At 34.1% G+C, this 144,179-nt stretch overlaps 12 protein-coding genes and 1 pseudogene across 17 annotated transcripts; 7 read left to right on the top strand and 6 right to left on the bottom strand.

Annotated features, from left to right (window-relative positions):
• The first annotated feature begins 6,965 nt into the window (after positions 1-6,965).
• LOC145624137 (large ribosomal subunit protein uL14) lies at positions 6,966-9,286 on the top strand. The gene is made up of 3 exons (XM_081677098.1): positions 6,966-7,105; positions 7,212-7,496; positions 8,938-9,286. Exons 1-3 carry the CDS (start codon positions 7,093-7,095, stop codon positions 9,060-9,062), a joined length of 423 nt encoding a protein of 140 aa, XP_081533224.1. The 5' UTR covers positions 6,966-7,092; the 3' UTR covers positions 9,063-9,286.
• Positions 9,287-19,495: 10,209 nt separating this feature from the next.
• On the top strand, positions 19,496-20,372 carry LOC145625320 (uncharacterized). The gene is made up of 2 exons (XM_081678379.1): positions 19,496-19,550; positions 19,651-20,372. The coding sequence occupies exons 1-2, from the start codon at positions 19,496-19,498 to the stop codon at positions 20,370-20,372; spliced, it is 777 nt and encodes a 258-aa protein (XP_081534505.1).
• A 1,367-nt stretch (positions 20,373-21,739) lies between these two features.
• On the top strand, positions 21,740-27,477 carry LOC145616177 (pentatricopeptide repeat-containing protein DOT4, chloroplastic pseudogene; annotated as a pseudogene). 2 transcript variants are annotated; one of them, XR_014107607.1, is made up of 3 exons: positions 21,740-21,865; positions 22,957-25,185; positions 25,909-27,477. The product of XR_014107607.1 is annotated as a pentatricopeptide repeat-containing protein DOT4, chloroplastic pseudogene, transcript variant X1 (transcript). The 2 variants fall into 2 exon arrangements; XR_014107608.1 differs by having other exon boundaries at positions 21,746-21,865; positions 22,963-25,185.
• Positions 27,478-54,437: 26,960 nt separating this feature from the next.
• On the top strand, positions 54,438-63,541 carry LOC145624136 (protein PHOSPHATE STARVATION RESPONSE 1-like). Of its 2 annotated transcripts, none has more exons than XM_081677097.1 (8): positions 54,438-54,681; positions 57,128-57,823; positions 57,942-58,149; positions 58,225-58,301; positions 58,441-58,480; positions 60,331-60,388; positions 61,593-61,662; positions 62,729-63,541. In XM_081677097.1, the coding sequence occupies exons 2-8, from the start codon at positions 57,173-57,175 to the stop codon at positions 63,113-63,115; spliced, it is 1,491 nt and encodes a 496-aa protein (XP_081533223.1). In that variant the 5' UTR covers positions 54,438-54,681; positions 57,128-57,172; the 3' UTR covers positions 63,116-63,541. The 2 variants fall into 2 exon arrangements, with proteins under 2 accessions (XP_081533223.1, XP_081533222.1); XM_081677096.1 differs by having other exon boundaries at positions 57,113-57,823.
• Positions 63,542-64,860: 1,319 nt separating this feature from the next.
• On the top strand, positions 64,861-70,447 carry LOC145624135 (cellulose synthase A catalytic subunit 4 [UDP-forming]-like). Its single transcript, XM_081677095.1, has 12 exons — positions 64,861-64,988; positions 65,472-65,670; positions 65,805-65,908; positions 65,998-66,067; positions 66,171-66,357; positions 66,930-67,542; positions 67,649-67,786; positions 67,897-68,022; positions 68,125-68,337; positions 68,441-68,968; positions 69,107-69,457; positions 69,585-70,447. The coding sequence occupies exons 1-12, from the start codon at positions 64,947-64,949 to the stop codon at positions 70,164-70,166; spliced, it is 3,153 nt and encodes a 1,050-aa protein (XP_081533221.1). The 5' UTR covers positions 64,861-64,946; the 3' UTR covers positions 70,167-70,447.
• Positions 70,448-70,919: 472 nt separating this feature from the next.
• Positions 70,920-74,891, bottom strand: LOC145625319 (uncharacterized). The gene is made up of 2 exons (XM_081678378.1): positions 71,651-74,891; positions 70,920-71,546 (listed from the first exon to the last, which is right to left on the bottom strand). The coding sequence occupies exons 1-2, from the start codon at positions 74,889-74,891 to the stop codon at positions 71,179-71,181; spliced, it is 3,609 nt and encodes a 1,202-aa protein (XP_081534504.1). The 3' UTR covers positions 70,920-71,178.
• Positions 74,892-88,995: 14,104 nt separating this feature from the next.
• On the bottom strand, positions 88,996-93,020 carry LOC145625318 (uncharacterized). The gene is made up of 2 exons (XM_081678377.1): positions 89,732-93,020; positions 88,996-89,576 (listed from the first exon to the last, which is right to left on the bottom strand). Exons 1-2 carry the CDS (start codon positions 93,018-93,020, stop codon positions 89,212-89,214), a joined length of 3,654 nt encoding a protein of 1,217 aa, XP_081534503.1. The 3' UTR covers positions 88,996-89,211.
• Positions 93,021-95,347: 2,327 nt separating this feature from the next.
• Positions 95,348-98,905, bottom strand: LOC145625317 (uncharacterized). The gene is made up of 2 exons (XM_081678376.1): positions 96,079-98,905; positions 95,348-95,709 (listed from the first exon to the last, which is right to left on the bottom strand). Exons 1-2 carry the CDS (start codon positions 98,903-98,905, stop codon positions 95,348-95,350), a joined length of 3,189 nt encoding a protein of 1,062 aa, XP_081534502.1.
• Positions 98,906-100,085: 1,180 nt separating this feature from the next.
• LOC145625316 (uncharacterized) lies at positions 100,086-104,774 on the bottom strand. The gene is made up of 3 exons (XM_081678374.1): positions 104,757-104,774; positions 101,043-104,373; positions 100,086-100,663 (listed from the first exon to the last, which is right to left on the bottom strand). Exons 1-3 carry the CDS (start codon positions 104,772-104,774, stop codon positions 100,299-100,301), a joined length of 3,714 nt encoding a protein of 1,237 aa, XP_081534500.1. The 3' UTR covers positions 100,086-100,298.
• A 604-nt stretch (positions 104,775-105,378) lies between these two features.
• LOC145616164 (uncharacterized) lies at positions 105,379-108,800 on the bottom strand. 2 transcript variants are annotated; one of them, XM_081670862.1, is made up of 5 exons: positions 108,414-108,799; positions 108,208-108,308; positions 107,853-107,894; positions 106,301-107,723; positions 105,380-106,219 (listed from the first exon to the last, which is right to left on the bottom strand). In XM_081670862.1, exons 1-5 carry the CDS (start codon positions 108,507-108,509, stop codon positions 106,115-106,117), a joined length of 1,767 nt encoding a protein of 588 aa, XP_081526988.1. In that variant the 5' UTR covers positions 108,510-108,799; the 3' UTR covers positions 105,380-106,114. The 2 variants fall into 2 exon arrangements, with proteins under 2 accessions (XP_081526992.1, XP_081526988.1); XM_081670866.1 differs by lacking the exon at positions 107,853-107,894 and having other exon boundaries at positions 105,379-106,219; positions 108,414-108,800.
• A 4,737-nt stretch (positions 108,801-113,537) lies between these two features.
• On the top strand, positions 113,538-119,278 carry LOC145616155 (BRCA1-associated RING domain protein 1-like). The gene is made up of 13 exons (XM_081670854.1): positions 113,538-113,840; positions 113,945-113,998; positions 114,137-114,207; positions 114,448-114,534; positions 114,652-114,872; positions 115,617-115,913; positions 116,052-116,152; positions 116,819-117,008; positions 117,103-117,200; positions 117,560-117,665; positions 117,879-118,044; positions 118,366-118,484; positions 118,744-119,278. Exons 1-13 carry the CDS (start codon positions 113,749-113,751, stop codon positions 119,071-119,073), a joined length of 1,932 nt encoding a protein of 643 aa, XP_081526980.1. The 5' UTR covers positions 113,538-113,748; the 3' UTR covers positions 119,074-119,278.
• Positions 119,279-121,644: 2,366 nt separating this feature from the next.
• On the top strand, positions 121,645-126,852 carry LOC145624134 (uncharacterized). Of its 2 annotated transcripts, none has more exons than XM_081677094.1 (8): positions 121,645-121,871; positions 123,643-123,792; positions 124,011-124,154; positions 124,521-124,609; positions 124,692-124,756; positions 125,126-125,228; positions 126,188-126,298; positions 126,490-126,852. In XM_081677094.1, exons 1-8 carry the CDS (start codon positions 121,775-121,777, stop codon positions 126,613-126,615), a joined length of 885 nt encoding a protein of 294 aa, XP_081533220.1. In that variant the 5' UTR covers positions 121,645-121,774; the 3' UTR covers positions 126,616-126,852. The 2 variants fall into 2 exon arrangements, with proteins under 2 accessions (XP_081533220.1, XP_081533219.1); XM_081677093.1 differs by having other exon boundaries at positions 121,650-121,871; positions 124,011-124,187.
• A 9,296-nt stretch (positions 126,853-136,148) lies between these two features.
• Positions 136,149-141,369, bottom strand: LOC145625315 (protein FAR1-RELATED SEQUENCE 5-like). Its single transcript, XM_081678373.1, has 3 exons — positions 140,332-141,369; positions 137,965-138,760; positions 136,149-136,426 (listed from the first exon to the last, which is right to left on the bottom strand). Exons 1-3 carry the CDS (start codon positions 141,367-141,369, stop codon positions 136,149-136,151), a joined length of 2,112 nt encoding a protein of 703 aa, XP_081534499.1.
• Between the last annotated feature and the right edge of the window lie 2,810 nt (positions 141,370-144,179).

Raw genomic sequence — 144,179 nt, 5'->3', positions numbered from 1 at the left:
GAACGGAATCATGAACTTATTTCGGTACTACATAATTGGGAATTGAGGGAGGTTTTATATTTTTAAAAATAAAATTAAAGAATTTTTAGATTTTTTTTTTTTAGAAATATACAGTACATACATAGTGTAGTATACTAGTATATAAGAAAATTGAGAATTTTTTTTATATATATACGGATGGACTGCAGATCGGGTGATAAACGGATGACGGATCGGGTGACGGATGAAACGGAGCCCCACCCGAATCCGACCCGATCCGTCACCCGCCCTTCATCCATTTAATGCGGATTTTCGTCCATTTATTTATTTCGGGTGGATCGGATTTGCGGATATCCATTTAAAATTGTCATCCCTATCTTTGTCCATCTTTCGAAGATGGCTTTTGGTGCCCCGGATGGTAGGGCCACCACATGAGAACCCGTCTGCTATTGTGTAGACCGGCTCCTTGTCGGTATCCGAGCTACTAGCAGGCTGGGGGGTAGTCTTGGAGGACTGATCCTTGTTCTTCTTCTTTGCCCCGGCTGGGGACTTAGAAATGTAGGACTTTAACATCCCCTTGTCAGCCAGACGGTCCAACGCCCGTTGAAGGCTGAAGCAGTCGTTGGTGTCATGGCCAACTTCCTCATGGTATTGACAGAATTTGTTTTTGTTCCTTGATTGAATGGAACTTTTCATTGGATTCGACTTCTCTAAGGACAGCCGATCCTTAATTTCCATGAGGATGGAGTTGTAGTCCTTGTTAAACTCGTACTTAGGGACGTTCGGTTTAAATTCTTTCTTTTTCTTCTGGGACGGCTGGTCAGAGTCACTAACCGCCCAGATTTCTTTTCTTTTCTTGCTCTCTTCTTTATTTTTGGCCGGCTGAGCAGGCCAGCTGTCTTTCTGTTTGTTAGACTTCTTGGAGTCCGATTGATTACCAGGCGAGCAGAGGTCGGTTGCTTGAATATAGCTTTCCGCCTCCCTCAGGGCCGCCTGTAAAGTGAAAGCCCCTTTTTTTTACTAGGTCGAACTTAAAAGTCGACCCGTCTCTTAGACCCTTGAAAAAGTCTGTAAAAGCTACCTCATCAGACAGTCCTTGAATCTGAATTCTAATCAGATTGAACCGCCTGACATAGGAGCGCAACCCTTCTCTCTCCCCCTGCTTAATGGTACTCAAGTTCAGGCTTGTTTTCTTAGCAGGGATGTTCATTGAGAAGTTGGAAGCTAACAGGAAGGCAAGCTTCCTGAAACTATCAATGGACCCGGCTGGCAAGTTGCCAAACCATTGTTGGGCAATGCCCTTCAATGTAGCCGAGAAGCATCGACACTAGGCGGCATCATCCAACCCCTGTAAATACATGAGGTTGGTGTAAGCCATGAGGTGATCTTCCGGGTTGGTGGTACCATCATAGGTACCTACCAATACATTCTTAACCTTGGCCGGCTGTGCCGCCTCGGTTATATCCCGGGTGAACGCAGAAGGTTGTTCACCCAGGCGAAGCAGACGGAGCTGCCAGTCTAGTGGCTGGACATTGTGATATGTCGCCTGACCTCCGAAGAGGGCCGGCTGTATGAAGTGAGGAGGATACTAACCGTAGACCTGAGATGGTACATACGGTGCAGTTCCTATCATCTGAGGGCCAGAATGGACGGTATTACCGCCTATGTGGCTCTCATGCAGGGAAAGTGCATTCCCTGCAGAGGTGTTGTTGAAGCTGTCAGGAAAGTTCGACGTGGAAGCCGACTCAGACAACTGTTGATTTCTCTTCCGGTTGATGATTTCCCGGGCATCAAGAGTTGATTTTTTACTTCCCACCGGCTGTTGAGTCCGGCGGGTATTGTTGGTATTCCTCTTAGGAAGAAGAATTTTGGACCAATCAATGGTCCCGGCTGCCTTCTCCTTTGGATGAGGAGTGGGCTGCCGATCTCTGACTAACTTTCCCTTTTCCAGAGGAGTCTTCTTGGCCGATTGGCCTCTACTTGGGCCAGCCCGGCTCTTAGTGATCAGCTCTTTAATTTCACCCTTGAAACTCGTCATGAATCTCATGAGTTCGTCTCGGGTGACGGGTGTTGATCCAGCTGCCGTATGGGTTTCCCCTTCCGGCTGTCCAGGGGGTCAATTTGTACCCGCCTGGGAGGCACCCCGCTCCAGAGTCTCTCTGGGCCGGATGCGCTTGGTTATCAGAGAGCCATCATCGGCTGTATAGGTTTCGACCTGAGGATCTTCATCCTCCTGGTCTGTAAAGACTTCTGGGTCATCGCCTAGAAGATTAGGAGGTGGTACAGACTCTTGAACCATCTTCGAGGTACTATCCCCACAGACGGCGCCAAATGTTTTGGGTGTTTTTGTCGCTCGGGAGAGTTACAACTCGAAGACTGATCCGGCGTGAGCTGCACCTGCAAAACAAACGGAGACACCGGTTGGGTGGTGCTCCGCCTCTGACGCACAAGTTAGTAACTTGAAGGGAGAGAAAAAGGTCCGGAAATTTAGGCGGGTATCTGCTCGAATTCCAAGCTCAGATGTCTCTATCACAGGGACCATTTGTAATAAATGGTAAAACGTGTCCTCCAAAAGAGGGGAATCTCCCTATTTATAGGGTCCTCGGGATTTGTGCCCCTGATTAGGTCACTAAACCCTAATCATTGGTGGGCTGCGCCGCATTGCGGCTTTCTCGAGATTTGGGCCTAATGTAACATATGCTATGTTTTAATGTATTTTCTTAGTATCCTATATTTTAAATTTCTAGTCATGTACTTTAAATCTCTATCATCAATAAAAGTTTGTATGATATTATTCTAAACTAATCTCAAATTTATTTTTTGAAGATATGGATCTGCCGAAGTTAGTTTCGAATATCAATGCCTTTTGGGCAGTGGAACAACACATACTATCTTAAAGGATAGAAAATATTTTTCACAACTAAAGTTGTTTCAAGCAAATGTAAACACCATTTCCGGGTCAGCTAAATTAATTGAAGGATCTGGAAAGGCTTGTATAATGCTTCCAAATGGAACAAAATTAATAATAATTAATGCTTTATATTCGAGTAAATCTCGAAGAAATCTCATAAGCTTTAAAGATGTACGCCAAAATGGCTATCATCTAGAAACAATGACGACAGATCAAAGGGAGTATACATGCCTCACGGCAGAAAAACATGGCAAGAAACATATATATGAGAAATTGCCAGCATACTCTTTGGGGTTATATCGTATAAAATACGACCCGTGGAAATTAATATGGTATCTAACCAGAAATTAGATGACAAAAATTTGATTATTTTATGGCATGATCGTTTGGGGCATCCAGCAATTGGGATGATGCAAAGAAATGTCAAAATTCCTCGATCAGATGAATTAACATGATCTGCATGTTCACTTGGCAAATTAATAATAAGGCCATCTATGAACAAAATTGCTATTGAATCTCCAAAATTCTTGGAAAGAATTCAGGGAGATATATGTGGGCCAATTAATCCAGCATGTGGACCATTTCGATATTTCATGGTTTTAATTGATGCTTCTACACGATGGTCACATGTTAGTCTACTTTCAAGTAGAAATGTTGCCTTTGCAAAATTACTTGCCCAAATTATCAAATTAAGAGCACAGTTCCCAGATCATACAATACAGAAAATAAGGCTTGACAATGCTGGGGAATTCACATCCCAAACATTTAATCATTATTGTATGTCAATTGAAAGTGATGTTGAACACCCAGTAGCTCATGTTCATACACAAAATGGTCTAGCTGAATCACTAATTAAGAGATTACAATTGATTGCAAGGCCATTATTAATGAGGTCAAAATTGCCATCATTTGCTTGGGGACATGCTATAATACATGCAGCAGCACTAATTAGATTGAGACCTACAGCTTATCATAAATTCTCACCACTACAACTTATTTGTGGTCGAGAACCAAGTATCTCACATCTAAAAATCTTTGGTTGTGTTGTATATGTTCCCATTGCTCCACCCCAACGAACAAAAATGGGTCCACAAAGAAGACTGGGAATTTATGTCGGGTTTGAATCCCCTTCTATAATTAAATATCTTGAACCATTGACTGGTGACTTATTTACGGCTAGATTTGCGGACTGTCACTTAATGAAACAGTATTCCCAGCCTTAGGGGGAGAGAAAGTGGACCCACGTGAGAAAGAAATAGAACTTATTTGGAATGCAACACAACTGTTGATGTTAGACCCACGAACAAATATGTGTGAACAAGAAGTCAAGAAAATTGTTCATTTACAAAGTGTTGCAAATCAATTGCCTGATGCATTTGTAGACACAAAGAAGGTGACAAAATCACATATACCAGCAGAAAATGCTCCTGCACGTATCGAAATTCCAACTGGTAATAAGGCCATAGAAAGTGAATCTCAAGCACGCAGAAAGCGTGGTAGACCACTTGGTTCAAAAGATTCTAAGCCAAGAAAATTGAAAAGATTGGATGGAATAGAAAATGAGACTAATGATGTTCCCCCGTCAGAAGGTCAAGAAAGACCAAATGTGGATGAAAGTAAAGAAAATGATGATAATCCAATAGGGCACGAACAAGAAGACAACCCTACGGGAAATGAACAAGATGTTCAAAACATCGATAACAATGAGATTTCAATGAACTACGTCTCTACCAAGACTCAATGGAATAGGAAAGATATTATCGTGGATGAAATATTTGCAAATTCCATCGCAATCGACATTATGTCTGATGAAAATGATGTTGAACCAAGAACGGTAGAAGAATGTCGACGTAGGAGTGATTGGCCAAAGTGGAAGGAGGCAATGCTGGCTGAGTTAAAGTCACTTGAAAAACGAGAAGTTTTTGGAAATATAACCCTTACACTAGCAGGTGTAAAACCCGTTGGATACAAATGGGTATTTGTGAGAAAACGTAATGAGAAAAATGAAATAGTTAGATACAAGGCAAGACTTGTAGTCCAAGGATTTTCTCAGATTCCAGGGATTGATTATGAAGAAACATATTCTCCAGTGGTTGATGCAACCACATTAAGATTTCTGGTAAGTTTGACAGTCACAAAAGGACTGCAAATGCGATTAATGGATGTAGTGACTGCGTATTTGTATGGGTCACTCGATACGGACATTTACATGAAAGTCCCCGAAGGACTAAAACTACCAGAAAACCACAAGCCTAAACAATTGCTTTCCATAAAACTAAAAAGGTCACTTTATGGATTAAAACAATCTGGAAGGATGTGGTATAACCGTCTGAGTGAATACCTTATGAGAGAAGGATTCAAAAACAACCAAGTTAGTCCCTGTGTTTTCATAAAGCGATCACAATCAGGATTCGCTATCATTGCAGTTTATGTTGATGATTTAAATATCATCGGAACCCCAAATGAACTCGAGAAAACTGCAAAATACTTGTTGAAAAATTTGAGATGAAAGACCTTGGGAAAACTAAATTTTGCCTTGGACTGCAAATTGAGCACTTGAGTCATGGTATTTTTGTCCATCAATCAAGCTATACGGAAAGAGTTTTGAAAAGATTCTTCATGGACAAAGCAACTCCAACCAACTTCCCAATGGTTGTTCGTTCTTTGAATATGAAAAATGATCCATTCAGACCCCGAGAAGAAAATGAAGAGATTCTGGGCCCAGAAGTACCATACTTAAGTGCAATTGGAGCCTTAATGTACTTAGCTAACAATACTAGACCCGACATAGCTTTCTCCGTGAACTTGCTAGCCAGGCACAACAATGCACCAACATATAGGCATTGAAAGGGATTTCGACACTTACTCCAGTACCTACGAGGGACACAAGACCTTGGTTTATATTATCAACCAAAACAAGATGCTGCTCTCATTGGGTACGCAGATGCTGGATACTTATCGAATCCTCAAAATGCCAAGTCACAAAATAGATATGTGTTCACTTATGGCGGCACTGCAATATCATGGAAATCAACAAAGCAGACATTGACCGCGACATCCTCAAATCATGCAGAATTGATAGCCCTCTATGAAGCAGGACGAGAATGTGTATGACTGAGGTCGATGATCGGTAATATCCAAAAGGAGTGTGGAATGAACGCAATAACAGAAGACCCAACCATCATATTTGAGGACAATACAACATGCATTGCTCAAGTGACTGAAGGATATATTAAGGGAGATAAAACGAAACATATTGCCCCAAAACTGTTCTTCACACATGATCTGCAAAAGGACGAGGAAATAAATATCCAACAAATTCAGTCTTGTGACAATCTTGCTGACCTGTTCACCAAATCACTTCCTTCGAAGAAATTTGAGCAGTTAGTTCACAAAATCGGGATGCGACATCTCCGTGAACTATGCTGAAATCAGGGGGAGTATTATATGTACTGCACTCTTTTTCCCTTCGATCAGGTTTTTATCCCACTGGGTTTTTCCTGATAAGGTTTTTAACGAGGCAGTAACCAAAGCATATAATACTATATCGTTGTACTCTTTTTCCCTAGCTATGTTTTTTATCCCAAATGGGTTTTATCTAGCAAGGTTTTTAATGAGGCAACAAATATTTTTTTATGTATAAGTATGGGCATTCAAGGGGGAGTGTTAGAAGACAATGTGAATGCCAATCATTGATTTGATGTTGCAATGCACATATAAGTCTAACCCTTGTGAACTTATATGGCAATATATGAGCATGATTGAATTGTACTCTTAGTATAGAAGTATTAGCTATATATATAGAATGTCATACGAGGCAATAATAATAACATACTACAATTTCACTCATCCTCTTTACTCCTTCTCCTTCACTTTCTCCTTTCACTGATTAAAGACTTTCTATCGGTAAACATTTAACACAATGCACATTAAAACACTACTTCAAGTCTTCAACACAATCCAAATCCACAATATGACCCGAACCAATAAGATCCGACTTATACTCAACCCACCCACCCATTGACCCAATTTGACAAATGCTCAGCAAAATGATTCACTAGCAAATTAGCAAGTACCGAAATCCAGCCCATAAAAAAAAACCCCTCAAAAAAACCCTAACATAAAACGCCTCTTTCTCCTCCTCCTAATCACTCCATACAAAAACAAGAGAGAGAGAGTGTGGGAGAAACCCAGCAGCAACAATGTCGAAGCGAGGTAAACCCCATCAACCATCTTCTTCTTCTTCAAATTTTAATCACCCCCAATTTCTTAGTTTAATCACCCCCTATTTGATCTTGATTTGATTTGGTTTGATTTGTAGGACGCGGAGGATCGGCGGGGAACAAGTTCAGAATGTCACTGGGTTTACCAGTGGCAGCGGTGGTGAACTGCGCCGACAACACCGGAGCAAAGAACCTTTACATCATTTCAGTGAAGGGTATCAAGGGTAGGCTTAATCGTTTGCCTTCAGCTTGTGTTGGTGACATGGTTATGGCTACTGTTAAGAAGGGTAAGCCTGATCTTCGTAAGAAGGTTATGCCTGCTGTTATTGTTAGGCAGCGTAAGCCTTGGCGCCGAAAGGATGGTGTTTTCATGTACTTTGAAGGTTTGTTCTTCCTACTTTTTCTGGGTTTTGTTTTGATTCTTGAATTGGGTATTTTTTCTGGGGTTTTGAATGGTGAAATGGGTATTTTGTTTTTAATTATTTTGAGTTTTGAAGAATAGGGTTTTTCTAATTTGTCCTGATTTGTGTTTTTTGATAGTTTGAGTTTGGTTATTGTTGATTTTGTTGGTTTGATTTGTTTTTGTTGTTGAGCATTGTATGTGTTATTGTTTGTCATGGATTGTAATGTTATGTAAGAATGTAAATTCATTTGATTGAATGTAGTTTACTTAATTGAATGTGAAATGAGAGTTGAGGTTACTATGTTGTGTTGATGTTATTGGGTTTTCTTCATTGTTTACTTCAGTTTTGTTGATACTTATGTTGTGGTAAAGTCTTAGTTCCGAATGTTTGTTATTGTGGACTTGTGTTTTTGGGCATTTCGCTATGTTGGGATTGAGATTAATCATTATGTTTAGGTGAGATAATTGAAGCATTTCAGTCAATTGGTATTGATTTGTTGTATACATTATTATTGATCTCTGTTTGATTTTTTATGTTTGTCTCCTTTCGCAAGTTTATGTATAATTGGTTAGTAGTTTAGTACCTCTTTATAGTGTTGTTTTTGTAATCATTTGGATGAAAAACTTGAGCATATTGTTGATGTTTGTCCTGCAGCATAATGAAGCCATTTTTTTTGCTTGTTATGAGTATTAGTTACACTTTATTTGTTCCCATTTTTTAAATTTTCATTTCATTTATATAGCCTTTAAGCTATATTCTCCACATAATTCATCCATCCAAATCGAATTTTAGATGGTAGATCACTATCGAATTTAAACCAGCAATGTGTTAGCTTAATCACAAACTAAAAGTTAAGTAGGTGCATTAGTGTATATTAGAAGTGAGCAATAAGCTATTAAGCGGTAACTGTCTTTTGTGGGAAAGAAGAATCTAAACGATCAAAGAGTGAGTTTTTTTTTTCTTACAATTTGGTTTCAATTAGCCCAGGAAAATAATTAAGCTGTAGAACCATCCATAATCAAGCAATTTTAGTGTTGTTCCCACTGCTTTCGTTTCAAATAATATGTATCTCCTTTAGTTGCTTCTTTGATTCTTGAATAGAGTGGCTGTATATTGGTTGGTCTCTCTTTTTTTGTTGGAAGCATAAAGTAATTTTGCCCAGGATTAAACAGCATGATGTTGATTGTGGCATTCTCCTGGTATATCTATTTTACGTATGGTGTTGTCATATAATGTACATGTACAATTAGGATCTTGTATATTATCTTTAGTCTTCAGACTCCACTCGGTACATAAATCTATCTTTAAATTCTGTTTACAAATCTACATGTAGGATCTTATGTTCTTATATTGTGGGTACTCTGTTATGCTCGTTTGCTTGGACCTTGGTATTAATCTTTGCACTTTCTCTGGTTTGCAGATAATGCTGGTGTCATTGTGAATCCAAAGGGAGAAATGAAAGGATCTGCTATCACCGGACCCATCGGAAAGGAATGTGCTGATCTATGGCCAAGAATTGCAAGTGCTGCTAATGCTATTGTTTAAGTGTGCTTCTGCTCTTTGTAGCCCTATTTACATTTCTAGTGATTTTGGTGTTTAGATTGAATAGTTCGAATTTTGTTAGGGTCATACTTAATATCGTGGTTGAACTTTGAAAGTATCTTTAATAGTCCGTGCTAAAGAAGGAACTCTGTGTTTCAACTGTTGTGGCTTCAATGCCGACTTTTTTCAATGATCATCGGAATTTTGTTTGGAGGTCTTTCATACTACATTGTTGAGCATCTAGTGTCGTCCTAATATGCTGTTTGTGTTGTCAAAGTTCAATATAATTCCATAATAGGTTACACATACAGCACATGATCCCGATTATATTAGTTATATTCACCAGAATTCAAAGCCTTTTCTTTTAATTGAGCTCATGAAAAGTGGTGCTTTTGAATGAAAAATTATTTCATGCCGTATGAGACCTGGAAATTTGCCTCAAATTTATGCCTATACTCTGATATTTTTTTTGAAATGAAGTAACAAAAGAAAGGTGAATAGTTAAAGTGGATTGCTAAATACCGCCAGCTTTTTTTATCAAACCGCCAACAAAAGTGAAGAATGGACAAAATTACCCTTACTCATCCTCACTTTGCTTTCTCTCTCCTAAGGCATCAATCAAGCCTCAAACTCAACCATCAACCACCACAAAAGCAACCACCATTGCCACCCACCACTCACGCCACCACGACCACCACCCATACCACTACAACCACTGCACCAAGGCACCAAATTGTTTTTGAGGCCGAAATCCCGAAAGAACCAACAACAATCATCAACCATCGGACCAACAACAATCATCAGCCATCGGATAAACAACCCACCACCTTCCCACGTCGGCGGGAGGGTGGTGATTTTCTTTTAAATCCGGCGACCAGCACAACCGACGCCCAAAACCGGTCACCCAGAACGGTAATCGGTTTCCAGCGTTGGTTGACCATGGTAGACCAACATCCAAAACCGGTTACCGTCCCGGGTGACCGGTTGACCACGGTAGACCAACATCCAAAACCAGTTACCGTCTCGGGTGACCGATTTTGCACGTCGATTGACCATGGTGAGCGCCGGAGATTATTAAAAACAAGAACTGAGCAAAGTGACGAACTGGTTTTTCAATTTTGACCACCGTGATGCCGGTTCATCACCTCCAATCCTCACCGTTGTTGTCCTTCCACGTCCGGCCACCACTTCTCTTCACCTCTGATGTACAACCTCTATTTGAGGTTGATGGTGGTTTGGATGTGGTATTGTGATGAGAGAGAAAAAAAAATAAAAGAGAAAGAGGAAGATGGGGTGGGGGCCGGATATAGTAAGGGTATTGGTGTCCATTTACCTTAAATGTTGGCGATTTTTATAAAAATTGTTGGCGGTATTTAACACCCCCCTAGTTAAAACCTAAATTTTCAAACATTTATCTGATGTATAATTTTTTTTTTTTTAATGCAATTCATTTGTTGCAGTGCGTGGTATAAAAAGAGGTTCTTCTTGAGGTTGGGGGTTCAATCCCAATCCTCATTAGTAACACTTTGACTCTTTGAGGGTGGGGATCCCTCACTCTCACTCTCAAAGTGTCTAACCTGCAAATACCGGACAAAAAAACCGTGAGGGGTGAGGTACAGTCAGGGTCTTTTTCTTTACAAAAAAGAAAAAAAAAAAAAAAAACTCTCTTCGCAGTATTTGTTCTTGTACAAAGTGATTTTGCTCATTACATACCAAAACATGACATGCTTCAAAAATCAAAACCAATAACGTTCTTAAAATAATCTTACTTAATTTTTTTATTTGTTTTGGAATAATCTTTTAAGAAAATACCTATATAAGTCATCTATGTTAATTTTTCTAATTCACATTGATATATACGAAGTAAGAAAAAATATCGTTAGAATATTTAGTGTTTAGAGAATAATTAGTGTTTAGAGAATAATTGAGTAATATCTTATGGAAAGTTGTGAGGTGATAAGATTTATGCTCCATCACATTAGAAGATACGGAGTCACGGAGTATGTTAAATTGTTAATATCATTAATATGCTATACGTTTACCACAAACTTATTAGCAAAGGATCACCCATAATCTCAATTACAAAAACCTCTACATTATTTTTTTCTCACTAAATGCAGTAAATCTTCAATGGGTTGCCGGAAAAGGAGACGTCAAGGTGTCGGAAAGTGGCCAGAGAACAAGTGGTTAGCGCCGGAGTTATGGACGGAGATATTTGCAAGGCTGCCGGTGGCAACTTTGTTAAGATTCAGGTGTGTATGTAAACAATGGCGCTCAATTATTGATTCATCATATTTTATTTATTCTAAACACCTTAAACTATACAAGAATAATTTTACCAAGCCTAATATACTAGTATTGGAAAGAATTCGTCTCGCTAAAATACTATGTGGTGATGGATATAGGGGATGTACACTTACCGTTCGCACAAGACTCAAATTTAGAAAACTACCACAACGTGTTGGCACTAATGTACAATATTGTAGGGAGTTGTCGCGGTCTGTTATTGTGGGGAGTTGTCACGGGTTGTTATTGTTGAGAAGGAATAACTTTCATGTTTATGATTATTTAAAAAGTATTACTATGACGTTGTGCAACCCTTCTATAAGAAAGGCCTTGACACTTCCACCGTACCCAATTTTGGGCTGCGCCAAAGTTGTATTGGGGTTCGTCTCTTCGTGTAATGATTTTAGGGTGGTTGTTTTTAGAAAAGATAAAATGGATCAACATAAATTGTCATCTTCGATTGCAGTTTATTCACTCAATGATCATACTTGCATTTGATCATGAGTAAGGATGGCGGCGACAGCGACAACAACCCGTGGAGGGTATGGTCTAAAGGAGGTTCAAGTGATAATAGCTACAACATCTTCAAGCCTTACAAAGATAATTTGATTTCCTTTGATGAGAAGTCTGGTACATTTTTGCTAAGGCTTCCCAGGTTATGGAGCCTAAGCTTGGGTAACATTACAAGCTGTCAAGTAAAGCCTTTTGGAAATAATAATGATACTTTTTATGTGGATACATATGAGGAGAGTTTAGTATTGTCTAGGCCGTCCAAAGGCCAAACTTTGATATCGTTCCCATCAAATTAGTAGTGTCTGTGTGTTACCTATCAAAATTAAAGTTCGATTCTTAATTTTTTTTTTGTTTTTGTTTTTTGTTTTTTTTGTTTTTTTTTTTTTTTTAATTTGTACGAAGTATATGTTTTATTTAATTATCATGAGTACTTTATGCTATATAATAACAAATGGCGAAATTAATAGTCTCTGCGCGTTATACAAATACTAAAATAGTTGAAGTTGATCCAAGGAAAAAAAAAACTTGCCAAGTCAAAATTAGTTTGTCTTAAAACCAAATCTATACTATATATTAAAATAAGGACATTTCTAAATTTATGTATGTGCCATGTGTATCATTTCTTACACCAATTATTTAAATTATATGCATACAAAGAGATTCAAACCCAGAGAGTGAGTGAGGGGTAGCTTAATGTGGCTCTCTAAACACCAAAAAAGAGATTCAAACCCAACACCTTATTTGAATGAAAACAATATATATATATATATATATATATATATATATATATATATATATATATATATATATATATATATATATATATATATATAAGTATTAGAATGTAAAACTCGCCTCTCCTCCTCTCTCCTCTTCTCTCCTAGGTTTCTCCAAAATTTTGGCCGTTTAGATCGGAAATAGTCTAATTTCCGAGGAAATTAGACTATTTCGACCCTTTTTCCTTAATTTTATTTAGTTTTGCATTTTAGGTTTCAATTAATCTACACAAATAGTGTAGATATTCGTCTGTCTCCCTGTGGTGGAGTCTTTAGTTTTTTTTTTTAGTTTAGTTGTTTGTTTATGTTTAGGGTTTGTTTGTGTGTTAGGGTTTATAAAAAAGGTAATCATCTTTTGTCCTATTGTTAGTTCTTAGGTAAAGATTTGTACGGCGATATCGCAACGGTTGTCAAGTTTTCAAATGTGTTCAGGCGAATCAGATGAGAATCATCCTAACGGCTACAACAAATCGTTAGATTGTCTCTCCGAAAATGTTGTATAGTCCAGTGATGTGTGCGAGAGATGTGCCAAAGTGCAAGATTTATTCAACGATCGTTGATTTGATAGATGAAGGAAACCCTAATTTGATTTAATTTTATGTGTTTGTTAATTTAGATTTCATTTATAGTTGCCGGATGGCTTTTTATTAATGAATTAATTTGTTTCAAAAAAAAAAAAAGTATTAGAATGTAAAATTAAAACAAAATAAATCCAAAATAAATTATTTTTGTCATTGTATTCCAAATTACCCATAATATAAAAGCTAGCAAGACTTTTAAAACGTGTAATATAAAGATGAAATTATTCAAAGTATTACTTGGAATAAAAGCCGAGCCACACTCTAGTTGTTTGTGTCAAAAGTAGTTTCTGGTAAGGGTAAAATGATATTTTTCGACTTTAAATGGCTTTGACTTTCAAGTAGACTTTTGGGTTTAGTGCATATTAACGTTTATATGTTAAAGCATTTAGATATTAAACTCATGGGTCTAGCTAACTTGTTTTGGATAGACTACGACTCTACGCGTCAATTCCTTGTCAACTTTGGATCACAAATTTTTGGGTCTAGTAAATTGTGGCTAGCCACACGGTGTGACCTATCATCATAAGGATTATTTTGTTAGTGTAATAAGTGTTACTTGCTCAATGTTAAATGGGTTACTTCATCAATGTTATAGGGTTATTCGGTAGTGTTATAGGAATTACTCGATCAGTATTACTAGGGTTACTTAATTAGTGTTATTAGGGTTACTTTGTTATCTTACAAGTGGCCACATGGTATGACCAGCCACACACAAGACGAATTATTTCAGGTTATATTCAGGTCAATTATAGTATACTTCAGTTTTGAATCAACTAATTTTGATTTGAACGTTTAAATTTTAAAGTTAGCTAGTTAGGTTTAGTTTATCTTGTTTGAAGCTCTCATGAAAAACTAAACCACGAGTAAAATTTATTTTAAATTAAAAATCAGTTTAATAAAATATTGTCAAAAACTACCCACTAAATATGTCAGACTCATTATTTTATTTTTTTTTTCGCTCCTAAAATCGATTCTAACCCTCGTGTATATATAACTACTCACAAGTCACAACTCACTCCTTGTATACACTATGGTTAAATTATTTTTTTAAAAAATACCTATATAAGTTAGGATTATCTTCGAAATATAGATTCAAAAAGTTGGGATTGTTTATACTGTATATGTTAATTTTTCCCATTCATCATAAAAAATATCAATAGGATAATTAGAGTTTAGAGAATAATATTTTATGGAAAGCAGTGAGATGATAGGATTGTTTCCTACGTGAATAAATAATTAAATAGGTTCATCACTTTAGAATATATGTGCTATACAAACTTAATAGCAAACGATCACCCGTAACTCCAATTACAAAAACCTCTCAATTTTTTCCTTCTCATCAAACTTGGTAAATCTTCAATGGGTTGCCGGAAAAGGAAACGTCAAGGTGACGGAAAGTGGCCGGAAAACAAATGGTTAGCGCCGGAGTTATTGAAGGAGAATGGAATTCAATGCTTGTCTTTCCATTAGAATTAGGCAGAATATATAATCATTTACAAGCTAGAGTTAGGCCTATAATTAAGGCTTAGAATAGGGAGCTAATTGACTTAGTACGACCTATTAATATGCACAAGATAAATGTATGGTAAGTATAGATATATACAAAGTAACATAATATAATTATCATTATATTCTAACACATCCCCGCAGTCGAAACGGGAGAATCACGAACGCTGAGACTGTCTCGAAAATCTTCAAATAAAACACGAGGTAACCCCTTTGTAAAAATATCTGCAATCTGATATCGAGAGGGTATGTGAAGAACTCGTACTTCGCCCTTAGCGACTTTTTCCCTGACAAAATGAATGTCCATTTCAATATGTTTAGTACGTTGATGCTGTACCGGATTCCCTGATAAATATATGGCACTCACATTATCACAATAAACTAGAGTAGCCTTATGAATAGGAAAATGAAGCTCAAGTAATACGTTTCGGATCCAACATGAATCAGAGACCACATTGGCCACTCCTCTGTACTCGGCCTCTGCACTGGATTTTGATAAAGTTGGTTGCCTTTTGGATGACCAACTAATCAAATTATCACCAAGATAAACACAATAACCGGAAGTAGATCGTCTAGTATCCGAGCATCCTCCCCAATCAGCATCAGTGAAAGAAACAAGCTTAGTCAGAGAGGATGGATATAAGTGAAGACCAAAAGATAAAGTACCCTGTAAATAGCGTAAAATACGCTTGAGAGCATGCATATGCTCGGACCTGGGATCATGCATATGGAGACAAATTTGTTGCACAGCATAGGAGATGTCTGGTCTAGTAAAAGTGAGGTACTGAAGAGCACCCGCCAAACTGCGGTACTTGGAGGGGTCGTCGCAGGGAGAGCCAGCAGAGGAATTAAGTTTCGGTTTGGTGTCAACCGGAGTAGCACAAGAGCTGCAATCAGTGCCGGCTCTCTCAATGATGTCTTTGGCATACTGAGTCTGAGACAAGAACATACCATTAGCATCGCGGGATACTGCTATCCCTAAGAAGAAGCTGAGAGGACCTAAGTCCTTCATAGAAAACTCGCCACTCAAAAGAGTCATGAATTTCTTCCTTAACCTGTCAGAGGAGGCTGTAAGGATAATATCATCAACATACAGTAACATATATGCCATATCCGAGCCCTGTCTGTAAATGAACAAAGAGTTGTCAGATTTACTGTGAGAAAAACCAATAGTGGCTACAAAATCTGCAAAACGCTGATACCAGGCTCTGGGTGCCTGTTTAAGGCCATATAGAGATTTCTTCAGTAAACAAACATGATCAGGATGAGTTTTATCACGAAACCCCATGGGTTGATGCATGTAGACAGTCTCATTTAGATGACCATGTAAGAAAGCATTCTTGACATCTAACTGATGAACAGGCCAAGCTTTGGATATAGCAATGCTAAGAACTGTACGAATAGTAGCCGGTTTGACAACCGGACTAAAAGTCTCATCACAATCAACACCCTGCTGCTGATTTTTACCATCACCTACAAGACGAGCTTTATACCGCTCAAAAGAACCATCAGATTTCTTTTTATGCTGAAAAATCCACATAGATCTAATTACATTCACATCTGGTGGCCGAGGTACCAAATCCCATGTCTTATTTTCAATTAGAGCATTAAATTCATCTAACATTGCCGCTTTCCAATTAGGGTCACGAATAGCACTAACCGGGTCTTTAGGTAAGGGAGATAGGTTAGTGGTAGTCATGGCAGAAAGGTTGAGGTATTTGGAGTTGGGCTTGTAGATTCCATTTTGAGCTCTAGTGGTCATTGAATGGGAAGGGAGGGGGAGGGTTGGGGTTGGCTGTTCTGTGTTGGCGGTTTGGGCCGGCCCAGTGGGGTTGGAAGTGGGAGTGGGCCGCTGGTCTGTGTCTTGGAGATGGACAGTACCTGGTGCAAGAGAAGATGGGCTGGAGTTGGGCCCAGCCGAAAGAGAAGGGGAATGAGGAGATGGGGGAGGTATGGGTGGCGGCCCAGCAGGGGGAGATGGGGGTGGGCCGTGAGTATTAGGCTGCTCCAAAGAAGGGGCTGGGTCAGTAGATTGACTCATGTGATGGAAAAAAAAATTGTCATCAAGGAAATTATAATCAGAAGAACGAGGAGTGTGAAGCTTAGAAAAGGGGAATTCATGTTCAACGAACTTTACATGACGACATATGATAATTTTTCCATTAGACATGTCATAGCATTTTGACCCTCTATGATTTGGAGCTGGACCAAGATAAACACATGGAGCGGACCTTTGTTGCAATTTGTGAATAGAAGTAGTTGGAAATAAGGGAAAACATAAGCAACCAAAAGTACGTAATTCCGAGTAAATGGGATCACATTGGTATAGAATTTGAGTGGGAGACTTAAATCCTAAAACTTTGGTTGGAAGAATGTTTAGAAGATATGTGGCCATTTCTAGAGCATGATGCCAAAAAGAGAGGGGTAAAGAGGCATGAGCAAGTAAGGTCCGTATAATATTGTTTATTGATTTTATGTGTCTTTCTGCTTTTCCATTTTGAGGTGAGGTATGAGGACAAGAGAGACGGAATAGCATACCATGGTGATCAAAAAATTCTTTAAATGTGCCATTGATATATTCTGTGCCATTGTCACATTGAAAAGTCTTAATTTTACAGTTAAATTGTGTACTTATGAGGCTATGAAAGGATTTAAATAAATGTTTGACTTGAGATTTCTTAGCAATAGGAAAAGTCCACAAAAATTTACTATAATCATCAAGAAATAGCACATAATAACAATGGCCGGAAGAACTCACAACGGGCGAAGTCCAAAGATCACTATGAATAATATCAAAAGGAGAAACAGTGTTTGACATAGAATCATGAAACGGAAACTTTGAAAGTTTTCCGAGAGGACAAGAAGAACAGAAACTCTTACAAGCCTTATTACAATCAATTAAATTATTACTACTAAGTGACCTAAGTACTGCATCACCGGGATGCCCCTAAGCGATTATGCCAAAGGTCGGAAGAGAGAGCAGTAAAAACTGAATTATTGACTTGAGGATTGGCTTGTGTGTTTGATAGGATAGGATAGAGGTCACCGGTACTGTCACATCTCATTAGTTTGACTCCCGTCTGTAAATCATTAACAGAAAAGCCAAAAGGGTCAAATTCAATAGAAACTGAATTATCAGTGGTGAATTTTCGGACAGAAATTAAATTCTTAATTAAATTGGGAGCATGTAACATGTTTTTCAAATGAAACTGTTTGGTGGGTGATGGTATAGTAGTACTACCGTGACCGATAATTGGAATTAAATGACCACTACCCACAACAATGTTATGATTTTTATTGCTCGAATTGAAATAAGAGTTAAAAATACCTTGATCCGAGGTCATATGAGAAGTTGCACCAGTGTCCATGTAAAAAGTCCCGTCGGGTTGAGAGTAGGACATTGAAAGAGCATTCATTGCAGCCTCAATGTCCGTGGGAGAGTAACTGCCAGTAGGAGCTATGGCACTGTAAGCTTGAGGACGGGAGCCCAGAATACCGGGCCCAGCTGGACGAGGCCCAGACGAGGCAGCTGCTGGTCTTGGAGCCCATGAAGATGCTGGATACGGGCATGGGGGAACCCAAGGGGCGAAAGCCCAAGGCTGTTGCTGCCAAGGATATGGGACGGGTGGGCCATGGAGATTGGGCTGCTGTTGGGCCCCAAAAGGGAAGGTTTGGGAATTGCGGCCTTTCCCAGAATTTTTAGAGGAGTTGGGCTTTTTTTGTTTTCCGCCTTTAGAGGTAGAAGAAGAAGAACGGGATTGAGAAGAAGAGGAAGAGGTGTTGCTCGCACCGGTGCTGGTGACGAGCGCCGCTTGGTTCCGGTGGCCGGAGCCGCCTTCCTTGGCTAAACGGTTCTTGATGGTCCGTTCAGCAAGCTTTAGCCGAGAACGACAGCTTTCAAACGAAGGCAGAGGTTCTTGGTTGTGAATGATGTCCACTGTACCGGCATAGGCCTCCGGTAAGCCGGCGGTGAGTTTTAGAACAAGTCTGCTGTCCGAAATAGGGGCATCAACATCGGCAAGTCGGTCAGCAAGAGATTTAATGTGATTACAGTAAGAATCAATTGAGGTGAAATTCTCAAAATCGAGATCGGCAAGTTCCTCTTCGAGATGGGTGGCACGGGAAGCTTTGTTGTCTTGAAATAGTGATTCAAGTCGAGCCCAAGCCCCTGCGGCTGTGTCATATTTGAGGAGAATAGCATTGAGGAGATCAGGGGAAATGTTGCCGTAAATCCAGTTCGAAACGGCAGCATCAAGGCGTTTCCAGAGAGCTGGGTCGACTGTCTTGGTGGCTTGATAAGCAGCAATTTCCGATGCCTCTGTCGGAGGAATTATATGGTGATGTAAATCATGGACCCTAACAAGTACCTTGAATAAGGTAGCCCAAGAATGATACATGCCTTGGTCGTCCAAAGTTACGGGTATGAGGGATTTGACATTGGTGATGGTGAGAGCGGGATGAAATTTGGAGGGGTCAGAAGGGGGCATGATTAGCAGCGGAAGAGAAGGTAGGAAGGGCGGTTGTTAGGGAGGTGAAGCCTAGGTCGAAACCGTATCTGATACCATGAAGGAGAATGGAATTCAATGCTTGTCTTTCCATTAGAATTAGGCAGAATATATAATCATTTACAAGCTAGAGTTAGGCCTATAATTAAGGCTTAGAATAGGGAGCTAATTGACTTAGTACGACCTATTAATATGCACAAGATAAATGTATGGTAAGTATAGATATATACAAAGTAACATAATATAATTATCATTATATTCTAACAGTTATGGACGGAGATATTTGCAAGGTTGCCAGTAGCAACGTTGCTAAGATTCAGATGTGTATGTAAACAGTGGCGCTCAATTATTGATTCATCATATTTTATTTATTCTAAACACCTTAAACTATACGAGAATAATTTTACCAAGCCTAATATACTAGTATTGGAAAAAATTCGTCTTGCTAAACCATATAGTTATAGAGATAGGGGAAGTGCATTTACCATTCGTACAAGACTCAATTTTAGAAAACTAACCCCACGTGTTATTAGGACTAATGTATTGTACAACATTGTGGGGAGGTGTCACGGGCTGTTATTGTTGCGCAGTCACAACTTGTATGTTGATGGTCGTTTAGACAGTATTACAACCATGTTGTGTAACCCTTCTATAAGAAAGGCCTTGACACTTCCACCGTGCCCAATTTCGGACGTCGTCAAAGGTGTATTGGGGTTCGTCTCTTCGTGTAATGATTTTAGGGTGGTTGTTTTTAAGAAGGATGATAAGGATGAACATAAATTGTCGTCTTCAATTGCAGTTTATTCACTTAATGATCATAGTTGGACAATGAAAACAACTAAACAAGAATTTCCTATTGCATTTGATTTAACTGCTCGTTACGTGTATTTTAAAGAGGCTGCATATTGGATGGTTTATAAGTATAATGGAAAAGAATATAATCCATATCCTTTTGTTTATTCCTTTGATTTTAATACTGAGGAATTTAACTATGTAAAACTTCCATACTATGCAATTGAAATGCCCAAGTACCTTTTCGTGCTCGGTGAATCGCTAGCCATCTTTGGTGTATTGCCCAAGAGTAGCTGCGTATGGGTCATGAGTAAGGATCGCGGCGACAACGACGACGACAACAAAAACAACTAACCCGTGGAGAATATGGTCAGTAGGAGGTTCATGTGAAAATAGCTATAACATCTTCAAGAGTTACAAAGATAATTTGGTTTCATATGATGAGAAGTCTGGTACATTTTTGGCTATGTTTACCTCAGTAGTACCCTGGTCAAGGGGCGTAAGCTCGGGTAACATTATAAGTGGCAAAGTAGAGCGTTTTGGAAAAGATAATCGCGGTTGTACAACTTATGTGGATACTTATGAGGAGAGTTTAGTATTGTCTAGGCCGTCCCATGGCCAAACTCTGATATCGGTCCCTTAAAATTTGTAGTGTTTGGCGTGTTACATATCAAAATTCAAGTTTTTTTTTTTCTTTTTTTGAAATATCAAAATTCAAGTTTAATCATTAGACAATTTTTATTACTTTTTATTTTTTATTTTTTATTTTTTATTTTATTTCATATGCTATATATTAACATATAAAATTAGTAGTGTCTGTGCCGCTGTGCGTTACTCAATTACTAAAGTGGTTCAATTTAAACTTAAAAAACAAGCTCGTTAAGTCAAAATTAGTTCGTGTTAAAACCAAATAAAATTATAATTGTATATATTGGTAGTTTTGATACTGGACATATCCAAATCCTAAAACGCATTGACTTCCCAATCCTAAAAGATGATACTAACTTCCTAATCCTAAAACACATTAACTTCCTAATAAGATTCTTCTTGATTCGTATTTCTTATGTCAATGTTTCGTATAATTTTATCAGATTTACAAGTACAAAGTACTTGTTAGGCGCAGTTCACTCCACAAAATTATATTTGCTGAACTTAAATTATTTTTACTGAACTTAAATTATTTTTACTGAACTTAAATTAATTTTACTTAATTGATTTTTTCTTCTTTTTTGAAACGGAAATGAAATTATTTTTGCTGAACCAAAATTATTTTTACTGATTTTCCAATTTAATTCTTCTTTAAGAAAATTGAATTTTACTAAACTGAACTTATTTTTACTGAACTGAATTTATTTTTACTGAAATAAAATTAATTTTGCTAAACTAAACTTATTTTTACTAAACTAAAATTATTTTTACTTAATATTATTTATTTTTTAAGGTGAGGTGAACAATGTCTAAATGGTTTTTCACGTTTTAAGTAAACTTATCTCGACATTAAACTATCATATCAAATACTTGTCAATTTCAGATTGATAATTATCGGTGATTTTTTATTTTCTCTCTCTAACGGGAATTATCGGTGGTTAAATTAGGGTAAAATAACCAAAACTAGACATAGTGGAAAAGATCGGACCTTCTAACCAAATAGAGACGCTTGAAGGTGAGGATCCCTTATCGTAACCCTCTCACCCTTGGGTCAAACTTGTTTGTGTTTACGCAACCCACCCAACCAAACCCCTCCACGGTCCCACCCCTCCTCTCTTTCTCCTCCATTGAAGCGGTCTCTGAATTCACCATTGAAGTGGCGAGTGAGCTTTCTCTCCTCCATTAAATCAGCTTCTAAGGTAGATTATCTATTCATGGAGCTCATGATTTGTTTTTTTCCATTTCATTAATCATTGAATTTTAATTCATAATGTAGTGTTAGTCGTCAATTTAATTGTAAGTATAATCAATTTAGGGTTCTTCTATGTTAGATTGTTGAACTATTTGTTATAATTACTGATGTTACGGAAGATTATAACTAGTGATTTCATTTCTACAATAGGAATTTAATGTGAATTTTAAAGCCTAGTTTGACAATTGTATCAAATTTGGCTGCTAAATCCTAATGTGTTGCAGGGTTTTGTTTTTGTATTCCTATATCTACTTTATTCGTAGTATAATATTTGTATTTCCTGATTGTGTTTTGAATGGGTCGGAAAGAAGGACAGAAAACTCCGTTATAGTTTTGGATTAGATTGTAGGAAGATGAAATTTGATGATAGGTAGCAGCACAAACAGTAAGAAGTAAAATGATTATCATAAAGCGTGTGGAATCGCGCTAAAGAAGTAATTAGACAGGGATGACTAAAGAATTAGTATATGGAGGAAGAAATAGAAGATAATTTGGAACGGTTGTCCCTGTCCTTGTTTATAATGTTGAGGGTTGAGTGTGGTAAGTTGTCTTGTTGAATAAACCTCCCGTTGTCTCTCCAATACAATGGTAGAAGGTATTCAGTACTCCGTAGTTGTCATTGGATTGACCCGAAAAATATGTACATGAAAACAATCACTGAAATATCCTCTTCTAAGAGAAAGTAGAAAAACCAATTACTCCCAAATCGAAAGCACAAGCACGCTATTAGCTTTGATGAAAGATTGAAAGGAGAGGAAAGGAAAGGAAAATTTTAGAAGTTACATTGTAGGAGATGACAAAAGGAGTTTGACTCGCTTAGATCAGGCTATTCCATTTTTAGAATTTTGTTTGAATTTTGTGATTGTTTTTAGAGTTATATATGTTGCCTTTGTTTAGGAGATTTTGAGTAAGCTATATACATTTGACCTTCCCCTATAGTGGATTTTACATTCTTGTTGTTATTGTCAAGAAGATTAGATGTTTTCATATTCTATTAGACTTTCAATAATCATATTTTGACTCATTAGTTTTATGCAGGATTAGAATACGAAAGTCAGCAAGTGATACTTGCCTCTGAAAGACCATTCTTTCAGATGCAAGTGCCAACAATTATTCAAGTCTTTGTTAGATAAACTTCCGTAGTGCCTCGAGATATGGAAGCACTTGCATCTTCACAGCTACTACCATACTTGAATTCCAAGAGATACTTGCCTCTGAAAGACCATTCTTTGTGTAATTTTCGCCCAAAATTGCATGCTCAAGTAGCCTCAAGATCAGAGGATTTATCACTGAGTCATCATGTGCTTGATAAGATGCCTAGGACGGATACTTTTGCTTGGAACCAGATGATCCGAACCCATCTTGCTACCGGAGAGATAGACAATGTCATGTACATATATCAGCAAATGTTAATACGAGGCGTTTGCCCTGATAAGCACACAATTCCTCGAATTTTGGCTGCTTCTCGTCTTTCAAATTCCTTGTTTCTTGGCAGACAAGTTCATGCACATGCTGTTAAACTAGGTATTTCTTATGAAGACTATGTCATTACTGCATTGATGAAAATGTATGGCCATTTAGATGGTGCCAAAACAGTGAAACAGGTCTTCAATACGTCGAGTGTGGGGAAAAGCTCCGTCTTTGGGACCTTGTTAATCTCCATGTATTTAAAGGAAAATAAACCCAGATTTGCTATAGACCTGTTTTACCAAATGGTAACTCTGGGTGCTGAGATTGATGCAGTGGCAATAATGACTGCAGTTGGTGCTTGTGGCATGCTGCAATCCTTGCACGAAGGAAGAAGAGTACATGAGATAGCCAAGTCTTGTGGATTGGAAACTCATGTCTTGGTATGTAATTCCTTGCTGAAAATGTATGTGGATTGTGGAAGCATTGAAAGTGCTCGTGAAATCTTTGATGTAATGTCATCTAGAGACCCCATTTCTTGGACAGAATTGATCCGCGGTTATGTGAAGAATGGGGGATTTAATGAAGGTCTGAAATTATTCAAAAAGATGATGTCTGAGGGCATTCAACCTGATCTACATGCAGTATCAAGCATTTTACCTGCATGTGCAAGAATGACTGCCCATAAGCAGGGCAAAGAAATTCATGGTTACTTGATCAGGAATGGTCTTGAAATGAATGTTACTGTGGAGAATGCTCTTATAGACATGTATGTCAAATCAGGATCCATTGATTCTGCTTCTAAGATCTTCAGTGGAATGACAACTAAAGATGCCATTTCGTGGACAATAATGATCTATGGCTACAGCCTTCATGGACAAGGAGCACGTGGGGTTAAATTGTTCCATGAAATGAAAAAAACCACTCTTGAAATTGATGAAGTTGCATATTCTTCTGTTCTCTATGCTTGTGTGGTAGCTAATTTAGTTCAGGAAGGGAAGACACTCTTCAATGTGATTAAGAGACCTAATGTCAGGCATTATGCTTTTATGGTTTTGCTTCTGGCCCGTGCTGGATATTTCTATGAGGCAAAGATCTTTATTGAGAAAAATCAACTCGGACAACATACAGAGGTGTTAAGAGCTTTATTAGATGGGTGCAGGAATCATCGAAATGTTAAAACAGGGAAGAAAATTATTGAACAGCTTTGTGATTTGGAACCACTTAATGCTGATAATTACGTTCTATTGTCAAATTGGTATGCTAGCTATTCAAAATGGGACTCGGTGAATAAAATGAGGGAAACAATCAGAGACATGGGCTTGGTACCTAAGAGAGCATATAGTTGGATAGAATTCTGCAATAAAATACATGTATTTGGGACTGGTGATGTATCCCACCCAAGATCTGAAAAATTGTACTGGGAACTCCAATGTTTGATGACGAAGATAAAGGAAAAGGATTATGCTTTTGACGCAGATTTTAGTCTCCATGATGTTGATGAGGAGAGAGAATGCATTCCAATGGGGCATAGTGAAATGCTTGCCATTTCCTTTGGTTTAATTAGCACCCAAAGGAGCACAATTCGGATAACTAAAAACAGTCATGTTTGTCACAACTGTCATGAAATGGCAAAAGTCATATCTAGAATAGAAGCTCGAGAAATAATATTGAAGGATCCCAATTGCTTTCACCATTTTAAGCATGGACAATGCTCTTGTGGAGACTCGTGGTGATGTTGCATTGTGAAGGTATATATGTTTACTGTTATGAACCTCAGGCACATTACTTGAGAAAAAGATGGGGATCTGCATCTTCTTCTGATGATTGCAGCCTGGTTTATCAATCTCAGCCTCTCAGGTAAGAGAAATAGAGTTAACTAGGATTTTGCGTCTAATAATTTTCTTAAAATTTGCTTTTATTTGACTGAGTTGCAAACCGAAGAAAGGATGTATGGGTCAGTGTGTGTGACATGCGAAGTATATGCTATATAAACTGTGATTTTTAATATCATGACATAGAAAATTGACTCATGTAGTCATGTTCATTCCAATTTCAAATTTTAAGCTAACTTCTTGGTGAGCATTGCCACTTTTTACTACAGAGATTAACATACACTTAATTTGGTACCTTGACATATTGAAATTGGTGTGAATGATATCCGTGTCATAAGTTTGCGTATGTAGTTACATTCCTTTAGAGCGCCCCTGCATCGGTGGACACTTCTCAGATTGCTAATTTATTGTTTAAAGGCATTGTTAGAAGCAACTGTTTCTTTCAAATATCCATTTGCAATATCCAATCAACAACAGGCAAATCTATAGGACATGCACGAACACACTTGTACCAAAAATGAGATCATTTAAACCTCTAATTTGGTCTTATTAATGGTCTTGCACTATCTTTGATGGAGATTTTGCTATCCAACATCAATTTAAGGGTAGTCATCATCAGTAGGTGATTTTAAATCATGTAAAATTCTGGGATAAATTCCAGAATTCCCTTATCTCCTGTATTTTAGATGAGTTGCACTGACATCATGCTATTATATCATTTAAACCAAGTCAATTGTATTATGTGCAGGATTGGGAGGATGGCTTAACTGCATAATTAAGTGAGAGTGATTGATGAATCCTAGACTTTTGATTCTTTAATTATCGTAAGTCTCCTTTGTCATGAAGCAGTTACTGTCTCCGAGAACTGAACATCACCAACACACTTGTGATTTTGTGAAGTACTATTCAAGCCCTGCAGGCTTAGACTTGAATTTCCAAAATCTGTGATTGGTTAAGGTGGTCCATGTGAAATGATGGGGTTGCTTGGTGTGCAAAGCTTCCGATTCAATCTTTTGTCAGAGGGTTATGTTGAACGATTGCAATGCTTAAAGTTTTGGGTCTTGTAGTCAAGGTCATCAGGAGGCCAGAAGCCGCAAACTACAGTAATGAAGATGTGATTTTCTTTGTTACTGTATCTAATAGTAATTGCTGCTTCCCAGCAATTATTTTGGCTAAAGAAGTGAAATTTAAGAGCAGGATGCCAATGGATCTCGATATTTGGCTCATAAGGTCTGATTCAAGCAACTAAGAACTCTGGCTGGAATAAGATATCCTAAGCTCCAATTTTTCTACGAGGACAACATAATCTGTTATTCCAAAGAGGTATGGTGTTATACTAAGCCATAACGTTGCTTTGCTACAAATCCTATCTTTGCTACAAATCCTATTCTGAGGTTTTGCTTTTCATTCTTCAGATGATTCTTTAGTGCTCAGATTGCTCTCGTTACACACCTCTCACAGACTCAATAAATGAACCATGAATTATAGCTAATGACCTTTAAACTCATTGTATCGGTACATCTTAGTATCTTACTGCTTATATACTGCTCGTAATTGGTATGGGATTCAACTTATTCGAAGGTATGGGATTCAACTTATTCGACTGTTAAAATCCTGATCCGTATCTTGTTCAGTTTAACCATTTGTGGACTTTCCAAACTTCTGGTTACATCAGAGTTCATACCTGAAGTAGAGTTGACAGTGTGCTGTGCAAGCATACCGTTTGCTTGAATTCTTGCAAAGGTATTACCTTCCAGACTTCCACCACAACTTAAACTCAATATTAAGTTCCTAATTACATTGCCACCAAATTAAAGTCCCCATTTTCTTTTGGAATGCCCACAAATCCACTATCATGATTTGAGCAACGCGCAAGACTTATGTATATATGCTCAAAAGTTATATTGTTTCCTACTTTGTCTGCTTTATGGAACTTTCTGATATATTTCGTACCACTTAAAAAGCTATGTGAAGAGAAGAAGTTAGTAATTCGTCAAGAGGGTCGAATACTGCTTTGTCGAATTGACTAGATTTACAGATATTTGCTTCCTTCAACTTTTCGACAACTGAAATGTTCAACACACCTACAAGAAGCGAATCGAGCAGCATATTGGACAACCAATGTCGATAACATTTGGTATCTACTACCTCTGATAACTTTCAATTGTAACTTTGGGTTATTACTTCTGAGGTATAAAATATTCCAGAATTGCAACTAAAAGTTAATGGAGGTAGTATATATTCTTCCATGTAATATTTCTTACGGTATTTATTTTCAATTATTGTTTTCGATGCATTAGTGTTCCCTTTATAAGAAGGATGGTCTCCTAATACTTCTTTCTCCGTATTTTATTATTCTTGTAATAAAATTTACAATAAATGAGCTATCAATTAAAATGTGTTGAACAAACAAATGTAAAATTAGCATATTCCGATTTTAAGCCTAAATTTGATATCTTGCAGATCGTTATTTATTGACTTTAATATGTATAAAAAAAATAAAGCACGAAATTGGAAGAACATTGGAACAAACAATGATCTTTTTTTTTTTTTTGACAAAAACAAACAATGATCTTAATTTCCACGTGTCAACAAGAGTTTATGTCTTTTTATCCAGCTGCAGGAAATCAGAATAATTTCACCAAATTGAATGTGAAAATGACACTAATTCTTGTCTTCTTTTTAACATCATTTATTAATTTGTACGTATTTCAAAAATAAAAATAAAAATAATCTAAAATGGTCGGTATGAAATCCAAGAATTTAAGAGTAAAAAATTTTCACCTTTGTTTGTCGTTGATGATCTTTTCATTGACATCAACCTTTATGTGGAATAGAAGCAAAATTAGACACAATTATGTTTTAAAACCAATCAAGTGTACTAATGGGGCCTCTTTGCATAGTCTACTAGTGTTGACTGATGTTACTGCACTAACACAACACATGGAATCATCTCTCATTTTCCATTCCTTTGAAATCATCATGTCCATCCAATGCACCTCATGTATTGTTCCTACAAGCATTGATTATACTCCCTCCATTCGGAAATCATCGCCGATTGTCAAATGATTCTCAAATTTTATGTTGTATTCAGTTTAGTAAGAATAACCGACCCTCTCCGTTTAGGTTAAACGATGCAATTTGACTGACACATTTGATAATACAAATCTGTAATCATCCGTATTTTTCATTAACTTTGTAAGCTTGATAAATTAAAAATGTAGATTGAGATCAGTCTTAAAAACATTTTATAATAACACATTTGTTTTTATATATTGGTGAAATTGAAGGTTAAATGAAAACAAATTATTGATAGTGAAAAAATTGGCTTATTGCATATATAACTTGAAACAAAAGGGATACATCATAGGGATATATGATTGTTGTTTTTGACAAATGGTTGATTATGAATTTATAATACCCCTCATCACTAGTGGTTCATTTCGAAGAACTTTAGTAGGAAAATATCCGCAACAAACTTCCCTCTTCAATTACATCAATGTCATATCAATGTAATTTGCTTTAGAGTTTTATAACCAAGACCACAACTTAGGTCATGATACAAATTATTTAAGGTATGTTCACGTCCAAATTTAACCATTAATAATTTTAATTATCAATTAATATAGACAATTTAAGTTTGAATAGATTCGATTGAAGATAGACAACAGACAGAGTCGAACAATCTTCTATAATATACTTCCTCCGTTTTCTTTTACTTGCAACACTTTCCTAAAAAGGAAATGTCACAATACTTGCAACACACTATAAAAGGAAAGTTACTTTAGGGAAATACTATAATATATCCCTTATTTAAAGCACATGGCCCACTAAATTACACTCATAACAATCACTCATCCTATTTTAAAGTTTATTATATCATGTAAACCCCACATTTCTTAATTACCGCGCTAAAGGGTGTGTTGCATCTAAAAGAAAACGGAGGAAGTACTTGTACAAAGTATTATAAAAAGGAAGTCAAACTATCATATGGACATTATAAAAAGTCAAAATAGTGCATTTATTTTTGAAACAGATTTATTAAATTATAAAGTCGCTTGTCACTGTAGAATAGTTGAACATATATATCTGTATGTAGAGGTGTCAAAACCACACCCGATCCGACTCGACCTGACTTTATTAGCCCCAATTCGAACATCTGAATTGACATATACGGAGTATACTCGTATGTGACATAATATTTAGTGACAAAGCGAGTATTGGTTAAATATGCCCCCTTATCCTACACTTAGAGAAAGCGATGTCCAACAAGAATAATGCTGATGCTCTTATGATATTATAACACATCATGTAAAGTTCCCCGCAACTTGGTTTATTTACAAAGTATATGTAGTACTACAAACACTTCCTAGTGAAAAACAAGCATCTCAAACTCACATAGTACATTACATACCAAAGTTCAAAGTGATCAATCAATTAAGCTATGAAGATATTAGGATGGGATCCAATGGCAAGCATGAAGAGGCGAATCGCGTGTAGTGGTGGAGCTTCATCTGCAACGTCTTACATGAAAATACATAGAAGAGCAACACCACAAGAATGTTGTGAAGGAGGTTCGTTTTTGTTGGTCAAGCAGTTGTTTTGGAAAATTCGCGCTAAATGGAAGCAATATTGCTTGAAACGACAAAGAGGTAACGCGATCAACTATAGCTACGATGCAAAGAGCTACAATCAAAATTTCGATAGTGGTCATCCTCTTGATCGACCTTCACCCTTGGCACCTTGAAATCTTTTTAGAACTCTTTTTCGACTTTTTTTTTTTTTTTTCGAGCTTAAGATTGCTCATCTTTGTTCACTTGGACAGCTCTTTTTTTTTTTTTTTTTTTTTTTTTTTTTTTTTTGGCGAGTTGATGATGATTTTGGTACTGCTAAATGCCTAAATCTTGTATAGTTAATACTACTTTGCATTTTTCGTGCTTTGAATTTTGGTAATTAAACTCCTTGATTTTGTAGATTCTGTCAATTCGTCAAACTTCTTTCTATCCAATAATTTGGTATTTAAACCAAACAACTTTTTCTTTCTATCTCTCTCGAACCGCAGATGTATATATGTATTTTCAATTATTAATTTTGAGTTAATTTTGAGGTTTTAACAAATTTTTTAATTCCCCGTAAAAAAAATCCTGAATAGGCTCTTAATAAAAAGATGACGAGAGTATAATTTGTTAATTCAAACTGGTAGCATTATATGGATCTTTCTAGTTAATATTAATTGTTTAAAAATGTGTTTAGTATTAATTAAAACTCAAAAATTGTAGAAAATTAAAAGTGTGAAACGAAAATTAATTATTTTGTTTGCTTTTTTTTACATTGCGTAAGATAATGTTAGGAAATTACAAGGAAAGAATGAACTGAAAGTTCATCAACAAAAAAAAAAAAAAAAAAAAAAAAAAAAAAAAAAAAAAAAAAAAAAACTGTTGCACTTTTGATGAAAAAAATTAGGTTAGCAAGATAAAAATGGGGGATGCCCACTGGGTTTAATTTGGCCCCCTCCACTGAGAATTGTCATCTACTTTATGACAACAAGAATTAACACCGAATCATGTCACATAAATAGCACTTCCTATTAGCTTGATGGAATTTGGGGTATAAGCACCATTCATTAATATAATAATATTACCTCCATTTTAAATTATTTTCAACAATTAGACATTAAATATACTACGTAAAATAAAATGTTAGCAAAATAGATAAGGTTACTCCCTCTATCCCTTAATTAATTCTTACTTCTCTTTAATTAAGGGATAGAGAGAGTATTACATAGTATTTTATTGAATAGTAAAGTGGTGTAAAAGAGAGTGGGACCCTTGGAACTGTGAGAAATGATTAAGCAATAAAGAGTAGGAACATGAGTAGCAGAGTTGGTAAAAATGTATATTTCCTTCGTTTTTTTAATACTTGCAACACTTCCTTAAAATGGAAATTAAAAGTCACAATACTTGCAACACTTCCTTAAAATGGAAATTAAATGGAAAGTAATTTTAGGGAAAGATGTATTATTTCTTATATATAAATCACATGGTCCAGTAAATTACACTCCTAAGAACCACTCACCTTATTTATTTTTAAGTGTATTATATTATGTGAACCCTGTATTTCTTAAACACCGTGAAAAAGTGTATTGCAACTATTAAAAAATGGAGGAAGTATTAGTAGTAAAATTCTAAGAGATTTTTAAAAATGGAATGGTAGCTTATAAAAAAGAAAAATGGACTAATATACTAAATCTAGCTTATAAAAATACAGAGAGAGTATATGGTCATGACACCTTGGATCTGATTATGATATGTGAACTTCTTTAGTTGAGTCGTCAACTCTGTCTCGTGCCACAACCTTCCTGGCCGCGTTGTTTAGTCTAAGAATGTTATTGGGTGACTAATTTGATGGCATATACAAAATGGACTATTTTCGGAAAATTCGAGACTCTATGTTGAAAACTCATGTAATGGTGGGCCGGGGATATATGTTTAAGCCATATAAGGCTGTTTACAATGTGCCTACTAGAGTACTACTTCCTCTGTTTTTTTTTTTTTTACTTGACCTGTTTCTTTTATCACGCTTGTTGATGCACAAGTTTAACCATCAATAACTTTAATACTTTATAAGTAAAAATTATAAAAGTTATATATTGTGATAGTACTGATTTAGACGATTCTAACAAGATCTTACATGAATATGTTTTTCTTTACCTATAATTCACAAAAGACGGTCAAAGGTGGGTTGGTGAATAGTGTAAAAGTCAAAGCGGGTCAAGTAAAAAAGAACAGAGGAAGTAGCTATTTGGTCAATTAGTCTAAGGTGCACCCTTAAATAGTTGCAACAACGTTAAAAAAAAAAAAAAAAAAATCAACACTACGCTCTACAAAATGAACATTTAATAAAAATAATATGAATATTTAGTAAAAAAAAATATGAACATGAAAAAAATGAACATTTAATAATAAAAAATGAACACGTAAAAAAAATGAACATTTAATACTTATAATGCATATGTTTCATAATCATATTATTTTTTATTTCTTCAAATTTTTATGTTCATAATTAAAGGCATTATATTTATAATAATATTTTATATGTTCATATATAATTTCAAATATTCATAATGTAAATATGTAGTGTTGTTCATGAAATATATTAATTAAATCTGTTTATGCATATGTTGTCTTAAATGTTTGTGTTCATATTTTTTTACGTATATGTTCACCTTTAAAATGCTTATATTCACTTTAAGAAAACCAATGCTTACGTTCATATTTTGAAATGTTATGTTCACTTTCTGAAATGCATAAGTTCACATTTTTTATGCCTATATACACTTTCTGAAAAGCTAATGTTTACATTTAAGAGAACCTATGCATATGTTCATATTTTGCATTATTATGTTCATTGATAAACAAAACAAAAAAAATGCAGAAAACCAAATAAAATTCAATTCATTAGAATTAAGAAAATCATATACTACCTCCATTAACATTTAGTTATTGCAACTTTGGAATATTTTATGTCTCTCAAATAATAACCCAAAGTTGCAACTAAATGTTAACGGAGGTAGTATAACCTAATCAATTGAAGGGTTAATCACAAAGTCACCACATAAGAAATTGAAAATCACACATTTGTATGCCTATGTTCACTTTCGGAAAGCTAATGTTCATATTCTTTATGCATATGTTCACTTTCTAAAAAGCTAATGTTCATATTGTGCTGTTGTTACACCTATTTCTAGGTGCATAAGTGTGCACCTCAATATAATAGATGACCTTGATTCAATGATAGGAGCGTGTTTGTAACTTGCTAAATTAGTGCTTAGAGGCAAAGTGGATGGGTCTAACTAGAGGTAATGAAAAATCGGGCCAGTCTGTACAGTCATACGCCCAAACCCACAAAATAGTGTTGGTGTAATAGATTAACCTTAGGAAGGGCAACTTGGGAAGTCTAGTAATTTTAGGTTAGTAGTCCTTACTCCTTAGCTTAGTCTTAATATAAATAGGGGATAGTATATGCACGAGGATTATGTGAATTGTGAGGAGAAATGTTGACAGCAGTAACCTCAAGTTACTAGGATAGTGATGATCTAAAGTTATCAAGAGAGTAATAGCCTTAAGATATTATCCTATCACTTTTGCACCCAATTTCTACCATTATCAATCAAAGTCTCTAGCTTTATCTTTATGTATTAACCTTATTAAATCAGACATTCAAGTTAGATTGTCAATCTGTAACAGTTGGGCTTATCGGGTCAAAGAAGACCTTTTTTTAGTCAAGCTCGAGTTATAAATTAAAAATATGTTTTTTACATTGTCCAAACATGTATAGGGCTAGCTCGATCAAGCAAATGAGCAATCGAGTCGGCCGTTGTTGATCACCTCTAAATCTAACCATGTAACACCCCAATCGAGTAGCACCCCAAATTACTCTCCAATAATAATTATTATAAAACAGGATTTAGAAATTAAGTTAGGGATATTACCGCCACGTGATTACGTAAGACCTTTCAAAACAAACTTGCAGCGGAAGAAATACATACATACTTAACCTCCTTTTTTTTTTTTTTTTTTTTTTTTTTTGTGTGTGTGTGTATTAATAATATGAATAAAAATATCCAAAATAATGACTAGTGGAGTATTTCAACAAAATACTACAAAAGTGAAAAGCCTAATCTAGGTGATTACTTCCCGAAGGTCCCCAATACAATAACTAGCACCCACACTTGAAAATACCTAACTACTCATCAATGAATGATAAGTAGAGCAAAGCCAAAATAAAAGAGAAGTAAGGGTTAGCAAAAATGCTTAAGTACATACCAATGCTAGATATGTAAAATCAATTTAGTAGTTAGTTAAACATGCTTTTGTAAGATTAACATTTATACATAATATTTATTCAAAACATTTAATAAATAGAAATTTCACATTAAGAAACGTCTAGAATTATTCCAAAACTTGTCAACATTTTAAATTCAACGACTTTCCAAAAATAGATTTCAAATAGAAATGGAAAATCAATGTTTTCGTAAACCATTTTTCTAATCTAAGTGTGCACACCCCCAAGCTAGTGACTCCTTACATAGTGCTATATTTGGGGAAAAGACTAGATCATACACAGTTCATAGCCTTATCATTTATCTCTGCATAGTGGGAGTCATAAAAATTCGATCAATATCTTTGATAAATCAACCTTCCAATTTCCGTGTATGGGATGATTAAAATGATAACATTTATTTCCTTGTTAAACAATTTGGTAAACAAAGTAAGTTTACAACACAAGCTTATAAAGCGTTGAAATATTTAGGGAGATTCTCAATGGTACTCATGAGGTTTTATTTTTTCTCAATGGTAAACACTAAAATATCAAATTATCTTTGGTAATCTATAATTTGTAAAAATTATTCAGTGGTAACATTAGTTAAGTAATTTAAGGAAATATTAACCATGGTTAATATTTTAAAAGGGGGAAAAAGAGAAATACCTAAAATACCCCTACTTAAAAATCCACCACCCACTTTTCCCCTGCCACGCACTCCTTGCCCGCCCAGCCCGACTCCCTACATACTCATGGCCGGCGCACCAATCTAGGCCCTAACAACTTCGAGGCAACGGAATCCCAAATCCATTGCCTCACCAATCTAGGCCCCACCTTACCAAAAGGTTTAACAACAACCCTAGGTTTAGATTAGACGAAGATCGAATTGGGCTACAGATTTCTGGTTCAACGTCGGTTATCGTCGGCATATCTCGACTGCAACGAATTTCGGTCAACAATTTTCATCGATTGCTTTTAGATGTTAATGGAGGTTTTGCTATTGTTGGTGGGCTGATAGGTTGTCGTACACTTGTCAAAAATAAATTCCTAACAAAACCAACTAACAATGTAGTAGGGTAAGTAGGGTCGAATCCACAGGGAGATGGTATTAATCTAACCTCTAAGAAATTGGAGAAACTAACCTATGTCACGAAATTCAGATAGAAAAGTAGTCTAAATAAAAAAAAAAGAAATAAAACAATTAATAAAAAGACCTAGGGTTATGGTTCACCATGTTTATAGTTCTAAATCTATCAAAAATCAATAACAATTCAATCAATCAATTGTCTAGAGAAATTGCTAAGCCTACGGTCGGGTCTTAACGCTCTCAATTCAACATATGTAGTTCGGTCACTAACATAATCAGAATTGCTAATTGTAGGTAAGCCTCTAAAAGTAAGATCTTTCGATTCAAACTCTTATTAACATGAATTAATCAAACAATTGATCAGGTTGCAAGATTAACAATAAAACACTATCAATTAGAGAAATCAATAATCAAAATATTAAAATTATCAACCAAGATTCATAATATAAACATGGATTCCCAAACCCTAGAAATAAACTACTCAAACATGGAAGAAATAATTAAAAACTAAATCTAATAAAGAAAGCATAATTAAAATAAAGAAATAAAATTACCTCAATGAATTAAAATAGTAAACCCAAGAATCATCCATGGAAGAATCCATGGAGATGCCATGAGAAACTAGGGTTTAAGAGAGAAAACTAAAAAGAACGTAAAATAAAAAGTAATAAAAGGCATAAGGAAAAATAATTATCCCTTGAGTATTTATATTATCCTAAAACTAATCTAAAAAAAAATAAAGAAAAGAAATAAGAAAATAATAAATACAAAAGTTGCAATGCTATTGGATGATAAAAGATGACGTGGCACGAATAAGATCGATAGATCAAGGGACGAGTGAAGATGTATGTGCAGCGACGAAGCCTCGTGGTCGTGGGCTGTGTTGGCTGCTCGTCAGAACCTGCGGGCGCAGGTCAGCCCCGCGGCCTGGCAGTAGCGCTGGGAAGTCGAGTGGGCGCGGGGTTTGGTCGCAGGGTAGATAGCACGGATTAAAACGACCATAACTTCTGTTCTAGAAGGATTCTTGGGGCGTGTGACCTATCATTGGAAAGCACTTTGAGTCTAGTTTCCAACGCAATTTGAATCGCATCAATCCGATCTGTAGAACTTGAGTTATGATCAAAAGAGTGGACAAAGGTCATTTTTACCACTTTGTAAAACATCGTTTTTCTTCGTTTCTAACTCAAATTCAATTCTGAAAAAATGCATAACGACCCTTGTGGATGCTATATTCATTCCTCATGCATGTTAATCTCATATTTATCTTCCATCAACACATATCCTTCATTGAGCGACCTCGATTCATCGACATTTCATTCTTTTATTGTCCGTTTCTTCCAAAACTACTCCGAAAGCGTTCAAATGACTATGAAATCACCTGAAACATTAAGAAAAACACAAACGGAGCGTAATAGAGCACAAAACAAACAACTTATGCATTTGCGACCTAAAAAACGACTAAAAGACCTAAAAAGCAACTATAAATCTAGCATAAATGTGCCGATAAACTTTATATAAATGTGATTCATCATGGGCTCCTTGTTGTAATTGAAGAAATTTGGAGTGAATTGAGTGAAATTGATTCAATGATCGGCGCTTGGTGTTACGATTGGGGATGGCTAGGATATTTCAAAGGTTGGGGATGGTTTTTAAAGGGTTTAGAGTTTCATAGGGGTAGGGAGGAGCACTGGTGGTTCATTCGGCGCCGGCACCGGAGGGTCTGGGCGCGATCGGCGCCGGGAGGAGAAGGATTGGCTGGCGTGGGTGGTGACTGTCGATTGATTGGTTGTGGTGGATGTAAAGTGTGGTGTCTGATGGGTTTTTTTTTGAATTTTTTTTAAAAATAATTTAATTGTTAAAACATAAAAAAAAAAAAAAAAAAAAAAAAAAAAAAAAGAAAATTTCAAGGATATTATAGTCATTTCGCCTTTAGTTAACTATAGTTAGGCTTATAATTATATATTGTTCTCATGAATGTCACCACTGAATTAATTACACAAAAGTTGATTACCAAATATAATACAAGTATGATTTTATGATGTTTACTATTGAGAAAAATAAAAAAGTTAAAAGCACCATTGAAAATTTCCCAAATATTAAAAATTAAACAATCGTGTTTTATTGAAACGCGCTTATAGAGTTTAGTTTATAAAAAATTATAAATCATTGTTCAACATTCAAACATAGCTTATCACTCAAAATACAAAACACTTTTGTATAAAATTACACTAGGTTAGCACCCGTACGATGCACAGATTTACCAGTAATTTATCTTTGAATATTTGTATATTTTTTTTTGAGCTTAATATGTTCATAATTTCAATTTAATTGACCTCAACTATCCTAATAACTTACAACTCCTATAAAGACTCCAACAACCTAATATCAACACAAATTGTTTGTTTTTGCTTGGACTTGTTCCTCATTTTGATAAAAAAAAAAAAAAAAATCAACATACATTACCAAAACAATAGGTACCCATTTTAAATTAATTACCTAAATAATAGCTAATTTAATATATGTTTAAAACTAATTAGCATTTTGTTTTTAAAAAATAATACTAATAAATAGCATTTGAGCGGGAAATCTTTTCATGAAATAGCGCCACGTGTACAACTTTGAAAAAAGATGACATCAGCGGTTGCTACTTTAATATTAGTTATAGAAGTTTAAAGATCTAGTCATAAATACGTACTTTGATTTTTACAACTATTCCACCTAGATTTACAACCACGAACTATATCTTGAATAATAAACATTATATGGATAATTTTAAATAAACATCAAATATGAAACCTTATAAAAATCATAAATTGAAAATAGATATTAGTTTTAGAAGACTAACCGCAAAATAACCTAAAATAGCAAAGCTCACATAAAGGTTCACGTTGACAAAAAAAAAAAGAGTCAGATCTTACAAAGGTCATATCTCATAATATATAACTTCAAATTGGGTGATTTTTGAGCCTAACCTTAAGAGCTCTTTCAGAGGAACAACTTTGCCTCAAACAGCCAAAGGCTAAAAATGATCAGATGTGATTAAAAAATATCTTGGAATATATACGGGCTGAACTAGTACGAAAATGAGAGACATAAGAAGAAAGAAAGAAGAAAAGAAGGATTGGAGCTTTGAAAGCAAGAGAATTTTGGCTTAAAATGGTTGAACTTTGGGTTCTATTTATATAGTTTGAGAACTCTATTGACATCATGATGTCAACAACTTGGAGTTCAAGTATTCAAGCTTGTAGAGGAAGTTTATGACTTTGGTCATGCTTTAGGAGTAGAGCACCAGGAAAAATTTCCTCATGGTGGGAGGAAACAAAAGAATGAACAGTACCAAGTGGGCCCCACCACCACTTGCTACCTATTTAATTACTTTTTGCTTTGCTGCACCTCCAAATGATGTGTTATAGTGGGTTTTACCTCAAAACACATTGTTTTGGAGGTCATCAAAGCAAACAAAAATGATAACGGTAGTGATAAAGAAGAAAAAAAGTTATAATTAGATTTTTTTTATGTTTCATAATGGTAATTTATACTAGTAAATTTTTAATAAAATATAAGTTAATAGAATATGGTGATTTGTATAAGTGAGAAAAAGTAATGAGAGAGTGGTGAGGAATTTTTTATTTTGATCATTGGTGGAATAGATTTTCCTCATCAAGTTTCCTCATGAGAAAAATGAGGATTTTAGATCGAGAGAGAAATTGGGTAGTGTGAGAATGAGGAAAACATTTTTCCCTCATTGTTGACAATCCTCTGAGAAATGGTCTTAGGTCCTTTGACTTGGAGTAAAGAAATACTCAAATTAGAAAAATATGATTTTTCGAATATTACATTTCCGGCTTAACTCATACGTATAAATATAAAATATTTTATAAATGTAATTATTATTTTCGTAAAATTATATAATGACAAGTTAAGTAATGTTATTGTACTAGATGAAGCCCGTGCGATGCACAGTTTGTTTGAATTTTTTTAAAATATTTTTTTTTGTATTTATGTGCTAAAATTTTTACATATTTAGATAAAATTCCTAATTTCAAAAGGTAATATTTTATATTTAATTAATTTAAAATTAAAATATGATTCGGCAATTTTGCTTGCGTGACATTTGATTTAATTAATTCAAAAAGAAATTAATAATCTCTTATTTAATTGGCCACAACTTAAATTTATAATCCTACATGGTGCGCTAAGAAAATTAAATCCTACGTGGCTCTCTACCCTTATATATATATATATATATATATATATATATATATATATATATATTAGATTATCTAAAAACATATTTATATATTATATTAATTAAATACTTTGGAAAGAAATCAAATGTAATTAAATTAATAAATACGGAGTATGATTAGTATATAATTAAATGAGTTTAAAAATACGAAGTGTTACAGCCTACCCCACCCTCTTAAAAGAAGTTTTGAACTTGAAACTTAAAAACAAATATCGGTAAAATAATCTAAGTTAGTTTAAATTGACTCATGCTCAACTTGAAATGTCTCAAATTACTTAAAATATATCAAAAAGGTTAAAAACGATAAACTCTATCGCATACTACCCCTCCCCCCATAAAAGGGAGCTACGCCCCCATAACTCTGCCAACATTATTGAAACTTTATCTCAACAAATTGTTGAATCATCATTTTCCAAAGGGATTTTTATGACTCCCACTATGCGGAGATAAATGATAAGGGAACTATGAATGATCTAATTTTTTTCTCCAAGTATAGCACTATGTAAGGAGTCACTAGGTTGAGGGGTGTGCACACTTAGGTTGGAAAAATGGTTTACGAAAACATTGATCTACCATTTCTATTGGAATCTATTTTTGGAAAGTTATTGGCTTTTAAATGTTGACAAGTTTTGGAATAATTGTAAACGTTTCTAAATGTGAAATTTCTATTTATTGAATGTTTTGAATAAATATTATATATATAACTGTTAAATCTTACAAAAGCATGTTTACCTAACTAAACTAGTTAGTGACCCGGGCGATGCCCCGGATTATATTTTTTAGATGATTGTGGATATAGAGTGATTGAAACTTATAGCTTTTAATATTACTACTCCGTATTACACAAATTAAAAGAATCAATAAATTGAATTGACCACAAATATCAATTCCATAATGTTTTTCTCTAGATTATTTGATAGTTTAAAAGTCATATTTTTTTTTTGTAAATCGTAGATTACCATTATAGTCCTAAAAAACTATACCACTTGTACTCTTATCCTACTATACCATCGTTTTTTTCACTCCCTATAAAGAGTCCAATGCACGTAGTATATTTCATTTTTTTTTCTGGTCATATCTCTTCGTAAAGTGTCGACCAAAATAAGTCAGTTGAACAATACTGCAAATAACACACACACACACACACACAAAAAAAAAAAAAAAAAAATCATATAAATAATTGAAAACTAAGAGGAATGACATCTAATCACAGAATGTAAGCTATATTTCAACAAATGATCAACTTGTGTAAGAAGACTACATATTAACACTACACACACCGTTGATTAATATGATAGAAAATTAAACGGTAACAAACCTTATTGGTAGTATATAAAAACTATTGGGTAAGGTAGATTACAATTTTCATAATACAACCTATACAATAGTTATAAATCTACAGATAAGCATTTTTTTTTTTGTTTTTTTTTTTTTTTTGAAAGGAGATAAGTATAACATATAGATTTAAACAAATATTATACTCCCTCCGTTTCAAGTTACTCGCAATAAAGGAGGGAGTTGCGGACTCCTAGGAAAAAGATCATAAGCTTGATTATTGAAAAATTAGGGATACACTTAAGTACTAATCCAACCCAAAACCAACACCTAGCACCACCACCACCACCACCTACACCTAGCACCACCACCAACACCTACCACCACTAGTCCACCATCGAGCACCACGAAACTGTAGGGAATTGTAGGTACTACGCAGCGGAAAAACATGAATCATATTCATACAGTACCTAATCCCAAGATCTAATGCATAACACATAAAGAACATATAATCGTACCTTTGAAGCGTGATTCCACGTGCGATCGAGCAAGAACAATGGGAGATAAAGAACCTCAAGCGTGATTCCTCTACTTGGTCCACGGGCACAGATTAAGACCTCCACTAATGCTAGTTAGTTGCAATTGAACCCTTCAATTGACCTTCTATGGAGAAGTGCGAGCAACGAACCACCATAAACCACCACGAACCACCACACGCGCCACCAAGGTGGCCGGCCGTACGGACGAGGGGAGGAGAGAGAAAGCCGTGAGTTAGAGAGAGGAATTAGGGTTTTGGGATTGGTTGCCTTGATGTCAAAACACACTGTGTGTGAATTATGACTGCTTGGTTGCAACCCTAGGCATTGATCTTATTTATAGATCTCATCTCTAAATAAGAGCCCATGTCAAAAGCCCAAAACTTATTTCCAATCTAACTATGCTAGCCCAATCCATTTCATGATTAGTTAATTGCTCATGAGGCCTATTAATGGGCCTCTAACTTGCTTAACCCAATACCCTTGTGTGTAACCTCATAGGATCCATTCTAGCGGGCTTTGGACTATTTGACTAGCCCAAAGATCATCTCTCATAGTCTAGCAACAGATGATGACGCCCCAAGAGAACGAACTTATTATCTCCATAATAGCGATCCTTGATATATCTAGTAATTGCACTTATCGAAGACACAACTCCTTCAATCTCCCACTTGGCTGAGACAAGTGCGCAATATTCAAATTCCTTAAGTCAATGTGTGTCGATTTGATAATATGATTGCATCTCATGTCGTGATCATATTAGTCTACAAATCTTTTCTTGAAAACTGAGTGAGAATTACAAAACAAATGGTTACTGTGTAATCCATTTGAGCACGACCATGCATTTTCTGAATTCTCCCTCTTCAAGGGGCCAAGACACATTCCTAATTAAATAGGTAGACTCTATCCAATCTTGTGGCAACCAAAGCTCCCACTCAACTTCTGAAATAACCGGGAAACACCCTTTATAATCTCCAGTTACGGGCAGACGTTTGAGTGTACCACAACCATAACATCCATTGAATGAAATCAATGTTCCACTCATGTCAAAGGAATCCACTAATATATCCGAAAGTTCTATACTTGAACTTCAAAGTAGGTCAATAGTTCGATCATGCATCATTCATGCATATCCATGTGATTGACCGAGCATCATCACTATGCTCCTATAGCCCATGAAACTGCACTATCCAATCAATCTTACATGCTAGTCCATTAATTGAAATCATTTATGTCCACTTTAATGATTTCAAACTAGGAACTTAAATAATGTATGAATTTAGTTCACCTGTGGGGTTTCATTCACCAGGTCATCATCAACTTGATGAGCCCATCAATTCATAATTATTTTGGACATTTTATTTAATCTTGAAACCACGATTAAATAAGATTGAAACTTTGTTTCAATCGATAAACATAATTCTGCAAATGAATGTATTACATATGTAACTTGTTTTTCTCCAAAAACAAATACAACTTCTAATTACATTATTTGCCTCAATCCAGTTTCATCAGCATGTTTCCCATGCTTTGGAAATGGAAGGGGTTTACTAAGTAGAGTTCATGAGACATTCTCATAAATATGAATTTCGCAATTTCTAAATCTTATAATCATTTTCATCTCCATACACTAAGAATTTTCCTTCGTCCTTTCACAAGGAACTTAGAAATTTCTAATTTGTATTCCAACATTACATTGGATTTCGACTGAAATCTATCATCACTTGTTCTTAAAACATGTGAATCAAATAGACGAGTATAGTCCATGACATGCATGATGCATCCTTTGCAAACTGCATAAGGATCATCACTCAAGACCTTAATTTCATCAAACTTTCTCAAAGTATTGAATCATTAAGCAATGTGCCATATTACATGGGATTGAAACTCCTTTCAATATAACGTTGAACTTTATAAGAATCTTATCAATATAAGTTTCTTAACCAAGCTCAAACATCCATCAAAACCTATCTCTATAGATTTTGAATCCCAAATGTACTCATCATTCTTCTTCAAGATTTTCATACAAAATGCATTAGTCATCACTTGACCCTTTAAGAAATGAACAATTGCTCTCTATACTAGACCAAGAAGACTTCATAGCTCCCACTAAACATCTTGTACACACAGGACCTTTTCTTCATTTTACGAGAACATCAAACAATTTGATTTACTCACAAATTAAGAACACTAACTCCATGATGCTATGCATCCCTAGGATTATTGGATCTTCAAACTTTTGATTGTATCATATACAAATCTTCTTTCATGAACAATTTCAAGAAAGTGTTTTGAAATCCATCTACCAAATCTTATAAGGTAGAAATCACTGAAACATCTTTAATAGATCTTTGCAACGTGACTAATGTAAAGGTTTCATCGTAATCATAGTCATACTATGAATGAGTTGAATCCTTTAACAAGTCTTTGCTTACTTAGAAAACATTTTTCTTTCTTGTCTGTTTTGCTTATAATGGGTCTCACCCAATTAGGCAAATTATTCAAGTGTCATACACTTGCTTTCAGACTAGAATCTATTTCAGATTTTCTGGTTTTTAAACCACTTGGAGTCATAACTTTTCAAATCATATTTATTACTTGCATAATCATCATGTTCCAAAATGAATATTTTAGAACTCTTAATCAATATGAAATCATATTTCTTTGACTAAGTTTTACATATGCTAGTCATCCTTGTGGGTTTTTATGCAACAATTGAAACTCATACAACAACTTTGTTTAGTTTCAATGAGAAACGACAATTGAGGATGTGCACTTGGAATGTACTACCTTCGACACATGGTTATTATCCCATTACACTTAATGAGACCATGCGTTGTCATTTGTAACATGAGGTGAATCATGCTCATATTGTTGCTTTGATTCGATTACTTCTCAAATTTCTTCAAGATTTTCGAAATCACTTTTCTTGAACTCTTTCAAGGCTCTCGAACTTTTCGAGATTCGTATACTCCCACTTGCCTTTTTGAGGAGGAACTTTTAGCATAGGGTGAACCAACCATGGTTTGAACCATGTTTGTTTGTTGCTTTTCTCGAACTCTTTCAAGATTTACACTACTCCCACTTGACCTTTTGGAACAATTTCCATAAGGGCACCTACTTGAGCAACAAACATTTTGTGCTAAGTATGATTTGTGTAGTAGTACCCCGTGCTCTGTGTAGGAATTGATCGTGCATTAAACGATTTAATACAACTTTTATTCCTTGCTTTGTAGAAAGACTTTATAAGAACTCTTCTTATCCATATCACATATGAAACCTTTTATACAATTTGATTTGACCTATGTTTCTTTGTTTAGTTTTGTAGCTTATCTTAAAAGTATATCCCTTGAACAATGGTTGGAAGATAGGTAATTTTCATCCATTATCAAAATACATCTCATATAGATTGATAGCTCCCTTCATAAACACTTCACAAGGTTTTCTTTCGAAGTTTGTCGTAAAACGATTTCACAACTCTTGGATGTTCATCAAGGTCTTGGCTTAAATTTTCATTATTACGATCATATCGCAATATTTTGAATGTGCTGCCAAGTAAATGTCTTGACTCAAATTTTCACAATTTTATCATATTGTAATGCAATTATTATCTTGTCAAGTTGATACTGAACTTCATACTGAACATTTTGAACTTTTCAAAATTTTCACTCTTATGCTTCAACTAAGCACAAGTAGTGATCGTATCACAAATGAAGTTTCATTGTCCGTCTCTAGCCTTTGAACCTTTGGTTTTCATACATTGATATGTATTCGACCTTGAGTTCCCATCATCATTTCTCTAAATGGTGGCTTTGTCAATCCTTTCAAATTAAAATGATATTTATATATATCAATGGATTCATAATCCAATGATATTGAAAGTCCATCCCTTTGGATCTTTCTCATGTAATGTTCATTTTTCATTCGAATTAATTGACATTTTAGAGACAATTTATATATATAGAAATGGTTTAATAATTTCTATCATATAGAACTTTGAACCTATTTAGCAATCTCAAAACACATTAGGACTCAATGAAGCATAGAATAACATTTATTCCACGTTTCTTGAATCTTCGATGCTTAGTCATTGCTAACATTGAATGGTGTTTTGATAATGGCAAAATTGAATAACATTTATTTAATTCTAGCCAATAACAAGGTAAGGTGAAATATAGGCTCTACTTGTAAAGTTGCAACTTTTGCTTCCAGACTCGCAGACTCTACTTGTGAAGTAGCAACATTTGCTTCTAAACTTGTAGATTTATTTCTCCCTTAGCCATACTTCTTCATTTAGTTCAACCTCATTCTCAATGAGAGAGAACTAAACAAGACATCATATGTCCAAGAAGTAGTAGCAATGTGTTAAATCAATTTCTATAATATACTTCTTAAATTGGAACATTTCCATTCTTTTACCTTCCAACTATATGAGGTAGTTTCTAATCAATTGGAATTGGTCCATTTAATTTGAAACATTTGTTGTTCATAACAACTTTTAGCATGTAAGTAGTTCTAGGTTTGAGAAGTAGCAACTTGTTTGCATTTCTTGGCCTATAACTTCTTAATGCAATCCTCATATATTCCTAAACTTTTCCCATTTGAGCCATTTAGAACACTTCTCTTAGGTTCAAAATGATGCTTTGCTTAACTACTTTAAGCACTTTTCATGATTTTGCTAAGTCTATTCAATCATTATTTATAATAGAATTTAATCAACTATTTAACTCTTATATAAAGTGGATGAAGAATAGCGTCACTTGATCAACTTTTGATCATAGAGATTTCCAATCACTTTCTTATATTCAATCATATTGAAGATAAGAGATTTTATTGGACTTCTATACTTGTCTTTTAGAGGGTTTGTTCCTCTCATCTCATTATATCCCTTGAAACACTTTTCAAAATGAAGATGTGTTGGCATTTTACTCAAACATTTTGAATAAAACCAACCCTAGACATGTGACATGGATTTCTAAAACTTGCCTTTTAGAACCATCTTAGCAAAATTGGAATATAGGTTTATGGATTATCTTTTAAACTTTTGAGAACGTTTCTCAACTTTATTTTCAATCGAGGAAATTATATATAATAATAAAATTAGAACGACATGTTACTTGTATGTAAACGCAAAATTCAATTATGTTTAATAAAAATTTAAAGTGCCATAAGCGAATTAAATTGGCAACTTTAAAGCATTTATTCAATTTTAATTGATCCCTATTGAATAAAATGATTCCAAGATCCTTTATTTGTGCAATAATTGACCGGACTGAGGCCCTACCATCAAGTATTGCATTTTCAAGGTGAGTAAACTCTTTACTGATTACAACTCTTTGTAACTCTTGGTTGAATAATTAACCATCACATGTTTAATTATTACCCTTAGCTTCAAGGTTCTAAACTCTTTAGGTAACCTTGTTGAGTATAACCAATTAAAAGTGTAAAACGTGATTTACCCCCACTCCCCTAAGATATAGTATGACACCCAGCTGAGGCATGACCTGTCATAAATATCGAAGGTTTCATCGGGTTTTTAATTGGAAAAGCAACCTCAATATTACTGGGACCTAGATTTATTATGTTGTGATTAAATAGTGAACTCTAGCGCATCATCACAAAACATCAATAAAATCTAACATGCATAATAAACTGAATGCATAAACAAGACATAGCATGGCCCCTAATCCTAAGAAACTAATAAAGCAAAAAAACTCCCACTTGAACCTTCATGGATCTCATCCACCTTGCTCCTTTGGGCCTTCACTTCATGGGCTTCTTGGATTAACCGCAACCTGTAATTTTACTCTATTCTATCTACTACTTAAATAAAATGAAATAAAATTACAAAAATACTTTATCGGTACATAGACCGTATTAAGATTACAAAAATACATCACGATGCGCAGATCGTATTTAGTAATCTACTGGGCCATACTAGTCATTATATAGCAATAAATAACATCATATATTATAAAATTGCCACATAATAAATCACTCATCATGCTTTCAGAAACTACAACATCGAATGTTCATAATTAAGGAAACATGACACCAAAATATCTCATATTTTAATTAATGTAATTAGATAATATCATATATTATTCATGACCATCAATAAAATATCATATATTCTAAATTAGTCATGAGATAGAATCAAATCTTATTTTAATCTTAAAAGATAAATCATATTTATCCTCAAAGATTATCCTAACAAAGTTAGGAAATTCTATCCTAATTACTAGCCAATCACAAAATTTTAAATCAATTATATCCAATATTAATTATGGGATAATCACATTATTTAAATCAATTATTATCCTTTTGGAATATGCTCAGAATATCCTGACAAATCTTATCCAAAATTAACCACTTTAATTATGGATAATTATCAATTTAACAACTTTAAATATGGATAATATCAAATATAACAACTTTTGAATATTTGATTTTATCCTAAAATAAAATATTTTATCCAAATAAAACCAATTTTATCTTTTAAAATAAAAGATCATATTTTCAAAATATTTTATCTTATCCAAAATAAAACTGATTTTATCCCAAAATAATTCATAATTATCTTGAAATAAATTTTTCAAAACAATTTTTTTTTTTGAAAAAAAAAAACGCAGGCCACCACCGCCGGCCACCGTGGTTGGCTAGCCGAAGCTAGCCACGGTGGCTGGCTGCCATAACAGCAGCCACTGCCGCAAGGCAGCAGCGGGCAGCTGCTCTGGCAGCTGTGCAACACTTGCACGCTGCTGCCCACAGCCACCCCGACCTTCGCCCTCCCCTTCCCTCCCTCTTGGACCACCACCTGGTCGGCAGCCGCCGTGGCTGCGCCACCCAGCCGCGATTGCCGACCAAAATAATAATTTTTTTTTGTTTTTAATTTAATTAAAATAACATTTATTAAAATTAAATTAAATCAGTCCATAAGATTAAAATTAAATCACATTCAACTTTAAAATTAGGGTTCATCATAAAATTAATCCCAATTTAATTCTAACTTTTAAAATTAAATTGATCATCATACATAAAACACTTTTATGCATAAATCAATCCGATTAAAATTATGAATAATGAAATAAATCGAATTAAATCAAAATCAAGCACAAAAATCATATTTTAGGGCTAGGATTTTCGAAAAAATTCGAAATTTAGGGTTAGGGGGTTTCGAAATTTTCGAACATATTAGGGCTAAAAACGGTCATCTTCATGGCTATTTGAGCATAATTAAATCACATTTAATTGATTCCAAAAGTTTAATCACATTAAAATAATAATTGAACCATAATTAAATTAATCTCCCTCTTAATTGAATTAAAATTGTGGACTATCAAAGAATTATAGTCAATATGCGTAAATGCAATAGACTAACTGATACCACTGTAGGGAATTGTAGGTACTACGCAGCGGAAAAACATGAATCATATTCATACAGTACCTAATCCCAAGATCTAATGCATAACACATAAAGAACATATAATCGTACCTTTGAAGCGTGATTCCACGTGCGATCGAGCAAGAACAATGGGAGATAAAGAACCTCAAGCGTGATTCCTCTACTTGGTCCACGGGCACAGATTAAGACCTCCACTAATGCTAGTTAGTTGCAATTGAACCCTTCAATTGACCTTCTATGGAGAAGTGCGAGCAACGAACCACCATAAACCACCACGAACCACCACACGCGCCACCAAGGTGGCCGGCCGTACGGACGAGGGGAGGAGAGAGAAAGCCGTGAGTTAGAGAGAGGAATTAGGGTTTTGGGATTGGTTGCCTTGATGTCAAAACACACTGTGTGTGAATTATGACTGCTTGGTTGCAACCCTAGGCATTGATCTTATTTATAGATCTCATCTCTAAATAAGAGCCCATGTCAAAAGCCCAAAACTTATTTCCAATCTAACTATGCTAGCCCAATCCATTTCATGATTAGTTAATTGCTCATGAGGCCTATTAATGGGCCTCTAACTTGCTTAACCCAATACCCTTGTGTGTAACCTCATAGGATCCATTCTAGCGGGCTTTGGACTATTTGACTAGCCCAAAGATCATCTCTCATAGTCTAGCAACAGATGATGACGCCCCAAGAGAACGAACTTATTATCTCCATAATAGCGATCCTTGATATATCTAGTAATTGCACTTATCGAAGACACAACTCCTTCAGAAACCACCCCCAAATCCACCCACGAATCCACCCACGAAACCACCACAAAACCACCCACAAAACCACCCAGAATCCACCCACGAAACCACCCCCGAATCCACCCACGAATTCATAACCTAACACCACCCACGCACGAACCCAAATTCCGAACCCAAAAACCCACGAATTCAAATTTCAAACACCAAAACCCACAACCCACCACCATCCACGTACCCAGATTTCGAACCCAAAACCCACAACCCAGATTTCGAACCCAAACCCACAAGCGAGGGGATGACCGACAGCGTCATGACTTCCGGCGAGGTGTTGTGGTCCAACTGAGGGTAGATCGGTGAAGAAAGAGAGAAATTCTGGGTATGGTGGTGGTGGTGGTGGTGGTAGTAGTAGTAGTGGTAATGGTGGCGATGGTGGTTGGCAATTTAATTAAATTGGGAGGGGAATGAATTTGGGGGAATTGATTAAGTTAATTAATGTAGAGTTTAAGTTAATGAGAAAAAATCAAAAGTTTAATTAAGGTGTTTAAAACCAAAAGTAAGGGCATATTTGTAAAATCACACTAAAAAACTTACTATAAAAGGAAAAAAAAACTTGTTGCAAGTAATGTGAAACGACCATTTTTGGTAATTGTTGCGAGTAACTTGAAATGAAGGGAGTACAAATTAATGTTATACTACCTCCGTTACAGGTTATGTGCAACGATTAGACATTTACCCTCTCTGCTTTATTATGTCAAATCGTTGCACATAACTTGTAACGGAGGTAGTATAAAAACTAATGTTCTTACAAAAAAGATGCTAAGAAAGTCATATCACTTCAGAATTACCCTTCTTTACTCGAACAATACTATAGAAAATTATGCACTACTATTTTACTAAGAGTGGATGAGCAATTATTGTAACAAATTTTTGGTATTTCTGACCACACAACCACAATAGCAAAGTGTTTTATTTTATAATGATAGGTAAGTCTCAAAGTACTAATATTAAAGTTTTAATTTGATTATAATATTAAAAAAAGTGTAATTCAACAATTAATTTCATAATTAAGTCATTAAATATTTAATAGTTATAATATGAGGCAATTCAACAGTTTTTTGTAATTACTATTTTAATGATTCCAATACTTCAATTGAGTCCAAATAATACCTCCGTTAATAGTTTTTAAACATAATAATTATTGAAATATAAGGGTAGTACTTAAGTATTAATCTAATTTAAAAAAAAAACAAAAAAAAAAAAGCCAAAACCACTAAACAACCAAACCCGAACCCAGATTCACCACTACCACCCAAAACTACCACCACCGAAAACCACTGCCCCTGAACCCACCACCATCGAAAACCACCAACACCCAAGAATCGATCGAAAATCACCACCAAAACCCACCACCAAAACCACTAAAACCCACCACCAAAACCCAGAACACCAACACCCATGAACCGCCCAGAACACCAACAGTCACCCACGAACCACCAACAATCTCCCACGAACCAGAAAAACCACCCACAAACTACAAAACCACCAGATCTACCGAAGCCACCCACAAACCACTAACAACCACCCACGAACCAAATGAGCAATGAAGAAGTAGATGAGAGATGAGAAATGAGAAATGAAGAAGGAGATGAAAAATGAAGAAGGAGATGAAAGATGAAGAAGGAAAAAGATGATGAAGTGAGGGATGAAGATGGAGGAGAGAGATGGTGGATTGGTGGGGAGATAAGATGAATCTGTTTTTTTTTTTGGGAAAAACTTAAGATGATTAAGTTAGATTAGGGTTTAAATAATTTGTAATTATGTATAGTATTATGTGTTAATAATTTAAAATAAGGGTGGTATTTTGGTCATTTTATCAAAAAAAGTTACTATATTAGGAAAGAAATAGTTTTGTTGCAAATAATATGAAGCACCCTTTTTTGGTAAATGTTGCAAATAACCGTTAACGGAGGTAGTAATTAGAATAGTAATTACAAAAAAAAAAAAAAAAAAAAAAAAAAAAAAAAAAAAAAAAAACCTTTGAATTGCTTCATTTTATAACTGCTAAGTAAATGTTGAATATATAAATCACTATAATTGACAATTGAGTTACAAACTTTAAGGGAGGATTTTTTATTTTATTTTAATTTTTTTGTTATTGGATTCGAATGACATGGAGATGACACGGTGAAATGTAACAAAAAAAAAATGACACATAGCGGATTGACACTCCTTACCTTTGAGTTTTAATAATAAAATTAAATTGATATTGATATTGATATTGATTGATCTGATTTTACATATGAAGTATCTAGCATTGGTATGTACTTAAGCATTTTTGCTAACCCGTATTTCTCTTTTATTTTGGCTTTTCCCTACTTATCATTCATTGTAACCTAGCTTGAATTTGACCCAAGCAAATTTGACTCAAATTTAACCTGTATGACATTATTACTTAAAAAAGGTTAGCAATTTAACATCGTAAACTATAGGGTGCGGGCACCCGCACCCAAGTGCTTGTGCGTCCCGTACATTTTTCTTTCTCTTTCTCTTTCTCTTTCTCTCTCCTTCTCTTCCCACCTCTTTCTCACTCTTATGCTCCTCCTCCTTTCTAGATCTAAATTAAAATCAGAAATTCACATCTATTGCATAAACAATTATAATTAATCCGAAGGGGTATTGTTTCGAAATTCGCTATTGAATAAAAATTGAAGATTTGCTATGTTTGAAAGTAGATGACGGATGCGGGTTTGCCTGGATGCGCGGTTGGCCGTGGCTGCGGTTGGGCTCTGGCGTGGTGGTCAGTGGGGGCTGCGGCAGGAAGGAAAAAGAGTGTGATTGGTTGTGTTGGTGGTGGGTGGGGGCTGCGGCAGGAAGGACGAAGGAAAGATCGAGAGTGTTGGTTGTGTGCTTCAATGCTATAATTGAGTATAATCAGTATGCGGGGGGTTTAATTTAGCATATTATTAGGAGTCATTGTTAGTGGGACTAAGTTTTATTTGGTTGACGTGGGTTTACTCCTTTAGTTTCCGGGAAGTAGTTGTCATTAGTTTTCTTATATATTTGCTGATTTGCTCTTGTACTTTGTTATTAAAAGGCTTAATGAAAATATATAGAGGTGTCAATTCGGATAACCGGATAGAGTTTGGGTCGGGTCTATTCGAGTCGGGTCGGATATGTTCGGATCAAAATTATCCTTTTAACTCGGATCGGGTCAATTTCGGGTCGGGTCAACTTCAGGTCATGGTCTATGGAGTCCGGGTCGGATACGGGTCGGGTCAACTTCAGATCGATTCACTTTCGGTTCGGATATATTTGGATCGGGTTTAAAACGGGTTTAGTCGGGTAACTTTGGGTCGGATGAATTTGGGTCGGGTTGATTTCGGTTCGGATGATTTCGGTTCGGTCAAGTTCGGTTCGGTCAATTTCGGTTCAATTCCTTTTTGTGTTTGGCTGGATTTTGGTCGAGTTGACCAAATTCATATCCAAATAAGGTTATTTTTAAACTAGAGATATTGTTTAGTTTTTACCTTATTATTGGGTCAATAAATTATAACAGAATGGGAGGAAATTCATTAAAAATGACAATAGGCTTTAGGCAGCATTTAACTAGAGTTTTACAAGCAAATCAATTAACTCTCGCTTAATGTTTAGGTTTATTAGATCTTGTGGCATTTATTAAAGCTTAGAAAGTAAATTAATATAATTGATATGTACATGAAGTAAACTTAAGACTCCGGATTATTTCTTTGTAGTAAAAAATTTAACTTATTAATAATTAGTAAATATATAGTATAAGAACTTGAATAAAAAAGTAAATAATTAATTATGATCGGGTTAAATTCAGATCGGGTAAAAATCAAATCGGGTTAAAATCGGATCGGGTTAATATCAGTTCGGGTCAAAACAGATCGGATTAGATCGGTTATTTTTTGGGTCAATTTCGGATCGGGTTGAGCACGGGTCGGGTCAAATCGGTTCGGTTTGAGTTAAGGTCGGGTCAAATCGGACTCGGGTTGAGTTCAGGTCGGATCAAATCGGTGCCGGGTTAAGTTCAGATCGGGTCAACTTCGGATTCGGGTTGAGTTCAGTTCGGCTACAGATCGGGTTTGGGTCTTAAATTTCTCGATCAAATCGGATCGGTGACAATTCGAAACGGATAAATTTTTTCGGGTCGGTTCGGTTTTGACACCTCTAAAAATATATCAGTTCGTTGGATGTTAGATAGACACGTATAAGCCAACAAGAGGAGTATATAAGCCAATAAGAGGAGTTTATTAGCCAACAAAAGATACATATAAACCAATAAGAGGAGTACATCAACCAATTAGAGAATTACATCAGCCAACAAAAGATACATATAAGCCAACACAAGGAACATATCAGCCAATAAATGAAGTGTATCAGCCAACAAAAGCAACATGTAAGCTAACAAAATAAACATATCATCTAACAAAATGAAACATATAAGCAAACAATTAAAATATACATATCAGCTAACAAAATAAATATATTAGCCAACTAAAGAAACATATAAACCAAATTATGTCTGATATCAGCCAACAAAAGAGGGGAAAAAAAAATATCAGCCAACAAAAGAAATATATTAGTCAATCCAAAAACCATATCAGCCAACAAATGAAACATATCAGCCAACACATGAAACATATCACCCAACCAGTAAAATATATCAGCCAAGCCTCCCACACCAAACAGTTTGTACGTCCGTACGCACACAATACCTTCTTATTTAACATAGTTCGAAGTGGACTTGAATTGCTCAAAACCTAAACCTTATACGAAAGATGAATCGACAAACTAGATAACATAACCTGAACCCCAACTTGAATAGAAACGAATACCAAAATTAACAACTCTACTTGTACATAGTGGTGTTAAAATCACACTCGACCTGATCCGAAAAATATTCTTTTTAAATTTCGACTCGATAAACACAATAATTAGATTCAACCCGTTCTGACTTTACCAAACCCGATTTGAACCCGCGAATTAACAGCTCTAGATCCGGATACCTGTTTCGTTGTACGGTAAACGTTGCTCTAGCCATCGCTACCAGCAGCACAAGTCCACGACCCCTCGCACCCTTGAGCAACGTAACCAACGACACCAACCGATTAATCTATGCAAAAGATTCTCAAAAGTCAGCTTCACGCGCAACAAACAAGCGTGGCTAAATTCTTCGAGTTGCCCCCTTTCAATTTTGTTTATGGAAGATTAGCCAAATAGGCCAAATTACCAAGGCCAAAACCCATTCACGACCGTTCACTTCTCGACGCCGGTGATCCATTTACACCCCCAAATCAATTTTAATCTTCATTATTATATCAATTTCATCGTTCTAATCCCTTCAATTTTTCTGGGTTTCCTTCCAAATTCAAGGTATGCTCTTCTAATTTACTTAATTTTTTTATTTTTGTATATTTTGTAGCTCAAAATGAAATGAATGTGAATTTTTTTAATCTGGGTATGTATTGATTTTATCCAATTTTTTTTTGAGCGATGAGAAAGTTTGGATTTTGATTGATGTTAATATTCATTTCATCTGGGGTTTTTAGATTGAGCTTGTGTATGACTTTTTTTATGCTGTGTATTTGCTAATTAACTTTTATATAATTAGGGAGTGACCCCTCTTTTTAACAGGGATTAAGAGATTGTGCTAGGTTTTTGTGAAATTAACTTTTACATTGAGTATCGACTTGTTGATGTTTTGATTTTGCATGTTGATTACTGAGTACTAATTTTGTGAATGGTTTAGGTCATGAGGAATGTTAATCTTGTTATTTCAGTTTTATTGTCATAACAAAATATGATGATTGATACTTTGATAGTAGTATTATCAAAGGCTTTGCCAATTTTGGTTGAGTGTGTTGACTGCTGAGCAATGAGCAGAAGGGTTAGGGTGAATTGATTACATGGGTGAGTGGGGTGTGGATTGGGGAACTTGAGGTGCACCCGAGTGGCGTAATAACAATCGTAGAGGAAAAACAGGATTCAATCTTTATCTGTACCCGGGTTGCTGCCACATTATCTAGTAGGAGTAGAAGAAAGTTTGTTAGGAAGTTACAACTTAGAAGTGGAGCAGGGTGGTGAAATATGACCCGCCTAAAATTTTCTTTCGGAATAACTCCACTACTCAGTATAGTTTGTTTCCGTTTCTACCATATCTTTTAGTTGCTCCTTTTGGGAACTATTGTACTACCCCTTATTAGTTATAATATGATAAATATGTAGGTGAGATTGCATACATGAGAATCGTCTTGGTCTTTGCTGATTGTTGGGTTTTGTGTTTGTTATTATTTCTGTTGTTTTTCGCACTTAAATTTTGGATGAAAGACTTATTGCTGAGTCCACCATGGAACTATGGAAGATTAGAAGCTATTTTTATCAGGCAGACAATATCCATATTCAGTTTCCATTCTGTCGCGTATATTTATGCTATTGATTTTTGAAAGGCCAATGTGCAAACTGCTGGAGCAAGCTGTACTTGACCATCCATTTAGGCATGTGGTAATCAACTCTAATTTTTCCAAAAAAAAAAGAAAAAGTAATAGAGGTTTGGGCTGTAGAACAATTAGGGTCAACTAATATTTTGCTACTTCTCAGTAGTAATCAATCTATGGATTGATTTATGTTTTCCTAGGCTCTAGTTTAATGAGCTATGTTTCATAAATAGTAAAATAGGGTCCGTGCAAACTACTTGTTAATGCATTCATTAAGTTGTTTGCTGGAGCATGAGGAATGACAAAAGTGATAATGCTAATCTGACGACTCTGAGATGCACATGATTTGAGGAATCCAGTTTCTAATCTCACAAAAATGTCCTAAATTGGCCCCTATTAGGTTATGGAAATTCTCAAACCTCGTAAATTCTAAAATTGCAGATTGTTTCAAATATAAACCAAGTGCTGGATGAAATAAAGACAGACATAGAATTATGCTAAATGCTAATCATGTAAATAAAAAAAACGAAAAATTTGTAATTCATTTTATCATTGCCAGCAAAGCTGCAAAAGTATTTCACAGTTTGGATTTCATTTGATTGTTGATGGCTCCATTGCCGCTGCTATAACTCTATAAGAAGCCTTAATCCTGAAAATAATTTCACCATCTCTCTTGAGTGCTCTTTTATTAACGTCTCATGTTTGACTTGATTCAATGACACTATCGTAATACTATTGCATGTATCAAGCATATGACCCACCGACTCTTAGTTGATATATCTTGTGTCGTACTTCTTCTCCTCGGTTATTTTTCAGTTGCAACGTAATGGAATTACACGCTTGCAAATGCATATGCTTTGTATTATACATATATCGTTAATATATTTGGCTATTCTTTAAAAAACCGATATATTGGAAGTATATGTCGAGACTAATATAACAGAACCCTACATGACTTTATTTTTCCTATCTTATTAATCAAAAAAAGATGCTTTAAGGAGTCTATGTGAATAGTGTAAAATTTAGTATTGTTATTAATAAATATGGAGGAAGTACTTTTTGATTGTGTCTCCTTTTTTATCTATTATATTGTTCGGTTTCATTTCATTTGTTAACCACTTAATCTATCTTTTTGCCTACTATTTTGATCTGTTCGAAGAACAATGTGTAATATTTTGAAAACCTTCATTTTTCTTTTAATTCTGCAAAATGTTAATCATATAATTCTGAATATTTTTTTGATGTATATGATCAATGTATTGTAAAAACCAATGTTGTAGACAAGTTTTGGGCTCACTTGTGATTTTTACCATTTAATTTTGAACTTTAAAAGTTCTTATCTGGCCCTTATGTGTTGTGAACTGGTGCAGTCTCTTTTAATATAGGATCTGAAACTGGAAGGTTATCCCAATATTTTTTAAAGGCCAAAAATGGATGGACACCCTGCTATATCCATTCAGAGATCTGGTCCAAGACAATTGGGTGCCTCTGGAGCTCTGTCTTCATCCTTACCAGTCCTATCTAGTACCTTGGAAGAGAAGTATCCTAAATTGCCTGACTCCCAGCAGGTCTCTATGGAAAGGGAGCTTGTTACTGATCCCTCGGTCTTTCATTCAAAGCTATTGCCATCCAACACTCATGTCAACCACATGTTCTCATCCTCATCAGGATACTCTCCTGATGTTCATTTCTCTCCTACCTCCCATGAAAACTATTCTAGTAACTCCCCGTATATACCTCCGTCTGCTAACAATGGATCGTCGTTGGCCCTAATGCCTTCTACTCACACAGATCTTATTCATTCATCTACATCTAGTAATTATACTAGAGGAAACAACAACCTCTCATGGTGCTCAGATTCAGGATCTGGCTTCCCTGATTTTCCCTCCCACAGCTCCATGTCAAGTGGACACATCCAGGGAAATGGTGATGTTGGCAGTAATCTTGTAACACATGAAGACCTTGTCAAGCGAAATGATTGGCAGGAATGGGCAGATCAGCTAATCACTGATGATGAATCACTTAGTTCTAATTGGAGTGACTTGCTTATTGATGCCAATGCCACAGACCATGGAATGAAGGTTGTTATGCTGTATAAGATTTTTGGTCCTTTTTGCTTATAAATGCTTTCGAATTACAAAATGCTGCTTTATCTGCACCACTGTTTGTCCAGCACTGATTGTCACTCTGTTGTATTAGATGTCAAATCAACTAGTTAATTCAACTCCAATTTTGTTGACGCACCCAACACAAAGTCAGCAGCAGCCTTCTGTATCATCAGCAGAAGTTGCAGCAGTTGCAAGCCCGGCTTCCACAGCTAGTGGTCCAGCCAAGTCACGGATGCGCTGGACACCAGAGCTTCATGAAGCCTTTGTGGAAGCAGTCAGTAAGCTTGGTGGCAGTGAAAGTGAGTCACTTTAATGCAAATATTGGCCTACAGCTGATGCAACATCTAACTTAATTTGATCATTTGGACTTGTAGGAGCTACCCCTAAAGGTGTTTTAAAGCTGATGAAGGTTGAAGGCTTGACCATTTATCATGTGAAAAGTCACCTGCAGGCATGTAGGACATTGTCCTTTTATCTTAGGATCATCTATCATATGCTATTCTCTATCTGTGATTTAAAAATGTTTGCTTAATCTTAAATGTTTTTCTCTATACCATCCTATTTACTTCTTAAAATAAATATGCATGCAGAAATATAGAACAGCTCGGTACAGGCCAGAGCCCTCTGAAGGTGTGTCCATGAAACTCTTCTCCCCTCCCGCCCCCCTGCTCCAAACATTCTTCTTTTTTCCAATTTTTCTTCGTGAAATGGAGCTATTAAATTGGTTTATGTATCCGTATTAAGACTTGCAACTGTGAAAGATGGTTTAATTTGATGGTTTTAAAAGTTGTTGCTTGCAAAAAAGGGATAGGATCAGGGTTGCAAGTAGAACATTAATTACACATTGACCTTTTAAAAATTTTACTTTCTTTAGCTTACAGTCTTACATATCTGCATAAGGAAGTTAATTTACTGAGTGGCACTTAATTTGTTAAACAGGGACTACTTTAAATACAACATTGGATTTGTGCTCTTCAAGTATGATGTCTTTTTGTATCAGTTTAAGTGTATCTAGATAGTGAAATGATAGGGTTTTGTTATATAGGAAATGAAGAATTTCATTTCTAGGACATAACTTTACTTTAAGAGCATGTTTTGACCCGTTTACACATCTGGATTGCTTCCATGTCACTTCTTATAAATGTAATGGTGCTTGATATGTAATATATCCAAAGCTGTGAGGAGCCGGATGGACTTTGATTGGTGACACCCCCCCCCCCCCCCTTCCTCCTTTGGTTTTTCAATCTTGGGCTTGCTCCTCCTTGCTTTGCTCAACACACGACTTTTTCATTGTTCAGTATCTTCCATTGCAAATTCTGGACATATATCTTTCAAAAATAGTGTTATATAAGAATGGTTTATCTGCATAAGATTCGTGTTTCTTTCCTCCCGTTCAAACAACAGTACTCATATTCTTATGCCGTACTTTGTATGGTAAACATACACAGAACTTTCCTGTTGGATCTGGGATGTATGTGATTAATGTGAATATGTGATATTGTCAATGGACAATTGGATATCAATTTATAGATCTACTTGTTGATCTTAGCTGCTTTAACATTTTTTTTTGTATAACCTTCGCTTTTATCCTCAATGGCTGTGGGAAAGGAGGGGGAAGGGGGTTGTTGACAAATTTTACGGGAATTGTGTGTGTGTGTGTTCAGTTGTTCATTCACTGTGTATTTTAAGTCCTTCCATAATGAAGAATTGATTTTTGTTGTGTTCAATGGCGACAGGCCTGTCAAATAAGTCCTTTAAACTGTTCTATCTTTATACTGAAGTACATGTTACAACTTAAACTCGTCCTATGTGCTGATTGTTGCTATAAACTAAGATTATCTTTGGTTATTTACTAGAACAGTAGAATTTAGGGTAGTAAGAAGATTAAGAAGAATTAATGAAGAAATTAGAAAAAAAAAATAGTAAGATATGATTGTATTGATAATAATCACAGTGGAAATTGCCAATTACAATCTAGCTTAAATTTGAGAGGTTGGTGCTCTCCTAAGTAACAATGTCTCTCTCTTCTCTCACAACTTCACAAGTCTCGCCAATATTCAACCTAATTCTCTGCCTCTCTCTAATATGCTCTATATATAGAGCTTTCCCTCTAATAAATGACCTATCTTATTTTTCAAGCTACTCACAAGCTAATTGTAATTCTACTGAATATAATGCTCCTTCCCCTTATATTGATGCTTAGCAAGTTAGCATATATCTTCTACTGGACAGATTCTTCATATATAAAGTGCCCTTTATATTAATTGTGGAATTGCTAGTCATGTTAGTGGATGGAGATTGAAGTTCTATCTGTAGTGCACCACAATACATTTCCTGCTTCTATTTTTTTTTAAACAATTCCACATATATGTTGGTTTTGTTGCCAATGCATTGATGTCAAGTCTCTAGTGTTCTTTGATTCTTAAAATTCTCGGCCTAGGTGCTCATTGAGTATGTGGATTTCTGTCTTCTGTTTGCAGGTTTATCTGAAAATTTGTCAACTCCTGTTGCAGACTTGTCATCTTTAGACCTGAAAGCGTAAGTATTTGTTTTATCCTTGTACATGTGCTCTTCTATTGGTATTCCTTCGGGTGATGATGTTCAACATTTATTTATTTTTCTTAATTTTGGGATTGAGAAAAGGCCAAATAATAGTTGTTGCCTGCAAATTTTGAACTGATCTACTACATCAACTTTCTTTACTGTTCTTAATTTCTTATTATACGTAATACCTTGTGTGATTTGCTTGATAATATAGCTGGGCTTCTTAGATGTTGACAGTCGTCTCAACTAGTAAATTATTATGTGGATTGTGCCTTTAGGTTTGGTTTATCACTCATTCAGATAAACAGATCAGTAGCAGATACGGGACTTTTTTGGTGGAGGTGCAATTTGAGATTTTGAAAGTTGTCACATTTATAATTGGAATTTTGTGGGGGAACAATTTTGTATTTTTTTTTCAGTTTTATCAAAAAATGAAACCCAGTATGCAGATGTATTCCCATATTTTCCAAAAATATAGCTGGATCTCCCATTGTTCTGATAAAGTGATAAATTAAGGCCACCTTCAGCCAATGTTGACTAGGTCAACTGATACTGCTTCTTAAAACTGAAAAGATTGCTTACTACTGTTGTGATACCACTATATTAACTCGGTACATGCTGGGGTATAATGTGAGTAGCATAACCGGTTACTTTTATCTTTGCTTTATGGAAATGATAGTGCCAAAGAACTCATACAAATCATGGAAGAAATGTCAATTACCAATTTGAAGTGAAAGTAAGCTTTGTTGGGTTGTCTTAAGGGATAAGGCAGTCCACATGGGTCAAAGCAACATAAACTGAATGAAGTGAAATATAAGGTATTCTTGATTTTTTTATTTAATATATAGGGTCTTTCCTTTGGTCCATTGTGATGCTTGAGGATTGGAGTTGAACTAAAGTATTTATTAGCAAGTTATTACATAGGAAGACAGTTTCTGAAATGAAATTAAGGTGAATATAACATATGTCTTTCCAGAATGGTTATATGTTTGATATGGTTAGTTACAGAGGGACATGTACCATAGGAAGACAGTTTCTGAAATGAAATTAAGGTGAATTTTTATATGTAATAATGCTTTAATGCTTTCTTAGGTCAATATTCTGAAGATTAGTCCTGCGTGGACGTTTATTTGTTATTTCCCTTGCTTTTTTTAATCATGAGTCACCAAGTTTCATACCATGCTTGGTGTCACAACAGGGGTATGGATCTCACAGAGGCATTAAGGCTGCAGATGGAAGTTCAAAAGCGTTTGCATGAGCAGCTTGAGGTATAATTATGTAAAGACTAGATTTCTTTCAAAGAAGGTTTTTTTTTTTTATTTATTTATTTAAATTTATTTTTATTGTATTATGATGTACAATTTCTAAAATCCTTAAAACAAAGATTCTTTGTAGAGCATGCCTACATTTGAAAAGTCATATACCTTTGACCTACTCACTGAGTCACTGGTTATCCAACCACAGTTTATAAATTGTACAAGTTCATCTCCGCCAAATCTCTGCTTCAGTCTTGAGTGAAAATTTCCGTGAGGGTTTGTGCCTCATGTCATATCTTCCTTGGTAACAGAAGAAAGTGAAGTATTTGCTGGGATGTTAATGAACTATTAACTTTAGACATTTATATTAGACACCAACATTAATTATGAATTTTAGACAATAGAATAATGATGTCCTTTTTGTTAGGTTAAAAGTCTTGAGACCTTTGCTTTCTCATTGTAGCATTTTCCTTTCTTCCCAAGTCCTATCATATGATTTGAGGAATTTTTTAATCACATTTTAGAGGGGCATGAAGGCCAAGAACATCATTAAGCCTTAGTACTTGTTATGCCATTCTTTTTAACAAGCCTGAACTTTGGAGCTCCATTTCAGTCTGCGTACTAGCAGCGTATACATATTCTCATGCTACAAAATTCTATTGTAGAGCAAGTAAACATCCGTGCATCCTGTGATCGTTTATGACAGCAATTGCTGATCACAATCCAACATTAGATTATACAAGAAGATATTGAGCTGTTTTACTGGAATCAACCTAGCCAATAAACAATGCTTGTGAAATTGCAATTAAAAGATGAAGTACAGGGATGCTGGGAGAGAGGGAGCAATGGCCGCGTTTTATATATTTGAACTTTTGGTCTTTGAGGAAGACATTGAGGAGAATAAAACAAAAGAATAAGAAATCTATTAAAAAGTTTTTAAAAAATCTTGTGGCGTGTTATAATTTCTTGCTTTATTGTTCTCCCTGCTTGCATTGACTCCTTTTTAAATCATAGAATGCATTGCAATTGTTGCTAGTATGTAGACCTGTTAAGATGTTACAGTGCAATTTCTCTGCAGATTCAAAGAAATTTACAGCTGCGAATAGAAGAGCAAGGAAGATACCTCCAGAAGATGCTTGAAAAGCAGTCCAAGTCCGGGGCTGAAAATCTCAAGATTGATTCTTTGACAGTTGAAGAGCCTTCTTCCCAGGAATTACCAATAACAGGGAAGGATGTAGGTCTTGAGGGTGCATCTGCTCGAGATCAAAATGACACAGGAAAGCCAACTGATGCTCCCTCAACACCTGGGGAGACGTCAGGAAGGAGAGAAGGAAAGACACCCAGAACTGAAATTGCCGAGCGTCAAAACCCTTGTGATAAAGATTTGTCGGATCTGCAACCATGTAAACGCAGTAAAAAAACTGAGCCAAACTTACCTGCAACTTCAAAACCTCCTGAAGATTGAATGAACCATATCATGAAACCGTTGCTGCTTCCGTTCTTATCTAGTGTGGTAGATGTAGCCAAGGCCGTGTTTCAAACACGAGATATAGTAGTAACTCTTATGGACTTCAGTATTGCTTATAAAGAGTAAGCTTGAAATATGTAGATGTTCCTTTCCCTCACCCCCTCTAAATTTCCATCTAGATAAAAGGAAACCTGGGCAGTATTAGTTGATCATGGTACCCAATGGCTCATTTGTTTTTCTTAGCCTGTAATTTATACTGTCCTAGTACATTCTGAGTAATGCAGTTCAGGTCTCACCTAGCTGTATTCTTTCGGTTTGCTAGAGAGATTATAGTAATAAAGCCGTAGCATGATGTCAGCGAATTCTATCCCCTGTACAGTGATGATCCTCCCCATGGAAATGAATGAGATGACTTTTTGATTAGCTTCAGTCTTTGGTATTTGCCTCTCGGATTCGACTTTCTGCCATAACATCATCATCAACTAGCTTATTGATGCAGTGATATTTTTCTGGGTATTTGTTTTACTGACCCCAGAAAAGGAAACTGATATTTCTTGGGGCAATGGTCATTTATATCTGTTATAACGTTCATTCAGAGTCTTAACTTTCTTTGCTGTTTGCTGTCAACAGTTTGGAGTTTTGTTGTAGGGTCAGTGTCATGAAAGGCACCCCTCAGCCAAGTAATTTCTTCTTTTGTTAAAATTTCTTTTACATCTAAAATTTTAATTTATGGTTAAAAAAATGGTCTAGATTGTAGATTCTCAAAAGGTAATCCTTGTCTGCTTAGATCAAGTGTTAACTTGAACCTTTGAGCTTAGTGTGGATGACTTGCTTTTGATATGGCATCAGTTTTGGCTTTGAACTGCATCTGTGAATTGTCTGGCTAGCTCGTTAGCTCTTTAGAAAGATTGCAGGGCTTTTAGGGAGCTGGTAAATACCGCCCACAGTTACTATACATCGGCTGGCCCGCATATTTCCCAACTCTATCTTTACCTCACTCTGCAGCTCCCCCCCCCCCCCAGGTGTTAATTTAGGTGTCTGTGCTAGGACCGGTGATGTCGGGTCGGGTTAGGTTTATATAAATTTGAGGCATGCTAAATTATTTGAGTTCATTCAAGTCGAAATCTGAATTTAGTTTTTTCGAATCAGTTTCATATCAGATCGGTCGAGTCAGTTTTTGACACCTCTATCTTTCCCCCTGTATTTCTCTCATTAATCACCACCACTAGAACGCCACTTCCACCACCCCAACCCCAACCACTAGACTCAACACCACCACCACCACCACATCACTACTCGCTCACCACTACAACCCCATATTGTTAGAAAGTGGTAAGACAACAACAGTAGTAGTGGACCAACTAGCCACATCAAACATCTACATAAAGGTACTTTGCTAATAATTTGTACATAAACAAAGATTTCATACACACAAAACTCTACTCTATATATTTGGTGAAAAAGAAAAAGAAATGCCAACAAACCAAGTGTAGAGTTAGAAAATGGCGCCAACCTTGGACATACTTTGAGCCTAAGTTATGAACAGCAACCTTCTTTCTCTCTCTAAACTTATGTTCTTTCTCTCTCTTACTGTCCTACCATCCTTTAAGATCACATCTAACGTCTCTTTGAATCAAACCAATGACTTCCCAACTATCAGTTTGGTAGAAAACTACACCACACTCCCCTATCTTATTCTTCAGTTGTTTAAATTAATTTCATTAGATATGATCCTTCTCTTCTTTATATCTCACTCCCTCCTCTTCCTTTCCTCCCTCACTACCTCCTCTCCACCCCCGCCTTCGCCTTTGCCGTGGTATACTTTGCCATGGCTGGCCTTATTCCTGGCCCTTTCCCTATTACTGATGAGGTAACTCTCCCTTCTTGTCTCTTTTTTGTTCTTTGAGATATTCATGTGTTGGAACTTAGATAGTTTCTTTATTTGTCATATATACTACATCATTTATACTTCTATCTATATGAAAATTGAAAAGGAGAATTATTTTGGCCTAGTTTACTAAAATTTGTACTATCTACCTTTGTTGGCCTAGTTTACATCATTTATACTTCTATCTATATGAAAATTATTTTGGCCTACTTTTTTGTTGGTTACACTTTTTATTTTTCTTCCGTTCCTTTTTGTTGGTTACACTTTTGTTTTATTTTTCGCTAATTTTTTTTGTAACACAAGCCTCACCTATAACACCATTTTCTTACAAATTCTTTACTTACAACATAACCCTCTTTATGCAATCTTTCTCCATGGATCTATAATAAATGTAACCAACTTTAAGGAACGGAGGTAGTACATTCTTTCTTATGATGGTTATATTTTGTTTGTTTTCGATTGCAGAATCGTTCACCAACCAGGCAATCAGGAGGAAAGATATGCAGGGTTTGTGGTGATGGTATAGAAGTAAAAGAAGACGGGGAGCCTTTCGCAGCATGTCATGCATGTAGGTTTCCTGTCTGCAGGCCTTGTTACGAGTACGAAAGGAATGAAGGCACTCAGTGCTGTCCTCAGTGCAATACTCGCTATAAGCGTCACAGAGGTTTGTTAACCTGTTTTATTAGCATGAACCATTCTTTTGCTTAGCTCATATTTTCAGATTATACTGTTTTTATACTTAGCTTGATCATAAGAAGATTATGTTAAATCGGAATTTGGTTTATTTATATGTATCAGGCTCCCCAAGAGTCGAGGGTGATGAGGAAGAAGCATTTGATGCTAATGATTTAGATGATGAGTTTGAGATTAAGATCAATCAACAACATCCTACCAATCAATCTGTGAGTTGAATCTTGTAACAAATATAGTATCGAGTTCTTTTATGTACATTACTGATGTTTGTACTAATCATATGAAGTTAATTTTGTAGGAAAATGGGGAGTATAATCAACAGCAATGGCATGCTAATGGAAATCAACTCTCTTCTTTTGCTGGAAGTGGTAAAGAACTTCAATTCTTTCTGTTTAGTTTAGAACAGAACTCTGATCTGCCAATTTTGTGCTGTTTCTGATAATGTGTTATGTTTTATGTGCTATTTAACAGTTGCTGGTAAGGATTTTGATGGAGAAAAGGAGGTGAACGGAAAGGAATTTGAAGACGATAAGGATATATATGGTAACAATGATCAATGGAAAGAAAGAGTAGAGAAATGGAAAAGCAGGCAAGAGAAGAAAGGCTTAGTTAAAACCTATGATAGCGAAAATGACAAGGGTGAAGAAGATGATTTCCTGTAAGCAGTTATTTTAGTACTCTTGGAACTTTTTTTCTTCTGATTTTCCGCTTTATTCATACACATATTCAGCTTAGAAACTCGATGCTGAGTAGAAACCTTTATCATTATGTTTGACAATGAGCAGCACATTAATATTTAGTAGTATGATAAGGGTGTTAAAGAAAACTTATCATAAGAATACTTTAATAAATTGCTATAATATGGATCAGATAGATTTTTATCAGGGACCATGGTAATTAACTTAGCAGTCAGATTTAATATACCGAGAAATTGTGAATTGGTTTGCAGTAGCTAGAGCTTTTGCCACTTATTTGATCAGAAGAAACAAGCATTTATCAATTTGCACATCTAAACTTAGCAATTTATCCAAACTTCAAGAAGAACAAAATTCTCTAAATCAATTCTGAAATTGAACCTCTGTACTGATCAGTGTGATGTGTAACATATTACATTCCTAAATCTATAATTTATGACAGTAAATGAGAAACTCGAAAAGCTCATCTCTAACTTGCTGTGTTATTAGTGTTATTATACCTTTACTATCTGTATAACAAGTTTTCATTCCCCAGGATTGCTGAAGCAAGACAACCACTGTGGAGAAAAGTCCCTATATCATCAAGCAAAATCAACCCATACCGGATTATAATTATCTTGCGGCTTGTTGTCCTTGCCTTCTTCCTCAGGTTTCGAATATTAACCCCAGCAGAAGATGCCTATCCATTATGGCTCACCTCTGTTATTTGTGAGACTTGGTTTGCATTTTCTTGGATACTTGATCAGTTCCCCAAATGGTTTCCTATCAACCGGGAAACTTACTTGGACCGCCTTACATTGAGATTTGAACGTGAGGGAGAGCCTAACCGTCTAGCCCCAGTTGATTTCTTTGTCAGTACTGTGGATCCTTTAAAAGAGCCACCCATCATTACTGCAAACACTGTGTTATCCATCTTGTCTGTTGATTATCCAGTTGAAAAGGTCAGCTGCTATGTATCAGATGATGGTGCTTCAATGCTTCTGTTTGACACACTGTCTGAAACTTCTGAGTTTGCGAGGAGGTGGGTTCCGTTTTGTAAGAAGTATAACATTGAGCCTAGAGCCCCTGAGTTTTACTTCTCTCAGAAAATGGATTATTTGAAGGATAAGGTCCAAGCTACATTTGTCAAAGATCGACGAGCCATGAAAGTAAGCAAGCAACACTATTTTCTTGTAATTTGCTGCTGTCTAAGCTGCTTTTGGTCTTTTGGAAGTGTCCTGACAAACTTAAATTTTTAATTTTGCTGATTATTAGAGAGAATATGAAGAATTCAAGATCAGAATTAATGCATTGGTGGCGAAAGCAGTGAAGAAACCTGAAGAGGGGTGGGTTATGCAAGATGGAAATCCATGGCCAGGGAATAACACCCGAGATCATCCTGGCATGATTCAGGTTAATTAATATGCTAATATTTCTGATCGATATTTGAGGAAAACTAAATGAACTCTAATTAAGAATGTTTTGTTGGACAAACGTGTACTAATAATCATATATGTTTCCAGGTTTATCTAGGAAGTGAGGGAGCACTAGATGTGGAAGGTAAGGAGTTGCCAAAGCTAGTTTATGTCTCACGTGAGAAACGACCTGGATACAATCACCACAAGAAAGCCGGTGCCATGAATGCAATGGTTAGAGGCTGCATTATCAATTACTTTGGTTTGCATTTTTCCTACAATTTCACAGTAATTTGCATTAACATGCTTGCAATATTATCTGCTGGTTGCTTTCAGGTTCGAGTTTCAGCAGTACTTACAAATGCACCATTCATATTGAATCTTGATTGTGATCACTATGTCAACAATAGTAAGGCTGTTAGAGAAGCTATGTGCTTCTTAATGGATCCTCAATTTGGAAAGAAGCTATGCTATGTCCAGTTTCCTCAGAGATTTGATGGTATTGACAGGCATGATAGATATGCTAATCGCAATATTGTCTTTTTCGATGTAAGTTCAACCTCTTTTTTTTTGTTAGCACTGGAAATACAGCCACTATATCCTTAATGCTAGTAAAAGACTTATTCTTTTTCTCGTCTTTTTTCTGGTGTAGATCAACATGAGAGGCTTAGATGGGATTCAAGGGCCAGTTTATGTAGGAACAGGATGTGTATTCAACCGACAGGCTTTATATGGATATGATCCTCCAGCATCAGAAAAGAAGCCGAAGATGACATGTGACTGTTTTCCTTCATGGTGCTGCTGTTGCTGTGGTGGTAGGAGGAAAAAGGCCAAGTCAAAGAATAATAATAAGAAAGGAATTAAGAGCTTGATCAGTAAGCTATACAGCAAGAAGAAGAAGACTATCATGGGGAAGAAATACTCAAGAAAGGCTTCCATACCTGTCTTTGATCTTGAGGACATTGAAGAAGGACTTGAAGGGTATGAAGAGTTGGAGAAGTCATCCCTCATGTCTCAAAAGAACTTTGAGAAAAGGTTCGGTCAGTCACCGGTTTTCATTACTTCTACGCTTATGGAAGATGGAGGTCTTCCTGAGGGGACAAGCTCAACTGCATTGATCAAGGAAGCCATTCATGTTATTAGCTGTGGGTATGAAGAAAAGACTGATTGGGGAAAAGAGGTAAACACAAAATGGCTTATAATCTGAATGTTATCATTTACGAGTATCATTTATTGCATATAGGATGATTTATTTCTAGAATAATTGTTATGTTATCTTCAACTCTGAAATTTCTTGTGAATTTTATTCTGTTTGCAGATTGGATGGATATATGGGTCGATTACAGAAGATATTTTGACAGGCTTTAAAATGCACTGCAGAGGATGGAAATCAGTGTACTGCATGCCCAAGAGACCAGCCTTTAAGGGATCTGCCCCGATCAATCTGTCAGATCGGTTGCACCAAGTTCTGAGGTGGGCTCTTGGATCAGTTGAAATATTCCTTAGCCGACATTGTCCTTTATGGTATGCTTGGGGAGGGAAGCTCAAGTTGCTAGAGAGGCTTGCTTATATTAACACCATTGTCTATCCTTTCACCTCTATTCCTCTGCTTGCCTATTGTACTATCCCAGCTGTCTGTCTTCTCACCGGGAAATTCATCATTCCAACTGTAAGTACTCTTTGCTACTCATTATTCCACTTGAACTTTCATATATTTTTGGTTATATGAACCTTAGAAGAGGTCCATTATTCAGCAATTTTTTAACACTTTTGTTCTTCTGATGTTTTTCCTGTAGCTGACAAACTTGGCCAGTGTATGGTTCTTGGCTCTATTTCTGTCCATCATAATAACTGGAGTGCTTGAGCTAAGGTGGAGTGAAGTGAGCATTGAGGACTGGTGGAGGAATGAGCAATTTTGGGTCATTGGTGGTGTCTCAGCTCACTTGTTTGCAGTCTTCCAGGGCCTGCTAAAGGTACTTGCAGGGGTGGACACCAACTTTACAGTGACTACAAAAGCAGCTGAAGACGCCGAATTTGGAGAGCTCTACCTCTTCAAATGGACTACCCTTTTAATCCCACCCACCACCTTGATCATACTCAACATGGTTGGAGTTGTAGCTGGAATATCTGATGCCATTAACAACGGGTACAACTCGTGGGGCCCACTGTTTGGGAAGCTCTTCTTCGCCTTCTGGGTGATTGTTCACCTGTATCCATTCCTGAAGGGTCTGATGGGAAAACAGAACAGAACACCCACTATTGTTGTACTATGGTCAGTTCTTCTAGCATCAATCTTCTCTCTCTTGTGGGTTCGGATCGATCCTTTCTTGCCTAAGCAAACTGGCCCTGTACTCAAACAATGTGGGGTGGAGTGCTAGTTTAATCATGTACACTCCTTTGCTACCTCTTTATTATACAGCAAGCACATCTGTTTTTTGTATCAAAGTAATAATCTTTTGTTTTTTTTTTTTTTGATAAAAGAGCTAAGCTAGAAAAATTATCTCCGCCTTAATTTACTTTGTATGAAAAAATTAGACAAACAATTAGGTGTATACCAGTGTACTGCAAGGATTTGACAACAAATATTGTGGATTTCATTGTAACAAGAATATTTTCGAAAGTTGTTGCACACATTTGAAAAGTGATACCTTTAACAAAAGTAAATTCACTCATCATTCTTTTTGTGCTCTAATTTGAGGATCTAATATGGCTCTAATACCATGTGAAAAACGAAAGATATGTGAGAGAGAGTGAAGAGAATAAAACAATAATTTAATGTTAATTTATTCTCGACTAAATAAGCTGTTATACATCTAAGCTTTGATATTAAACCCAAAAAAAACTAACAAACCTTAGAAAGTACAACATGATCCCACTATATCTTCCACTAATCTACTAGCCTAAAGTTATTCTGAATGACTAGATATAACATTGTGTTGAACAAATTATAGGATTCTAAGAGCTGACCTACTGCTACATTCTAATTATTAGGTAAACAATTGAAACTGACAGTTTGCTTCACTGTTCTTAAAGGAACTCTTAGCAATTTTATGTTCATTTTGGACTGAACTGTTTCCTGAAATATGTTCTTAGCTACCTTCTGCAGCACTTGGGTGCTGGTAGTAATCACGTACATCCATGTTCCATGCATTATTTACATAGCAGCAAGCATATTGTCCTGTTTTGTATATATGAGCACGGAATAGTATTAGACCAAATACATAGAGCAAGAAATTGTGGTATATACATGGGAACATCTTTTAGGAACGGAGGTAGTACTTCACATGCTTTTTTTTTTTAATCAAATTATTGCATACTATGGTATTAATATACACAGTAAATGCATCTACTAAGTTGCAACTTGTACTAGAATATTAATTATGCCAACAATCATGGATTTCTGTATTTTCCTTGATTTTTCGACCTAGAAGGGTCTGAAAATGGAGCTTCTTGAATTTGAGACATAAGTTTCTGAGCTACACTGAGCATGGTTGGTCTTGACTCCGGTGAGTGACTGGTGCATACCAATGCTGCAGCAACTACTTCCATCACTATAGCTTCCAATGTAGGAGATGGTGGTTGAAGTCTTTGATCTAACATATCCTTCAGGCTCAAATCCTGGATATTGAAGGATATAGTTCCTGAGAAGTGTGAGGATAATACCTCACTTGGGCGTTGTCCCATCATAACTTCCAAGGCTACAACTCCAAAGCTATATACATCAGATTTCTGAGTCACCTTCATACTGAATGCTAGCTCTGCACATTAATGAATTCAGCATGTCAGACACTTGGAAACAACAGAGAAAATCTTGTCTTAGATTTAGTATGGAAAAAAAATGTAAGGAATTAAGGAGATTCACCTGGAGCCATGTAGCCATAAGACCCGGCAATGTTAGTCCAATTGGATGAACCAGTGAGCAACAGCTTAGCAGTGCCAAAATCTGATAGCCTAGGCTCAAAATCTGCATCAAGCAGAACATTGTTGATTGATATGTCACGGTGCACAATTGGTGGAGAGCAGTCATGGTGCAAGTAAGAAAGCGCATTTGCTAGTCCTTGCACTATTTTCAGTCTTAAACCCCAGTCTAAAAGGGTTCCTTCATCACCATATAGCACTTCTCCTAGGCTACCTTTCTCTGCATAATCATAAATCAGATACAAGTTTCCACTCTTGGAGCAAGAACCATGTAACTTAATGATGTTCCGGTGCCTGATTTGAGTTAGTGCTGTGATCTCATTGTCAAAGCTCTTGTAATCAGACGATTGGGTGTCGCTGAATTCAGTCTTGTTAAGCCTTTTCACTGCAAGAATCTGTCCTGTTGGCAAGACAGCTTTGTATACAACCCCGAAACCTCCTCTTCCTATACAGTATTTGTCATGGAAGTTCTCGGTTGCTCTAACTATATCTTCGAATTTGAATCTTCTTTTTCCTGATCCCCAAAGCAGCAGCTCAAAGTTGTCATAAATTGAAGGAAATTCCCTGTTCTTGTCCAGTGTTGCTTCCTTTTCTTTCATCCTTCTTCTTCTTTTGTGCCAATTTAGATATAGAATTCCTCCAAGAACACTTGCAAGAATAAAGAGGCAACAAAGAACAATGGCTTCAATCAGTAACTTTCTCCTATGCTTAGCTGAATGCTTATTTATACACCTAGGAAATCCTTGTTTTACTCCACACAAACCCGGGTTCCCAATAAATGCTGCTGAAGGTGCTTCCTGGAAGACATTAATAATGGGAATTGGACCGTTCAGTTTGTTGTAGGAGAAATCTACTGACTCTAAGCTGATCATGCCAGAAAAACTGCCTGGAATACCTCCTGACAGATTATTGTGAGAGAAATTCAGATATTGCAAAGAAGTAAGTGAGCTGAGACTTTCAGGTATGGTTCCTGAAAATGCATTGCCACTTATGTCTAAAAAGTACCGTAACTCTGATAACTCGCTGAGCTCAAATGGAATCTGCTCTGATAAATGATTGTGACTCAGATTCAAGCTTGACAGGACCTTGCAATTTGCAAGCTCAACAGGAAGTTTTCCTGTTAATCTGTTCTCTGACAAATCAAGATCCTTCAGATTAGCCAAGCTCCCTAAATTTCTCGGAACATTTCCTGTCAAATTATTTTGTCTTAAGCTAAGTTGCTCCAGCTGTTGCAGCTTTCCAATTTCTGTAGGGATTGTACCACTCAGCTTATTTGAGTTCAGTTTCAGAACAACCAGTTTACCCAAATTTCCCAGTGAAGCCGGTATTTTCCCAGAAATATTATTTCCTGTCAGCTCTAATCGAGTAAGATTAGTGCAGTCTCCCCATTGAGAAGAGAGTGACCCAAAAAACTGATTGTGAGCCAGGTTCAGAAAATCAAGACTTGGGTGAACCCCAAAAGTCTGAGAAATATTACCAAGAAACTGGTTTCCCTCGAGCCAAACTCTATTTAGCCCCTTGCACTTCCTAAGGCAATCTGGAAGTGATCCTGTGAACTTGTTGAAATGTGCTGTAAACTCTACAAGAGCAAAGCCGCTGCATAGATTCCGCGGCAACACTCCTGAGAAGTTGTTGAATGCAATCCGGATAGTAGTCAAGGAAAGGCTTAATTTACCAAAATTCTTTGGAAATTCCTCAGAAAATGTATTGTTGAACAAAGAAAGAGTTTGTAGGTCAACAAGATCGGCTAAGGTATCAGGCAACTTTCCTTGCAGATGGTTTGTGTTAAGATCAAGAATCTGCAACGACTTCATGCTGCCGATCTCAGAAGGTAAATTTCCACTGAGACTGTTATTAAAAAGCTGTAAGATTGTAAGGTTTGTTAGATTACCAATAGATGAGGGAATAGGACCTGAAAGCTGATTACTAGAAAAGTCTGTCTGATTCAAAACTTTTAAATTTCCGATTTCTGAAGGAATTGAACCAGAAAAATTGTTGTTGTACAAGAAAAATGTGTTGAGTTTTGTTAATAAACCGATCTCAGGAGGTATAATACCACTGAACTGATTGTACTGAAGTTCCAACATGACCAACTCAGTCCAATTGGTGAAGAAACAGGAAGACAGATTTCCTGAAAGTGAATTTTCAGAGACATCTATTTCAGTTAACAGCCTAAGATTGGTCAAGGACAAAGGCAACTCCCCGGTTAACAAATTCGAAGCTAAGCCCAAGTATGTTAAGTTAGTGCACAGGCCTAACTCAGGAGGAACCTTAGAGTTCAATTTGTTCCATCGAAGATCGAGTCTTTGAAGCATTTTAAGGTTCCCTAAAGAAGAAGGTACACTCCCTTCAAATGAGTTATTATACAATTCCAAAATTTCAAGGCCTAAAAGATTACCAACTTCTTCAGGGATCAACCCACTAAACTGGTTATTTCCTACGCGAAGATCCTTAAGCAAAGTGAGATTAAAAATACTTAAAGGTAAAGCATCATGGAACTTATTATCTGTAAGATTGAGAAACTCAAGTTTAGTAAGACTACTAAACAATGAACTAGGCAAAAAACCTGTAAAATAATTTTCTGATAAATCAAGGTAAGTGAGATTAGTACAAGTATGTATAAAACTTGGAAACTCAAACTCAAGATTATTGTAATCAAGGCTAAGATGGGTGATCATTGGCATAGGAGCAAACCTCGACCAATCAGGTGACTCTAAGTAATTCGCGCCAAGGTCCAAGTACCTTAACTCCTGAAGATAGCAGAGTTGGTAAGGTACATTCCCTGTAAGGTAATTGTCACTTAAGTCTAAGGAAGTTAACCTCGAAAGGTTGCTAATCGAGGATGGTATCGAGCCATTTAAGGTGTTTTGGCTAAGATTAAGGATGTTTAGAGTAGGAAAAGAAGTGAAGTTAAAATGATCAAGTGTTCCAACAATGTTGGAGTTTACAAGATTTACTGCTAAAACAGTATTCTGTTTCTCATCACAGATGATTCCTTCCCATTTGCATAAGTTATGGGCATTTGAGAGGGTCCATGATATGAGATTTTGTGAAAGAAGGGTGTTTTTCCAAGACAAAAGAGCTTGAATTTCTGGATTTAGTGATAAAATGGTGTTGTTTAGAAGCAAGAAAAAGAAGAAAAAGGTGAAGATAAAGGTTGAAGATTTTGTAAGAAAAAGCTTCATGATTTTGGGTTGACATAAAAGATAAGCAAAGTGGATCATATATACACAATATAATATCTTGTACAGTTACAAAATCTACAATGGAGGTCCTTTCTTTCTACTAGCAATTTAAGTTGAGCAAGGACGTACATAAATTTTTGGTTTTTTCTTAGAAAATACTCTGTTGTGAACTATGTTACTTGGACTCGGGCACCCATATCCCATACGGGTACGTGTTCAAGCGTCCGACTCGACTATTTTGTGAAAAAATTCCATGATTTTAAACTAAAAGTGAAGTGTCCTGGTGTCATACCCTTGTCAGAGTGTTGAGGGTCCGACACGGGTACGTGAGTGAAATGAAGAGTTCGAGTAACATAGGTTGTAAATGTTGTCTCAATGGGGCAAGGGTAAAATATACTTATTATCAATAGGAAAGGTTCAAAAAATTTTAAACCTATTTTCCTAACTTTTTGATCCATGATCCGCCAAATGTTAGTTTGTGCACCGTCAGCACTACGACTATATATGCACCCAAAGAATACAAAAACTAAAGTCAAAGAATTTGCATAAGAATCAATTCATTGAACACCAGGGTAAAAACAAATTAACATGAATCTTAACATAACTAAAGTGGTAAAACAAAATGACATGAACTCCAAACAGAAGTAAATATCATACATATAGTTCCAAACCCAAAAAACATGTACAATATCTGTGCATAAAAAACATGGACGATAAATTTAAAAAATACAAAGTAAGATACCCAAAAGGATGTTTAATTTTTGTACACAAAGTAAAATATATATATATATATATATATATATATATATATATATATATATAAATGAAATATACTAATGAATAAACAGTAGTTCATACTTGTATAAATGAATATACTAATGTAAATTAAATAAATTAATAGTCCCGTTACATATACTTTGGTGGAAGTATATATGTCTTTGTGATTTGAATTGGTATAAGTATTTATTTAGCGTTGCATAGGACAAGGATCAATCTAAGGTCCCTTGTGCTGCTTTCATTTGTATATTTTCTAATCATGATAAAAGGCAAAAGCGTAATTATTACATGCACTTGAGAGTATTGAAAATAATGCTCATGTTAACATTTATATTACCACATTTTTCCTATTCTTTGTTAGTCGATGTTAAGGTATAGATTCATTTATTTTTTTTCTTATTCATTTTAAGTAATGAAGTTTTTTTTTTTGACACAAAGTAATGAAGTTGTAAAAAAAAGAACTAGTAAAAGATTAGGAAAAACCAAAAAAAATTAAGTAGCCCTTAGTTATCATCAAAATTCGAAGCTTCTTTAAAAAACGTGAGAATTTCAAATTAATTGTCAAAATAAAGTGTAATTGACTTTAAAAATAATTTTCAAAAGCCTAATAATGAGTTGAGTGATGTGAAGATTATTTAGAAAATGGGTTACTCTGTATCCATTATTGTTTTTGTGGAGCTTATTAATAGACATTACATTTATGAAATCTATAGTGGCTTCCACTAGTATTATCCTTTAACATAATTGGTAATGTTTAATAAAGAAACTAGGAGAAAGAAGATTAATGATACATTGATACTCTCTCCGTCTCACTTTACTTGCCTCATAACCATTTGCTCAAAATTTTAAACACGTGAAATGAGTTAATTATAAGTGTGTGGCTTAAGCGGTCAACTCAAGTGAAAAATAAATAGAAAAAGAAAATGTATATTGAAATGAAACATCTATCTCAAATAGAAAAGTGACGCAAGTATATTAAGAAAATAGTAAGCTTATAATGGAACGCCAATTAGAGACAATATGAGTAGAACTTGTAGAAGATATCATGTTGATTTGTCGTTCTTGTTATTGCTTAGAATTAGTCAAGTCATATCCTCAAAAATCTTATAGTAGTATATAATTGTAGAGTCATTCACCACAACCCTCTAAGTCACCGATACTCAAATATCATGCATTTGTTTTTTCAAAAAAAAAAAAAAAAAAAAAAAAAAAAAAACTCATGCATTTGAGTTTTTTTTTTTTATTATTTTTTTTAAAATTATATTTTTTTTTTTTTATAAACCAATAACTACCCAAGTACCCATCCCACTATATTATTTATTATTAGATTTATTTTTAACTTAAAAAATACAAACTACCCATTCCACTTCACCTTTTTTTTTTTTCAAGGAATTGCAATAATTAATAAAAATTCACTTTTTTTGAAACAGTACTACATTTCACTTTGTTTTATTTTCTTTCGCGTATAATACATGTCGTGCATTAGCACAGATATACAATTCCTTTATCAACAATTCATCATAGCACATTAGCACTCTAAATCCCCAACCCTTCAATTATATGCATATTTTTTGGGGACTATCCCACAAACAATTTCCACTCCCCTAATCATCAAAAAAAAAAAAAAAATTGTATAGCACGCCATTGGCGCGACTGGCCTCACCGAATAGGTACTTGCAAAAGATCAAAAATAGACCTATAACACTAACTACGTAACCCCTATAACACATAACATGTACAACACGCTAATCATCAAAAAAAAAAAAAAATGTACAACACGCTATTTGCGCGACTGGCCTCACCGAATAGCTACTTGCAAAAGATAAAAATATAGTGGTTGCAAAAGAACAGTCTCTCCTATAACCCTCAACTAACATGGTTACCTCTATATAACTGATAAAATAACTCTCATAATAGTTGTACACATGCACGGTGTTATAATTGTCAGTTACCATATCAAAATCAACTTCCCGTATTTTTTGAAAAATAATTTTTGTCATTAGATTTATTTTTAATTTCATTCTGTAAAATAAATATTCCGTGCATTGCACGAGTACGTACACTCTAGTTAATGACAATTGAAAAGGACTTTGAGAAATGGCTTTATGCTTTTAATAATGAACATTTTATGTGGTTACATTAATATTGGACTACTAGGTTAGCCCCGTGCGATGCACGGTTTTAAAATAATAAATGAATTATAGACTCTTTAGCATATGTTGAGAGAAAACAACTACTTCTTCTATAATACTCTTTAATTAAATTAAATATGAAAATACAATTTTCAAAAATTCATTATTTTCGTATTTAATTAGGAAGAATCAATTAAACTATATTATTAACTATTTTTAACAACTATTTGTAAATAATAAAATAGTGTAATATGCGTAGAAAACCTAAAATTTAAAATTCAATTTGAATTTAATTTTCAAAACAATGTTAAATAGGGTAGCTCAAAAAGAAAAGAAAAAAAAACATTATGACATCATCCTTGCATTTTGGCGGGAAAAAAATTAAATAACAGAGTAACACATAAGCAGTGATGACGTCAGCGGTTGTTACTTTAGTAATATTTATAGATTATATATTATCTCCGTTCCTAAAAGTTCATTACACTCACTATTTTAACGAACTTTAATGAGATTCTATAACCATTAATATCTCTAATTTTGTTTTTTTTTTATAAAAAAAGAAACATTGATATAAAAAATAAATTTCGGTCGAGATGAGCAGACGGTTGTTTGTACACTGGGGTGTACACCTAGATTAAAGCGGAATGAACATCGTATATAGTTATAAAGAACATCATGAATTTATAAAAGAACATATCACTGAAATACAAAGAACATAGTAATTTCTGATAAATTGTATTTAAAAAAGGTAAAAGATAAAAACTAATTGAGTTTTACCAAAAAATTTAATTTAATGTCAAATCATTTCAAAATGCTTAGATATCAGAATTTCTCTATCCAAAATTATTTTCTTTTTTATTTTTTTATTTTTTTGAAAGAAAAATTATTTTCACTCATATATAATTCAAAATTTCATTTTTAAATTTCAAAAATTCAAAATTTAAGAACATATTATTCAAGTAAAAAGAGCATACTTAATTTATAGAAGTATACCTTAAAGAATATTGTTTGTAATATAAAGAACATAAAGTTAGGACTCAAAAAACATATTGATTAGACTCCAAAACATATTTCAATCCATTTAAAATTATGATAAAAGAACATTCATTAGAATACGAAGAACATCATCTTCAACATTTGAAATTTTTACCAAAACAGAAAAATAGATAATAAAAATAAAATAAATAAATAAATAATTAAAAAAAAAATTGAAAAATACCTTCTCTTCAACAATGAATTCGTCAATTACATCTTTCAATTAAAAGATTCATATGGGAGTGATAAAAGAGCGATTTCCGTAAATAATGCTAAAATAAAAAATAATTCCGTATATATGTCAGTTTTAAAACTATTTCTCGTGATACCGTACACGTAGGATTAGTGTAGGGTTGTAAAATCTGAGGCTATAAACCGCTAATAACAATAGCGGATTTTAAAAAAGAACCGCTAATGTCATTAGCGGTTCATTTATTAAAACTGCTAATATCATTAGCGGTTTATACTTAAAATGCTCAGTAACTTATTAGGCTTAATGGTATTAGCGGTTCTATATGAAGAACCTCTAATGGTATTAGCGGTTCTATTTGAAGAACCTCTAAACATTACAAGTTCTTCAAATAGAACCGCTAATGGTATTAGAGGTTCTATTTGAAGAACCTCTAACACCATTAGCGGTTCTAATTTGTGTAGAACTGCAATCTTTATTAGCGGTTTATTAATAGCCAAAAAACGAACTAAAAATCCGAGCCTACGTGAACGGTATGGTGGGAAATATTTTTTAAAGCAACGTATACACGGAATTATTTTTTATTTTAGCATTATTTACGGAAATCGCTCGTGATAAAATCAACTCAGGAATAACCTTAAATCACTTTGAAATCCAAAATTTATCATGGCTTTTCTCTATAAAAATTCCATTTCACTCTTTTAACCAAAAAAATCTATTAACCTATACTAAAAGCAAATCCATCTATAACACTTGTCATTACCTTGTGAAAAATTTTCCCGCCCTTTTCACTTATCTCTTTTTTTTTTTTTTTTTTTTTTTGCAAAATCTTTTTTTTAAAAAAAATCCTATTTTCTATATATACCTAAATAAAACATTGCTGAATATATTTTATATACCTTATATTTTGATTGTAAAAAATATTTAACAATCGTGCATTATTGCACGGGATTTTAACCTAGTAAAATTCTATATACCAAAAGTAATATAGAATGTAAATAATAAATCAACTTCATAAATCAAGGAATATATAACAAATCAATCCCTTAAATCAAGGAGGGAATCGTTTTGATTTTTTTTCCTCACTCGTGTACTTTGTAATTGCACACGATGTTCTTTCTGCGTTTATATAACTCTTGTATTCAATGCGGGTGTACCAAGAGCATGGTAAGCCCGGGTGTATGATGAGAATTTCACGAGATGAATCAAACAACTTCTCACACGACTATTCTTGAAATATGTAATAGTGTCAAGATATTTTAGGAACCGAGGTAATAGTTTATTTAAGCACATGTTACCATCACTCGAGAGTTATCAAATTTTCAAGGAATGAAGGCGTTATTAGATTGGACTAAATTTTGATTCTTTGTCTCTTTATCCTTATCTATATATTATACTAAAAGACAAGCGCCTCAATGTGAGGATGACAAATGTCACTCTCTTATTGGCTTATCTTATGTATAAAATATATCTATATAATTACTGTTTACATATTTAAGCATAGTTATTTTTGTTAAACTTCAAACAATAAAAGCAAGTTTCTATACATGCATACGATTTTCATGATTTCCTAACATAAATATTGATTTAATTTTTTATAATAAATATATACTTTCCAATACTACAGATAATCCATAAAATCTTTCCAATCTTTATTTATAGTTAAGTTAAAGAATAATAACTAATTTGAAGCAATATGATTAAAGTGGCATAATTAAGGAAACAAATATTTCGTATTTTGAAAGGCTAATATTGTTTTTTTTTTTTTTTGAAAATTAAATGAAATCGATAATATTTAGTTTGACGTCAATTATGAAATCAATACAAACATTTTAAAAAAATCAGATGTACAATAAAATATTGTGCACCTATTATAAAAGCTACCCTGTAATCTATCTATATATTATACTAAAAGACAAGCGCCTCAATGTGAGGATGACAAATGTCACTCTCTCATTGGCTTATCTTATGTATAAAATATATCTATATAATTACTGTTTACATGTTTAAACATAATTATTTTTGTTAAACTTCAAACAATAAAAGCAAGTTTCTATATATGCATAAGATTTTCATGATTTCCTAACATAAATATTGATTTAATTTTTTATAATAAATATATACTTTCCAATACTACAAATAATCCATAAAATCTTTCCAATCTTTATTTATAGTTAAGTTAAAGAATAATAACTAATTTGAAGCAATATGATTAAAGTGGCATAATTAAGGAAACAAATATTTCGTATTTTGAAAGGCTAATATTGTTTTTTTTTAATGAAAATTAAATGAAATTGATAACACAAAGTTTTATATGCGGCTGGCCGCACCGTACAGCAAGCCACATTTTTTTTTATATTTTCTCTCTCCTCTCTCTCCTCTACCTTCCTCCATTTTCTCTTCCTAACTTTCTCTCTCTAACCATCAATGGCCGAGCTAGGTCTTCCGCCGCCGTCAGGTTCATCGTCTCCGTCCAGATCTCCTCGAAGCTCCAAGCCAGATCGTCGCCACCGTCTTCGTTTCGTCGTCGTCGAAGCTCCTCGAACTCCAAACCAACTCAAACATTCGTCGTCGTCTTCATATTTGCCGGCGAAATCAGCCAAAGACCTCCACCTCCGTCGTCGTCCTGTTAGTTGATTGCTGGTGGAGTCGAGCAATTGCAAAATCTCAGTTAATTGCTCTTATCTACTGTAAATTGATTCATTCTACTGTATTTTGTTAATTGATTCATTCTATTGTATTTTGTTAATTGATTTTCATTCAAACCAACGATTGCTTCCTTTATCATCTGCAACATTTCTTATATAAATTTGTTCTATGCAAAATTGATTTAAATTGATACTTGAAAGTTTCGTTATTTTGGTTTGATTTGGATGAATTTGTGGTCCTTGTTTTGTTGTTGTGGGTGTTTATTTCAGGGGTTACTAGGTCGGGGTTACTTAAGCAATTACTAAGGGTTACTAGGTCGGTTAGGGGTTACAAGTTAGGAGTTACTAGGTCGGTTAGGGGTTACTTGGGGTTACTAGGTTAGGGGTTACTAAGTCGGTTAGGGGTTACTTGGGGTTGCTAGGTTAGGGGTTACTAGGTCGGTTAGGGGTTACTTGGGGTTACTAGGTTAGGGGTTACTAGGTCGGTTAGGGGTTACTTGGGGTTGCTAGGTTAGGGGTTACTAGGTCGGTTAGGGGTTACTTGGGGTTACTAGGTTAGGGGTTACTAGGTCGGTTAGGGGTTACTTGGGGTTACTAGGTTAGGAGTTACTTGGGGTTACTATGGGTTACTATGTTAGGGGTTACTAGGGGTTACCAGGTCAGTCGGGGGTTACTTGGTCAGGGGTTACTAAGTCAGTCAGGGGTTACTTTGTCTGGGGAGTTACTAGAGGGGTTACTTAAATGGGGTTACTAGAAGGGTTACTGATATAGCACCTTGCCGCACCGTGCGGCCAGCCACACCAGAAACGCGCTGAATTGATAATATTTAGTTTGACGTCAATTATGAAATCAATACAAACATTTTAAAAAAATCAGATGTACAATAAAATATTTTGCACCTATTATAAAAGATACCCTGTAATGAAAGTTATTTATGCTTTATTGATAAAAGTTACCCAAAATAATGTAAAAGTTTTTGATACAAAAGTTTTTGATAAAGATACAAAATAGTGTAAAAATTACTTTTATTGTTTGTTGTACTCCTTGACAAATACTGAATGCTGAGCCGAAGGAAAAAAATACATAATCTTGAACATAAATTTAATTTTAACCGGCCTTTCATTTTCTATACAATGCCTTTTACAATGACCTTTTGTTTTTCTTGCATAAAAAAAATTTTTAAAAAAAAAATGAACCAATAACCAATCTAAACAAGAGGAATAAAAGTTAAATTGAATTAGACATTTGACGGAAAAGGGATAGATATAAAATGTATTATAACTATTACTCATGTTTTAAATTGTAATATTCATATTAACAATACAATTACTTATGAATTTTTTTTTTTTAGAAAAACTAACATTTTGATTTAAAAATCGTGCATTGCTCATGTACTATACTAGATATACAACAATCATGTGCAATAATTTATGTTGTTTTATACATAATAATACTTTTAACTATAATAGTATGTGTATATAATATAATATTTTTTATAATATAAAAAAATATACGTATATAATATAATATTTTATAACACGTGTCCTCCATACCAAGTGTAGTCCCAATCACCACTACACCAATTGGTTGTTGGTGTAGTGGTGATTGAGACTACACTTGGTAGGGAGGACCTGTATGCTCCTCTGCAACAACAATCGGAAGGGGAGTGGAACCTAATAACCTAGAACTGATCCTCAAATCTGGATTAGCCCAAAGGGTGAATCGGATAGAACACCCAAAACTCAATGCATATATGACGGGAATTAACTTATCCTTTATCTATCTTATACAAAACTCCAAAGTCTATTTTTTTTTTTCAAAATATGATAATAACATTTGTAAATTTTTGTTAATATGAAAGATATAAACCTATCAAAATGTATATATAGTTAAATTGTTTAATAACTTATATCGAATGCGTAGTTTTATTAAAATTATTTGCATGTAATCATTAAATGTGTTGGATGTTGTGTAGCTATGCAATGTCCAAAACTTTAGTTGAGCGACTTTGATTTAGTGATTGTGCGGTAAAAAGATATTGACTTCGATCTTGAAACCTAATAGTCTAATAAATTCTAAATAGAAAAATTAAAACAAAAGGAAATGAAAATAGTAAATGGCTTTAAATATTGAAATAAACATAACCTTTTAAATCAATTTAGCGAATTCAAGAGACAATTTTAAGGCATTTATTATTAAATGGGGGAAAATATATGTAAAAAGAACATTTTAGATATATAAATGGGGGAGTACTAAATACAGGAAGAATTTTACCTAAATGCAGAATAAGTTAATTTTTAAAAAATGATTATATTTCAATTTTGCCCTTGTTTTTATTTAATTCTTTACACTCTTAACAATATAATCATCCCTACCGTTATTTAACCTTTTATCCTATGTAATATTCAATACTATACAAAATGATGGACAATAATGAAGTGCACTATGACGATTTGTTTGAGGTATGAAAATTATGTGTTTTATTTTTTTTTTCCCCGTAAAATCTAATTTATAGATGACCAATCAAACAAAATAAAATTTCCATATTATACAATTCTATTCTAGGACATGTCAGGGTGTCGGGATGTGTTTTCGGGGATCAACGATACCCCCGGATCAGAATTCCGGGGGTCAACAGTACCCCCTGGATAAAATTTCTGGGGGTCAACAATACCCCCCAGATCAGATTTCCAGGGGTCAACAATACCCCCCGGATAAGATTTCCGGGGGTCAATATTAATCCCGAAAAAAAAGAACGAAATATTATACAATAAGAACAAAATTACACATATAAATTACCTTAGATGGGAGGAAAAATGAATGTGAAATTTGTGGGATTAGCAAAAAATTTCGGGATTAGCAAAATGTCGTGGGATTAGCAGAGGTAGATCGTAGAAATGGAGAATTTTTTAAGTTGAATTTTACGTTCAAGTTAAAATGATATATTGAGTTCTAAAAATTGAATAAGGGTATTTTAGTCTTTTATTATTTTCATATAAATAAATAATTCCTGCATTTAGGTTATTTTGTATTGCATTTAGTACTTGTGATATAAATGTCCATGCACTATTATAAGAGTTTTGTTAACCTTTTTATAATTAAGGTAGGCATAAATCTTAGTAATATATACTCCGTATATTTTATTTATATAAAATTATCAGTATCCATACCTATATACGAAGTATTTGTGTCGTATACTATATTTAATCAGTTGTTGGTTATATATATGACTATTATATAATACATAGTTTTTGGCACAATGCTTAACTTAGGAAAATATATGTTCTGGTAGGTCAAATATAAGGTTATTATTGTGTCTATAGATTTAATGAGTGCAACGGGTAAATAAAACATGTATATATTAGATTGATTGTAGCTACTGATGCGGATGGTATGATAAGAAAATTTTAGTTTTTTCTCAACGGGAGATATAAATAAATTAGTCCACTTCTTATATAGCTATGTGGAGTATTATTCAATTATTTTTCAATTAATAAAATAACATTATAAAAAATTAAAAGAAATTCAAATAACATAAAATACTATTCAAATAACGTTCCTTTAATTTTATTTTTTTTATTGACCATTAGTACAAGTCCTTTAATAGTAAATGAATTACCTTTGTTTTTATTTTTCCTACGGGTTTAATAATTTGATTTATAATCCGTGCATCGCACGGGCACTATGCTAGTTTGTACACTATTCTTTAATATTATGTCATTTAATTTGTATTAACTAGAGTGTACCCGTGCAAAATGCACGAGATATATATTTTATAGAAAGATATTACAAAGATCTAATAACAAAAATATATTTTAAATACGTGAAGTTATTTGTGATATAGTAACTTGCTCTTTTACGTGGCTGAATACACCGTGTAGCTAGCTATTATGGAAGTTATTTTGTCAATGTTATAGGGATTATTCAGTCAATATTTTAAGGGTTACTCGTTCAGCTATATAGTTGTTATCCCGTTAGTGTTATAAGGATTGTGCGTTTTGTGTTATAGGGGGTTACTCTGTCAATATTATAATGGGTTATTCCAGTGCCACTGCTGGGTTGTCGGAAAAAAAAAAAAAAAAGAACGTGTTGTCGCACTTAAAACATTATGTATATATTTTTTTTCCGATGATTATTGAATTAATAATAAGGTAGTTAGTTGATTTTAAAAAATATAAATAAACAATTAGAAGAATTTTTAAAAAGGAAAATAGTGGAACTTATGGTGGCGATATTATTTAAAAAAAGACAACGTAGGTAGTTTTTTTGGAGGGTTTTTTTTTTTTTTTTTAAAAGACAGGTGGAAGTTATTTATAGGGCAAAAAAAAAGGAAAAAAAAAAAAAGGGAGTGAATGAGAATTGAGAGATTAAGTTTTGGAGTGTTGTGGTTAAAAGTTGGAAAAATGACTCTTAAATTATAATATAGATTGATGTGTACTTTTTTAATACGAATTTTGCAAAAAAAAAATAATAATAATAATAAATAAATAAATTGTGAATTTAAAATATTCAAGCGAGTTTTTTGTATAACTAACTAGTCACACTTCCCTCAAAAAAAAAAAAAAAAAAAAATAACTAACTGGTCACACCGTGTGGCCACTTGTAAAAAAATTAAGTAACACCTATAACACTGACAAAGTAACCCCAATTATACTAATGGATTAATCCTTATTATATTTATTAACCTCTACAAGCCTATAACACTGACAAGTAACTCTTATATTACCAACTAAGTAACCCCTACAACCCGAATCAAGTAACATGATTATATGTAATCTCACGTACAAAGTACACATATTATTCAAGTGGTGTATGTAAAATAGTGCAATTATCGAAGTTTTATATATATATCAATCAATTAACCTATCAATCAATTAACCTATACTGAAAGCGAACCTAAAGTGACACTTGTTACGATGTTATAAAAAAATTTCCAGCCTTTTTTTCTTTCCTTTTTTTTTGGCCAAATTTTAATGACTTCCATTTTATAACCTACCATAATACTTATTTCCATTTTGACAACACATTTGATCCAATCATACTCAATTATTTTTTTTTTTCTTTTTCAACATAAATTTTATATACTATAAATCTTTTAGTTACAAATATACTAACATAGTTGAAAATTAAGGTATTGACATATATTATCATCTAAGATTATCATAATATTATTATAATTTTTTTCCTCCAACTTAAAATTTATTTTAATTAAAAATAGGAATAATAATTTTGGTTGGATAATTTGTATAAATCTTACAAATATACATAACGTTTATATGAACAACTTAACAAAATCATTTTATAATATTATACTCCTCCATTTTTTATAAGTTATGGCTGGATTTGCACATTTGTTGAGACAACCATCAATATATTTAATTAGAGACTATTATCTTGTTACAAATATTTTTTTTTTGGATAAATTTGTTGAATTAACACCATTCTTTATAAATTTTGTTGTAAAGTTTAATTATGACCGTGCATAGCACGGGATATAACCTAGTATAATATATATATATATATATATATATATATATATATATATATATATATATATATATATATATATATATATATATATATATATATATATATATATATAAATGATAAAACAATAATTAAACGTTGAATTAAAATAACAATCGATTGTAGCTTAGGAATTCTAAGTTAATCTTAAGCGAACAAGTGTTGTTACAAATTTAATGGAGCACATTAAACCTAGTAAAACATAAGATAATCAACCTTAAAAAAATCATAGTGCCAAATTGCCTATAATTCCAAAGTAGGCATCATATGCTAAGTAATGATACTCCACACAAATGAAGCCTACTTTTTCTTTTTATCTAACTAGAAAAGAAGAAAACTACTTTCATAGTCTTTATTTATTATTGGAAATCTACCCTACCATTTCCATACTCCAATTGGCTATTTTGCCTCTTTATTAATCAAGACAAAATGTTAATTACATTGAGAAGAACCTTAGACAGTTGAATGGAACTATCCATCCAACTTGTACTCCTAATTAAGTGGGCTGTGGGCATAAGATTATAAGAAGTCTAATCGTCTTTTCATCTACCAAGTGAGGAACACATGCGTAATTTGCTACATAAAGTCAAAGGCAAGTTGTATAAAGTCATTGGACAGTCGTAAAAAGTACAAAATTATTGGCCAAGATTTTGCACATATTTACATAATATGCCACCGGATTAACAAAATTTCGTTAACAAGGCATGTATTTGCCGGCAGAATACTACACTCCCCCAGTCCCCCCTCCCCCTCAGCCCCTCCGGTATTTTGGCTGCTATCCTAGCCGAATATCCATAGAACAGTTAATAAAAGAGGCATAACATGAAGTAACTGAAATTGCAAAGTTTTTCTAAAAGTGTCACTTAATTAAACATTATAATCAGCATCAATATACTCAAGTAGAAAATCAATTGCTATAGAGCCAATACTCTGCAGCAAATACTAATATTATATGAAACACTCATACTCAAATAATATAACAGCTTTATTTAAAACCATGATTTTCAGTCGTTGATAAAATGACAGTCCAGTTCCAGGGTCTGGGGCACCGAAAATTACTCCCAAGACTCGAACTTTGTAGACTCAGATGAGTATTTCCATCTGTTTAGTGCTTGCACTTCTGTTATGGTTGCTGCTGATATAAAAGTGATCATAGTTAAAAACTGATGGCAGAACAGAATATGAAGCAGTAGAAATCGGTTTTCCAGCTTTTTCAAGGCTGGGCATCCCAACATTCCTAAGAATTTCCGGCTTTAAGATTCTTCCTCATTCGTTTGACTGTTTCTCACAAATGATTCAGTCACAGCCACATTAAATAATAGATTAACATAGTTATGGTCTCAAAACTCCAACAGTTAGTGGTAAAACATAATGTTAATAACATATTCACTTTAAATAATTCGATACCAATTCAAAATATGAATGGTCATTGCACCAGTTAACACAAAGAGTCACCAGTTAATGTCAAATTGGCTATTCAACAAGTTTAAGGTTGGAATTATATATTGTGGAGAGGTAGCAGAATCCCAGACTACAAAGTTAGCACTTAGCAGAGCCTGAACCAATTTAAACATCAGCAATTTATGGGAACTGGAGAATTGACAGAAGGGTTAAAAAGACAGATAAACAGCAAACAAGTCTCTGCAACTTTTGCCTTTGGCATATTGATAAAACTATAAAAGTAAAATACCAAGAACACTCCAGAAGCATATTTACTTAATCTTGCAAAAGTATCTAGGCAAAACTGTCGAATTCACACAGTAGACAATGCTGCATCATTGCATAGTTTATGTTCTTTCAGCAGAACACCCTTTAATTCCTAACATTACAAAAGTAAAGCAATTAACATTCATGAATCAGATAGTAAAAACACTGAAACAATAAAATCCAAATTAATCTATTAACATGATATTTCCAAAGCTGTCAGGAAAATCAGCTTAATCGGACCAGGTGTTAATTTTTCTGAGCTACATCAGCAAAGACCAAAGGCCAATTTGTTCATTTCTTTTCTGTCAGTAACTCTGAGGAGAATTCATCTTGCTGAGGGATAATTTTTCAAAAGGCTTGGAGAGGTAATTGTGTTTTTGAGCTGATAGTTCTTGAGCAACATAACGCATAGTGGGCCGTGAGTCTGGTTCTGAACTCGCGCATAACAGAGCTAATGTGAATACAATCACCACTTCGTCTGCTAAACGCGTTGTAGGTGGTGATAGGCGTTGGTCCAAAATGTCTTTAAGTAGCATATCAGGCCTGCTATCTGAAGATGATAAAGAAGACAGCAAGTCTCCCGGATGCTTCCCCATCAAAACTTCCAATGCCACAACTCCATAGCTATAAACATCACACTTTTCAGTCACCCTCATTGTCAGAGCCAGCTCTGCCAATTATGAACAAATAAAAGAAAAATTACATTATTTTGAGTACTGGGAGAGAAAAACTCAAACAAAACACTAATTATGAGGACAGAAAGCATGATGATCTACAACAAATCGTGTCTACAACTAGGATTATAAAGACGAGGATCAGACGTACCAGGGGCCATATAGCCATAAGCTCCAGCAATTGCAGTCCAGTAAGATGTATCTGATTTAAGAAGCTTTGCAGTACCAAAATCTGATAGCCGAGGCTCAAATTCATTATCAATTAAGACATTATTTAAGGATATGTCACGGTGAACAATGGAAGGGGTACAATCATGGTGCAAGTAAGCAACTGCATGTGCCAACCCTCGCACAATATTCACTCTTCTTTCCCAGCCTAATTCCATTTTGTCTTGTGCATCATACAACACTTCCCTCAAATTACCCCTTTCAATGTAGTCATATACCAAGTACATGGATCGTCCTTTGGAGCAATACCCGTACAATTTGATGATATTCCGATGCCTGACCTGTGTCAATGCCTTGACCTCGTTCATGAAACTATGTCGACTTGTTGAGGAGATGTCACTACATTCTTCCATGTGGAGCTTCTTAACAGCAACTATGTGACCTGATGGCAAAGATGCCTTATACACATTACCAAAACCTCCTTTCCCAATGCAGTAAAACTCACTGAAATCATCAGTCGCCTTTTGAATATCTGTAAATGTAAATCTTTCTTCAGTCTCCCATATCAATGATTCGGATTCATCAACCTCCAAAACTCCACTCTCTGCACCATGCTTGTTATTATTCTGGCAACGCAGTAAATAAGCAATACCTACCCCAAGAAACAAAAGAGAAACAGCTGGTACGACAACTGCAATTATAATCTTTATGTGAGTATCAAGATTACCACAAGGGGATAGTCCTGTTGCATTTCCGCAAAGACCAGGATTTCCCACGTATATTCCTTTTTGAAAAAATTCATCCCTAGGAACTGAACCTGATAAACTGTTGTAGGAAAGATCAAAGGACTTAAGACTATACATGTTTGATAATGAGTGTGGGATACCCCCAGTGAGATAATTGTGAGAGAGATTAAACATTGTCAAAGTTTTGAGCTTGCCGAGGTTTTGAGGAATTTGACCTGAGAAAGAATTACTACTAAGATCCAGAAGGTACTGAAGTTCATTCAAGTTGCCGAGTTCAATTGGTATATTTCCATGCAAGTTATTGTGACTCAGGTTTAAGCTCAGTAATCGTACACAATTTCCAAGCTCAATAGGAAATTCTCCAGAGATATTGTTTGCTGATAAATCAAGATACTGAAGAGACTTCAATTTTCCTATTGTTCGTGGAATATGCCCTATCAAGTGATTATTGCTCAAGTTAAGGTTGTACAGCTTGCTTAAATTACCAAGTTCATCTGGAATTTTCCCACTCAAATGATTTGAGCCAAGAGTTAGAACACCCAACCGTGATAGTTTCCCAAGCTCAGTTGGTATTCCCCCTGAAAGTTTGTTTTCCCCCAACCGAAGATCTGTCAGATTCTTACATTCTCCCCACTTGGGAGAGATCTTGCCAACAAACTGGTTGTCATTCATGCTGATATAATAGAGCTCGGGATGGATACCGAATGCATCAGATATACTACCGTTGAACTCATTTTCTTCCAACCGGACTCTAGTTAATCTTGAGCAGTTCCTCAAGCAATCCGGAAGGCCACCAGTAAAACTATTATTATTAGCTGTCAAGTACTCAAGCTTAAAACCATTACATAAGCCAGGAGGAAGATTACCTGAGAAATTGTTATTTGTAAAGCTAACAGCAGTAAGGGAAAGAAAATCCTCACCAAATTTTGGAGGGATTTTCCCAACCAAATTATTTTGGGCGACGGAGAAGTCTTTTAGGTTCCGAAGATTAGAAAGGGTATCTGGCAATTCCCCTTTCAGCTGATTGTTATTGAGATTAAGAACAGTTAATGAGGTTAGGTTTCCAATTTCTGATGGGATTGTTCCAGTAAGTTGGTTTTTGAAAAGGCTGAGGGCAGAAAGATTGCCTAAGTTCCCAATGGTTGGAGGGATTGGACCTGAAAGTTTGTTTGTTGAAAAGTCCAGCTTCAGCAAGTCTTTCAGGTTTCCTATCTCTGACGGTATGGAACCGCTAAAACTGTTTTGGTAGAGAAGAAGATACTTAAGCTTTGTCAGTTGGCCTATTTCTGGAGGGATAATCCCACTAAAATTATTTCTATAAAGTTGCAAGGAAGTTAACTTTGTCCAGTTGGTCAAAAAATATGGGGGGACTTCACCATACATGTTATTTACAAATAACTCAATTTTAGATATGTTTTTGAGATTTGTCAAGGACAATGGTATCTCCCCACTAAGTGAATTATTAGAAAGAAGCAGCTCGGTAAGATTAGTACATGACCCAAGTTTGGAAGGAATTGTAGAATTCAATCTATTTGAATTAAGATAAAGGGTTTCAAGGTTATCAAGGTTTCCTATAGAAGATGGAATTCCCCCAGTGAGTAAGTTTTGGTTTAGGTGCAGAACTTTGAGCCTAGAAATGGACCCAATGCTATCAGGAATTGAACCATTAAGCCGGTTAATGCTCAGTTCAATGTGATACAGATTGGAGAGCTCGGAAATCTTAGGTGATATTGGTCCTGTGAACAAGTTATTACTAAGGTTAATGTATTTAAGTTTAGGAAGACTGCGGTAAAACAATGCTGGTATCGATCCACTGAATTTATTATTTGCCAGAGAAAGTTCGGTCAAGTTCCTGCACCTTAAAATAAAGCTTGGGAACTCTCCATCTAATTCATTCAACAACAACTGTAAGGTTGATAACACAGGCATGGTATTGAACATAGACCAGTTAGGGCTTGTAAGCTTATTTCTACCCAAGTATAGGAGCCTTAGCTTCCCTAACTTACTAAGTTGGACAGGAATTTTATTGCCTATACTGTTATTATACAGGACAAGAGAGTCAAGTTGAGACAACTGACCTATTTCCGGAGGAATAAACCCATCAAACATGTTGTTTCCCAGGTCCAACTTAGTGAGCTTGGAGAGCTTACCAATGCTTGGTGGGATTTGACCTTTCAGATTGTTTTTCACGAGAACAAATCTTGTAATATTGGGAAATGCACTGAAATTGAAGCTGGTGAGGGTGCCGGCAAGGCCTCTGTTGGATAAGACAATACGGGTGATGGATGTAAGATTGTTGCAAAAAATGCCAGTCCAATTGCATGGGTTTGGATTTTCGGAAACATTCCATGATGTGAGATTAGACGACTCAGACAAGGAATTTTTCCAGCTGAGAAGTGCTTGTGCCTCTGTAAGAGTTGCTGCTGATATCGAAGTGATCTGCATTAAAAGCAGAAGACAGGTGAGAATCCAGCGAAACATAAGAATAAGATAACACGGAGCAGGAGATTTATCAGAATTTTCCATGGCTGGGTATTCCAAGGACTACTTCTAAGAACTTTCAGAGGATTTCCTGCCCTAAAATACAGAACTTTGTGCAGCTGACTTCTTAGATTCAATCAATTCACTCACACTCATTTGAATGGTTAATACATCTGATTCAGTGGCGGGCACATTAGAAATACTAATTACGCGCTGTCATTCATATTTTATGGAATCATGCTAGCCTCAAATTGTGCTAGTAAAACATGTAAAATAACAGTAGAATAAACCAACTGCCTCAACTTGATCAACTAGTAGCACAAACAATTTGCAATAATATGTTATTATAACCCTTTTCTGTCCATCTTAGATGAGAGCAACTACTTAACATGTTCTTAAATTTAATCTAGAAAAACACAGAATTTAGTTGAAATGCATAATGCTAAGAACAATTCAACTTAGAAACATTCTACACTGATACTGAATCAAGTTCCAAACAGTTAAATAATACAAAACTTCAGCATTCCAAGTACTTAAATTACGTCGAAAATAATACCAAGATGGTTAAATGGATACCAATACATGAAAATCAATACTTGGTACTTAGTTCCATGGACAAGAAGCAAATTCAACCACTAAGACGGCTTCGTGTAATTGCAGTGTAGTCTTGTAAATTTGTGCAATTGTACAAAGCAGTTTATATTATTTCTTGCATATTTATAAAAAAACCAAGGGAAAGATTATTATACATCCATTTGAGGCTTACCTGAGAATTGTTCTGTTGGGCATTTTGACAAACACCTTATGAGCATGAAGTATTGATGACTTCAGCAGCCAAATAAAAGGGTGAAGCAGTTTAGTGATTGATTGACTTGTATACTATAATCTAAAGATTTGTATGGTAGTTAAGTTAGTTAATATTATGAGATGACATATGAGATTTGTTATCGTGGTGAGCTAGTGACGTAGTTACCGTTTACTTGAACACTCATGAGATTTGATTTTAGGTTTTTAGTACCAACCACTAATACAAAGGGTTGATTGGTGGAAATGCCCTCGTGTCACAATGAACAATGGCAGCACACGGGAAATACCCCCCTTCTTACCCGATTAACCAACAATGAAATTTCTTTATTTAAAGTGTGACTTTACGGTAGATCTAAGTTGATCTACTAGATTAATGAATTTCGTTGATCTGGTGGCAAACTTGTAAATATGAATGTTATTGTTTGTTATTTTAATATTATTTTTGCCAACTGTTGCGTTATTATTTTCAAGTTGATCGAAAGCGACATGTTTCTATCGTTTTCTACTATTTGGTTGCATGTAACGTGAAAGTGGGCTTCAGTTTCCATGTTCTCCCTCTTCCTCAATCTTCTCCCCTCCTTCTACCGATTAATAGCACCAACAAAGCAACAAATTACGTATGTGTCCCTCCTACCAATTAATAGCACTGATTAAGTAGCTTGAAGATGAGTGGGAGGAAGAAGAAGATGAAGGTGGGTGTGAGGAAGGAGAAAGAAGAAAATGAAGGTTAACGTCACTTAAAGCCCATCTAAATATCTAATGAAGTTTATTGCGAATTACGCATATATTCTTGACTTACAAATTGAAAAGACTATAATACCCCCAGATAAATATTTTTACGTTTATCAGATTAAATGGGTGTGGCTCGTGACTGTGGAAAAATTACACTCATTTTATAGAAAACTTTCTATATAACTGTAGGTGATTGTTTAAAAAAATTTATGAACAATTGTTTAATATACTATCCTTATAATTATTCTTGCTCTTTAAAATAAGCTAACAAATTAAAAGAGGACACTTATCCTTATTTTACTGTTGTCTTTCTAATACTCCCCAAATATTGTTGATAATTGAGCTACTTTGATATCAAAATGTTAGTTGAATTGCACACAAGTTGAGTGGTTCTTTCCTTTTGCTATAAGGATACTTTTAGCTTGCTCAGAGCACTCAAGTTTATGTTAGTTTGTTATGCATTGAGTACTTATATATGTCATGATTCTCCCATTGTATGAGCTTTTTATTAATTTGTGGGCTATAATTTTATACACTAACTCATTTTGTAAGATGTATGTCTCTACATTTATCATTAATTGTGTGATTCTCTGATGTGTACTAGAATGTCACAACTCACAAGATATGATTTTTTTTTACAATGCCTTTCAGACTAAATAAGTATGTATTCTCGGGTTGAAGGGTTGTACAATTGCAACCAATCCATGTAAGCGGAAAGAAAACACATCTAATGAAACTGCAACAAGGCAGCTTGTATTATAAAGGAAGTTGCCGGTGTATAGACTAACAGTAACACGGAACCAGTCACCAAAGTCGAACTGTCTTCTTTTGATTCAACTTTGATGACTTAACATACAATTAAGTGTAATGGCTCCAAAGGGCTCTGACATCTGATTGTTTGTTCGAGCTGACAATTGTTGAGCCACATAGCACATTGTAGGCCTTGAAGCTGGTTCAATACTAACACATAACAAAGCTAATCTGACTGCTGTCACCACTTCCTTTGCTACTCGGCCTGTAGGTGGTGACATGCGTTGGTCTAAAATGTCTTTCAACAAAACTTGGTGTTTTGTAGCTGAAAATGATAATGAAGATAGAAGTTCTCGCGGATGCTTCCCCATCATAACTTCTAAAGCCACTACTCCATAGCTATATACATCACACTTCTCTGTCACTTTTATTGTCAGAGCAAGTTCTGCAACCACCAAAAAAATGGAATAAATGATAGCAGCATATACCGAATTATCTTCCAAAATTACATCTGCAAGAGTATAATCCTTAAGCAGATGCATACTGATATCAATTACAGGACAATGACTGAACACTAATGCAGTAAACGATGTGAGTCTAGTTTATAAAAACCTAGTTACAAGGAGATACTGTAAGACATTGAAATGGTTACTGTAATTCAGAGAAGCAGATTTCTTAAACTAATGAAAAGTTATCACATAAACAAATAATCAATTATTATGAGTGTATAATCTTAGGAGTCTTGTGTCATTAAGATAAGAATCATGACAGTTTTTGAATAGTCAAGTAATTTCGAGACAGGAATGAGATTTACCTGGGGCCATATATCCATATGTACCAGCTATTGAGGTCCAGTTGGATGCATCTGAGCTGAGAAGTTTTGCAGTGCCAAAATCTGATAGCCAAGGCTCAAAATCATAATCAAGCAAGACATTATTTATGGATATGTCACGATGAACAATGGGTGGAGTACGATCATGGTGCAAGTAAGCAACTGCATGAGTTAACCCTCTTACAATAGCCACTCTTTTTTCCCACTCTAGTTCCCCTGAGCTCATTTCACTGTACAGCACTTTTCCCAAGCTTCCTCTTTCAGCATAATCATAGACCAAGTACATTGAGCCCTTTGTGGAGCAATAACCACATAATTTGACTACATTCCGGTGCCTTATCTCTGTCAATGCTTTTATCTCTTGCTCAAAGCCATGTCTATTTGTCAAGAGAAAGTTGCTAGATCCTGATATATTAAGCTTCTTAACAGCAAAAGTATGACCTGATGACAAAGATGCTCGATATACACTTCCAAACCGGCCTCTCCCAATACAATAGGTGTCTTTAAAATCCTCTGTAGCTGTAATGATATCTTCAAATCTGAATCTTCCTTCCATCCTAAATATAAGAGACTCCAGATTACCCATATATGTGCTTCCTGTATGAGCGTTGTTCTGCTTTTTCATTGGGCAACATAACAGCAGTATCACTACACATGCTGCAATAAGCAAAAGGGAAACAACTGGTACTAAGATTGCAATTAGCACATCCTTGAGCTTTTTGTGAGACCTGTGATCACAGGAGGTTAATCCTAACGCAATTCCACAGAGATCAGGATTTCCTGTGAACAACCCACGTTGGAAAAATTTGTCACTAGGGACTGAACCTGAAAGGTTATTATAGGAAATATCGAGGAACTGTAGGCCAATCATCTTAGATAGTGAATGTGGGATCATTCCTGTGAGACGATTATGGGAAAGATTCAAGAATATCAAGGATACAAGCTTGTCAAGCTGTGGAATCGGACCTGAGAAGGAGTTGCTACTAAGGTCCAACAATAACCGAAGCTCTTCCAAGTGTCTGAGTTGTGATGGTATCTTGCCTGATAAGACATTGTGACTCAAGTTCAAGCTTATTAAATTATAACAATTTCCAAGCAATTCAGGAATTCCTCCTGACAGATTGTTTGCTGACAGGTCAAGATACTCGAGATCTTGCAGATTGCCTATGCTTTGGGGAATATCCCCAACTAAGTAATTACTGCTCAGGTTAAGTGTTTTCAAGGATCTTAAGTGCCCTAGTTCATCAGGGATTTTCCCACTGAATTCATTTGATGCAAGATTTAGATCCTGCAAATACTGCAACTTCCCAAGTTTAGCTAATATTTTCCCTGAAAGTTTGTTAGAGAAGACTGAGAATGTAGATAGGTTTTTAAGACGAACCAAGGAATCAGGCAACTCCCCATGGAGCTGGTTGGAATACAGAACAAGTTCAGTCAAGAAGGTGAGACCTCCAAACTCTGACGGTATTGTTCCATTGAGTCTGTTGGAGAAAAGATTTAGGACAGAAAGATTGCCAAGTTTCCCTATAGTTGGAGGGATTGGACCTGACAGTTGGTTTGTTGAGAGGTCAAGATTTTCCAAAGCTTTCATATTCCCAATCTCTTGGGGTATAATCCCACTGAACTTATTGTCTTGAAGTGACAAGCTAGTCAGTGTAGTCCAATTAGTGAATAAATATGGGGAGAGCTCCCCGGACAGGTGATTTTGAGACACGTCAAGCTCTGGTATATTTCTAAGATTCGACAAGGTCAAAGGTAATTCTCCGATGAGAGAATTTCCAGCAAGAGACAGATCAGTAAGGTTCATACACAAACCAAGCTCAGAAGGAATCATAGAATTCAATCCATTCCAACGAAGATCAAGACTATTGAGGTTCTTAAGCTGGCCTATCGAAGAAGGAATCCTCCCAGTTAGTGCATTAGTGAACAACTCGACAACTTTGAGGCTAGAAATTGAGCCAATGCTCTCAGGGATGGAACCATTTATATGATTTGAGCTGAGATGAAGTTCAGTTAGGCTAGAAAGCTTGGATATATTAGATGAGATATGCCCCCAAAACGAATTATAACTAAGATCAAGAAACTGAAGCTTAGGAAGACTAGTATAAAATGATTCTGGGATCATCCCACTAAATTTATTATTTGAGAGATCGAGGTAAGTCAGGTTCCTGCAGCTAAATATGAAATTTGGAAACTCTCCATTAAAATTATTGTACCCAAAATTCAAGTGGGTCAACGAATGCATCGTAGCAAACTTTGACCAGTCAGGACTGCTAAGCTTATTTGATCCAATATTTAAGTAACTTAATCTCAACAATTTACCAAGTTCAACAGGTACTGCATCAGCTATATCATTATTATACAAGTTCAGATACTCGAGCTGTAATAAGTGACCGAATTCAGCAGGTATAGAACCTACAAACATGTTAGTGCTGAGATCTAAGTGAGTAAGTTGAGAAAGATTACCAATGCTTGGCGGGATTTGACCCTGCAGCTGGTTGCTATACAGGGATAAGCCTGTAAGTTTAGGAAAAGCACTGAAGTCAAGGCTGCTGAGTGTGCCTCTGAGGAATTGATTGTTCAGGTTGATGTTGGTGAGAGAATTAAGGTTGTCACAAACAATGCCAGTCCAGTTGCTGCAAAGCCTTTGGGCATCGGAAAGTCTCCATGATTTGAGTGAATAAGGATCAGACAAGGAGTTTTTCCAATGGACTAGTGCCTGCACTTCTGCTATTGTTTTTGCTGATGTTAGACTTAAAAAATGTGCAAGAAAAAAGAAGCAAAGAAAGAAAAGCTGATGTTTTGCCATGATTCAACTTCACAAGAAGTAGAGCTTACTTTCCTTTATGGTGCAGTAACAATGAGGCTTGAATTCCAAAGGTTTGGGAGGTGGTTTTTAAGAACTTAGATTTTAGTAACTCCTTATATGGTTAATATACTAGTGCAAGAATTGTACTACCTTCGTTTCTTTATATCTCACAAGTAATACGAGCACCTTTATTGCACATAATAAGAAACGGAGGTAGTATTGCTCACATGTAACAAAAGTCGATGGTTAATTAACAAAAGTCTTTGTTGTTAAGTCAATGGTTAATTAACAAAAGTCTTTGTTGTTGTGTTGTTATGATAGTATACATTAGTCTACAAATGTTTAAAAATTCATAATAATTGATCCACGAGGTTAAATACATCCCCATTCATTATGGATTATAGTTGTTCACATGGCCACAGGTGGTGGGGGTGTGCAACGAATTCCTAACAGTTAAAGAATACTCTGTCTGTCCATAAAAGAACGACCCTTTTGGAGAGTTTTCTCGGGTAAAGAAATTTAAATGGAACAAGTGTACGTGAAAGCTAATAAAAGTACGTTGAAAAGGTAAATTTACATGATTTGCAAAAAAAAATAAAAAAAATAAAAAAAAAAAAAAAAAAAAGAGAGAGAGAGAGAGAGAGAGAGAAAGTACAAAGTAATAAAAATACATGGAAAAAGCAAAATTTATATGGGAAGCTAATTTTGCACAAATATTATTGTAAATTGGATGGTATTATAATGTAAATTGAATGAACATTTTGAGACTAAAATTTGGACAAAATGGTCGTTCTTTTAGGGATAGAAGGAGTACAAAACTTCAGCATTCCAAAGTACTCTTCCATACTTGGTACTTAGTTCCACGAACAAGAATCACATACAGCTTCGTGCAATTGCAGTGTAGTCTTGTAAATTTGTGCAATTATAAGTACATACATTTAAGGCTTACCTGAGCATCGGTTCTCTTGGACATTTTGACAAACACTTAGACAATTCATTAGAATTTTTTCACAAAATAGCCGGATCAGACACTCGGACACGTATCCATATCGGACATGGGTACTCAAGTCCGAGTAACATAGCTTAACGCAATAACTCATTGATCATTATCACAATAGCTCTTTCTAAAGCCTAGAAAATGGAAAGAAAAAGGTATAGTATAACAAAAAAGGAGAGGATCAGCCAATAACATTCATTATACTTCGTATTGAATAAGAATATATACAAAGAGTAGAAACATATATGTACAATGTAAAATGTATGTTGCAAAATATACATAATTTTTAAGTATGCTCTATCTGAAACTGAGTGTTTATATAACAAGTGAAATAATCAACTCAAAAACTCACAAGAGAGATTCAGCAAGTTAAGTTTTCATCACCTCTTTAACTGATCATCTTGGATGATTAGCATTCAATTTGCCTAGTGTTACACTTTCAAAGGGCTCAGAGAGGTAATTGTGTGTCCGAGCTGATAGTTCTTGTGCAACATAACGCATAGTAGGCCGCGAATTTGGCTCTGTACTGGTGCATAATAGAGCTAATGTGACTGCAGTTACCACTTCCTCTGCTGTATGTCCTGTAGGTGGTGAGAGACTTTGGTCTAAAATGTCTTTCAGTAGTGCATCGCGCTTCTCAGCTACAGAAGATAATGAGGTTAGAAGTTCTCCTGGATGCTTCCCCATCATAACTTCTAATGACACCACTCCATAGCTATAAACATCACACTTTTCGGTCACTTTCATTGTCAGAGCCAACTCTGCAAAGGGGAAACAATGATAAGATGATTTATGTCAGATGCAGGAACATAATCAACCACAAAAAACTAGATTTCCAAGAACAAAATTACCAAACACTGAACATATATGACTAATATGATACATAAATGTCAAATGCAGAAATATGACCAAAAATGAAATACAAATTCTATAGTGAAGGTTAAAATCTTCATAAGTTTTCGTGTATCTATATCAAGTGCACATAATGATCATGTGTAAATCGATATTACCAAGACTGAACAGATTATGCTAGCTACATATGAAAAAGGTAATCTTAAGAAATTTCACCAAAAGAATCTAATATTAGGATTGATAGAATTTGAAAATCAATGTATATGGAAGACAAGTTTGAGACCTTACCAGGGGCCATATATCCATAAGAACCAGCAACTGTAGTCCAGCTAGATGCATCCGTGCTGAGAATCTTTGCTGTGCCAAAATCTGATAGTCGAGGCTCAAATTCATCATCAAGCAAGACATTGTTTATGGATATGTCACGGTGAACAATAGGTGGGGTGCAATCATGGTGCAAATAAGCAACTGCATGAGCTAACCCTCTTACGGTATTCACTCTTCTTTCCCACCCTAGTCCTTCTTTGGCTTCTTTAGTGTATAGCACATTTCCCAAACTGCCCCTTTCAACATAGTCATAGACCAAATACATAGAGCCCTTTCTAGAGCAATAACCATATAACTTGATTATATTCCGGTGTCTAACCTCAGTCAATGCCCTTATCTCATTCTCGAAGCTTTTTTTATTTGCCAAGGGGATGTCACTAGAATCTGACATGTTGAGCTTCTTGACAGCAACCAGCTGACCTGACATCAAAGATGCCCTGTATACACTGCCAAAACCACCTTTCCCAATGCAGTAAAATTCACTGAAGTCATCAGTGGCCTTGACAATTTCTCGGAAGGTAAACCTTCCTTCTGTCCCCCATATCAAAGACTCTGAATCGCTTGTGTCTGAAAAAGTTTTGCTCTCCATATCTCTCTGTTTGATCTTTCTGCAACATAAACATAATGCAACTACACAAACTGCAAGGAGAAGAAGGGAGGCAATTGGTACCACAACAGCAATAACAACTTTTTTGTGGTTGTTGTGAGTCTTGATGCGGTCACAGGTGGGTATTCCTGTTGCATTCCCACAAAGGCCAGAATTTCCCATGTACAGCCCATTTTGGAAAAATCTTGCACTGGGGACTGAACCTGACAAGTTGTTGTAGGATAAATCGAGAGATTGTAAGCTAAGCATGTTCGATAGTGATGGTGGGACTGCCCCTGAGAGAGAGTTGTGGGAGAGATTGAGTTTCTCCAAGGAAGTGAGCTTGTCAAGGTCTTGAGGGATTGGGCCAGAAAGAGAGTTGCTGCTCAAATCCAACATAACTTGAATTTCATCCAAGTTACTGAGCTCTTCTGGTATGTTTCCTGATAAGCCATTCTGATTCAACTTCAAGCTCAGTATACTACCACAATCCCCAAGCTCTCGAGGGATTTCCCCTGACAGATTATTTGCTGATAAATCAAGATACTGAAGATTCTGCAGCTTGCCAATGCTTTTCGGAATATCTCCCTCCAAGTGATTCCCGCTCATATTAAGGTTGATCAACAAACTTAAATTTCCCAGTTCAGCAGGTATTGTCCCACTTAGTTCATTTGAATCAAGAGTTAGAACACGCAAATTATGCAGCTTCTGAAGCTCTGCTGGTATTGCCCCTGAAAGATTGTTACTGTCAAACTGGAAGTTTGTCAGATTTCCACATTCTCCCCACTTGGGTGAGATCTCACCAACAAACTGATTTTTGCTTAGGCTGATGAAAGTGAGATTTGGGTATACACCGAATGCTTCTGATATATTCCCATTGAACTGATTTCCATCCATACGGACTCTAGTTAACCCTGTGCAATTCCTCAAACAATCAGGAACCTTGCCAGTGAAGTTGTTGCCGTTAACTGTTAAGAGCTCAAGCTTGAATCCACTGCACAACCTAGAAGGCAATTCCCCAGAGAAACTGTTGTTTGAAAAGCTAACATTGGTAAGAGAAAGGCTATGTTCACCAAAATTTTGTGGGATTTCCCCTGTCAAATTGTTGGTGAACACAGAAAAAATTTGTAAATTTTTGAGGTGTGATAAGGTTTCAGGTAACTCGCCATAGAGTTGATTAGAATTAATATCAAGAACAGTCAACGACGTGAGATTCCCCATCTCTGGTGGGATTCTTCCAGTGAGATTGTTAGAGAATAGTTGTAAGGTTGAGAGGTTGCCTAAGTTTCCAATGGTTAAAGGAATTGATCCTGAAAGTTGGTTTGTCGAAAAATCAAGATCTACCAGGTTGTTCAGTTTACCTATCTCTGAGGGTATTTTACCAGTGAAACTGTTATTGTAAAGGAAAAGAACCTGAAGTTTTGACAGTTGACCTAGTTCTGGTGAGACAATCCCACTGAAATTATTGTTCTGAATTTGCAAGGAAACCAACTCGGTCCAATTGCTAAGGAAATAAGGGGAGATTTCACCAGACAGAATGTTTTCAGATAAACCAAGAGCTGATATTTTCCTAAGATTGCTCAAAGACACTGGCAATTTCCCGGTTAAAGAATTCCCAGCAGCAGCAAAAAAAGTAAGGTTAATACATAAGCCAAGCTCAGAGGGAATACTAGAGTTCAATCTGTTCGAATGAACATCGAATTTCTCTAGGTTCCTAAGTTGGCCAATGGAAGAAGGAATGCTACCAGAAAGAACATTACTATGCAGCTCAATAACTTTGAGTCCAGAGATCAAACCGATATCATCAGGGATTGTACCAGAAAGCTGGTTTGAACCCAAATGAAGCTCAGTTAGACTTGATAACTTGGTAGTGTTGGTTGATATTGGTCCATTGAATGAATTATTAGTAAGATCAAGGTACTGAAGATTTGGAAGACTAGTAAAAAGAGAATCTGGGATCAACCCAGTTAAATGGTTAAAAGACAAATCAAGGTAAGTCAAGTTCCTGCTCCTAAAAATGAACCTAGGAAACTCCCCAGTTAACTCATTAAGCCCAAAACTCAAGTGGGTTAACAAAGGCATAGGACTAAACATAGACCAATCAGGAGTTTCAAGATAATTAGCTCCAATATCTAACAACCTTAACCTCCCTAAACTACTAAGTTCAACAGGAATACTATTGTTCATATTATTATTAGACAGATTTAGATAAACAAGTTCTGACAATCGACCGATATCTTGAGGAATAAACCCATCAAAGTAATTGGTGCTAAGATCTAAGTAAGCAAGCTTAGAAAGATTACCAACAGTTAATGGGATTTGACCTTCAAGATTGTTGCTGTCAAGAACCAAACTTTCTAAATTTGGAAATGCACTGAAATTGAAGCTGCTGAGACTCCCAGAAAGATCTTGACTGCTTAAACTGATGTTTCTGACAGAAGTAACACTGTTACAGACAATGCCAGTCCAATTACAGAGGTTTTGTGCATCTGAAAGTCTCCATGAAAGAAGAGAATCAGGTACAGGAGATAAGGAATTTTTCCACCTAATAAGTGCTTGTGCTTCAGTCAATGTTGCTTCTGAAATTGAACCAAAATTCAGTGCTAAAAATATGAAAGAAATCAGAAATATTTTGTGACCCATTTGAAGAAACAAAAGAAAAAGATATGAGTTGTTTGTTTTCCTTATATTTGGTACAAATAAATTCTGGGTTTGAATTTAAAGATGAATATAGAATAGTATTCAATTATTCATGCATGTTCATTTTGACTGATGTAATCTTTATATATTATAATAGGGAATGGTCAACTATGCATTGTATAATAAATGAATTTATTATGTTCATATAGACCTTGAATTGCTGAAATATCTAGCTGTGTAATAATTTAAATAATGTCAAGTTGCAATTTTCTTTGACTATTTCTTCTTTTGGATTATGTTCAGCCCCTTGTATAAAAAAGATTAGTATAAACCTGTTTTAATCTAGATCTATAAGATTTTGGAATGTTGGCTTATGCCATTTAAGACTTGTTTTGCTACTTGGTATTTACATTTCGAACCATATCACTTCTTGACACTTCTTAAAGAACCAAAACTTCATCTGGCATAAGCCATCAACGTCGTTCGACTCGTGCTAATAACTTCAACTCTGTTTTTCACTAATGGTCACATCATTTCATAAAGTAATATTCTGTGTTACTTAAACTCTATTTTTCAATAATGGTCACATCTTTTCATAAAATAATATCCCGTGTTACTTTGTATTTTTACTAAAAAAAAAAATTCTACATTATATATCTTAAGATTAAATCACTAAATATAATAATGTATATAAATAAATTAAAATAAAATAAAATCTCAAAAGATGTTCTTATTTTACCATACATATTCAAACCGTCAATTCAAGAAGAGAGGATCTTATACTTGATAATTTAATACAACCAAAATTGATTCGATAAATGATTTAGGTATGAAACTATAAACCATCAACCAAATTTCATGGCATTATAAGTTCAAAATCATGTCTTTTTTCTACTTTGATTATTGTTTGACATTTGAGCCGGAATAATTTGAGCCAAGTTGATGTTACACCCAAAAAAAGTCATTCTTTTTACCAAATAAGGATTTAAAATTTAATTATACTATGAAGAATAGCTGGTTGGATAAGACTTATGAGGACAGAATAGTCTTCAAAAGTTAACAAGCGGCAGCCATATTAACAACAGAGCACCTCATGTTCATACATAAATAGATCTCAAAGTCAGAGGATATTAAATTGATGAATACTCCTTAGACCCTGTATTTAACCACAAGTACTCGTGTTGGACCCTCAACACTTCATGCATAATTGATTGTGTTGGACCCTCAACACAATCAATTATCATTGTTCACGAGTGTCAAAACATCCCTCACAAGTCACAACTACATCTAAGTGTTCTAGCTATCTATACCCTCATCTCCAGAAACCTAGAACTTGAAAAGAAAAAGAATTACTCCGTATATAACAACCAATCTAATGCGTAGACCAAATGTATCTGTGTCAACTCTACCCAAGTTCGAATACTATAGAAACAGTCACTACAGACCATTAAAGAGGATTATACAGTTTTACAGCAACAGCAAACAAAAAAAAATTGAAGAAAAAAATGATTAAACAAGACTCTACATTATTGGCTATATTAACAAACCAATGAAGAATTACAACCAGCTATAGGCCTATTTACCACTCCACACACACACACACAGACAGTGGTAAATGACAACCTCAGCAAAATTCACAGTATGATGTATTTGCAGCATATATATATATATATATATATATATATATATATATATATATATATATATATCACAAAGCAAGAGGAACAAATGAAGAAAATCAACACATTTTCAAGGATATCAGTATTTCACATATACTTTCCCGTCCCAATAGGAAACCATATACGCTCTATAAACACACACGACGGCTAGCATGACTCTCAGCAGCACCTTTGTTCAAAGCTCTCTCCAGCCTAGTTTCGAAAGGAGTAGAATGCCAATTCACCCTGTTATCCTGCAATATTGTAGAATCCATCAGTACCCTGGGAATTTTTTCATGGGCAAAACAGATCCCGTAAGCTCATTACATGTATACCTCTCTATATTTGCTAGTAGTATTTGGTATCCCTTTAAACGAAGAGACAGAACCATAGTCTTCAACAGGGGTTCTATCATTCCAGTGCACCCCAACGGTGCCAAGTAATGGCCTTTCATCTGGGCTTCGACTAGGTGATTTTCTTGGGGAAGAAGTGGCAGATAATTGCTTAAGCTCTTCAATTGTTAAGGCGCCCAAAATCGGCCTTTCCTCCTGACTTCTCACAGAATTAGAACCATGTGAAGATGCACTTGCCCCAGATGATATTGGCTCCATGTTTATGGGTACAGCCTTGCCAGGTGGTGTTTTCTGAGAGGAAACTATCCATGTAGATAGGCTGGCATCAACTGCTACTTCATGTTTAGGCTCATCTGATATTGCTTTAGACTTTAGTGAAGATTGTTGAAAACTTAGATCCACTAGACAATTCTCCTTCTGCTCTTTTATGAGCTGTGGTCCTTTAACTTTTACATATTTCCATTGAGCTGTGTTCTCAACAGGATTTAACACTGAATGAACATAGCCAGCCCTGTCTCGAGCACCACGGTTGAACACTACAGGAGTTACAGCTCCTCTCTCCAGAGAATCATGATCCATATGATCATTGTGCCCATCATCGACAAAGCACGTCCCAGAACTTTTAGTCCTTGATTCCACAGACGAACAAGAAAAGTCTTGGACTTCTCTCAGATGGTACTCATCATCACTGTATTCATCATCATAGACCTCATCATCTTCACCTTCATCTTCATCTTCATCGTCATCCAAATCACTTACTTGACAGTCAAGTTCTTCATCTTCATCATCACTTTCTCTACAATTTTGATACCTGTGATTTGGTGGGAATGACCCCAAACTGGACAAAGTCGAACTACCTTCAGACACTGAAGATGATTTGGTTGGTTTCATACTACATTCATCAACCACATTCTCACCTCCCATTTCACTCTCAACCATATTCTCTGGTGGCTCAGCATAGGGTATATGCTCATATTCTTTAACATTTGAATCAAAGGTGACTCTCTTTCGTGTACCTGAACTCAATAGTTCCTCTGGACTTACATTTGCATCGAACGTGACTTTCTTTCGTATACCAGAACTCAATTGTTCCTCTGGCTTTACACTTAAGTCCAAGCTGACTTTGTTTACTGTCTCCAAACTCAACTGTTCCTCCGGCTTAACATTTGAATCAAAGCTGACTTTCTTTTGTGACCCTGAACTCGACTGTTCCTCTGGCTTAAGATCTGAATCGAAGGTGACTTTCTTTTGCGAACCTGAACTCAACTGTTCCTCTGGCTTAACATCTGAATCGAAGGTGACTTTCTTTCGTGACCCCAAACTCAAATGCTCCTCGGGCTTAACATCTGAATCGAAAGTAACTTTCTTATGTATCCCCAAGCTCAATTGATCCTCTAGCTTATTCCTATATACAATAACCCACAAAACCTAATTAAAACACTTCAAACCCAACAATACCAAGGAATAAAACCGAAATCAGTATCATTTCAGAACAAATTGTTGGGAAAAAACAGAGAACTACCCAAAAACTTACTTATCAGTTAAGCTGATTTGTTCCTTCGCCACTACCTTAACACTACAGAACATCAAAACAGCACACAATCATAATCAAAAACCATCAATTGCAAATTAACAACAAAATCACTAGTAAAATACAGACAGCAACTAGACATAAAATTAGTTAAACCCACAAAAATTAGTACTAACACAATTTTTTCCCCATCCCCAAAACAATAAATAAAAATAGTACAATTCAAAAAAAAAAACCCTAATATGATCATAAATCCTTTACGAAATTGAGCCAAAATACTGACTATAAGATGAAATTCAAACAACAAAATTAAGCGAACATGATCATAAACCCTAGAAAAAAAGGGGGGGATACTCACCAAGATTTAGGAACTTGAAGATCAACTGGGTTGTCAAAAAATTCTCGATTAGGAAACGAATTGGGAGTAGGATAGACAGGATTATACTGATTTCGAACATCCTACAACAAACAAAGAAAATAAATCAAATAATCAACAACAAAAAAAAAAATCATAAATATAGATCAAAAGAAATTCGACAAATTATAAAGAGTGAGCTTACAAACCTGAGTAGGTGGGTTTTGATGAGAAACGAAATGGGTATTTTTCCGACGCTTTGATTCATCCTTGGAAGAACCAAAACACCCAAGAAAACAACCCATTGTAAGAAAACACAGTGAAAAAGATGATCGAAAAAGAAAAGCGACGAAATTGAGTTTTCAGAGAAAAATTTTTGAGTTAATTGAGAACTTTCATGGTTTGAAAAGATTCAGACAAGAATTGGGGAGGAGAGAGAAAATGGAGGAGCGTTTAATGAACAGAAAAAAGGGGAAAAGGGGGAAAACGGTAATGAAGATTGGTGGGGAAGAAGGTGTTTGTTTGGTTAGGGTTTATGTGATCGAATTTGGGGAAAAGGAAATGACCGTTGGGAATTGGGTTAGTGGAGGGAGGAAGTGTTTTTGAAAGCGTGTTTGTTAATTGTTATTCTTGGTGGGGTCATCAGAAAGTTGTTTTCTTGCAATGGAAGGTCTCAGCAATTAGATAAATCCTAGATTTAGGGATTTTGGTGGAGTATTTTGGTTTTTTTTTTTTTTTTTTAAATGGAGAGTATTTTGATTATCTTAGATACAGAGTATTATGATTATTATCGACAAGACTAGTAATATGACCCGAACCGATTCCATAGCTGAGAGAGAACTCGATTCCGAACCAAAATTGAGTCGATTTGTTCCATTTATCGTATTTTATAATGACCGAAGGAATGAAAATGAAGGAACATTAAACCTTTATATGCAGTAAAAAAAAAAAAAAAAAAAAAAAAAAAAAAAAAAAAAAAGCATTAGAGAGGCTACAAAACGGTCAAAACTCTCCCAAAGGAAAAATCGTGGAAAAAATCACAAAACTCTCCCAAAGGAAAAATCGTGGAAAGAACCACAAAACTCTCCCAAAAAAAAAAAAAAAAAATAAATAAATAATAAATTAAATTAAATTAAACTCTAGGGGCTCTTTATAAACACTATGTTAATTTGTTTGTTGTGTGTTATTTTCAACCCTATGGTATTTTTGTTGATTAAACATTATGCTATTGACTTGAAATTTCAGGAACACAAAAAAAAATAAAAAAAATAAAAAAAATAAAATAAAATAAAATTGTGGTGTTTAACAATGTTTACAAGTGCACCTAAAATTTGTGAATTTTGATGGATTTGTCGTCCTAATTATGTAAAAAAAAAAAGTATCCTAATAATTTGAGTCTTTTTTATAGTAATAAGGAAAGCAAAGGTCGAGTCTACAATAATCGAGGGTTAATTACGTGGCCTAGCCAATAATATATGAGCCATTGTTTCAAGCTAAGCTTCACTTGAATCCAATAATCTGATTGATTGGATATAAATCGGGTTAATATATATGACATGCATAGATATAATAACGAACCATGACAAGCAATCAATCCCCTCTAGACTATTGGTCGCACAATTTGGTCAAAGGAGTATGTAAGTGAACTCAGCTCGACCCGCATGCATGCTCATCTAAGGATAACAACCAAGTTTAAACCCTACACAAATAATAAACTCCACCATTTATTTAATTTGGTGGTTTTAGACGGCTAATAAGGAAGATACGATAGTGAAAGGCAATGATTAGATGTCATATATCAGTACTAATGCATTAAATTAACTTTGAAAACATGAATATTTGCATTGGGGGTAAGTAAATATTTTTTGTTGAGTTATGAGTGTCTATAAAAAATTAGAACCCTTTGCTATATAAAGGATGAGAGAAAAAAAAAAAAAAAACAGAAGAGCATAGTTGAAGGAGTAGGCTAGGAGTAAGCTAGAGCATTTCTTTGAAAAACATTAGAGAGTCCTCTAGAGAACAATACTCACCTTAATAGACAGATTGGTTCTCCATATCTTAAAGTAGAGAAACTCTAGTTTAGTTATGTCTGTTTAAGCTTTTAGTTTGTATATTGTAAGATATGAGTGTTTTAATCTTTCCTTATTAAATAAAAAAAGTCTTATTTCAAGAGAGAACGTTATCCTCTCGAACCTTATATCTCAAATAAATTACTTTGTTGTTTAAAGTTCATTAGAAACACAATATAACTTGTTTAAGTAGAAATTACGATCTAAGGTAGGAAACGAATTAGATTTGTGCTGAGCTTGACCTAAGGAAGGTTGAGTTATGGTTAGCTAACTTGGTATAAAGTCGGAAGCTGGAGAACGCCAGAGGTTCCATTGTCAACTATGTTTGGGTATTGATCAAGACTTTCTTAGTAAACGGTTATTATTGAGAAGCAAGGTGGGCACTAAACTTGGAAAGAGGATTTATTATGGTATATAAGTAGTGGAGTAGAGATAACTAGTACCATAAATGAATTTGTGTTGATTAAACGCTAAAAACAATATTGTCAATATTAGTTTGAATATTGCCTTGATAATATTTATCTTGTCATTGTTAGTATTAGAGCATGTTCTCATACGTTTATTTTCAGTTCAGTTAAGTTCAGTTCAACTCCTAATTTTTTATATTCAGTTCAATTCAATATATTAGAACAGACCATTAGTATTGTCATTTGCTCACAATATAGTATCACAAAAAGACAAAAGGTTGCCAACTTAAGGACAAAAGTGTGCTTATCCGAGCCTGTTTTTTATTTTATTTTATTTTATTTTTATTGCATTCCATGAGAAAAAATCTTGAAGGTTAAAGTCTATAAACACATTGAGAGACTAAATCCAAGCCTTTTGTATGTTATCTTATACTTCCGTTTCTTTTTAGTTGACATGTTTCTTTAGTCACGTTTGCCAATGCACTTATTCAATCATTAATATATTTAATTATCGATAAGCAAAAATTTTGAAAAGTTGATATGTTGAAAGTATATAATGTGACGAATCTAACAAGATCCCACATGACTATATTTTTCATTACGTATAAAGCACAAAATACGGTCAAAAAGAGGTGGATAAATAGTGATAAAGTCAAAACGTGTCAAAAAAAAAAAAACGGAGATAGTAGTAATGAAGGCCATGGTTTTTTGGCTCGAAAATTGACTTGGTTATTTAGCTAATGCTCGACTTGGCTAGTTGGCTCCGCTCACAAAAGTTACAATCACCTCAAATACTTTTTGTATTGAGCAATCAATTTGGAATACGGAGCACTATCCTCCCCCCTTTATATGATCTTCCCATTTCATAATTACAACGATTAAAAAGTTCTCATACTAGTAATTTGCTAAATGTGTCAAAATTTATTACTTGGCCATTGTCACTTTTTCATACATTTTTTTTTCCTTGGTTTTATTCCAATTTAAAAATCATTATTCTCTTTTCCCGATCGCCGCTTTAATATCTTTGCCCTTCTTTTTCGTTTTATAATATTCTTTTTGTTATGAAAAACAAGATTATTAATGTACTTTGATCCATTCGTTTCTAAAAGACATCCATTCTCAAAACAAGGTTATGTTTGGTCGTTTTTTACACTTAATAAGGAAAATAAGATAATGGAAAACAAGCGTTTGAATTAACTTTGAAAGTAGGAATATTTGTATTGTGAGTAGGTAAATATTCTTGTAAATAGGAATAGTTGCATTGAGAATATGTAAATATTTTGATAAATGGGGATGATTTGCATGGAAAATAAAAGAATTATTTTAATTTAAAAAATAATTAAAACGTACTCCGTAACTATTAAAGGGGAACGTTAAAAAAAGCAAATGTAACCCTCTTTTACGAATGAATAGAGTATAAATTAAAATCACTACAATCTATTATAGGTATCATTTTATGAAGTACATGGATCTGTTCCAGTCTATTTACCTTATTTTAACTTATTTTAGGTGTAATAAGTTCAGTTTAGGTTTAATAAGTTTTGATAAGGGTTACTCATGTACAAATTATAACTAAAATAAGTTTTGATAAGGTTTAATAAATTAAAATAAGTTTTTTTTGAAGGGGGAGATTAAAATTCATTAATAATAAGCCATACGACACTTACATAAGAAATCGTAATCGAATAATACAAAGACAAAAGAACCAATTACAAGTTCGAAATAAAGGAAACTACAATTGCACGCGCAGAATGACTTTCTAAGATACCCTTGGCTCATATAACGCTGTCTTATGCAGCCTCTTGCAAGGGGGTCTGGCAATATGTTGTAGTTTCTGACGAGAACCTTCATTAGCTCAAAATCCTGTACTCCTCGACCTGAAATCAAAATTGGTGTCGTACACTTCACCCTTGATAAGACAAATCTCCGATTTAAACACAGATATCGGCATGGAAGCATAACCCTTTAGCCCAAACCAACAGAAGATCAAACCAAAGCCCCATAGCCAAAAAACCCAGTTCAAATCCTGCACCAGAAGATCGGTATACCGATCTGCACACCCCATAGCACACCAACACACCACACAAAAAGAAAAACTAACAGACCCAAAAAACACACAAAGACGGAAACAGGAAACCCAAACACTACACACACCACTAATAGAAAAAACAGGAACAAACTTAAAAACAAGAACTACGAACGGGACCTTAACAACCCACCCCGCCGCCACTCCGAGCACAACCACCAAAGCTCCGAGGTTCACCAACCCAAACCACCTACCGCCTGACAATATATAAAACCCGAACCACCAAGGCCCGCCCGAGAAGCCCAAACCCCCCACACCCCTGAGCCGCGACCGCGACGGCCCTACGCGAGGGACTAAGAACGGCCCTACGCGAGGGACTTAGAGGGATCTCCCTCCCCGTTCTCGAAAACAACGACGCAACGACGGACAAAACGGAGGGGCATAGACACGGCGGGGAAGCGGAAACCAAAATCGGCGGCAAGCCGGCAGCAAGGCCGGTGAGGAAACGGAGCGACCGAAAATGGGAAGCGGTGCACGATGCTAGGCCGGAAATACAAAAAACCAAAACGAAAACTAAGACGCAAACGAGAAAGGAAAAAAACCACCTAAGGGAGTAGATCGGAGGCTCGCCGACGCTGTGGCATGAAATCAGGTGAATATAACACACTCATTGTTTTTCTCTCATGAATATTCTTTTTCTTTTATTTATTTTTTTATTTTTATAAATTTACTTTTGATTCCAATAGCAGTAATAAGAACAAATAGCCTCACCCAGTGTTTAACGTTAATAGTACCAAGGTTCAAATTACCAAGTTTCAAACCAAAAAATTGGCACCAAACTTTTGAAAATTTCAGATTAATTTGTTCCAAAATTTCCCGGCAAAGTTTGCAATCCTTGAAAATAATTGGCGGGATTTTGTATAATCCATGAAATAAAAAACGACCCTAAAATACCATCCTTCTTCATTCACCATTAACCCTCGTTTCTCTCTCTAACTTCCCTTTCTCTCTCTACCTCATTCTCACCTTTTTTTGCTCAACAATGGCGGAATCTCAAGCTCGCAATGCTCATTTTCTCAATCCTTGGGCTCTTCATCTTCAAAAATTAGGGCTTGAATTAAAATGCTCTCTTTGGTATTTCCCCCCTTTCCATTTTTGTCAACATTCCTTTTTTTTTTTGTTAATTTTAATTTGAAAGATTTCCAGATTTTGATGAGTTTTTTTGTTAATTTTGGCAGCTTGAAGGAGTATAATAAGCCAATGTTGTTACCTTGTGACCACATTTTCTGCAGGTAATTTGTGCCTTTTTTTAAAAAAAAAAAAAATTTATTTCTATTTACCCTTTTTAGTATGATGTTGAATCTATGAAATGTCTTGATTTTTGGTGTTAATTGAAGATAAATTGATCTGGGTTTTTCAATTAATTGCAGTTCTTGTGTACCCAAATCGAATTTATTTGGTTTAGATTGCCCCCTTTGCAAAGTACCCTATGTTGAACAAGGTAATTTTATCAACTTTATTCTCCCAAATTTGTTAATTAAATGTAGATTTCCTGCTATTGCTCGATGTATTATGATTATTTTGCTAATTAGCAAAAGGGTTTGTTTTATAATTATCTTTTTGTTCATATGAAAAATTTCATGTATAAATGTAAAGGCTTTATCTCTAAGACTAGCTTAGATTACCCTTGTTTTGGTGTTCTATCTTTAAACATGGGTGAAAATGTTAACATCAATTGCAGATCTAAGGCGAGCGCCTTTTATTGAAAATGTGGTGAGCATCTACAAGAGTATGGATGCATCTTTCTCTACTCATATGCTTAATTCAGGTATATGTTATACTAACTAAACTTTTATTTTTTATTTTTGTTCGAGGTTTAGTGGTTTAGTCACTTATCCATATATTGTATATTGCTTCTTACAATGCCCTTGTTCTTTGTTTTTAGATTCCAGAAGGGGTAATACAAAATTTTCCAATCAGGTCAAGAGACAGATTGCATCCTCTCCACCGGGGAACTCAAATAGCGGTACATGTGGGAATGTGGAGCAATATGAGGCTGTTGATGTGGAAATGAATCAGATGGAGTCGTCTCCGGACAGTCCTCCATCCTCTGATGTTAGCAAGGGCGTCGATGCTAACTGTCGTGAGCCAGGAAGCAGCTATGATGTGAGTTGTGTTGCTCTACTAATTCCTTGATTTGTTGCATTTTGTTTATCAATATTGCTTGAAATGGCCTCTTGTTGGGCCTTGATTGATTACAATGCTTTCAATAAATGATTAGTGTCCTGCATTGACACAATAGCATTTCTGCCTGTACTTTGGTTATCATTATTGATTACAATGCTGTCCTGCATTGACAAAGTTTACCTGAATTATTAGCATTTCTTCTGCACATAATGGCCTCTTGTTGGGTATTGAAGGATAACAATGCACACAATTGAATGATTTAAGCCGTGACATAGAATTTTTGTTGGTAGACTAATCATGCTTTCAGATATGTATTTTCTGGACTAAAAAACATATGCTGCATTCAAAATTACCAATTTCGGATAAAAACTAACCCAAATCCAACAGCATAATTGTTTGAGGAATGAAGTGCTTTTTGATAGTTTCTATTATATTTTCAAATCTTGCTGCTTCTCTGAGCTTTTTAAATGGTTAAACACTAATCAATCAGCAAGTGGACCTTCTCATTTGTAGAACCCAGTTATGCTACTGTCTTGTCCTAAATGTTTTGATTAACCCTACTTTAGGTATAGCACATATTTATATGTATCAGTTGGATCCTGATTTCTGGCCAATGTCTAGGTGATTAGGTGCATATGTCCTTACAGTACAGAGTACTTCATTTTTTTTTTTTTACTTGTTTTGCAACTTTTTATGGTAGATTCTGAAAAATTATGCTTGCAGTCTGTAGGTAAATGTCCAACAAAGAAATCTGCCAAGAGAACTGCTGATGATTATGGAGTTCAAGAGAAAAGTAGTGATCAATTTGGAAAGAAGCAAAAGCAGCTACTAAGCCAAGGTCAGCCACAGAATTGCCAGGGTAGTATGACACCATCAACTGCCGAACTGCAAATTGCTGCTTCTGCTGGCTCTGACATGACCAACACTGGGAAAGATTCTAGCAACCAAGTAGTCATATATGATACTGCAAATTTAATTAATTATGTATGTGCATTTTGCCATACTTGGAAGACAACAGAGGTAACAATAATTATACTCTATATTATTGTGTCTTTGTTGATCTGATTGGTTCATTTTAGTTTCTATGTACAATGCTGTGTCATAGTGTGCGCGGTTGGAATTATCCACAACTATTTTAAACTCTATTATCTCTTGTAGGGTAGTGGACCAATGCAGCATTTTGATAATGAACGAGAAGTTTTTGGCAGTGAGGCTGGCCAATCTCATATAATGCATGTGCACCAAAGCTGCATAGAATGGTGGGTGATCTTATAAAACCATATGAATATATTTACTCATTACAGTAGTTGATTTATTTTCGACCAGAGGTTTCAAATTTATGTTTAACTGTCTGAACTTTAGCACCAATTCTTAATACATGTCTGCAAACCACTTCATGGGTTCTGAAGACTGAAGCAATAACCCTCAGGATGAATCTTGGCTTGGCATCCTGAGGGTTATTGCTTCAGTCTTCAGAACCCATATATGTTCAAGATGATTATGTGGTCACAATATAGCATTCCACTCATTACATGTTTAGTGGTCAAAACATTCTGATCTTGAAAGCTGAATAATCTGCCTAGATCTATTACTTGCTTAACTTTCCTAGAAGCTTATATCCCCCCCCCCCCCCCCCTCTTGTAAAACTGTGGTTTGCTGATGCCCGATTTTTCATCTCTTATGGTAGTCATACCTGTGCTGGTCTTGTCATGCATCAGAACTTCAGTGGCTTGATAATGATGCTTAGTCAATTAGGCATAAAAAAACGGTGTTTCTTATCACAGCTTAGATATGATCTTGGCTTAAATGTGTTCGAAGGAAAAAAAAATACTTCTTAAGCAAGTGCTTTTGTTACTTTGTAGACCAGATTCTGAATCAAAATAATTTTACATAGATTGACATTTCCGTAATATCTGTAATTGCAGGGCACCTCAAATCTATTATGAGAATGACACTACAATGAAAAATTTAGATAAAGAACTTGCTAGAGCTGGAAAACTCAAGTGCACCAGCTGTGGGCTCAAGGGAGCTGCTCTTGGTTGTTTTGCGAAATCCTGTCGGAAAACTTATCATGTCCCTTGTGCATATGAGATTGCTGGATGCAGATGGGATATGGTGAGTTCTCGTTGTATATATTACACAAAACCTATTTGTTCTAATTACATTGGCCATAAAGAGGGACTAATTAGTATTTCTGTTGGTTTAACAGGATAAATTTCTGATGCTTTGTCCTGCTCATGCTTCCCAAAAGTTCCCTGGCGAGAGGTTCAAAAAGCCTGTAGTGAAAAAGTGCTCATCAACTCAAATGTATGATATTTGGCCCTGAGCATTATTGATAAATTCTTTGGACTAAATTAAGTACTTTTAAGATACATGAATCGACTAAGTGCAAGTTCTTGTCTGCACAACTCATGGGCAATGTAGTCTTCCTTGTCTATGGCCCTGAAGCCTACACTCAGCCACACAGTGTATAATATTATGCCAATAATAACAAAAACATAAAACTTGCAAACTTGTTTGAACAACTATCTTTTAATGATTCTTAGTTTTCTAATTTTTCTCTCAAGATTCAATTTTAGCTTAATAATATTTTTAATGAGCTCTTAGTGCTGTTTTGTAACTTTTGAGTATTTTCTAATTAGTCATTTTTGACACCTGGTTTTCAGATCTATTGAGCAGAAAAGTGTATGTGACTTAGATTTTTGGGCTACATCACCTACTGGAGCCAAGAATTGGGTTCTATGTGGATCTGCCCTTTCTGCAGATGAAAAGGTTTGTGCTTATTAGTTATTAATGTATACAAACTCTTCTTTCCCTTCATTGTTCCTTAAAGCTAATTGCTAACTGTCTACTGCACGTAAAAAGTATTAGAGAGCAAGGAACCAGATGGTCCAAATCTATTGAGCTTCATGTTTTTTTTGCTCAGTTTTAATATTCCTTTGCATTATAATTTTGTAACATATTCTATTATACCTATTTATGCAGTATAAGTTGGTGAAGTTTGCAAACTTATGTGGAGCAACAGTGACAAAGGCATGGACCCCAGATGTTACTCATGTTGTTGCAGCAACAGATGCAAATGGTGCTTGTAGTAGGACACTGAAAGTTCTCATGGCCATTCTTAATGGGAGATGGGTGCTTAATATTGATTGTAAGCTCTCTATTCCTCTAACATAGTTTATTGTCATAGTAAAACTTTTTCATTATGTTTTTATAGCATGGCCAATGAAGCTTAGAGGACAATCTCAAACATGGATTATTGGGGTAATAGAAGTTTGATGCTTGTAATTGTAAATGCTCTTAAGGTTTAATACCATACACCGGCAACTCCCATCATATGAAACTCGAAGAACTCTTGGGTCATTAATCTTATGTTAAAACTGTATTTGCATCTCCTAAAGATTTGAACCAAAAAGAACACGCTTTAGTTTCTACATATCTCATAACAGTCCTCGTTGGATTGTTTGTCTAGGGGTTGAAGCATGCATGCAATCAAAATGTCCTGTAGATGAAGCACCATATGAAATTATCCTCGACAATCATGGCTGCTGTGATGGTCCCAAAACTGGCAGGCTCAGGGTTTTGAATAATGTAAGTTCTCTTTGTTCTCAGATACTGTTATAACCTATAGGATTACATTTCTTTTGAACCATGTACATGTTTGGTTTATTTAACTTGACCTGAAAAATACTATTTTCTTGCATATTACTGAATTTGACTTCAGAATATTACTTGTGAATTCCAATGAGCAAAATATCTTAGATTTTAGCCAAAATCTGGTTAATTTCCAATTCCTACAAACAGTTTTACATATTTCAGCTCCACTTAAGCTATAATGTTCTGTTAACAGGCACCACAGCTTTTCAACAGCTTGAGATTCTTTTTTATTGCCGGCTTTGTGGAAGCATACAAGAATGATCTGCAAAACCTGGTAAAAGCAGCAGGAGGTACTATCATCAAGAGTGAAGAACAACTGCAACAATTTAACAATGAATCAAGTCATCCATCGACTACAATACTAGTTTATAATGATGATACAACAGGAGAAGTTAATGAGGTCTTGCAACAACAATTAATGGTACAGCAGCTAGCTCTAGAGAGTGGTTCTCAGGTGATCGCTCATACATGGATTTTGGATTCGATTGCTTCAGGTGCATTGCAGCCCTTTGTTAAAAAATAAAAACTGAAAAAGAACATCCCTGTTAATGTATAGGGTTTAGTATAGTACAAAATTATTTAGACTAAGTTAGTAAGTTATGGATGGGTCTTTTGAGGTAGAGGGTTCTGTTCTCCCACTTAGAACTACAATAGCTTTGACAGCTAATAATTATTGATAGGTTATTGTTGTACTAGTCGCTTTGGATGATCGAGTTTATGCAGATTTTGTTAATATAATTGATCGGTATGGGATCATTCATTATCTTTTCTTCCTTGCCTCATTCAGGTGCATTGCTGCTGCTGCTGCGGTGTACAGTGTAGTGATGTAGTCTGGTCTGGTGTCACCTATTCGTCAAAGCCTGTTAGTATCCAATTTAAAATATAAAAACCAAGTACAAAATATGTTGAAGACACTAAGGACCTGCTCTAAATTGAAATGAGCCAAACTAAATTGTTAAAGAGAAGGAAATTAGGAATGGATATGAATTGAATTGAAATTAAGTTGAAGAGAACAATTCCTAATTCATCTTTATTCCCCCATAAAAAAATGATTAATACTCGTTATAAATAAATGGAATTTTTTGATAATTACCACCTATTAGTCTTTCTATTTAAGCAATTATCATCTGTTATTATTTTTTTTTTGAAATTTACCATCTACTCTTTTATAAAACATCAAAAATCAATATATATTATACTAAAAGACAAGCACATCAATGTGAGGCTGACACATGTCACTCTATGATTTGCTTGTCTTATAATGGTAAAAATAAAAAATAAAAAAAAAAGTTTAAAGAAACCTTAGAACAATAATTTTGGTTAAAATTTATTATATAAACCATTTTGATTCAGAATTTTTGTTAATAAAATTTGATAGAAGCTAAACTATTTGGAAATAAGTTCATTTATGGCAACTTATATTTAATGAATTTTGCTAATATATTACTAACAATTTTTTGAAATGATAGATTCAAATATAACTTATATATATATATATAATTTTATTATAACTATAATACGAAGTATCTTTTTTCATAGTATATATAATTAATTTTGGAATAATAATATATGTCATCAACTTGCAACAAAGAGGTATAATATATGGCATATAAAAATATTTTTTAGTTGCAACTAATAAAAAAGGGAGTTAGTGTTAGTTTTTAAAAGTCAAACTTAAATTTTTGTGTACAGTAAAACCTATATAAAACCTTTATAATAGGAAAAAATGTTTTATTATGGTGTTTATAAACCTACAATTAGGAAAAATTAAAAGTAAATTAGAAATAAGAATAACGTAAAATTTTATTTTATAATTGACGAGAATGTAAAATATTATTTGCATTGTCATTTCTTAATCCCTTGGTCATTATGTGAGTCTATATTTGTGTGTATGCTCATTGTCATTTTCGAGGTAATGCAAAACGGGTATTATGCGGGGTTTAAAAATAGAAATTTAATTGAAAAAAACATGATGAGTAGTATGTACTAGGGTTGGCTAGGTATTTGAGTGAACATATTCTAAAATTATATGAATCATACTAATGTTCAACATATTTGGTTTTTAATATTACCCATGTTTCTTTTGCTTGCAAGTTGTAACAAGGGTGCATTATTTATGGGATATAAAAAATTTCTTATTAGTTGCAACTAATAAAAAAAAAATAGAGTTAGTTTCAAACTTAAATTTTTTGTTGTAAGTAAAACCTACATAAAGTCTTTATTCATAGGAAAAAAATATTTTATCATGATGTTTATTATTAGTTTGCCTTTTTCACTGGATTGAAACGCACAATTTAGAAAAATTAAAAATAAATTAGAAATAAGAATAACTTAAAACTTTATTTTATTCTTTAAGGGATCGTAAAGTATTACTACAATGATGAATGTTTGTTTGTATATACAGTATTTACATTGTCATTTCCTAATTTATCCATTGATCATTATTGCGAGTCTTTATTTGTGTGTATATACAACGATGAATGTTTAATTTGTTAATTTTAGTGATTTCGTTATTAATCATTAAGTTAAATTATAAATTAATATGTTGATTTGTAAACCGTGCATCGCACGGGAACTATGCTAGTTCCTACCTAATTGCCTCCTAACTATCTTATGACATCATGTGGACCCTACTTTTTACCTTCCCTCTTATCTTCCCTCCCTTTTGTCATTTCTCACTCGATTTTCATCCTCTTTGACTCATTTTTTCACTCAATTTATTTTTTCGCTCAAAAAAATAACCACTTAGTTGGACCTCAAATTTTTTTTTTTCGCTCAAAAAATAATCAAAAAAATATTAATATTTCTAATAAATAAATTTTGATTATATTTATACTTTTTCCCTCCAGTACTTACTAAAAGTGGAAATATTGAGATAAAATAAACATTAATTACATCAAACGACAACCTATCCGAGTGCTCTTGTTGATACCAAAGTTTTTGACTTTTTTGGCAAATTGGTTGAGTCACATGACACACATAATCCATGTCGTATTCAATTAAATGAAAGGCTATGAAGATTAATTTTAGTTTTTTGTTTACCCTTTTTAATATTCAATGCGTATAATTTACGGACTATCAACTTCTTCTTTCTTTGAAAATTCTGTGATATAGAAAAGATAAATAAAGGTAGGATGACAATCAAAATTTTGTGAGCTAAATATTACAGCAAACTGTAAGAGAAGAAATACAATACTCTCAAATAAAAAAATAAAAATAAAAGAATGGAAAAAGAAAGTGGGAGAGTAAAATCAATCTTTGTTTATCCAATTAAATCATGTCGAGGAATTTCACTTTCTCAAGCACCCATCACTTCTACTGGTAAATTTTTCTCTCTTTCTTCATTTTTTTTTTATTGTTTATAATTATAATTGGCTTCATGAGTTTATGTATAAATGTTTTAATTACCAGAATTTTGTCTATTCTTGGAATTTTCTTTATATTTGGCATAAAATATAAATTTTGTGGATAATAATGTAGACGGGATTTAATCCGAGTTTTTGGGTATGGAGTACTACCCTATAGAGTTTAAGTGATTGTTTGGTTAGTATGGGAATTGGATTCTTTTGGAAGTTGTATACCATGAGAGATAGTTTCTGTGATTGGATATGTCTTTGAAGTTGTTTGGTTGATAATTTGATACGAACGGGGCGTTTGGTGGGTAGGGATGAGAGTATTAGGAGAGATTGTTATATATATCCGAGTGTACGTACATCCATGAGCATTTTGTTCTCATCTTGAGGATTGTTATTCATTTATCATCAAATGAAGATCAAAAACTAATTTGGGTTAGTTGGGTGTACGGTACACCCGGGTTTGTATAAAATATTTTAGGGGAATAGAGGTTGGGATAAGGAATGAGGATTTGTTGTTGGGAATCCATGAAATAAGACCAATGTTGTGCTTGGTTGTAAATATTACAGAGTAGGAAGGAATGAGAATTTGTTGTTCGGAATTCATGAAATAAGACCTCTCGAGGCAATGCATGACTTAATCAAGGTTTGATTAACACTCAAAATCGTACTGAAATTCATGTAAATTGGCTGCAAAATCCCAACAAGGTATTAACACCAGGAAGCAGCTCAACAGAATAAGTTTTGCTAAAAAAACGCAGATTAATTTAAGCCAATAGCCAAGTATGCAGCCATCATAAACATATATTGTTACTTTACACTGTATTGTCCCTTTTGTCAGTAGGTTTAGGGCCTTAGTCACCTTTAGCGACCAAAAGGTGACCGAGACTTTGTCAATAGGAAGATACAAAGGAAGTGTCTTGGTTTCATGTTCATGTTGCGTTTATACCTTGGGGCTTAGTACCACGAGATGTGACATCTGTAAGTTTGTTCTTGCGAGCAAAAACGCACTGCTTGATGCTCAGGAAGTCAGGGGTGATATGTATCTATGATTTTTCCCTAGAGTGAATTGCTTACTTGCTTTAGTTTTACTCTTCCGCAGAAATTGTCAAAATTCTACTACTAACATGTGTTAGAAATTTATCTAAAATGGGATTAACTCAGACTGTATGGAATACTTTGGGAATCAAAGCTACCAGTAGCTACTAACTAACTACCCCATGAGATGATGAGATTATATGAATCTAATTAACACGAGAACATACTCACATAGAGTATGTAATTGCGCAGATAGGTTGTGTTACAGTAACTCTTTAGGACAAGAAGAGGGTAGGAATTAACAACTGTAAGGAAGGGTGAATGTTCTTTAACATTCCGATGATGGAAGAGACTAAGAAATCAAGTCATCAAAATGTGGACTAGTTTTGTAGATATCCTAATGAAGAAACACATTGTACTTAAATAATTGTTATTGTTCAGACTTCACATCCATTGCATTTTGAGATCCTTCACATCCTTGTGAAATTATTTCAAGTTTCAACCTTTGTAATAGAACAGATCACAAACTGATTTCTTAAAACATACAGTATTATGATTTTTGAATCAGAATTAAGAATCTTGCTCTGAAAACCTTATATATGATTTTCATTTATTTAAATGATACTACCACTTTAGGGTAAATTATGGGCAGTCCAATGTTGCAGGTTATGACTTAAATTTTTTGTGCTCACAATTTTCAGGGTTTCGGTGGGACAGACAATGGATGATTGTCAATGCAAATGGGAGGATGATCACTCAAAGGGTTGAGCCAAAGCTTGCTCTGATTGAAATTGAGTTGCCTTCTGAAGCTTTTTCTGAGAGTTGGGAACCTTCAAGTGATTCATACATGGGTAAAGCTTTGTAATTTCAACCCTACAAATTTATCTGTGATGTCGTATGCACCTTACAGTTCCATTGGCCATTGGATTGTGAAATTTTTAACATATACGAAGTATATATCATTTGATCTTAATTCCCCAAGATGATGAGGTGACGTAGTGGCCCTCTCATAATTAAATTAAATTGAAGCGATGTTTTGTCTTTGATGTGTGTATTTTTTCTCCTGTAGTAATAAGAGCTCCAGGGATGGATACACTGAAGGTTTCTCTGAGTAAGCCTCGTGATATGGTTGAGCATGTGTCTGTATGGAATTGGAATGGCTCTGCATTAGATGAAGGAGCCACAACAGCTGAATGGCTTTCAAATTACATTGGTAAACCAAGTCGGTTGGTGCGATTTGATCCAGGTATTTCCTGCTTGACTTTTATGGCTTTGATTAGTCTTATAAAAGTCATGGAAAGATCTGCCTTAAGAATGGCTGAGTATGTCTAATTTTGTAGTATCTAATTGCATATTAAGAGCTTATCTTCAGCAGAAAATCCTAGTATAGGATTCTATTAGCACTTCTTAAGGTAAGGCCATGTTTTCGGCTCCCATATAGATATATATTATGTGAAGGTCATTGCAAAATACTCTTGTGAGCTATGATAATTACAAGGGACTATCCTATATAGGGTTTCATTTCCACGCATTTACATAGTAGATGAGAGAACTTATACTGTAGTGTTTTTTACTGCAGCATCGCAAACTAGAGCAACAGATCCTGAGTTTGCTAATGGATATAAAACCATGTTTTCTGACCAGTTTCCTTTCCTGCTGATATCCCAGGTTAATTATACGCAATTATAAAATGAACTTTTTCTCATTTGCCAGTTTTAAATGAAGGATCTCACTAGCATGTCTTGTGCAGGGCTCACTAGATGCACTGAACAAATCTCTCAAGGAGCCAGTACCAATAAACCGTTTTAGACCCAAGTACTAATAAGTTTCCTGATGTCTTCAAAATTTTGTGATGTAGATAATTTCAACATAAGTAATCTGTTTTCCATTCACAGGATATCTCTGTTTCTTTTGTTCTGTATTTCATTCTCTTTTGTACTTGCTCCTTATAAAGTAATACTTCGCAATAGTATGCTTTTAGGCTTTAGCATTGCACCCAAAAAAAAAAAAAGGCGCAGTTGATTGTGCTGTTAATTTAATGAGTATAGGTGTCTGATCCTAGTTTTGGTAAAGAAGCATACAAAATAAGATGTAGCTCATATATATACTATACCACCATCTCATTTTGGAATTCTTGGATTTGCTTTTATTTCTGATACCATTATCCTGCTTTTGATGTTGCAGCATTCTTGTTGATGGTTGTGGACCATTTACTGAAGACTTGTGGAAAGAGATCAAAATCAACAAGTCAACTTTTGTTGGCGTAAGGCTTTGTTCACGTTGCAAGGTAAACAACTTTTGCTTTTACATAACCATTTTCTTCTTAATGAAAATTTTATCACATTAATCCTCAATAATAAAATTAGCATGGAGTATAATTTATTTAAGTCTTTACAAAGGAGTTAATTCATTTGGTTAAATAAAGGATGTGTTTCGTATCAAGTCGTAAAATCAATACATTAACAACAAAATTGTGGTCATGATCAAGATAACAACCTCAAGAAGGCAGTAGTGAACTAATGATTTTGGAGCATTGGGGGTTGCATCATGCAGGTGTTACATTGCATTATTTACATGTCATGAACTCATGACCATTGCAGCCTGATTGAAAATTAAGGATACTTCCAGTATACTTCCTCCGTTTTCTTATACTTGCAACAGTTTGACTTTTACACTATTTATGTACACCACTTTGACTAGTTTTGACGATTTATACCTAAGAAAAAATATAGTCATGTGGGATCTTGTTAGATTCGTCTCGGTTTACACTATTTTAATATCTAACATTTATAATTTTTACATATTGATAATTAAAGATATAAACGATTGAAATAATGCATCGACAAGCGTGAAAAGAGAAGTGTTGCAAGTAAATAAAAACAGAGGAAGTATTATATTTCAAGTACTTATTGTTTATTTATTCATTTATTTAATGACTAAGATTATTGAAACTATACTTTCCAATACCTTACCTTGTTATTATGTGAAGACATGAGTAAATGTATACATTTGTCATAGGTATAATACGAATTAAGGTGTAAAGACTAAAAGATAAATTATTAACATGATTTTAACTGTTGATGTAATTATACTAGGATTCATACCAGTTGTTGTACTTGGTATGATTTTAAGACACGTTATTCAAATTCAATGTGTATATATATGTAGTTTTAAAATTTTGTCAAATGCTCACCCTCCCTTCTTTTGCCCTATGGTGTTGGGACTGTTGGTTTGACCATACTGCAGATACCTACGATCAATCAAGAAACAGGGATTGCTGGTTCAGAGCCAAATGAAACCCTCAAGGAATTCAGATCAGATAAAGTCTTGCTTCCGAATAAAAAACCTCAAGGACAGGTATGCTATCAAATCTCAGGCCTTGTTTTGTTCATCTTGCTTCTACTTATTTCTAGGAAATATAAGTTACAATTTCAAATAGAGGGTTAATAAGTTCAGATAAAACATGCCATATATGCGTATGCTTATTTGAATTCGCTTGACTTCATAGCAATAATGTAAGATGATAACTTGGTGAGATCGTGATGCAGATTTATGTAGGACAGCACTTAGTTTGTAAGGACTGCTCTACCAGGGATAGGGGCAACGTTATTCAGGTGGGAGATCCGGTTCACGTTTTGCAGCAAGTTTCTTCAACTGCAGAGGCTGCAGCATAGTATCACCCAACACAAATTGTATTACAGTACCTTTTAATACGCGTATGTGCCAGAGTATAAGCTAAGGGAGGTACTTGAATATCTAAATAATGAGCACCAGGTGTTGGTCTTTTTTTTTTTATGTCAAACATTGTCCTGTGATAGACAAACATTACCAGAAGCTCTACCTATTTAGTTCTATGTATCTTGTAAGGTATCATGTTTTTTCAGTAAAAACATTGGTGTACATCTGATGCACTGTTTGTCCAAGCTTCTAAGGAAAAAAGTGGTTTAATAAAAGGGTAATGATATGTGTAGCTATTAGGGCTATATATAAGAAATAAATATACTTCCTAAAATGGAATTAAGTTGGGAATTCATGACAAAATCACGCGCAAATTAGTATAATAAATGTTGATCTATCTTTAATACGGAGTATTTTTTTTTTTTTAACTTCTTATACATAGCCCTATATTTATCATTTTTCAATGTTTAAATGCGTTCATTAAAAACTAAGAAAATGAATTTCAAAAGTAAAAAAAATAGTAGGAGTATTAGTTATTGAGGGTAATAAAATGGAATTAAGGATAATGTTATATGTAGTCGTAAGCAGGCCCGTTTCTGAGATTTTGGTGGCCTAGGGCGAACATATAGATTGGGGCCCTCGTGAACGAGCGTTATTTTTATTTTTTTATTTTTATTTTTTTGCATTTTAAGGGTATGCAAAATAAAAGCGAAAAATATTGTGTAGAACGGACTCATGCGAGTCCGTTCTACTTACAGGTCCGCGCGCGGCCCGTTTTTTAATAGTTCGGCCCGCGCGCGGCCCAACTATTAATTATCAATCATTTTTTGATTTTTTTTTTAAAAAAAAAACGTCTTCCAACGTTCCGCCTTTCTCCTCCTTCTTCTTCCCCACGTTTTCTGCAGTTACACTCCATTACACTCCATTACTCTCAACTTAACTACATTTTCCCTAAAATTTCGCATCACTCCTTCATTTTCTAGCTTATATTTTACTTGCATGTACTTAATTTTTATTTTTTTTACATAAACCCTAAATTCCGTCTTCCTCACCTACATTAATGGCTGGCCTTCCTCCTGTTGATGATTCTCCTTTAAAAGTTTATATGAAACGATCATCAAAACAGCCTCCGAAGATAGTTGAAATGCCAGAAAGGTTAATAAATTTTTTAGTTATTTTTTGCTTATTCGTTTTTTTTTTAAAAAAAATTTCAGTAATTTTTTTATTTATTCTTGTTCTTGTTTTGTAGGGATGATTCACAACATCCTAAGAAGCGTGGTCCTAAACAAGGTTCTAAAAGAAGTCGATCTGTGAGGTGTGATATTCGAAATAAATTCTTTTAAATTCGGAAAAATATTGTTTTGTATATTCAGATGCACGCCAGGTGTTCGATGAAATGTAAATTGTTGTTTTTACTTTGAATATTCTTGTGTAGGATTATGTTATTTTTTATGTAATTACATTAGTTGTAATTTTGATTATTTTGAGGATTGACTATTATATAGTCAGGAATTATATTATTTATATCAGAAATAAGCATTTTATTATATTATCTTTAATTGTATTATTTTATTTTGATAATAGTATATGTTTTTCAGGATTTAGATGTTTTTCATCAGAAATTAAGTTGTTGTTGTCTGTATTCAAATTTATCATACTCAGGAATTAGCATATCTTAAACAGGAATTAGATTTTTTTGATCAGGTATTATGATATATTATTCAGGAATAAAATTAACTCAGTCAGGTTTAAGATTATATTAGTCAGGAAACAGATAATAATAGTCAGGAATTGTAATACCAATATAATGTGCAGTAATTAAATGTTTTAGATTTGTTATACCCAGGAATTAGATAGTTTTTGTCAGAAAATTGATATGGTTCGTCATTTTAAGGATAATAATATTTAGATACATTATAACTCAGTCAGGTTTAAGATAATATTAGTCAGAAAATAGATAATAATACTCAGGAATTGTAATATCAATATTTGGATACAGTAATTAAATGTTTTAACATTTATAACATTCAGGAATTAGCATATATTAGTCAGGAATTAGATAGTTATTGTCAGAAAATAGATATGGATAGTCAGTTTTAGGATAATAATATTCACATATATTATAACTCAGTCAGGTTTAAGATAATATTAGACAGAAAATAGATAATTATACTCAGGAAATTTAATATCAATATTTAGATAGAGTAATTAAATGTTTTAAAATTTATAACACTCAGGAATTAACATATATTAGTCAGGAATTAGATAGTTATTGTCAGAAAATAGATATGGATAGTCAGTTTTAGGATAATAATATTCACATATATTATAACTCAGTCAGGTTTAAGATAATATTAGTCAGAAAATAGATAATTATACTCAGGAATTGTAATACCAGTATTACATACAGTAATTATATGTTTTAAAATTTATAATAGTCAGGAATTAAATGTTTTAAAAGATAATTATGCTAAGAAATAAGTTTACTGTTATCAGGGATAACATAATTTTTTTCAGGAATAAGTGTGTCTTATTCATGTTTTTTATTTTTCAGTGCTCTTACTGAAGATGATATTTCAGATCTTGAAATTGGTACTAAATCTGGTCCTAGTTATCTTTGTACAATTATGGAAGATTTTAGTGATGAGCAAAAGAAGGATGTTATAGACATTGGTTTTGGTGGATTGCTTCAAATGAATTTGCAGGACAATATCAGTCATCAGTTGTACAACTATATAGTAACTCATTTTAATCCTCATGCTAGAAATCTTATTGTTGGTAAAAAGGAACATGCAATTCATATTGATAGTTCTGATATTGCTGATGTGTTGGGTATTCCTTTTACTGATATACCTATGAAAGAGATTTCTAAAATAAAGAAATCAATCAATCTTGATGAATATTTGAAGATAGAGTGGAGGAGGTTCTTGGGTTTGGATATAGAGGATGACTCTGAACAGGGAAATGAAGCTGAAGCACAGAAGCAAAAGAAGAGGAAAACAGAAGAAAAAGTTGTTCAGGGTAGGAAGAAGAAGAAGACATATGTGAATATTATTACTTATAAGATGATGTTTGAGAAATATAGAGATGGTGGTGCTGATTTTAAAAAGCTGTTTGTTATGTTTGTTGTATCTACATTTTTGGCTCCAATTGGTGATAAGTCTCCTAATTTTAATATCATCAAATCTTTAGATGATGTGCGTTTCATTAAGGCTTTCAACTGGGCTGGTTATGTTATGGACTTCATATGTGCGTCAATAGCAGATTTTCAAGCCTTTGTTTTGAAAAAAAAGGAAGGGAAGGAGTTGAAAACAAAATCTAAACAAGTAAATGGCTGTTTAGTTGCTTTTGTAATTGCATTTTTACAAAAGTTTGAGTTTGGGACAACTTTACATCGCAAGCCGTTTATTTTGAACTGGACCTGTGAGAGTTTGAACCAGAGGATTAAGTTTGTTGCTGAAAATATGGATTATGGTACTGTGAAACTGTACCCTGCTGCCTCACCAAAACAATATGCTAGCAAATCTGAACAAGCTCTTCTTAAAAGTTTAAGGCTGGACAGTATTGAGTTTAAGATTGAAGACAGTGATGAAGATGAATATTTGGATAAAAAAAAAAGAAAGAAAGAAGGAAGATCAGGTTGTACAATCTACTAGCTTTGAATTGAAGGATATAAATGACAAAGCTAGATATGTAATGTACAAGATTCCTAAAGAGTTTCCTACTGATGCTGAAATTGATAATATGGATATCGATGTAAGTTTAAACTGCCATCTTTTTATTATATTTTTAGATTTTGTATAATTTGCTTAGAAATTAGAATACTTTTATCAGGAATAATAAACTGTTAGTCAGGAATATGGTAAATTTTGTCAGGAAATTAAATTAATATATTAAAGTTGTTGATTTGATAATATATTATTATTGTCAGGATTTAACATTATATTATCAGGAATTATGTACTTTCTATCAGTAATTAGCATTTTCTAATATTTTATTTGGATTATAGTATATGTTTGTCAGGATTTAAATTCTTTTCATTAGAAATTAAGTTGTACTTGTCAGCAATAAGAAACTATTAGTCAGTAATATGAAACTATTAGTCAGGAATATGGTAAATTTGGTCAGGAAATGAAATTAATATATTAAGGTTATTGTTGATTTATTTACATTGCTGTAATTTGGGAATACATTATTATTGTCAGGATTTTCTACCATATTATCAGGAATTATACTTTTTCTATCAGAAATTAGCATTATCTAATATTATCCTTAAATCTATTATTTTATTTTGATTAGTATCTGTTTGTCAGGATTTAAATTCCTTTCATCAGAAATTAAGTTGTTTGTCAGGAATAAAAAACTATTAGTCAGGAATAAGATAAACACTCTCAGAAATTTGATTACTATTATCAGCAATAAGAATTATGTTATTTTCTTACATTTTACTAATAAGAAACTATTAGTCAGGAATAACAATTATGTTGCTTTCTTACATTTTACTTATTCATTTTTTATTTTATTTGTTGATTAGCCTGTGAAGAAGAAAATGATGAAATTTGGTCGAGACTTGAAGATTGTATCAAAGAACCAAATAGACTTTGCTATTGATTTGAAGGATGAAGCAAAATCATATTCACAAGAATCTCAATCTCAAGGAGAGGATGATTTCTATTCTAATCCTGAATTTTTAGCAAAAATTGATGCAATAGTTGAAGCTGCAATGCAGACTAAAACTTTAGCTATTGATTTGGATCAGTTTGATAAAACAAAACTTAAGTCTGATGCAATTGTAAGTTTGATTACATTTATTTTCATTTTTTTATACTTATTAAAATCATATTAGATATATATCTGATATTATTCTTTATTTTGAATAGGTGAATGATGTTATTTCTGATCTTGGTTTGCAAAAAGATCTAATTGAAGATGCAGAGCAAAATTTAGAGGATGCAAACCAAGGAAGCACGGAACCAGAGAATGAGGCAGATGATCTTGGTTTGAATAATGTTCAAGGAAGTGATGTTGAAGACACAACCGCAGAACCAGAATTAGTTGAAGGCACAACACCATCAGAAAAAGAGGTGCATTCAGTTAGTAATGAAGGTCTACTTAGTTCCACATCACCTCCAAGAACACCAAAGAAACCCAAGGAACTCAATGAAATTTATTCATCTGCTATGAATGAGAATCAGGCTAGGCTTGTGCAAGAAGGGAGGAGTTTCCTCAAGGGAGATACTTCTTTGCCTAGATTTCATTTAATTACTCCTACTCCTCCTACTTCTCAAGATACACCAGTATCCCAAGAAGAAAATGCACAAGTTACTGAAAAAGAAGTTCAAGAAACTTCTGAAAAAGAAAATGATAAAAACAAGGAAGATGACAACACATCTAAGGTGTAATATTTGTATTTTAACTCAATAATTTATTTTAATAGTTATTGTATTTAACTATCATATTTTATAAAAATAAATGTGTTTATTATTCTATATTATTGTATTTATTTTTATTTGTATTATTCATATGCTTTCAGGTTTTTACTCTAAATCTGATGATGTTATTCAGTCTAAAGCTACAGAGGAACTTGCTTTAGCTATTTATCAAGGTCATCAGGTAATGGTTTTTGTCAAAAATTATATATTTTTCTAAGGAATACTGAGTGAATTAGAATAAGATTGAGTAAGTCAGGAATAAAATTGTCATTGTCAGGAATTAAATTACTTATATCAGGAATTACATTCTTTATGTTAGGAATTTGATTGAGTTAGTCAGGAATAAACTTGTTATATTCAGGAATTATATTGAGTTAATCAGGAATTAAATTGAGTTCATCAGGAATAAACTAGTCACTGTTATTAATTAGATTGTGTTAGTCAGTAATAAACTTGTGGTAGTCAGGAATTAAATTGTGTTAGTCAGGAATAAACTTGTGGTAGTCAGGAATTAGATTGTATTATTCAGGAATAAACTTATCTTGGTCAGGAATAAACTTGTCATTGTCAGGAAATAGTTTTTGTTAGTCAGGAATAAACTTGTCATAGTCAGGAAATTAAATTACTTTTGTTATGATTTATATTATGTAGTATAGATTATTATTGTCATGATTTAGAAGACTTTTGTTTGATATATATATTTTTTTTCCTTGTAGGAAGAACAACCTCAGCCTAGAGATGCATGTGCTGTTTTAGAATTGCTGAGGAATAAAACTGTTGCTGCTGAATCTATTCCTATTCCTATTGATTCTATTCCTTTGGAGTCTCCTACTGCTGCTACTGGTGACATTATTCTAATAGATAAAACTCCTGCTCCTCCTAGTATTGATGATGATGAGTTTATAGTATTAGAAAAACAGCCTCCCAAAACACACATTGAGTTAATTGATGTTGATAGAATTCCTAGTCCTACAGATGTTCCTGGTGAATCTACTATGATACCAGCTGATAAATATTCTGGAAAAGGGGAGAAGAGAATTCATGAATTAAGACAAAGGCAGGAGGAGAGATTGGTAGCAGCTGGTGGTTTAGATTGGGTTCTACCACCTATTCACAAGATTCCAATTCAAAATAAAGACAAGATTGTGTGTAGGAATTTGCAAGAAAATAAGCCTTTGTATCTAAAAAGATTGACTGAACATGAATTATACATGTGTGATTACTTGTTTTTTATGCACTATTTTGAGCAGCTTGAGTTAGATCCTACTGGTGAAGATGAGGGAGTTAAGAGGCGTAACAACAGTCTTTACGTAGAAGATATAGGTACTGTTATCTGTCAGTTTCCCACTGAAGATCCTGAACAGAGTGATCTTATTTTGGTAAAGGAGGAGTTCTGTTCCCTACGTCCGTCTGAGTGGGTTAATTCTGCTATTCATGATACTTGGGCTACTGTGCTCAACATTGAAGAGAGTAAAATAACTGACAGAGTAGTTTTTCAATATAAAAGATTTGTTTTTCAAACTGAAGTTGCTGTAAGTTTTTTTTTTCTTTCTTTACTTCATTCAGAAATAAATTTTATTTATAATATACTGTATTTAATATATTTTTTTGTTTTGCAGAATCTTACATGGAGATACTTAGAAAAAAGGGCAATTTACAGAAAAGAAGTTGCTAACATAAAGAAAAAGGAGGCAATTTTGAAAACTTTGAAAAATAACCCAGTAGAGTATAATAAGTGTAAAGAGGAATTGGTAAAAAAGGAGATGGATTGTCAATTGAATATGCATAAAGGTGAGGACATTTATGACAGCATTTGCAAGTGGGTTAAGCGTTTTCCTTCATTCAACATAGCCGAAGCCGATTTGGTAAATTTTTAACTTTATTTCTTCTTTGTATATTGTATATTCAGGAATAAGCTAAACCTAGTATGATACAAGCTTTTATTAGTCAGATTTTATATTATTTTAAATCAGAAATTATATTACTTTAATCAGGAAATAATTTATTTATGTTAGTAATTAAACTGTGTTAGTCAGGAAAAAAATTGTATAGTAAGGAATTAAATTGTTTTAGTCAGGAATAATATTGTTTTAGCCAGGAATAAAATTATTTTAGTCAGGAAAAAAATTGTGTTAGTCAGTAATAAAATTCTGTAAGTCAGGAATATAAATGTTTTACTCAGATATTATGATCTTTTAATCTGATATTTGCTTCTTTTAGTCAGTTAATAAATGTGTTACTTATTGTGAAAATTATGTTTTATTTATTTTGCAGCTATTCTTTCCCATTGCGTTCGATAATCATCATACTCTGCTGGTTTTCAATTTCATTGATGGTATTGGTCCAAGAATAGATTGGATAAATAACAGGACTGATATTGATCGAGATAAATTAAATGGAATAGACAGAGTGCTGGTAAGATAATTTTAAATTAAATTTGTGAAAATTATACTTTTAGATGCTTTTAAATTTTATAATTTATATATTTATAATTACAGATTAGAGCTATTGGTATTTTTTTGAAAAAGCATGAACATCGACATGGTGACACAAATTTGGAACAATTGGAATGGCATGAACCTAAGTTTACATGGCAAACAAGCCATGAAAATGAGGATTGTGGCCTTTTTACATTAATGTGTATGAAAAATTACAATGGTATAGCTGGAGGTCTTGTCGACTTGAAATATGTAAGTATTTTTTCTCCTTTGTTTTTGGATTTTTACCTATTGTTTTTTAGTGTTCTTATTTTGTTTTTTATATAAATTTGTAGAAGCAAAATCGGAAGATATATATAGATGCCAACTTGCTTATCAGATGACTACTAGAGAAGAGAATTTTTTGCAGAAGAAATTGTGGAATGATTGCATTGAGTTTTCAATTAACAAGCACAAAATTTGGAAAACTCAACCTGCAAGAAATAAGCTAGAGGCCCAATATGAGAAAGCAAAGGAATCCATTCAAAAGGAAAAATAGAGGCAGTGGAAGTTGATGCAAAAACAACTAGAAAAAGAGCAGTAGCAATTGGAAATTGATCAACAGCTTCAGCAAAATGAAGAGGAAGATTAGATTTTTTTTTTTTTAAACAATTAATCATACATGTACATATATTTTTTTTTTTTTTTTTTGTAGTTAGGCATTAGTTTTCTTTTGTATAGATACTTATAAATTTGGTTTATATATGTATATATTTTCTATTAAATCCGTTTTCTATTAATCATACATCTATATATTAGTCAGATATTAAAATACTTGTGTCAGAAATTAATATCAAATGTTAATTTTAAAAATTTTAAATATCAAACTTAAAATGAAGAATATGTTTGTCATAAATTAAATTACTCTTCTCAGGAATTATTTTATTTATGTTAGCAATTAAATTCTTTTGGTGAAGAATAAAATTTTGTTAGTCAGGAATAAACTTGAGTTAGTCAGGAATAAACTTCATTTAGACAGGAATAAACTTGAGTTAGTCAGGAATAAACTTGAGTTAATCAGGAATAAGATTTTTTAAATCAGGAATAGAGTTGAGTCAGGTCAGGAATAAACTTGAGTTAGTCAGGAATATGATTTTTAAAGTCAGGAATGATATTGTGTTAGTCAGTAATACAATTAGTTTACTTAAGAATAAGATTCTAGAAGTCAAGAATTAACTCAGGAATTAAAACTCGGTTATCAGAAATTAAAATGTAATAGTCAGTAATAAAATTGAGTTATCAGAAATTAAATCAGGCATGAAATTGTGTAAATCAGGATTTAAATTAGTTTAGTCAGGAATAAAATTTTGGATGTCAGGAATAAACTTCAGTTACTCAGCAATAAGACTTTAAAGTTAGTAATAAAGTAAGGTTAGTCAGGAATAACATTGATCTAATCAGAAAATAAAATAATTTTTTTCAGAAGTAATCAAACCTCAAAATGCCAAAATATAGTATTGTTTACAATTATCTTGAATAATAAAATAAAAAATTTGAAGATTGGCTTTATGATAGAAGAATGCAGCAATAGGGATGAATTAAATGAGTTGTGGATTAGGAGTTATTGTTCCAAACTCATTTGGATCTTTTGTTGCCGTTCTTCTTCTTTCAAAATGTCCTCTAATTCTTTTGTTCTTCTTTGGCCTTCCCTTTGTTTTTGGTCGTTTTTGGATCTTTTACTGTATTTCTTCTTTCTTCTTCTTCATCAAGTTCACGAATTTTTTCTTCATTTGTTTGGAACACTTTCCTTACAGATTTGTACATTTGTTCCAAAGCATCATCACATATTTTTGATGCTTCTTCATTCCCTTGACATATTGTCACAAGGTTGTAAAAATTCTTTGTTATTGATTGTCTCCAAGGAGTGTTTATTAATGAATGATCTGTGGTTGAATTTCCTAATCAAAAAAAAAAAAAAAAGATTACTACATTTTTGTTAGTAATAAGGCAATTTTACTCAGAAAAGAATGCAGCTCATGAATAATGATAAAATTTTTTGCTTCAATAATATTATAATATCAGAAATAAAATTATTTATATCATGAAAAATGTAAGAAAAGTCAGCAACGAGCTATGCCATAATATTTTTATTTTCTGTTTCAGCCATAAATTTTCTGGCAAAATTGATTTAAAGGCTGTTATCAATTTTTAAAGGCTGTTATCAAAAGTAATTACAGATTAATTATTACTGTTCATACATAACTCTTTTCTATTTAAAGGCTGTTCTAAATTAAGTTTTTTCTATTAAAAGAGTTATATTATAACAACCTCTATTGTGTTCTATAAAAGGTGCATTCTTGTAAAAATAACTTATATTTTTCTTCATCTAATCAATCATCAAAATAATGGCTGATTTCTACGCAAATAGGGAGAAGTGTACTATTATTGTTAAACCAATTGATCGCATTAGTATGGTAAATATATTACATTAAGTTTTAAATTTATAAATTTGTTTTGTGTTTTAGTAAAGATTAAATGATATCATTTTTTTTTTCTTTCAGGGTCTTCCTGAAGATTGGAAGCTTTTTCTTCTGAAATTCAAGAACTTTGTTAGAGTCTTTGCTGGGAAGAATGGCAGAGAAGATAGATTTTGGGAAGTAAGAGTCATAAGCATACCAGAAAATACAGGTTGTGGTGGTATGTTGATTGATCGTGAATAATGGGAAAACTTTGTAGCTGCGAACAACATAGTTGTTGGAGACAGACTTGATGTTTACCATGATCATTATAACATTTATATTAGAATTTTTAATGCTTATGGTACTGAAAGGCTTCCTAATGAAGCAGGAAGTGGTACCAATGTATAAGTTTTTAAATATTTATATAATTTTATGTTTGTAATAAATCTGATTTTATATCAGAAATAATAAAATATATATCAGATATTATAATATTTTGTTCATGAATAAGATTATTGGTATAACATTATAATATGTTGTTCAGTGTTCATTATGTTCAGGAATTAGATTATTTTTTTCATTTATTAGATTTGTTTTGTCAGGAATTAAATTCTGTGTGTCAGGTATTAAAATTTTTTGATTACATAGGAATTAGATTGTTTCAGGAATAAAATTGTTTCAATTAGAAATTAGTTATTATAAATTAGAAAGGATCAGGAATAAGATAAAGTTTGTCAGCTTTAAGATTTCTTTGGTCAGGAATTAAAATATGTATGTCAGGTATTTTAAATTTTATTCAGGAATTAATTTGAATATATCAGGAATTAAATTGTATGCTTCAGGAATAAACTTGTTTCAATCAGGAATAATATTATCTTTTTCATGTATTATATTTTTCACATCAGACATTAAGTTTTCATCTATGTCAGCAAATTATTTATGACAGTAATTAAAATGTTTATCTCAGGAATAAAGATATTTTTTTTTATACTAAATAAACAAGTAATAAATTTTAAAATAACAAAGTATGTACGTACCTGATTCACTGCCATCCCAAATGTTTGATTTAGCAAGCTTGGTCCAACGTTTTAGAATGTATCTCTCTGGAATAGTATGTATGATGTACATTTGCATTATCTTGATAATGTGAAAGCACAGCAATCCAGTCTCTGTGAAGCACATACAAGAACACATAAACTCATTGTTTTGAGTGTAATATATGACTTGATAGGTGTGCATATAATCTTCATCAAGAGAAACATCAAAGAATTTGACATATTGCATTGAAGTGGCTTTTTCTCTTGCATATGCTCCAAGACTTGTTTCAAATTCCAGCCTAAAATCCTTGTATAAGTTTAGAGTATAAACTTCAGCTGCATGTTTTAATATCTTTGTTGTTGTTCTTGGTCTCTCAGTAATACATCTGAAGTTGTCACTCTTTTCAGTGCTTCTCCATCTTTTCACAGTAGCCTCAAAAATGTGAAAGAACTCCAAAAGCTTTGTGGTTTTGTTGGCCTTAAATGAAATTGCTCTGTTTGTTACTTCTACCCTTTGAGATGAAAGAATTCCAGCTGAGAAAATATCCTTGCTCAATGCTGTGCACCATTTATCTCGTAGACCGTATAACCTATCAAACCATTCTTTTTTCTCTAGCCTATGTTTTTGAACCATCTTGTGCCAACAAACTTCAAAGTCAGATTCAGAATCACATCCACTTAAGCATTTGTGAAACATATTTTTGAATTCAGGATTGGTTTTTAGAGTTCCAAAGTGTGACACAAAATTCTTTTGCAAATGCCATAGACATAGCCTATGTCTTGAGTTTGGATAAACCTGCAACAAAAATTAAATTACTGTAGTCAGCAATATGACTATTATAATAAGAAATTAAAAACATTAGCAATAAAAGGTGTCTTGGAATAAGTCATCACTCACAAACAAGAAGAAATGCATATCAGGAATATAATTATTTTAATCAGGAATTAGCATATTTTGGTCAGGAATTAGTATATTTTGGTCTGATTTTAGATGAATTATGAAAGGTATTAGTATATTTTGGTCAGGAATTAATAGTCTTAGTGTTCACTTGGAGTTTTGGATAAGGACTAAAAAAATGTAATAATCAGAATTGTACTTGAGGTACTGGATAAGGACCAAAACAATGTAATAATAATAAAAAGGAATATATTTAAAAATTATCTTTTTTTTTTTAATATTTTTTATTTGTCTATAAAAGTATTATTTACTCATACATTTTGCATGTTTTTGTACTTTGGTATATTCTCTCTCCTAAAACAAACTTTTTTTCAATATTCCTCAAAAATGCAAAACAATTCTCAGTCTTCTACTTCATCAAACGGTCCTCAATATTTCTCAAATATGCAAAACAATTCTCAGTCTTCTACCTCATCAAACGATCCAGAAGAAAATGCAATTGATAACTTTGAAAAAAAATTAAATGATCTGTTGGATAGAAGAGATAGAGTGAAGAATGGATTGATGAAGCTCTATGAAAAAGTTGAAAAGAATGAAATCGAAGAACTAAGCAAGAGAAAGAGAGCACAAGAGATATGGCAGGAAACACAGAACAAAAAGCAGAAAGAAGAAGATCAACACAAGAAGGAAGAGAAAGAACAAAAAGAAGATCAAAAGAAAAAACAAGTTTAATATCTGAGGAAGAACAACAAGAAGATTATGATTTTAGGGTTTTTTTCTTTATCTTTTTTTTTTCTGTTAATTTCTAGTCACAATCAATATCATTAAAATATATGGAAAATATGATATGCTTTTATGTTTATGTTTCTGTATTTCCTGTTTTTATTATCAAAAGATTTATTCAGATATGGTTTAAAATGATATGGTTTTGTTGGTTTTTATTCATATATTGATTTTTTTTTAGTATTAATAATTTTTCGTCAGGAATTATATTATTTTAGTCAGGAATTTTATTAATTTGTTATATATTCCATATTTATTTCAGAAATAAAATAAATTATCACAATCAGAAATAAGAATATTTTACTCAGTAATTATAACATTTTGCTCAGAAATAAACTTGAAATGAAATTAAATAAATTTGAATTAGTAATGACTTAATTTCGATCAGGTATTAGAAAACTTATATCAGGATTAAGGATATTGCTATCATGAATAAGATTCTGTCAATCAATATTAAATAATTTGAACTTATTAATATATCTTAGTCAGGTATTGCCTTTATTTTATCAGAATTAATATATTTTTGATCAGAAATTATATTACATTAAATTATGAACATGAAACATATATTATTAGTCAAGAATTAAACAGATATTTATCAAGAATTATATAATTTCTGTTAGGTATTGATCTGTTTTTATCAGTTATTAAGTTATTCTAATCCAGAAACAATATATTATGAAGACAAAAATTCTTATCTCTGGTATGGCGTTACTCATTGCAAGATCCTGATCAGTGAAGATTGATTTTGGTTCGATTCCACACATCGACTTTTTGAAAATTTTAAGAAGCCAAACAAATGTGTCAGTCTTTTCGTCACTTATGAATGCACATCCAAACATTGTTGTTCTCCAGTGACAGTTTATACCAACAAATGGTGCACATATCAACCCATATTTGTTTGTTCTGTATGTTGTATCGAAGATTAAAACATCACCATAGGCTTTGAAATCTTCAAGCATTTGAGAATCACGCCAAAAATAGCTCACCACATTGTTTTCTTCTCCAAATTTCAGTCTATAAAAGAATGAAGGATCATTATCTGCTCTCTCTTGAAGGGTATCCAATACATTTTGCATGTCTCCACCTTTAACCATACTCATTTTCACCCTTGATACATAGTTAAGGTGGTCTCTCTTAGTATGACCTACACATTCTTCTCCTCCAGCTTCATTGGTGATATAATTGTAAGCATCCATTGGTTTGATACCACTTTCAACCATGCTTTCAATTAGTTCACCCATTGGTGCTGATATTTGCCTTTCTGATCTTAGATGATGACGTTGAACTGCTATAACCAATTCATGATTATGCTCCAACTCATGTGTAACAGCTTCGAAACTTCCTTCTTTGGTTTTCTTGAAACGAATATGAGCTTTGCATCCAGTTCTTGTCTCATTTACCTCCCTATCTTTTCTCTTTTTTTCATCAGTTTTACCCAACATGGGTATTTCCACTGAATTTTGTTCACCTGCCATCTTCATTTTACCCTTTGTATGCCCTTCTTTAGAACATCTAAAATAAAACTCATACAATTTATCATTATTATCTCTTCTCTTTGTTGATTTTCTGACACTGAAACCAATAGACCTTGAATGAGCTTTGTATAAAACAAATCCCTCATTGTAGTCTGATACAGTATAACCTGCTAGACATTTACTTATGTTTTCATCCTTGTCATATTTGTAATAATCTGCAAGAAAAGTATATATGAAACATATCATAATTTAATTTTGTCAGGAAATAAAATATTATACACAGTAAATAAATATTCTTTAAATTTATGATACTTAAGAATTATCATGTCTTAGTCAGGAATTACATTATTTAAATCATGAATTACTAAATACTAGTCAGGAAATAAATAATCTCAGTCAGGTTTAGGTTTATATTTAATCAGGAAATAGATAATATCAGTCAGAAATAATAATATTTGTATCTAATTATAATATGTTGTTGATTATTTTTTCAGGAATTAGATTATTTATGTCACTTATTAGTTTTGTTTTGTCAGGAATTAAATTTTGTATGTTAGGTATTAAAAAATTTTGATTAGGAATTAATTTGAATATATTAGGAATTAGATTGTATATTTCAGGAATAAAGTTGTTTCAATCAGAAATTAAATTGAAACAATTTTATTAATTTAATTTCAGTAACAAAAAATAGTCAAAATATCAAAAAATTGTTCGAATCAGAAATTAGATTATTATAGTCAGGAATAAAGTTATATTAGTCAAGAAAATACATAATAAATTACTCAGGACTTAAATGATAAATATACAAAACTTAGAATATATCAAGAATTAAAATGTAAATTTCAGGAATAAAATTGTTTCAATCAGAAATTAAATTGAAACAATTTTAATAATCTAATTTCAGTAACAAAAAATAGTCAAAATATTGTTCGAATCAGAAATTAGATTATAATAGTCAGGAATAAAGTTATATTAGTCAGGAAAATAGATAATAAATTACTCAGGACATAAATGATATGGTCAGGTTTAAGATAAATATAGTCAGGAAATTAGAATTTAATAACTCATGACCTTCCCTCTTCCCTTTTCAAAAAACACGTAAAATTAATTGAATAAAATGAAATGAATTTACTAGAAAAGAGGTTAATTATAAATGAAAAGACATATTTGAAAAGGCATGACCCTCCCTCTTCCAAAACACTGCATCTATTCACATTCTAAACATTATATATAAGTAACCATATTGTCAACAAACTGTATTCAGAAAAAGAAAAAAAAAATCCATATAAACTGCTTCAGTTAGAAATTTTAATTAATCTTATAAGAATATAACTACTGCTATTACAAAAGGTATATTTTTTTTTCGTATTATGATTATACCTTTGTTAGTGTTGTTTTATTGAGTTTTGTTATGATTTATGTTTTCATTTTGTTTTGTTTAGATGGCTAATCAAATCCCACACCCAATTGACGCCTTAGAAGATGCACATCCAACAATGGCTGTTGAAGAAATATTATGCATGCATATTTTCCCTAGGTGCACATTCAAAGCCCAGGCGATGATTAACTGTACATGTAAATATTATAATGAATTATGGTATTATAAATATTGGATTCCAGAAACAGTAAGAAGAAATCATAATTCAAATGAATGGTGGGTTGCATATGACATTATGAGGCATAAGGGTTATGGGTTTCATAATGGCATGGTGCAAGACTGGGCTGAATTTCTGAATGGATTACATTTAGTTTTTGCTGAAGAAGAAGCCAACAAATTAAAGAGAAAAAGAGAAGAGGCAAATCATCCATGCAGAGAGGCAAAAAGAATTAAAATTGAGGAAGATTATCTTTGTAGCTTATTTTCAATGTTTTGTACTTTATCATAATTAAATAACATTTCAGTAATGTGTAATTTGGAAATTTAGTTTATGTATTTTATTTTTGAAAATTTAGTTGATGTTATTTTATTTTTGGAAATTTGGTTGATGTTATTTTATTTTTGGAAATTTGGTTGATGTTATTTTATTTTTTGTTTTAGTTGATGATATCAGTAGCTTATACTCAGGAATTAGATTTTTTAGATCAGATATTATGATATATTATTCAGAAATAAAATTAACTCAGTCAGGTTTAAGATAAAATTAGTCAGGAAACATATGATAATAGTCAGGAGTTGTAATACCAATATAATTTGCAGAAATTAAATGTTTTGAAATTTAATTATTATACCCAGGAATTACATTATGTTAGTCAGGAATTAGATAGTTCTTGTCAGAAAATAGATATGGATAGTCAGTTTAAAAATAATAATATTTAGATACATTATAACTCGTCAGGTTTAAGATAATATTAGTCAGAAAATAGATAATAATATTCAGGAATAATAATATCAATATTTAGATAGAGTAATTAAATGTTTTAAGATTTATAACACTCAGGAATTAGCATATATTAGTCAGGAATTAGACAATTATTGTAAGAAAATAGATATGGATAGTCAGTTTTAGGATAATAATATTCACATGTATTATAACTTAGTCAGGTTTAAGATAATATTAGTCAGAAAATAGATAATAATAGTCAGGAATTGTAATATTAATATTAAATACAATAATTATATGTTTTAAAATTTATAATACTCAGGAATTATCATATATTAGTCAAGAATAAAATAGTGCTGGTCAGAAAATAGATATTGATAGTCAGTTTTAGGTTAATAATATTCAGATATATGATAGTCAGGTTTAAAATAAAATTAGTCAGGAAATAAATTATCATAGTCAGGAATTGAAAAGAAAAGAAATAAAATTATTCAGGAAATAAATAATGATCGTGAGGTTTTAAATAATGATAGTCAGTTTTAAAATAATTATAGTCAGATTTAAAATAATAATAGTCAGGCAAGAATACTAGATTTTTAAATGCAGTTAGAAATATTTTGAAATTTTCAGGAATTAGATTATTTTACTAATTTTGTTTAGGAAATAGGTTCTATTAATCAGGAATTATATTATCTGCAATTACATCAATAAATTACAGAGTATACTTTTACAGAA

Source organism: Chenopodium album, chromosome 3 (assembly GCF_948465745.1).
Source record: "Chenopodium album chromosome 3, dcCheAlbu1.1, whole genome shotgun sequence".
Classification (NCBI taxonomy): domain Eukaryota; kingdom Viridiplantae; phylum Streptophyta; class Magnoliopsida; order Caryophyllales; family Amaranthaceae; genus Chenopodium; species Chenopodium album.
Note: the sequence above shows the minus strand (reverse complement) of the source record. Positions and strands in the feature narration are given on the sequence as shown.

Bases quoted from the DNA above. Each gene is read 5' to 3' on its own strand.
- LOC145625320 (XM_081678379.1), top strand. From the start codon at position 19,496: ATGGACGGAGATATTTGCAAGGTTGCCAGTAGCAACGTTGCTAAGATT. The intron at 19,551-19,650 runs GTATGTAAACAG...CTAATATACTAG, and splicing joins CGTTGCTAAGATTCAGATGT to TATTGGAAAAAATTCGTCTT.
- LOC145624136 (XM_081677097.1), top strand. From the start codon at position 57,173: ATGGATGGACACCCTGCTATATCCATTCAGAGATCTGGTCCAAGACAA. The intron at 58,150-58,224 runs GTGAGTCACTTT...TTGGACTTGTAG, and splicing joins TAAGCTTGGTGGCAGTGAAA to GAGCTACCCCTAAAGGTGTT. The intron at 58,481-60,330 runs GTGTGTCCATGA...TTCTGTTTGCAG, and splicing joins CAGGCCAGAGCCCTCTGAAG to GTTTATCTGAAAATTTGTCA.
- LOC145624135 (XM_081677095.1), top strand. From the start codon at position 64,947: ATGGCTGGCCTTATTCCTGGCCCTTTCCCTATTACTGATGAG. The intron at 65,909-65,997 runs GTGAGTTGAATC...TTAATTTTGTAG, and splicing joins AACATCCTACCAATCAATCT to GAAAATGGGGAGTATAATCA. The intron at 68,338-68,440 runs GTAAGTTCAACC...TTTCTGGTGTAG, and splicing joins GCAATATTGTCTTTTTCGAT to ATCAACATGAGAGGCTTAGA.
- LOC145625316 (XM_081678374.1), bottom strand. The intron at 100,664-101,042 runs GTAAGGTCTCAA...TCCCCTTTGCAG, and splicing joins TTATGGATATATGGCCCCTG to AGTTGGCTCTGACAATGAAA.
- LOC145625315 (XM_081678373.1), bottom strand. From the start codon at position 141,369: ATGATATGTTTCATATATACTTTTCTTGCAGATTATTACAAATATGAC. The intron at 138,761-140,331 runs GTCTTCATAATA...TTTTTGTTGCAG, and splicing joins TACCAGAGATAAGAATTTTT to GTTTATCCAAACTCAAGACA. The intron at 136,427-137,964 runs GTACGTACATAC...TTTTTTGATTAG, and splicing joins TTGGGATGGCAGTGAATCAG to GAAATTCAACCACAGATCAT.
- LOC145616155 (XM_081670854.1), top strand. From the start codon at position 113,749: ATGGCGGAATCTCAAGCTCGCAATGCTCATTTTCTCAATCCTTGGGCT. The intron at 114,208-114,447 runs GTAATTTTATCA...CATCAATTGCAG, and splicing joins AGTACCCTATGTTGAACAAG to ATCTAAGGCGAGCGCCTTTT. The intron at 114,873-115,616 runs GTGAGTTGTGTT...TTATGCTTGCAG, and splicing joins AGCCAGGAAGCAGCTATGAT to TCTGTAGGTAAATGTCCAAC.
- LOC145616164 (XM_081670862.1), bottom strand. From the start codon at position 108,509: ATGGGTTGTTTTCTTGGGTGTTTTGGTTCTTCCAAGGATGAATCAAAG. The intron at 107,724-107,852 runs GTAAGTTTTTGG...TATTGTATATAG, and splicing joins CAAATCAGCTTAACTGATAA to GAATAAGCTAGAGGATCAAT. The intron at 106,220-106,300 runs GTATACATGTAA...ACAATATTGCAG, and splicing joins CTACTAGCAAATATAGAGAG to GATAACAGGGTGAATTGGCA.
- LOC145625318 (XM_081678377.1), bottom strand. From the start codon at position 93,020: ATGGAAAATTCTGATAAATCTCCTGCTCCGTGTTATCTTATTCTTATG. The intron at 89,577-89,731 runs GTACGTCTGATC...CATAATTGGCAG, and splicing joins TTATGGCTATATGGCCCCTG to AGCTGGCTCTGACAATGAGG.
- LOC145624137 (XM_081677098.1), top strand. The intron at 7,497-8,937 runs GTTTGTTCTTCC...TCTGGTTTGCAG, and splicing joins TGTTTTCATGTACTTTGAAG to ATAATGCTGGTGTCATTGTG.
- LOC145624134 (XM_081677093.1), top strand. From the start codon at position 121,775: ATGGAAAAAGAAAGTGGGAGAGTAAAATCAATCTTTGTTTATCCAATT. The intron at 121,872-123,642 runs GTAAATTTTTCT...CACAATTTTCAG, and splicing joins AGCACCCATCACTTCTACTG to GGTTTCGGTGGGACAGACAA. The intron at 124,757-125,125 runs GTACTAATAAGT...TTGATGTTGCAG, and splicing joins ATAAACCGTTTTAGACCCAA to CATTCTTGTTGATGGTTGTG.
- LOC145625317 (XM_081678376.1), bottom strand. From the start codon at position 98,905: ATGGCAAAACATCAGCTTTTCTTTCTTTGCTTCTTTTTTCTTGCACAT. The intron at 95,710-96,078 runs GTAAATCTCATT...TGGTGGTTGCAG, and splicing joins ATATGGATATATGGCCCCAG to AACTTGCTCTGACAATAAAA.
- LOC145625319 (XM_081678378.1), bottom strand. From the start codon at position 74,891: ATGAAGCTTTTTCTTACAAAATCTTCAACCTTTATCTTCACCTTTTTC. The intron at 71,547-71,650 runs GTGAATCTCCTT...ATTAATGTGCAG, and splicing joins TTATGGCTACATGGCTCCAG to AGCTAGCATTCAGTATGAAG.